This window comes from Elephas maximus, chromosome 1, assembly GCF_024166365.1.
Source record: "Elephas maximus indicus isolate mEleMax1 chromosome 1, mEleMax1 primary haplotype, whole genome shotgun sequence".
Taxonomy (NCBI): Eukaryota; Metazoa; Chordata; class Mammalia; order Proboscidea; family Elephantidae; genus Elephas; species Elephas maximus.
In genome coordinates, this window is record NC_064819.1 from 48,697,909 (window position 1) to 48,842,087 (window position 144,179).

Below are 144,179 nucleotides of genomic sequence, written 5' to 3' on the forward strand. Positions count from 1 at the left end.
TTCTTGGCTTTGCAGCCTTTGGCCTCAGAACAAAGACTGCTGGTTGGAGAGGTGATGACACAGCACAAAACCCAAGGGCCACAGGTGGGGGACCCACCCCTTTTCAGGTCCTGAGATACTTCTTTATCCACACTGTCTTGTGGATGTGAACTTTAGGGGAAAATGTTAGATTGTAAAAATGAAGTCTCCACATTTGGTTATAAATCTTTTATAGAAACCAAAGATGAAAAATGCATTTCTTTTTCATTGGTCTCATTTTTCTAATAAATGCCTTGGGGATTCACAGCTCAATCAATGCTTCCAATCTCCTGAAATTAAATTATCCTCCTTTCATGAGCTAGATAAAAATGATTTAAGTAGGTGGAATAATTTGGATTTTATCTTTAGTATTATTTACAGAATGATTATCATCAGTGCTTCTCCCCTCCTGTATTATTTATTTCAAGAACAACCTGGGGTTGCTGCAAAATGATTATTTCACTGAAGAGTATGTTTCCAAAATAGTCATACTAAGTGAATAGGCCATGCTTCGATCTACCCTGTGGAATTTGAGGCCAATGCTCTTCATCGAATGTAAGTGGGGTTAGTCTCTCCCAAATCATAGCATTAATAATATATTCGTCTTACATAAGACAAAATAAACATACAAATTATAATTATAGGAGAAACTTAAAAAAATTGTATTATATTGTCCAGCAACTAGCAACGACATCATTTTTAAGAATAGTTTATCCTGGTATACTTCAGTTAATCACTTACTCTACAAACATTTATTTAAGACTCATTTTTTTTTTTTTTTTTTATGCACTAGACTCAGTGCCAAGCTCTGTGGATATAAAAGTGAATAACAGAGGCGTGGAACTCATTCAGTTTATAGATGGAGAGGTAGGCATGTAAATAAATAATGTTGATACCGTTTAATAAATGCTTTAGTTGAGATATGTAACTGGGCTTAGTATGGAAGGAGAATCAGAAAAAATCTAGATGACATACATTGTAAAAAAGCACTGTCCAATAGAAGCTTCTGTAATGATGAAATGTTTAATATCTATGCTTGCTAAAACGATAGTCACTAGAAGATATGTATATTGACCATTGGAAATTCTTAATTTAATTTAAATTTATTTAAATAATGAATATTTACATTTAAATAGCTGTATTTTTTTTATATGGCCAGTGGTTGCCGTATTGTATAGCACAATCCTAAAGCAATGCTTCTCAAACTGTTAGTACACATCAGGGCCACCTACAGACCTTCCAGGTTCTGATTCACGAGGGCCGAGGTAGGGCCCAAGAATCTGCATTTCGTATAAACTCCCAAGTGACTCTGACACTTCTGGTCCACAAATCTCTTTGAGAAGCACTGTTCTAAAGGACTCAAGTCCTCAGTGGTCAGTATAGGACTGATACATGCCCTTTGCCACATGTGGTTGGCTGTGAAACCAATGCAGTCTAAGCTGCAATGTCTTTACTCTCATGGACTCCGTCAAGGCCTAAGAGTGGCCTTAGCAATGTGTTCATATGGTCATTGTTGCTGTTGTTAGTTGCCATTGACTCATGGCGGCTTCACGTACAACAGAACAAAACATTTCCTGGTCCTGTGCCATCTCCATGATTGCTGATATGCTAGAGTCCATTGCTGCAGTCACTGTGTATTTCCAGTTTCTTCAAACCTGGGGTGCTTATCTTCTAGCACTATATTGGACAATATTTTGTTGTGTTCCATAGGGTTTTCATTGGTTAATTTTCAGAAGTAGATCACCAGGCCTTTATTCCTATTCTTAGTCTAGAAGCTCCACTGAAACCTATCCACCATAGGTGACCCTACTGATATTTGAAATACTGGAGGGAAAGTTTCCAACATCATAGCAACATGCAAGCCACCACAGTATGACAAACTGACAGATGGATGATGGCTCATGGTCATGTTGTAATCAGTTGCCATTGAGTCAATTCCAACGCATGATGACCTCATGTGTGCAGAGTAAAACTGTTCCATAAGGTTTTCAAGGCTGTGAACTTTTGGAAGACAATCTCCAGGTCTGTCTTCCAGGATGCCTCTGGGTGGATTCAAATTGCTAATCTTTCAGCTAGCAGTCAAGCACTTAACCATGTGCACCACCCAGGGACTCCTCACATGGTCACAGGGCTTGTAAAATTTGCAAATTCCATGATTATTTAAGACCATTATCTTCCACTTGGACACACCCTCTATCCTTCTTCCCTCCTGTTAGCTGGTATGGAGTGGCTGATGGCATTTTTGGGATTGTGCTGAGGGAAAATTGAATTGGGCATATATTCAGTTGATTAAATGGGATACATTTTTGTGGTTCCCAGGTATTTCTATGTATAAAGTTATTGCCAGTCGTTCTAGTGTAGAAATTGCTTCCAGGGATGTTCCTACCACCCACTCTGCTCACTTGCTACCACTCACTAGAAGGCTCAGATGCAGAGAAAGGTTGTTGCCTTACACTACACATTACCAAACCTCAGAAGTAGGTAGGGAGTGGAGGAGAAACAAGGTTGGAAATGGAGTCTGGGGAAAAGGTTTCCAATCACCCATTTGAAATTGTTAGTGGAGGATTCAATTCTTATAGGCACCTAGTCAAAATAGACCTTCTTGTCTGTTAGAAATACACTTCATGATGCAGCTAATACAATTAAAAACAAATAATCCTTTGTTTTCTTTTTATAAAGGAAATGGAGTTTATGATAAAACTTGAAGACACCATTTTACCTGCAATTTGGAAAGGCCTTCTGGAATTTATCAGTAAAACAAGTGAAAAATTAGAAACTCTCAATTTGGATATACAAAAAGGGTACCTATTTTAATCATCATTAAATTTATTTATCAAAAAGTTGAGAGAAAAATTCAGCTAATAATTAATGGGATGGATTCAAAACAAAAGTCAGGAAGAGAGGAGCATGATCAGTAGGAATTTATTTTAATAATGAGAAATAAATTTTAACAATTTTTTTTTCAGATAAAACCAAGAACAGTAATTTATTAAGAAAAGGAGATACATTTCAAATAAAAGTAAAGAATAGGCTCTTTGAGTTGTCTGATAGTCTAAGTGATGAAAAGGAGTGAGTACTATGAGCACTATGGGAAAAGAATGAATGCTCACTAATTTGGCACAAACCACTAATATCAACAACAATAACCTAAAAATCATAACAGGCAACTCAACAAGGACTTTGATGACAAGATGGTTTATGAGTGTTGCCAGTTCAAAGATCTTTTTAAAAGATTAATCACTGTACAAAAAAATAGTTGAAAAGTCCTTAAGTCTTTTAGTTATTGTGTAAAAGAAGTTCTACAGATTCTTGCCCAAATTTGACAATAGTACTAAAAATTTACCAGTAAGAAATTATGAAACTGAATAAAAACTTGTTTTCTAAACCATAAACAATAAAAAAAAATCTCAATCCACAATAGTAGAAAAGGCTCCTCCCTAAGATGGCAGCACAGGCAGTGGAGCACCTCCATCCGCTGCAACAACTAAAGAAAAAAAGCAGCAAAATCAAACAAATAATTTGGTGAAACAGTCAAATTTTGAACTCTGAAAACCACCTCAAGCAACAAAGCACCTGGATGAAAGCAGGAGGAAGAATCAGCCAGCAGACAAGTTAGGAAAGTTTTTGTTTTTATTACAAGGGAATTCATCCTGCCCAGTTCCCATGGCAGTGAGGCTGAAGCTTAAACCACAAACTGCAAACTGTGAACTGCTCTCTCTTGGCCCAAGAGAGTGGTAGAAGAACTTACCTTTTTCTGACAGCTCACTGTAGTCTAAGATTTTTCTTATCTGTCTGGGGGTAGCAAGAAAAGCTGCAGAGAAACCAGTTACCCTGCCCCTCTTTCCAGGCAGGACTGAGGAATAAAAAAAAGAAACCTGCTTCAGCTTCCAGTCTCCGTAAAACAAAGGAGACCAATTTAACCTTAATGGCCTCACAACAACAGATATCCTAGTGCCCTGAGAAAAGCCTATCCCTGACACCTAAAATTTTTTTTAAAGGTGAAATAGAAGGTACCTGCTCTGGTGGTATAGTTGTTAAGAGCTTGGCTGCTAATCAGAAGGTTGATAGTTCAAGTCTACCAGCTGCTCCTTGGAAAAACTATGCAGTTCTGCTCTGTCCTATAGAGTTGCTTTGAATCAGAATTGACTTGATGGTAATGGATTTGGGTTTTCTTTGGAGATCCACCTACAGCCCATAAAAGGTATATTTGGTCTATTAAGAAGCCTGGGAAACAGAGGCAGCACCAGAGCAGGCAGTGGGTACCTTCTCCCCCAAGGCTTGAGGGGGGAGGATTCATAATTTGTTAGGGAAAAAAAAAAAAAGGCATTTTCCAGTGGTGCCCTAAAGAGTCAAGTCAATTTGCAAAATAAAGCCTCTTCATAGCTCTGAGTAACTGCTGGCAGAACTAAAGGATCAGACCTCCCTCTAGTGGAATTTAGGGGGAGAGTGAAGGAAAAAGAGAGAGATGTACACACAATCACAGTCTCTTGGAAGAAAGATTCTGAGTTCCAGAGATACCGAAGTATAACATTCAAATATCTCAGGTTCAACAAAAAATTATAAACATACAAGGAAACAGGAAATAATGGTCCAATTGAAAGAACAATAGGAAGAAACAGAAATTGCCAAACAACTTTAAATATAATCAAAGAACTTAAGAGCATATAGAAAACAAATAAAAAGAAATAAGGGAACAAAACAAGCATCTCAAGAATAAGATAAACCAAACCCATTGTCATAGAAAACGTAAAAACGAACCAACTGGAAATATTGGAACTGAGGAATACAACAACTGAACTGGAAAGTGCAAGACAGGGATTCAACAATAGATGCGAGCAGGCAGAAGACGGAATAAGTGATCTTGAGAACAAGATACAGAACTTATAGAGTCCCAAGAGAAACAGGATAAAAAAATAAGAAAAATGAGCAAAGCCAAATGGAATTGTGGGCCAACATCAAGAAAGCTGACATAGACATCATGGAAATTCCAGAAGAGGAACGAAATAAAGATACAGACAGAATATTTGAAGAAATAATGGTAGAAAACTTTCATATCTGAGTACAGAGTTGAATCTTCAAATCCAGAAGCTAGGAAAACTCCAAGTAATATGAATCAAAAAAAATCTGCACCGAGATACATCATAATCAAACTATTGAAAACCAAACTGAAGGAGAGAGTTCTGAAAGCAGCAACAGGAAAACCCAGTGTAACATATCAGGGATCCTCAATAAAACTAAGCACTGATTTCTCCTCAGAAACCTTGGAGGCTAGGAGACCACGGAACAATACACACAAAGTGCTGAAAGGAAAGAAGTGTCAAACAATAATTCTTCACCCAGCAAAACAATGCTAGAGAAAATACTATATCTCTTTATAGAATATATTACAAAATTGCTGTCTGAAGGAAGAATTTGTGAGGTTTGTGCAATTTGCCAGCTTTTAAAATCTAATTATTTGTTATTATTTCTTTTCTCATTTTAAATAAATACTCTTTTTAATTTAATTTTTGTATTTGCAATTTTGTGTTATTTTCCCTTCAATGGGGCCCATAAATAAATTCTAGGCTCCATAAAACCTAGGTCCACCACTTCCCTTTATCCAAATACTTATCCAGTGAATTGAAATAAAGCTTTTGTAAGTAAAATGGACCTGTAAGTTGCTGTTGAGTCAAATTCAACTCATGGCAACCTCATTTACAACAGAACAAAATGTTGCTCAGTTCTGCATTATCCTCACGCTCACCAGTCTATTTGAGAGTCCAAAATTGCAGATACTGTACCAATCTATCTTACCAAGGGTCTCCTAGACCTATACTTCACCAAACATGATGTCCGTGTCCAAAGTTAGAGAGTTGGGCAATTTTCTGTTGTGATCCATAAAATTTTCATTGACTGATTTTCAGAAGTAGATCATCACGTCTTTCTAGTCTGTCTTAGTGTGAAAACTCTGCTGAAACCTGTCCACTTTCAAATACCCTGCTGGTATTTGAAATACTGATGGCATAACTTCCAGCATCATAGCAACATGCAAGCCACCACAGTATGACAAACTGACAGATGGGTGGTGGAATATGGACTTAGGGATCACTCTTTTCAACTATTGAATCCTTAGTGCCTGGCACACAGTAGGTGCTTAATAAAAACTTGCTGACGACTAAATGAACAGTGAAGCACATGTTCAAATAGTGTGGGGCAATTATTAGAGGCAGAGCTACAAAGAGCAGGAGGTGCCATGGAAGACATCAGGGAAAATATTTTACTTTACACACTCCATCTTGTTTCTCCTTATTAACCCAGATTTATTGGACCTATGAAGAGCACTGTACTAGATTCGGCATGTCTAACATTGTATATGACAGTCCTGCAAGAGACTCTAAACCCAGAAGAAGGGACAATACATACAAAACATGTGATAAGTGCCAAACCGTTGGAATGGTAAGGGAAGTGCAATGAGGATCAGAGAATAGATAACACTCAGGACTGGTGTAGTTGGAAAAAACCTCATGGAAAAGGTGGCTCTGAAGGTCAGTCAAGAAAGGAGAGGACATCAGGGAAAGGCACTGTATTACTTTCTTCAGGCTGTTATAACAAATTGTCACAAACTGGGTGGCTTAAAACAACAGAAATTTATTGTTTCAGAGTTCTGGAAGCTAGAAGTCTGCATTCAGAGCATCGGCAGGCTATGTCATCTCCGAAGGCTCTAGGAGAAGATCCTTCCTTATCTTTTCCATCGTTTGGTAGCCATGGGTATTCCTTGGCTTGTGGAAGCATCACTTAAATCTCTGTCTCCAGCTTCACATGGCCATGTTCCCTCTGTGAGTTTTTCTGTGTCTCTTCTCATCTTCTTTAAGGACAACAGTCATAAAGAGATTAGGGCCCACCCTCATGATCTAGTCCCCTACTTGTGATGTATTTGAGTTACAATGAACCACATTTACGACAGTAAGGGTTGTTTTTTTTTTTAACATCTTATTGCTAGTAATATGTACTACATGCAATGTTGCAGCACGTAATTTGCTAATGCCATCATTCTCATGCCAACTCCAAAGACAAATAAAGATCAGATTCATAAAGACACTGATAATAAAAGGCAATAATAATGAAAACTAAGGAAAAAATGAGATATTTGACTTATACCAGAACAACTTATGTTGGAGTCATCCAAATGGAACCCCATTATCAGTCATGTACTACCTGTAATTACATCCGCAATCACCCTGTTTCCAAACAAGATCATGTTCACAGTACCAGGGGTTAGGACTTAAACATGCCTTTTGGGGGGACACAATTCAATCCATAACAGGCACTTTAACTGGAAGAGTGGTATGAACAAAGGGACAGAGATGGGAACCCACATGGTCTACTTCAGGAACAGAGGGTTAGTCACATGGTATGAATAGCAAGGTCAGATAAGAAAGTCCTGAAAAGAAATGCTGGAGCTATTTTCAGATAATCCACTATGAAAGCCAAGAATAGCAGACCAAGGAGTCCGAGCATCATCTTAGGGGTAGTGACAAGCCAAAAAAAGGGCTCTCTGCATGAGGAGACTCATGTCCAGTGGGGTTGAGAACTCCTTGTGATCATGGCATGAAGGAGAGCTTGGAAACAGAGACCAGAGTCAGGGAGACCAGACCGAAGTCTATTCCTATAGTCCAGGAATGAAGTGATACAGGTCAGATCTGAGCAGGAGGCAGCGAGACAGAAAAGAAGAGATGAAGCAGAAAAATGATGAAAAGGAGGGGTTTGTTTTCAACATTTACTGGATGCCTAGTATATGTTGTTGTTGTTGGTTGCAATCAAGTTGGATCCAACTCATGGTGACCTTTTGAATAATAGAACAAAACATTGCTTTGTCCCATGCCACCTTCAGGACCATTGATTGGTATGCTTGAGTCCATTGTTGTGGCTATTGAATCAATCCATTTCTTTGAGGGTTTCTCTCACTTTTGTTGGCTCTGTATTTTACCAAACCCTATGGATCACAATAGAATTTTGCCCAATATATGCCCAAACAAATCCATTGCCGTCAAGTTGATTCTGACTCATAGCAACCCTATAGGACAGAGTACAACTGCCCCGTAGGTTTCCAAGGCTTTAAATCATTATGGAAGCAGACTGCCACATCTTTCCCCTGAAGAGCAGCTGGTGAGTCCAAATCACCAACATTTCGGTTAGCATCCAAGTGTTTTAACCACTGTGCTCCTTTGGCTAATGTATAGCAGATGCTTTTTTATGGGCTTCTTCATTTAACCTTCAAATAACCCTGGGAAAACAGAGGTTATCAGCCTCATGATACCCGTAAGAAAACTGGGGCTCAGTGAGTTGAGATACTTGTCTCCAGGCACCTTGGATTCTAGCCAAGGTCCTCCTGGGACATAGACATTTCAGGCTCATGTCATAACAGCATGGGGAGGGAGAGGTAGAAGTCTGTAACAGCTTCTAAGTTTACCCCATGGATTCTGAGGTTGAGTGAAAATAGAGAAGTTGGACAGAAAGTTGGTTGGGGAGAAAGAAGAGGAATGGACTTTTTAAAAGAGAATCTTTGGGAGGCAACAACGTCTATTCGAACAGGTAGAGTGCAGCTTCTTTCTCCTTATTCTCCTAGCCTGACAAGTATTTCAAACCCTGGAACTTTTGAGAGAATCACTCCCAGCTGTCCCTGACATTTTAAAATCTGTTCCCTGTTTGACTTATGTAGTCTTCTGTTTTGGATATGAAGGCTATGGTAACAAGACTGTAGATAGCAGTTTATTTTGGCCTTTCCTTCCTGGCACAATTGACCTTCTAAACAAAAATATGCAACACAAACAAGCTTCCCAGTATCCGGTAAGGGAAAAACTATGAGATATAATCTAGAGCCATCAAAATTCCGATGGCTTACTATGGCGACTATGGTCTTGGAGAACATCTTGTTCAGTTGGCAGAACATAGTTTATAAAGAAAATGTTCTACATTCTACTTTGGTGAGTAGTGTCTGGGGTCTTACAAGCTTGTGAGCGGCCATCTAAGATACTCCACTGGTCTCACCCTGTCTGCAGCAAGGGAGAATGAGGAAAACCAAAGATACAAGGGAAAGATTAGTGCAAAGGACTAACGGACCACAACTACCACAACCTCCACCAGACTGAGTCCAGCACAACTAGATGGTGCCTGGCTATCACCACTGACTGCTCTGACAGGGATCACAATAGAGGGTACCAGACAGAACTCAAGAAAAATGTAGAACAAAATTCTAACTCACACAAAAAAGGAAAAAAGGCCACAATTACTGGCCTGACAGGGTCTTGAAGAAACCCTAAGAGTATGGCCCTGGATACACTTTTAGCTCAGTAATGAAGTCACTCCTGAGGTTCACCTTTCAACCACAGATCAGACAGGCCCATAAAACAAAATGAGACTAAGGGGCATACCAACCCAGAGTCAAGGACTAGAAGGCAGGAGGGGACAGGAAAGCCGGTAATAGGGAACCCAAGGTGAAGAAGAAGAGAGTGTAGACATATCGTGGGGTTGGTAACCAACGTCACAAAACAATATGTGTACTAATTCTTTCATGAGAAGCTAGTTTGTTCTGTAAACCTTCATCTAAAGTACAATAAAAAAAATTTTTTTTTTTTCCGATGACCTTATATATCGAACTCCCAGAAAGGATTCACTCTGCCTTTATTTTCAAAGACTAAGCTATGGTCCCACCTGAAGTTGAGCTAATGAAATATAAGTACTTCCTCCAAGTGTGTACCTTTCATTTTCTCCAACAGTCTGAAACAACATCCTCGGAGAAAATTCAAGCACTGGAATATCTCAGGTGGAAATGTACTTCACCTTTCCAATAAAGGAGGAGATATTTACTAATTCCATCATTTACATTTTAACAAATGACATGTTCACTTATTTAAGTATTTAATACAAATAATAATATTTAACAAATGCATGTTGATTTTTTCAAATATTCCCTAACAGGTCAATTTTAACTTCTTATATTATGCTGTCAAGACAACTCACCAGAGGTGAAAAACATCCCCGTTTTGCAAAAATCAAAAAAGCCTGGTTACTTTAAAATTTCATCTTATTATGGAAAGCATGAAAATTAAAGAAAAATAGTAATATTACATCAGGAACCTGACTTTGAATATCCTATAGATATTCTTTAAGGTTTGAGGAAATTACATTAATGATAAAAGTAACAATCTCTATTTGTACCAACTAGTTGAACACTATTTTTAAATTGTCGTTTAAATTACACAATGTTATACGTTCATTGGGGCCCTGATGGCGCAGAGGTTAAATGCTTGGCTGCTAACCAAAAGATCAGCAGTTCGAACCCACCAGCTGCTCCTAAGAAATCCTATGGGGCAGTTCTATTCTGTCCTATATGGTTGCCATGAATCAGAATTGACAGCAACAGGTTTGGTTATTACATATATATATATGTATATATGTATGTATGTATATATATGTATGTCTGTATTAGAGCCCTTGTGGCTCAGTGGTTAAGCAGCGTTGGGCTGCTAACCAAAAGATCAGCAGTTCGAATCCACCAGCCGCTCCTTGGAAACTTTATGGGACAGTTCTACTCTGTCCTATAGTGTCACTATGAGCTAGAATTACTCGACAGCAACCAGTTTGGTTTTTTTGGTTATATGTTCACTGGGGATGGGAGGAGGGACAGTGATGGTTCAGTGGTAGAATTCTTACCTTGCATGTGAAAGACTCAGTTTGATTCCTGGTCAATATACCTCAGGTGCAACTACCACCCATCTGTCAGTGGAGACGTGTGTTGTTATAATGCTGAACAGGCTTCAGTGGAGATCCAGACTAAGAGCTAGGAAGAAAAGCCTGGAGATCTACTTCGGAAAGTCAGCAATGAAAGCCCTATGGATCACAATGGTCTAACCCACAAACAATCATGGGGATGGGGCAGGAGCAGGCAGCATTTCATTCTATTGTGTCTGGGGTCACCACAAGTCAGGGGCTTATTTGAAGGAATAAAAAGTAGCTAATAATAATATTTAAGAAATTTTTTCTTTTATTAACAATACGTTCGTTGTGAAAGACACAAATGTTATAGAAATATACTTTTAGAATACTCCTTTCACTGAACATCACAGAACATCAGCTCCTTATGAAAATTACATGTAAAATTTTCAGCATAAAATTTATTGTACATATTCCAGGTACACTGACAAGAATTTAGACTAAAGAATTTAGAGCACTCATGGCTCTATACTACTGTGAAATAGACTTTGCATCAAAATAACTTTTATAAAGCCTTCTAAATGCCTTCCCACAGACATGAGGAAGTCCAAGAGACACCCTTTGCCAGACTGAAGAAAAATAAGAATAATATACCTCAGTGTAAGATTGCTAATTGCCTTTCTTCTGAAAAATTCTCCTTTATTCTGAGAGTATGTCTTTCCTCTTTTTTTTGTTTTTAAAATATCCTTTCTTTAAAAAAATTAGAACAATAGAAAATGATGGTTTAGAATTTCTTTTCTAATGATAATTCTTGCAAAATAAAAACTTATCAACCTTAGATTGACTCAAAATTTAATTTAATTTTTTTTCTTGAGCTGTGAAATCCACTAGCATAGAACTACTGGTATAGGGGAAAGTATATCAGCTGGGGAGTCACATAGACTCAGGATCAAATAAAGCATTTTCTTCTAAAGTTTCTAGAGGCTTTTAATCATGATGGAGCAATAACCATTTGTCAAAAATAACTATGGAACAGGGTGAGATATATGCAACAATTATTTTAAGAATTGGACAACAGGAGCATAGGGCTGTGAGATTTGAGAGAAGGAAAATGTGAAGTGAGATCTGTATCACCCTAGATTTCTGCCTGGAGCACTTTCCAAACCATGACATAGGAAAGTAGCACCCAAAACAGAGAGCAACAGTCTCACTGGGTGAACAAAACAGAGACCTGGGATGCTGAGGTAACTGAATTGGTACAGGGTTCCCTTATGTCTTTGTCTGCAAAGCCTGGCAAAGAACAACTAAAGAGAAGCCATAAAATGATCAAGGTTTTGGAGGTTGTGTAGGACTGAAAGACATTGGAATTTGACCAGCCAGAGTGAAGAAACTTTGGGCATTCAAATGAAACCCCCCAAAGGACACATTTCAGGGTTAGAGCTTCTGTATCCCTAAAGTAAGAGCTACTCTACACCCACCCTAACAAGGTATAAAGCCAAACTGACATGATTAAGTTGAGTTGCTACTCGTTTAAGCACTCAGCTTTTTTTGTTGCTTTTGTTAACAAGACTCTGTTAACAAATTTCAACATTCTTTGAAGGAATTCAATGTAATTCAGATTCTCAACTATATAATGGCCACAATGCCCAATGCAGAATAAAAAATTACTAGGCATTGTAAAGAAGCAGGAAAATGTAACCCATAACCAGGACAAATATCAGTTAATAACAGCATCCAGAGATGACTCAGATATTGGAATTAGCTTACAAGGACTTTAAAACCACAAAAACCCAACCCCTTTGCCATTGAGATGATTCTGACTCATAGAGACCCTATAGATTTTAAACAGCTCTTATATATATGTCTAAGGACTTAAAGAAAGAGATGAACATAATGAGTGAACAAATGAGGCATCTCAGGAGAGAAATGGCGATGATAGAAAGGAAACAAATAGAAATTTTTTAACTACAAAATATATTTTTTAAAAATATTACAACTTCAATTTCAAATGGAAACTATCCAAACTGGAACACAAAGATACTTTCAATGGAAGAAAATGAACAGTCTCAGTTATCAGTGGGATAACATCAAGCAATCTAACATACATACAACCAGAGTCCCAAAGAGAGAGGAGGTAAAGAATGATGCAGAAAAATTATTTTAAGAAATAATGGCCTAAAGTTTTCCAAATTCAATGAAAAATATTAGCTCCAAGTGGCTAAAAAATCTGCAAGCAGGATAAACATAAAGAAAATCCTAACTAGGCCCATTATAGTCCAATTGCTGAAAGCCAAAAATATATGGGGAATCTTAAAATCTGCCAGAGAAAAATAAAACATTACATGCAGGGGAACAATAATAAAAACAATCCCTAACTTCTCTTCAGATTCAGTGTAAGCCAGAAGACAATAAAGTAACACCTTCAAGTGCTGGAAGGAGAATAGCTGCTACCTAGAATTCTATATACAGTGAAAGCTTTCTTCAAAAATGATGGTGAAATAAAGAAATTTTAGATAAAAAAAAAAAAAGGTTAAGATAATTCATCACTAGCAGATCTGCAATTCAAGAATTCTTGAAAAATAAATAAATAAAAGTTCTTCAGGTTAAAGAAAAATAATAATAAATGGTAACTAGGAGCCTCAAAAAAGAATAAAAAGCACCAGAGATAGTAAATATGTGAGATAAGTTACAAGAAAGGTGGGCAAGAAGCCTGAGGTAACTCAATTAAATAATTCCAATCACAAACCCATTAGTAACAAGCTTTATGAACTTGGACAAGAAACCTAATCTTTCTCATACTTCATATATTTCTATATCACATAGATTATGTATCAATTTATTCGTTCATTGAGCAAAATAGTGGTGCAGTTAAGAAAATGACCTTGGATGTTAGCCCTAGATTCAAGTCTTGTGCTATTATGTAGCCTTGGACAAATTACTTAATTTAAACTTCAGTTTCCTCATCTGTACAATGGGCATTATAATTTTAAAAAAAGGAAAAAAAAAAAAAGCCACCCAAACCCACTGCCGTCAAGTCAATTCTGACTTATAGTAACTATATAGGACAGAGTATAACTGCCCCATAGGGTTTCCAAGGAGAGGCTGGTGGATTTGAACTGCCAGTCTTTTGTTTAGCAGCCAAGCTCTTAACCACTGTGCCACCAAAGCTGCATTATCTACCCCAAATCCTTGTAAAACAGTGTCTAGAATCTAAGAAACCCTCCAAAAAATTGTTCATTATTATTATTATTACTCAGTCAACTAACTCTAAGGACCGTGAACTGTGGGTCAGATACCATTCAAGGCGGTAAGCATTCAAGAGTGAATGACAGAGGTCTTTTCCTCAACAGAGAAGCCAGGCACATAAAAAGGGAATGATAATATATGACTGCCTACTTATGGAGCTATTGTGAGGTCGAAGTAGGAAAAAGGACTAGTGGAAAAAATAGAAATTTTGCTATGTAAGTAATCGTGTTATGATGTGTAGTCTGAATTTTTTTTTTTTTGGTGGGGGGAGATGCAAAACACAGTAATCAAGCAAAGTAGAAAAATCAAGAATATGTTTTTGATCCAGTTATTCTCTCCAAAAATTACTAGGTTTTATTCTACTAATGAGTGGGAAATTCATTCTCATTTTTTTATAAGAGCAGTTTTCTACTTACTCACCGAAAAGCTCAAATCTTATGAATCCCCTCACTGGATAACATGGAAAGCACGTTAGGATAGACAGAATATTTTTAAGTGACTTCACCACTCTCATCTTTGATTCCCTAATAGGGAGCTCCAATCTTGCAGTTGAAACACTAGAACAAAGGAGAGTAGACCAGCTTTTTTAGCAAGAAGTGACAACATAAGGCCATGGGCTTTTAACAAAATTAAATTCCAGGTGGGCAGAGGTCACAGCCATAGAAAGCACCGTTTTGCCTGAAAAGTACAAAGTGCTTTTTTCCCCTCTTTATTCATCAATAACCTTACAACTGGAGCTGACATATTCAAGCTTCAAAGGAATAGCAAAGAGCTCAATTTCTGAATATTAAACAACTTACCATAAAATCTCTTGACCCTTCATTTCACCCGTGTCCAGTGGAGATAGGAAAGGGGGCCGTTCATTAGGTGAAACTTTAAGGGCTCATCCTTCCACTTTGCCCCCCACAAAATCGGCCCTCTCTTCTGAACTTTCAAGTGTCTATTTCTACTATCATTTTACACTTCTAATGAGAAGATATTTATGTCCCACGTAAGTCCATCCATTCAGTCACTCACTGTGAAGTTGAGAGCCTGGCTGAAGAACAGAGTTTGCAAACTAGATTACTGAGAAATTTGGGGGCTTGTCTCCATGCCATTGCCCACCAAGATACCCAAGGCACTTTCTGGTATCCTGTTTCCTCTAAAAATAGAAAATATATATAAAACAATATTATTGACGTTCTTATAGGTAAAGAAATGCACTTTCAGACAGATGACAGTAGAGGCGAGATTTCAACCTGGCTCAGCCACAAAAAGAAGTGAAGTCCTGATACACACTACCACATGGATGAGGCTTGAATACACTATGCTGAGTAAAATAAGCCAAACAGAAAAGGACAAATATTGTACGATCCCACTTACATGAAACAGGCAAATGCATAGAGACCAAAGTTTATTATGTTTACCACCAGTGGGACGGAGGAGAAAAGGGGAGAATCATTGCTTAGGGGGCACTGAGTTTAAGCTGATGAATAAATCGGGATAAATGTGTTTTGGAATACACTGGAATAAATTGGAAATGGATAGTGGTAATGTTTGAACAACATGATGAATGTAATCAGTGTCACTGAATCGTACATGCAAAAATTTTTGAACTGGCAAATATTCTGTTATATATATTTTTACCACTGGATATCTATGGAAACCCTGGTGGCATAGTGGTTAAGAGTTTGGCTGCTAACCAAAAGATTGGCAGTTCAAATCTACCAGTTGCTCCTTGGAAACCCTATGCAGCAGTTCTACTCTGTCCAGTAGGGTCGCTATGAGTCAAGATTGACTGGAATCGACTTGACGGCAAGGTTTTTTTTTTTTTTTCATACCATGTCAGGAGTCCCTGGGTGGTACAAACAATTAACATGCTTGGCTGCTAACCAAAAGGTTAGACGTTTAAGTCCACTCAGAGGTGCCTCAGAAGAAAGGCTTAGAAACCTGCTTCCAAATATCAGCCATTGAAAACTCCAAGGAGCACAGTTCTCCTCTGAGACGTTTGGGTTGCCGTGAGTGGAAACTGACTCATCGGCAACTGACTCGGTTTTCATACCATGCCAAATGACTCGTTCCATCCCTTCCCACGCTCTGGTTTTCTCCTTGTCTTTTCCTCAGCTTACTAAAATCACTTTCATCTTATCGGCATGAAATCTTTAGAGTATTCTCAATTTGAGGAGGAGGGCTTTAGTAAAAAGGTCCTAATGTTTCTCAGGCTACAGGAAGTTTCTATACAATGTACACTTTCCTTTCAGACTACACCTTCCCTTTCAGAGACTGCAATGTGTTGCCCTTTTCATAACAGGCAAATCGATCAGACTGATCCATAAAGCCCACCTCTTCCCTGGCCCGGCCTACGCGGCCCTCAGACAAGCAAAAATTCTTTCTGTTTGCAGTTTGTCATAGAAGTTACACATCATTTCAAAACCAAGTATTTGCATACTGTGTCCCCAAAATAACTAAACATTCATCATGATAATAAATAGGCCACAATAAGGAAATAGGGAGAAATGCCTCTCGGTAGGCCTGTTACAGTTTGTCCATTGGAGCAAATGGTTACTTGAAAGCCGTGATAAGCTACCAGTCTGGGGCAAATTAAAAAAAGAAAATTAATGTGTATATCCAATAATCAGCTGAAAACATTTCAGAAAAGTCAGTCCAATTTACTATGCGAAACCCAAGCAATTTTTCAAGAAGTGAAGTCATTTTTCTTTTATTAGACCACTATGCATACTAAACAAGTTTGTTTTGTTTTGTTTTGGTTTTGGCCCTGAGATAATCTTTAAAATTTAAAAATAACCCCTGAAGTCTTCTTAAAAACAAACAATAGTTTAGCTTAGCTAGTAAAGAATGTCTGCCTCGAGCATTGTGGTCTTTTAAGATCTATCTATACTGGGTTTGGGTATGGGATCAAAGTGACAACAGCAACTTGAAAGATGAGGCAGGAAATTTAGGGCACAGCAAGTCTGTTAATGAGAGGAACAGCTCAGAAAGGGAGGGTGAGAATGGCTGCACAACTCAAAGAATGTAAGCAATGTCGCTGAATTGCACATGTAGGAATTGTTGAATTGGTGTACGTTCTGCTGTGTATATTCTCAACACCAAAGATAAAAATAAAATAAATTACTAAAAAAGTAGTTTTTTTAATCTGTCTCCTCCCACTGGAATGGTAATAGAGACTTTGTTTTTCTGTATTCCTGGTGCATGGAGCTGTATCTGGCATGTTGGAGGTGCTTAATAAATATTTGCTGAATAAATAAACAAATGAATCTGAATCAAGGAGACAAATAGATGAATTTTCCACACTTGCTGCAGAAAGCAGCCAGCTGGCTTCTGTACCTTTCTATCAGGTGCATATACATAACAGAAAACATCAAGAACTCAAGAGACTATGGGCATCTCACACCTTCCTTGGGATAAGTCTTCTAGAAGTCTGGGAAATTGTGGGAAAGATGATTGGGAAACTCAGTAGACTGGTACCAACTCTGCCAGGTGAACATGCAAGCCACATAACAAACAGTGGGTGTGAAAAGAGACTAAAACCTCAGCAGTCAGCTAAGGAGGCTGTTAAATGGTGTTGCACAGGAAGGGACACAGCTTTCTGGCTTCACAATGGGGGAGGGGGACCTATTTTCAGGTTGCACTAGATCTGAAAGACAAAACATAGATGAGATAAAACTTATCTCTTCCCATTTTAACCAACTGCCGTTGAGTTGATTCCGACTCATAGTTACCTCATGTGTTTCAGAGTGGAACTGTACTTCATAGGGTTTTCATGGCTGTGACCTTTCCAAGATGCCTTTGAGTGGGTTTGAACCTCCAGCTTCTCAGTTAGTAGTCCAGAGCGGCAGAAACACAAAGAAACATAGAGCAAAGCAGCAACACTATTCAAAGGGAAATGTTTGTCTGAAGTAATAAATAACTCAGAGCATTAGAGGGAAGTGGCCACATTTTAATACAAATGATGATGAAGACAAATCTGCCAGTGGAGACAAAGAGTGACGTATCATTGGTGTTTAGTGTTAAAGAACAGCACTAGTGTAACTGTTGGGCTTTCTGCTGTTCGGGGGCACATGAAATGTACATAAAATTGGTCTGAACCCCTTCCAAGCCATGGAGAAGTGCAAAGCCCACCTGTCATGGATTGAATAGTATCCCCAAAAACTATGTGTCAGTTTGGCTAGGCCATGATTCCCAGTATTGTGTGGTTGTCCACCATTTTGTGATCTGATGTGATTATCCTGTATGTTGTAAATCCTAACCTCTATGATGTTAGTGAGACAGGATTAGAGGCATTTATGTTAATGAGGAAGGACTCAATCTATAGGATTAGGTTGTATCTTGAGTCAATCTCTTTTGCAGTATAAAAGAGAGAATTGAGCAGAGAGGAGAGGGCCCTCATGCCACCAAGAAAGAAGCACTGGAGAGGAGCATGTCCTTTGGACCCTGGCTCCCTGAGATGAGAAATTCCTAGACCAGGGGAAGATTGATGACAAGGACCTTTCCTCAGAATGAACAGAGAGAGAAAGTCTTCCCCTGGAGCTAACGTCCTGAATTTGGACTTCTAGCCTCCTAGACTGTGAGAGAAGAAATTTCCATTTATTAAAGCCATCCATTTGTGGATATAACAGCACTCGATGACTAAGACGCCACCAAAGATTGAATCACGTTCCCAAGGGAGCTCTACCCCATGGCTTACGCTGCAATGTGGCACATGGCATTGACACAGACACGAAAGTCTGCCCTCTTGAGTTGCCTCCTCCAACATACACTCATTAACACAAAGCGTTCCCGGGTGTAGAAAGCGCTACTGGACTTTTTTGTGTTGTAGAGTAGGAGAGGGGTGTCATGTTACACACCGCACAGCAAAGAATTTCGAATCTGTTTTTAAAAAACCTTTTGCTTGTCCCACCTTCAGACAGGAGGCTTCTCTCCACCCAGAAGCTCTTACCAGTCTTTTACCAGCTCTCTCTCCTCTTTCCTTCTCTTCACTGCTTTCTCTTTTCTTCCCTGTGCTTTCTGGAGTAGAAACCAGGTCTCCTTATCTTCTCATGTGAAGCAGAGTGCCTTTAATTATGGCTGACTCCTGCCCATGGACTCTCACTTTTTATTCTTCGCTATGTCCTTAAACAAAGGAGTTTTCTTCTTAAGAACACTTTTCCTGACAGTCATCTAGAATGTGCACTTCTAACAAGCTCCCAGGTGATGCAAATGCTGGGCACCATACTTTGAGAACCCTTGTTGAAAGCCAACATCACTGACCTTACTGGTAGATGAACACCTAAAAAAGTCAGCATAGATCTGGTGGCCTTCCTGTCCCTTCCCCAAATGACTACTCCCTGATGTTTGGGGCAGGGAAGAAAATCACATTATCCATCAATGTATTTGTTTGTCTTCATTGGTAATTACATTCCACCTACTCCGAGGTGATTTTAGTTCTTATTTAGCCATCAGCACAAGTCATTGATTTACCTAGTATGCTCAGAGAAATGCTTTTCATCCCAGGGGAAATAGTGCTGTTTTCCCTAAAATCTGTTAGCCTTAGGCCTGACTCCAGTTCTCGTAGGCTGATATGAGGATGGGGTGGAGGCGAGGGTCTGGATGGAGAAACCTTGTGAAACAGGATAGCTGCGGCCCGCCAAGAAGGATGTGGGATCTTGGTTTTGAGAGGGGAGTGAGAAGTGACATTATTAACCCCACCAGTGACCTGAATAATTAAACCACCCTTTCTTACCCCTTCCACCAAGACAAACCTAAGAACAGAGCACAGCTCATTTTGAGGGTTACTCCTTCCACCTCATCCCCAGAGACAGCATTGCTGCACCTAAAGCAAGGTCCTGTTCTTGCAGCTAGGCAATTCACTGCTGAAAGCCTAATCCTAAAGCGGAGCTGGAGCCAGAGAAGAGCAAAATGCCAGTAGAACCAAAGCCTGATTCTGGGTCCTAAATGTCACTTTCAGTCTGAACACAATTCCAAATGCTGCCTGGCAGCCACAGCCAGACCAGACCCAGACCCACAGCCTGAGCCTGCAGAGACACAGGGCTGCGATTGGAAACACACGCTGGTCTGTGGTTTGTCTTCCCTGTGTTTTCCGCTCCACATGGGGTGGCTAAGGAAGGCTGTAGTGGGGTGCGGTGCAAGGTCACGCCTCACTTGGCGTTCTGTCCCTGTGAACACCGGAGGTCTGATCCCTGCACCCCCGCCCAGACCTGTACCACCCGCCTGCTGGCTCAACAACTCGGTTCCCCTGGGGACCTGCAGTCAGACACCACTGCTAACTGCCTTCGCTTCTCACTGTGGTTCCCCAGGGCATGAAATCAGAGAAGTGAAACTAAACATGTTGCCCCATTGGAGTGGGGAAGGAAGACCAAGCCCCATTTTATTGGGCTTGTCATTTTCCTCTGGGTCACCATGCAAGGTCTCACGGCTGCCCTCCTCGCCTGGGCTCTGCTTCACCCCGGAGGTGGTGGTGGTGAAGCCTGGCCCACACACACAGCCTGCAGGGACAGCGGCTTGGAAGTGCTCTACCAGAGCTGTGGTAAGGCCTTTAAACCAACCATTTGTGTTTATGGAGAAATTAAGGCCCCCAGATATGGCCTGCTGAAGCGCTTAGCTGGTGGGTGGGGGGAGAGGGGCCAGCAGGCAACATTTTCTCACCTGCCGCAGGGCCACTTGGGCTGCTGGGAGCTTTTAGGAGAAGGTGGGGTGGGCAGTGGGAGAGAGCCCAACAAGAGAGACAAAGAAAATGAAGAAAAAAGAAAGAAAAAAAGCAATTCATTAACATCACAGAGCCCAGAAGAGAAGTCAAATGACCAGTGAGGCTACCAAGTCATGACGCCTCTTGGGTTCACAGGAGACCAAAACCATTGCCCTGGATTCCAACTCAGAGTAGACCTGACCCATAGGATTTCCAAGGAGTGGCTGGTGGATTTGAACTGCTGACCTTTTGGTTAACAGTCAGATGCCCTACCCACTGGCCAAAAGGCCAAAAATAAAAGCCTAAACTACAGCTGGGCTACTTTCCCAGTTTACTTAGTTGGTGAGTTGAGTGCAAAGATCATTTATGACAAAAGAGAAGACCCCTGGCCCTTTCCTTTTGTGGTATTTGTAGAGTTTTAACTGCAGCAGTTTTTGTTGTTAGCTGCTGGCAATTCAGCCCCAACTCACGGTGATCCCAGGCACAAGGGAACAAAATGCTGCCTGGTCCTGTGCCATCCCGTGATGGGTTGCAGATCAGGCTGTTATGATCCATTGGCTGATTTTCAGAAGTAGATCACCATGCCCTTATTCCTACTCCATCCTAGGCTGGAAGCTCTGCTGAGACCTGTGCGGCATCACAGCAACACGCAAGCTCCCATTGACAGAGGGTGGTGGGCATGAGGTGCACTAGCCAGGAATTGAACCTGGGTCTCCTGCATGTTGTTGTTGTTGTTGTTGTTAGGTGCTGTCGAGTTGGTTCTGACTCATAGCCACCCCATGCACAACAGAACGAAACACTGCCCAGTCCTGCGCCATCCTTATAATCGTTATGCTTGAGCACATTGTTGCAGCCACTGCATCTATCCACCTCTTTGAAGGTCTTCCTCTTTTCCGCTGAGCCTGTACTTTGCCAAACATGATTTCCTTCTCCAGGGCCTGATCCCTCCTGACAACATGTCCAAAGTATGTAAGACGTAGTCTCGCCATCCTTGCTTCTGAGGAGCGTTCTGAGGAGCATTCTTAGAAGAAGTATCTAAGACAGATTTGTTCGTTCTTTTGGCAGTCCGTGCTATATTCAATATTCCTCGCCAACACCACAATTCAAAGGCATCAATTTTTCTTCAGCCTTTCTTATTCATTGTCCAGCTTTCACATGCATATGATGCAATCAAAAATACCATGGCTTCGGTCAGGCGCACCTTAGTCTTCAAGGTGACATCTTTGCTCTTCAATACCTTAAAGAGGTCCTTTGCAGCAGATTTGCCCAACGTGATGCATCTTTCGATTTCTTGACTGCTGCTCCCATGGCTGTTGATTGTGGATCCAAGTAAAATGAAATCCTTGACGACTTCAATCTTTTCTCCGTTCATCATGATGTTGCTCATTGGTCCAGTTGTGAGGATTTTTGTTTTCTTTATGTTGAGGTGTAATCTATACTGAAGGCTGTGGTCTTTGAACTTCATTAGTAAGTGATTCAAGTCCCCTTCACTTTCAGCAAGCAAGGTTGTGTCATCTGCATAAAGCAGGCTGTTAATGAGTCTTCCTCCAAACTTGATGCCCAGTTCTTCTGCGTATAGTCCAGCTTCTCGGATTATTTGCTCAGCATACAGATTGAATAGATATGGTGAAAGAATACAACCCTGACACACACCTTTCCTGACTTTAAACCAATCAGTATCCCCTGCCCTGTCTGAACAACTGCCTCTTGATCTATGTAAAGGTTCCTCATGAGCACAATTAAGTGTTCTGGAATTCCCATTCTTCCCAATGTTATCCATAATTTGTTATGATCCATACAGTCAAATGCCTTTGCATAGTCAATAAAACACAGGTAAACATCCTTCTGGTATTCTCTGCTTTCAGCCAGGATCCATCTGACATCAGCATTCCATGTCCTCTTCTGAAACCAGCCTGAATTTCTGGCAGTTCCCTTCTTGGGAGGAGACAATTCTATCATTGAACTGCAGTAGTATCCATCCTTAATTCACCAAACATTTATTGTATGGCTGTCAGTGCCAGGGAGGAGCCGTGGTGGTACAGTGGTTAAGCACTCAGCTCCTAACTGAAAGGTTGGTGGTTCAAACCCACCAGCCACTGTGCAGGAGAAACATGTGGCAGTCTGCTTCCATAAAGATTTACAGCCTTGGAAATCCTATGGGGCAGTTGTACTTTGTTCTATAGGACTGCCATGAGTCGGAATCAACCAACAGCAATGGGCTCTTTAATCAGTGCCAAGTTTTTCTCTAGTACTAAAGAAACAAAAATGAATGTGCCATGGTCATTACCCCAGTGGGGCGAATAAATATGCAACAGATGAACTGCAGCCCAAAGAACCAAATGTGGCTAACTGCAGTAACCCTGTGGGCTGCCTGAGTGCAGAGAAGCTAACACAGCCACGGGAGCAGGAGAAGGACCACACCTTCAACAAAGAGTAGAAGGGCTGGCTAGCGGTGAGGCAGGAGGCTGTGAAATCTGGCTCTACAGAGGCAGACAGGGACCGCGATGATGTTTGGACAGGTGGGCGGTAGGAAGGGGGTGTGGTTTAAGCATCCAGGTTGGCCCCTCTCTAAGCTAGGGAGTAACTGAAGATGTCCCACTTGAGTAAATAGCTGATCCCCCCAACTACCACCCAGAAATGCCAGTATGATCTCAAGGCCATTTGTCTGACTTTCCTTGACTCCTTTAAAAAGGAGGACCGTTGAAGATCACAAAAAAAGATAACTAAATAAGAGAAAATGAATGGTTAGATGCTGGAGAGGCTGACCCTGACCTGTCACCCCATGGGTTCCAGGTGTGTGACGAGAAGCCAGACAAGAGATGAATGAGTGGGCAGGGTGTTTGTCCAGTTCATCCTCACAGAGAGGTTGCCATGGCTGTCTGTCTCCCAGGTTCACCCTTCAGCCAGCAGCCCAGCCTGGCTAAGGCTTTCAAGCCAGTTCCAGGAGAGGCGAGAGGAGGGGGTGAGTCAGGGGAGAATGAGGCCATACCACCCGCCCATCCTGGGTTAACTCTGCCATTTAAGGTTGCAGCCACTCTGTGGAGTCAGTAACACAGGGGTCCAGCCCTGCTCCCAGCAGGCACTCAGAATAAAGGGATGAAGGAGGTGCAGGTCTGGTCCAGAGTAGCGAGCAGGTGGGTCAGCTGATTGAACAGCCTGAGGCCCGTGTAATGTGGCATGCTGGTTGGTGGTGAGAGGGTGAGGTGGGGTCTAATCCCTCGGGGGTCTCCAAACTTGAGTTTAGGCTTGACTGATGATAAAAACAGTAATAATAACTTCTCATATGCTATGAGTCGGAATCAATTCGAGGGCACTGGGTTTTTTTTTTTTTTGCATATTTATGGAGGGTTTGTATATGCCAGGCACTATGCTAATTGCTTTACAGGTATTATCCTTATTTTTCACATGTATAAACTGGGGGTGAGAGACGAGAAGTAACTTTTCCCAAATCACATAGCTCGCAGTGGCAGGATTATCTCCCCAGTGGCACAGGGAAGGTGCGGGATATTTGTGGAGTTGAGGTGAATTGATCCCAGCCTGTCTGACACCTGAGGCCTTGCTGTTAATCTCCCTGCTGTGGAGTGTTGTTGACAACCAGGTGGGATAGAGGTGGGGGAGGGAACAACAGGGAGAAGGCAGAGGACATGACCCTGCTTACTGTGTGGGAATCACAGGAGAGGGGTCAGAGAGGAGGCAGAACTGGGCTGGGCCCAGGAGACACAGAGAAGGTGTGGCTGCTCCCTTTTGGCATGGAAGAGGTAGAATTTTGGAAAGGCAACTCCAGTAGAATTGTGGTTATTGGGTTAGAATGTGTTTGAGGCTGGAGGCAGGAGGAGTCATAATCCAGGAAAGAAAAGAGGAGAGCCTGTCTAGCAGCATTTCAGTCTTTGGGAATTTTTGGTACACTGGGGTCAGCAGAAAGGAAAGCAGTGGCCCATCTCTTGAGAGCCATTGAGCTGTGGAGAGCTGGGCCCCAGGGTGGGCTGAAAGGCTGCTGAGTGGCACAGAGCCCAGACTGGGATGCCCCCGTTTTGCTGTGGGATTCACAGGGAGCAGCCCCACACATCTCAGGCTGCCAGAATTCCAACATGCACAAGGCTGTGGGAGGATCATCTGGCAAAATAAGGGAACCGTCATTTTCTGGCTTTAGCGCTTGATTTTTCTTTCCTCTTTCTGTTTTGCAATTTTAGAAAGAGGGGAGGAGAAAGGAGAAGACCTTAGCGTAGGTGCTGTTCTGAATAATACAGAAATCCCTGGGGAGAAAGAAAGACCTTCATAAGTAGTTTTGGGCCCTGGATACTGACCGGGAAGTGAGCCAGGGTTTCTGGAAATGCAGAAGGGCTGCCTTGCCCAGCTATTGCTACTGCAGTAAATAGAAGACAACCCTCTCTACAGAGGCAGGAAGGGAACAAGAGCAGTCATGGGCCTTTCTCTGTTACATCACAAAGCAATTCCCAGAGCGAGAAAGAGCCCAGACACCCCACCCCACGACGCAACAAATGTCCACCACGGATTTATTTCTATGCTGCTGCTGTGAAAATGCGTGTGCTAAGAAGATGGAATCAGTATTGGGAGAGGCAGGGTGAGGAAAGTAGGGGAAGAGGAAAATGAAGGCAGGTGAGGCCAGGGCACAGCAATGCAGATGGCACAGGGAAGGTGGGAGGGAAGAGCTGAGAACTCAGAGACTGAAAACGTATGGTGAACCCCTGTTCAATACTCTCCAGGCCTCACATCCTTGTCTGGAAAGTGGATGCATGAGTTTCCTATACCCACTGGAACCAATTCCCCTGTGGTGACTCGAAACAACGTACGTTTACTTTCTTGGAGTTCTGGAGGTCAGAAGTCCAAAACCAGTTTTACCAGGTCACCGTGTGGACAGGGCCATCTTCCCTTGGGGGCTCTGGGGGACAATCCATTTCCTCCTGTCATTCCTTGGCTCATGGCCCTTTTCTCCATCTTCAAAGCCAGCAGTATAGCATCTTCTCTCTCAGATTCTGCATTCCTCTCCTTCCATCACATGTCCTTCCTCTCTTCTGTTTCTAATCTCCCTCTGCCCTCATCTTACAAGGACACTTGTGATTACATATAAACCCACCCGGATAATTCAGGATAATCTCCCACTTCATGACCTTAACCTAATCACATCTGCAAAGTCCCTTTTGCCATGTCGGGTAGCACACACAGGCTCTGTGGATCCGGACCTGGATATCTCTGGGGCAGTTATTCACCTACTGCAGTAGAGATAATACTCTTACCTACCTCACAGGTCTGCATAAGAATTAAGTAAAAGGATCACATGGAAGGTGCTTAGTACATACTGCTTGCTCAAAAAATCTTTGGGGCTCGTGATTTTATAAAGTATACTTTACAGTTCCCAGAGGTATATTTGACTATGAGCTTCCTTGAGGCCAAATCAAACAAGGGAATGACATTGTTTGTAAAATAAAACCCCATTAGTATTTCAGGAGAAGTACAGGTTTCCCTGATCCCCGGATGAGCTATGCAAGGAAATCCTCCCCTGTTCTGATAAAGAGGACACGGCGTGGCAGAGTGGATGGCTTCCTCAGTGACTCACACCCACCGTTTCTCCCAGTGCCTCTCATTATCAGCTCATCACCAAAATACAGCTCAGGGTGGGTTCTGCAAAGGATCACAGTAGAACCTTCCAGGAATGCAGCAGGCACAGCTTGTTGAAGGGGAACGTTAGATGGTCTACAGGACAGGAGGAGCTGCAGGTCCTTCAGGCAATCCCCCATGAATACTGTTGTTATCGTTGCTGTCACAGGGCTTTTAATAAGGGTTGAATAACAGAGATCTGGGTTGTATTTTTTAACCTTGAATACAGACCCCAGTGTTGTCATTTAAAGGCAGGTACACATGATTTGACATGAACCAGGCAGAGATGAGGGTCATAAAAATTAAGGGACATGTGGCATGTACCTAAGTGAATTTAAACAAAAAAAATGAATTTATATCCCCTTTTTTGTTTCTCTGACAGATCAGCTGTCACCTGTGGGCTAAATTCTACCTGCTGCCTGTTTATGTTCAGTCCATGAGCTAAGAATGGTTTTTATACTTTAAATGGGTGAAAAAATCAGAAGAAGAATAGTTTGTGACGTGAAAATTATATGAAATTCAAATGTTAGTGTCCATAAGGTGTCACTGGAACACGGCCATGCTCTCTGTATATGTACTGGCTCTGACTGCTACAGCAGAGTTGAGTGGCTACAACAGAGACTGTATGGCCCACAAAGCCTAAGATATTTACTATCTGGCCCTTTATAGAAAAGTTGGTTGACCCGTGGTCAAGGGTAGGAAGGAATCTCTCAGGCTCTTCACCAGGTCAGAACCTCAAGGTCTGGGTCTCCCAGATGATTCCAGCCATACAGACAGCTGCATGGGCTGCAAGGGCAGAAAGTGAACTTGACACCAAAAACACCACGACTGCAAGGCATTTGTAGGATCCCTTTGAGGAAATTATCACTGTCACAATAAGCTTATACTTTGGCATAACGTTTTATAATGAATGATGTCCTTCCATTTGTAAAGACTCATTAATCCTTACAAACAGACCTATGAATCAGGTATGGTGTTGATCTCCATTTTACAGATGGAAAACCTGGAGCACATATATATTAAGTATCTTAATAAAGTCACATGGCGAGCCATGAAACAAACCTAAGGGTCCTGGCTCCATCCCAGTGACTTCAATTCTAGTGAATGCTAATCTGGACGAATCCATGCCATCCGACCCCAGAAGCATAGGATGGGGACAGGGAGAAGGCACAGCTCAAAACATACATCTTCAGGCGGAAACCCTAAGCGCTCTGTAGAGTAGCAAAAGCAGAAAAGTGGGGATGAGAGAAGTTGATTTGTCTTCTCATTAAAGGACTATTTCACTCTCTTCTCTGAACAGTGTCTCTTTGAAGCCCCTCTCCCGTCCTCCCACCTAGCACACATTCCCAGGTACCTATCAGGCACTTGCAGTGGCCATGGGAACACCCACACCTCCTTTTCTATGGCCTTGGATAACAAGTTCTCCTTTGCAGCAAGATGCCTGGCGTTGACATCTCCCAAACAAAACAAAGTAAGTAAAGGGTCAATCTCTTATCAGTAACAAAAGCGCATGATTCAGCCCTGGCGAGCTTACAGACTTACTTCAGAGAGAAACCCTACTTCCCCCACATCGATCAGAAGGTTCCTCTGTGGAGTGGTGGGGCAAGGGAGTATGTGCAGGAGCCCCATCTCTGACAGTATGTTGGGTGTCCTGAGGGGTCCCAGATGCACCCTATTCAGCCATCCAGGAGCTTCTGGGGTCAGATGGCTATTGCGTAACATCCGGCCACCTTGCTTTCATTGTGAAACTTCCAGTCATGCGCCGGTTCTTCCCTTCCGTGGAGGTGATCAGCCTTGTCCACGCCTGCCTGAGCAGGTTTCTCAGACACTTCACCTGACCTCCAAAACGCCTGTTAATTACAAAGTCTAAATCAGGCCACGTGCAACTGAGTAATCTATCAAGGTGATCAAACAGGACAATTAATCAGACTTAAGAATGCAAAACAATGCAGGCGACATCTCCAAAATCAGAATAAACCGCAAATGACCTAGCCGCATGGCAGACTGAACCATGCCACTGATAAAATGTTCGTAGAAAAATTTTAAAGAGCTGCCCTGGGAAGAATTATTTTCTTCAGAACCTAGGACTTCTGTAGTAAATGGAGCGCAGAAGAAACAACACCAAAAACAATGAGAACACCACAGGCCAAGTCATTATTTAGCAATGCTTTCACAGCAAACAATTTCTCTCTTAGTTTATTTTCCCAGATTAACAGGGATGTAAGTTAAATGGTGTACAATTAATGACAAGAGACTAATATAGCCTGAGAGACAAAGATGCAGTTCCAAGGGATTAACCTTGGACAGACAGGATTAAACAGCTCTCGTAAGCAGGGCAGAGTCTGTGCGTGGTGCAAACAGTAAAGCACTCGGCTGCTAATCAGAAGATTGGAGGCTCTAGTCCTCCAAGAGGCACAGCAGAAGCAAGGCCTAGCAATATACTTCCAAAGGGTCACAGCCATGAAAACCCTATAGAGTGCAGTTCTACCCTGCACACGTGGGCTCTCCACGAGTCAGAACCAACTCGATGGTAACTTTTTCTTTTTTTTTTTCTTGAGCAGGGCAGGAACTTTTTGTCCAAACTAAGCTTAAAGAGAGGAAGCTGATAAATACCAGAAGGTCAACACTGAAATGTTGATTATAAAAATAGGAAATGAAAGTGAGCAGGGGCTGAGTGTGGGGAAACAAACTGCTTAGATATGTTCCCACGGGCCAGCCACTGGGGCCCAGTTTCCATTTGGTTGTTACCATTTTACAGCTAGACCTCCATGGTGATATTAATGCTACTAAGCACTTTTTAAAAGAGATGCTAAATAACCTAGTGAATAGGGACCTAAAGAAAGAAAGAAGCCAAAAGTCAGGGGTTCTGTCCAAGGCAAGACATGTCTTCCCAAGAGCTGTTCACTTCCCTTTCCAGCTCAGACAAATCGCATTGGGCAGCTTCTGGGAGAAGAGTCGTTGGAGAGGTTGAAATGGGGGAGGGCTGTCCTCTGGCTCAGAGGCTATTTTTGTAGAAATTACACACACAGGCAAAACAGCCCCAAAGCAGCAGCGAGTCTGATGTACCAAGCAGAGTAAACCACACCCTGGGCAAGGCTTCAGGCTCAGAGGCCTGCAGAAAGTCAAGTGGTAGACAGAACAAAACAGTTTTTCCTCCAGAGGCCAAAGGAAGGGAAGGTGGAAGAGCATGTGGCCAGCTCAGCTCTTGTACCTGGAGTCCCTGGCAGCGCCCAGCAGGCCCTGACTTGGCCGTGAAGGAGCACATCCTGGCAGAACCCTTGTCATTATTGATAAGAGCATTGTACGGCATGTTGATAATGCATACAGGAGGCAGGGGCTCTGCTCCAAAATTGGAGCAATAGGGTTTCCATTGATAGGAAGGCCCATCCTCCAGGAACAGTGTCCCATCCTGTCTGGCTTCCAATCCTTTTGTGGGATGACATCTAAGGTGATATCGCAGGATCCAGTAGCTTTGTTCTAAGGCTCTAGGGAAACCAGGTGGGCAGCAGAAGACGTATTCCAGGGTCTACAGGGAGACAAGCCTTTGAACCTCTGTCTGGGCCCAGCAGTGATTGGTGTGCAGTGGGGCAGTGTGTGACGAGCATCTGCCAGCCTTCTTGTGTGGGATTAAAGAAGGCCTCATTGTGTCTCTTCTTGAAATTCTGAGCCAGTTGCCCCTCTAGTGCCTCTCTGTCTTTAGAACAGAAGTGAGTCATAACCAAACAGGGGGCTGGAAGGAAAAAGCAAAGGGGCCGCAGCCCAGAAATCCCAGCACACCCTTCCCAGCACAACTTATAGTCTAAGATTCACGGACCCACCTGCTCAGCCCAAGTGCTCTCAATGGGCTTCATTATTTGAAGGCTGACATCCCCTCTCTGGGCGCCAATGAGAAACCAGAATAGAATGATCAGAGCACCCTTTGCCTGGTAACCTGGGACCCTTTCCCACAGCTGGGAGCGTTCATATGCAAAAGACATCTCTGGGTGCTTTAGCGCTCAACTTAGTCTTCTTATACTGTATTAAAAAAAAACTTTCCTTACACAACTAATACATCTAAACTTTGTAAATTTAACTTTTTGCAGATGTACATACATTGATCACAAATGTATTCATAGAATTGTTTTAAGCATTTAATCTGTTACAGCACGTTTTCCTAAATGCTTTTAAACTTTTAAAAGCAGGCAAACCAAAACCTGTTGCCACAGAGCCAATTCTGACTCACGGCGACCCAGTGTGTAACAGACTGGAACTGCTCAATAGGGTTTTCTTGAAAATAATCTTTACGGAAGCAGATCACCAGGCCTCTCACCAGGTACTGCTGGGTGGGTTCAAACCTCCAAACTTCAGGTTAATACATGAACACAAAACTGTGCCACCCAGAGACTTATTCAAGCAGGCAAAGTACACACAAATTATCACTTATTGGTACCGTTTTTCTTAAACTAGTGTGAAGATATTGATACCATGGATTTGAATCTATTTCTTCATCATCTTTGTACTAACACTTATTCTTACCTATATTCTTATATCGACTCGAGGGCACTGGGTTGTTTTGGATATTCTTATACCTTCCTAAGGTTATGCTTATATTATTGTTATACTTACACATCACCCCTCTGTCAGTTTGTCATGCTGTGATGGCTTGAATGTTGCTGTGATCCTGGAAGCTAGGCCACCAGTATTTCAAATACCAGCAGGTCACCCATGGTGGACAGGTTTTGGCAGAGCTTTCAGACTAAGACAGTCTAGAAGAAATGCCTGGCAATCTACCTTCAAAAATCAACCAATGAAAATCTTACAGATCGCATTAGAATATTTTCTGGTATGGTACTGAGAGATAAGTCCCCTAGGCTGGAGGGCACTACACAATAGCTGTGACAACGGGCTCAAACATACCAATGATCATGAAGATGGTGCAGGACTGGGCAACATTTTGTTCTGTTGTACATGGGGTTGCCATGAGTCAGAGCCAACTCTGATGGTTACTGACAACAAAAACATTATACTTATATTTATTATTCTTACTCTTTCCTGGGGTTATTTCTGTATTTTCTTAGGTTTAAACAGTATCTTCCAGATTAAAGGTAAAGACTATTATCTCAGACTAACCGAGGAGACCGATTTTGATTTGCCAACCAATTGATTCTGGGCTTGGTGGCCAGTCAGCAGGTGGAGCTCTCTTTACTTAACCTCTACTTGTTACATCCTTAAGACCTTTTCAGCTCCTTCCTTCACAAGGTTCCTCGTAGCTGGTACTTTTTCCTCAAATGATGTGTCGTTCAAGTTTTGCTTGGTCATTGTCCTGTAGCTCATTGTCCTACCATTGTTATATATGTACCTGGCCTGTAAGCATTGTTGGTAACTGATGCCTGCCTTGGTAGTGTCAGAACATAATTAGAAGGGTCACTGAGAGGCTTCTTCTCCCAGACAATGATGGCTTTGTCTGCAAGTTAAGGCCCATCTGTACAACATTTCGCTAATTCGTCATCTTAGAAGATAGCATTGAGCCATCCTTCTACTTGTTTATTCTGTGAGTTTGCTAGTGCTGGTTTAACTACTGTCTGGATTTCTACCTAGTTGTCTGTCTAGCGCTGATCGGTCCTTCTGTTGTAGTTTTTCCAGGGCTATCTGGCTCATTCACAACTCCTTGTGCCTACCCACCTATTTAGAAAGATAAAAATCTCACCGCTCCCTCTGGTCTATCCACGAGGATGGAAACACTGAACCTTCAAATAAGTAAGAACGCGGCTTCATGCTCACCTAGTGCTTGGGACATGACCCAATTTCCTTCCTGTTTTTGTTAAGCCTGTATCACCCAGACTTGCCTCTTGGAGCAATTCCTGAAATTAGAACCACAAGAGACGAGGTCTTAGAAAGTTCAATACAGCAACTGCCTGGCAGCATTAATGCCATTCACCCCAGGCAGCAGGAGAGGAAACTCTGAGAGGCCTCCTCCACCCTCACGCCCTGCCTCTTCTGCCACAGAGATGAGAATGGCAGGCCACACTAGGACTGCCTTTTGTATGGCCACAGTCCTACAGCCAGTGTAGGGGTAGGGGACTTGGGCTTCCCCATCATAGCTCCAGGTGCTGTGTACCCTGCAGACTGAGGGAAGGGAAGGTGTCTACAGGCGGGGAGGTGCCCAGAGCAGCTCTCAGGTGTCACCCTGGTACTCTGTGAGGCCAAGTTGTTGGTGTAGCTTTTTGACAGTCTGCCTTGTGGCTCCCTATGAAAGGTTATTTTCCCATAATTGTGTTAGTGGATGTTAATTGGCCCCAAAAGCAGCCAGGTAGGCTGGAACTGTCACGTAACTGCCTTTCTCCACCTGTCAGGCATTCTGCCAGCACCCAGGGAGGGGTCAGCATTGGGCCAGCCCTGCGCACAGGCTCAGGGTAGAACAAGGGCCCTTTGCTAAATTGGGAGGTGTTGGGGCCAGACAGAACCTAGGGGCTTTAGCGCAAGCTCCTCCTTGTTCAGAAATGGAAACTCTGAGCCCAAGAGGCCACGTATCTTAGCCACAGTCCCAGAGCTGGGACTCTATCAACATAAACACCATGATGTGAGTGCACCCAGCTTCAAATCAAAGACACCGCATAAGCCAAGACCAGACCTTCTCCCTCACAACCACATCCCAAAAGTACAGAGAATCCTTTCTATGCAGCTCTTGTCCTTAAGGCGATTTGCCCACTTCCCTTCTCTCCCAAGTCCTAATAAAGCCATCATATATTCCAAAGATCTATGGGAGCTGATTTAAAATACTGATGAGACCAACAGATCTGTAAATCTACTGTTATTGCAGACTTTACATAGAAATAACGTACCTTCCTAGAGCAATGAAAATAAGAGCTTGTTTAGAGTAAGAGCTGCCTGCTTCTGGGATAGAAGAGTCATTAAGGACTCTAACAGTGTTTATCAAACAAATGACCGTGTCAGATAATACCTGAGAATCATATGACAGGTGACTTGGGCATCAAAGCTAACGACCATGCAGAGCAGGCTAGTGATGCTCGCATGTCAGCAGCCTGCGTTCTGGCCTTTTGGTGAAGCTTGCAAAGCCAACCAACTTCAACCATCACGGCAACGTGGAAGTTCTTTCCTCCCTCTCTGCCAGGGCCATTTGCCTTGGGTCTGGGTCCTTTGATGGAGGGTATGCCAAGGGGAAGTACTAGGAGACTCTAAATTCAGTCTGGCTTAAAATGAGCTGTTTAGAACTCAAGCCGAATGAAGACAGCACAGGAAGATCATTTTTCCAGGGAGAACAATAGCTTTTCCACCTCACATGTGGTGCTGGTTTTGACTAAGCTAAAGAGCAATTTGTGTATAAGTGAGTGCGTGTGTATTTCCAAAAAATACTGAGAAAATTGCCAATGGTTCATGGTTTATTTGAATTTGTGGTTGAACACAGAGCACATGCTTGCTAACAAGTATCAAGTTTCCTCAAAAATGTGCCTGAGGTTTTAGAGTCCATAACCAAAATAAGGGAGCAGGGGCCCCTGATGAGATCCAGGATCTCAGCAGCGCTGCCTTCCTAGGGGACAGGGCCTTCAAATTTCAGAAAGTAGTGTGAGAACAAGCAAGAAAAAGAAGGCCACGGTTACCTTTTCGCAAAACCACAGCCATCCCCTTAAATCTCACCCATCTAGAAGATGGACAGCAGGGGTCAGCAATTCAAATGTCCTCACGGAATGGGCAAATAATAAAGTCAATTGTGTTTTATCCGCTTACGTTTCTGTACTTCTGGATTTTTTTTTTCTTTATTTTTTTTTAACTCATTGAGCAGATTCTAAATTTTACATAGAAGAACAGAGGGCAAGCATAGCTAGAGCAGTCCTGAAGAGGCGAACAAAGTGCTATCACACATCAGTGTTTATTATGAAGCTACTGTGGTTGATGGTGCTATCGACACAGAGATGCACAAATCGAGCGGTGAAACAAAAAGTGAACCCACATGTATGGAAACTTGTAGCATCGTGGACTGGTGGGAAATGGTGCTGGGACAACTGACTGTTTGTAAGGAAAATGAAAATTCAATTCCTACACCTCAAATCATATGAAAACAATCAATTCAAATTAGATTATATTAAAAGCAATATTCTCAGAAGAAATTATAAGGATATATCTTTATGTCCTTGATATAGGGAAGGGTTTGTAAACAAGACACAAAAAGCAAACAAAAGAATGATAAACTTGTTGACATTAAATACTTTTGTTTAATAAAACACTCAATAAAAAAAGTGAAAGATAAAGTCATAGACTAAAAGATATTTGTAATGCATAAAACTGACAAAAACTGTGTTCAAAAATCATAGTCTTACAAAACTTGTAAGAAAATGATAAATACCCAGGCTTTTTTAATGGGCCAAAGAGATAAACAGACAATTTTACAGAAGTAATGTGTTGTTGTTGTTAGGTGCCATTGAGTCAGTTCTGACTCATAGCGACCCTATGCACAACAGAACAAAACACTGCCTGTTCCTGCACCATCCTCACAATTGCTCATGTTTGAGCCCACTGTTGCAGCCACTGTGTCAACCCATCTTGTTGAGGGTCTTCCTCTCTTTCGATGACGCACCACTTTACCAAGCATAATGTCCTTCTTCAGGGTCTGGTCCCTCCTGATAATCAAAAAAGAAGAAATAAAGGGGACAAATAAACTTATAAAAAGATGCTTAACGTCAGTAGTAATCAGAGATGTGAGTGAAATACAATTTCACTCCCCTCAGATGGGCAAAATTTCAATCTGCTAATAATACCAAGTGGTAGAGAACAAACAAGGACTGCACAGCCAGCAGGTGTGTGAACTGGTACAGTCACTTTGGCGAGAAATGGAACAGTGTCTAGTCAAGTTGATGGTATGCTTGCCTCTGACCCAGCAATTACATTTCTAGTGAGAAACCCAGGCACACACACATGCACAGGAGACATAAATAGCAGATGTGCGTGGCAATTTATAATCGGAAAGAATTGGAAGCAACCTAAATATTCATCAGAAGGAGAGTGGATGCAGTTATAATCTGTACACACAATGATAAATTATACAGCCATGAAAATGAATTGCCTAAAGCAACACATACCAACATGGGCGAATTTCACAAAACAATAATTAGTAACAGAAAGCAAGCAGTAGAAGATTATACATAGCATAACAGACAAAAAAGTTAAAAATATTTGTTAAATTTTTTTATGGCTTTTTGTCTGGCTTAAGTATTTGTTTTAAACCAAATTTTATGTGTTGGAGTGTCATTGAAATTATAGCACTGAAAACGTTGATGAGGTTTTTGGGGGAAGTTTGGCAACCCTTTGGGGCCTATTTATTACACTATTCCAAAAGGTAGCTCACATGCTGTGGAGCTTTAGTTAATTCGTTGCTACTGCTATACAGTATATCATTATGTGTACAGACTACAGCTGTATCCATTCTCCTCCTGATGAGTATTTAGGGTCCTTACAACTGTTTACAGTTGCATACTGCTGTGAACATCTGTTATTTATGTCTCCTTGTGTCAGAAAAAGTTTCCCAGCGAGGGGGAAAGGAGGCATTGAGTTTACGTGAATGGTGGTGGAATGATTTGGAAAAGAATAGTGAGAATGGTTGGACAACTTGAAGAATGTAATTAATGTTACTGAATTGTTATTGTTGTTGTTAGTTGCTGTCCAGTCAATTCTGACTCATGGTAACTCCACATGTTATAGGATAGAATTGTTCCCTGGGGTATTTGGCTGTAATCTCCTTGAAACTTTGCTGTGAAGCTGAAGATAAACTCGTGTGTGGATCTGAACTTGTGTTTTATGTCAGCTTGCCATCTCTCGATGTCATTCTTCTTATATCTTTAGGAAAAAAAAAAGTATTTTTAATCTACTAATCAGCCAGGACTTTTTTTTTGCGGTACCACTGGGCGGGTTCGAACCACCAATATTTAGGTTAGCGGCTCAGTGCAAAACATTTGCACCACCTACCCAAACCCAAACCCATTGCACTCAAGTCAATTCTGACTCACAGCAACCCTATAGGACAGAGTAGAGCTGCCCTATAGGGTCTCCAGGGATGTAATCTTAATGGAAGCAGACTGCCACATATTTCTCTTGAGGCGCATCTGATGAGTTTGAACCACTGAACCTTTCGTTAGCAGCTGAGCATTTAATTGCCGAGCCACCAGGGCTCCTTTTGTGCTACCTTGTTAGTATTGTTGTTATTAGGTGCCTTCAAGTGGATTTTTCACTCATTGCGACCCCATGTGTTACAGAGAAGAACTGCCCCATATGGTTTTCTTGACTGTAATCTTTACTGGAGCAGATCGCCAGGTTTTTCTCTTGCAGAGCCCCTGGGTGTGTCTGAACCGCTGACCTCTCGGTTAGCAGACTAGGATTGGATTCCACTGCCTTCGACTGGAAGGCACCTAATCTGCCTCTTATTCTGTGCTGAAGATTGTCTTGTGACCTTCCTTAAACACTTACTCTTCCTTCCAGTGTGTCACTGTGGAGGCTGTCTTCTCACTCTTTGAAAATAAGGGGTGGTCAGATCTCTGAAACAGTTTAACTCCCTGGCCCCCTGCCCAGATGCTAGCAGGAAAGATGGGGCTCTCTACACAACAGAGTTGCTTACTGTGAAAAGTGTAAATGGATTTTTCCCCATATCAGTCTGCAGGGGCATCAGAGAGAGCAGTGGACAATTCGTTCCACTCCACACATGTGGGGAAAGCAGTACCTTGGGGGAAGGGAAATATGTTAAGTTGACCTCATACTAGAAAGCATTTAGGGAATGAATCTCAGGATATGATGGAATGTGGCCAGAATTGCCTCAGAAGCCCTGAACACAGCATTGGGATAGAAGGATGATGGCTCAGGAAGGACATCAGCTGTCAGTAAGCCAAGCCACTCCCCTATACATGTGTTACAAACAAATATCCATGGCTGCTTATGCACCTCGCTGCATCTATTATGTGAATCACTCCTGAGAGCATCCTTCTTGTCTCATGGAAGGAGTTCTTCCAGAATCTCAAAGGCTGTATGGGTATACCAGTTGTCCACCCACACTGACCTATTAGCCGTCCTTGATTTCTCTATAATGTACAAGCTTCTATAGCAAGAGTTTCTCTTCTAAAAGTATCCTGCCTGCTAGATCTTTTATACATTGCTGGTGGGAATGCAAATGAATAGCTACTCTGAAAAAATAGTTGGGCAGCTTCTTATAAAACTGGTTCATTGGTAGAATTCTGGTCTTCCATGCAGGAGATCCAGGTTCAATTCCTGGTCAATGCATCTGAGCACAGCCACCGTCTGTCTGTCATTGGAGGCTTGTATGTTGCAATGACACTGAACAAGTTTCAGTGGAGCTTCCAGACTAAGATGAACTAGGAAGAAAGCCCTCACAATCTGCTTCCAAAAATCAGCCATGGAAAACCCCATGGATCACAACCATCCAATCTGCAACCAATGATGGAGATGGTACAGGACTGGGTAGTATTTAGTTCCATTGTGCATGGGGTCACCATGAGTGGGGACCAACTCAATAGCAGCTAACAACAACATACAACCCAGCAGTTGTATCCCCGGGCATTATTGCACAAAAAGTGAAAATATATTTCCACACAAAAACCTGTACATGGATGTTCATCACAGCTTTATTCATAATAGCCAAAAAGTGGCCACATGTCCTTCAATGGGTGAGTGGTTTAACTGTGGGACATCCATACTGTGGGATAGTACTCAGCAGTAAAAAGGAATGAACTATTGGTACATGCAGCAGCCTAGATGGATCTCAAAGGCATGTTGCTGAATTAAAAAAACACCAATATCAAAGGTTACATATTGTGTGGTTCCGTTTATAGAACACTCTCAAAATGACAAAATTGTAGAGATGGAGAATGGATTAGTGGTTGACATGTGTTAGGGATGGGGTATGGGTGTGATTATAAAAAGACAGCATGAAGAGTTCCTCTGTGGTGATGGGACAGTTCTGTGTCCTGACTGTGGTGGGGCTCACATGTGATAAAATTGCATGGAACTACTCACACGCATGCACATATATGCGCGTATACACAAATGAATACACGTAAGCACTGGTTAAATCTGAATAAGATTTGTCTATGGTACCAATGACAATTTCCCTGTTTTGATGCTGTACTTCAATTATGTAAGATATTACCATCAAGGGGAAGCTGGATCGCTGAGTGAAGAGTAAACAGGATGTCTCTGTGCTCATTTTGACACTTCCTATATGTCTATCGTGACTTCGAGAAAGGAGGACTCAATGCTTTGGGGACACTGAGCTTCTGTTAAGGGTTATGGTAAAATCTGGGAACAGATAAGGGTGATGGTTGAACAATGTGATGGGCATAATTAATATCACTGAACTGTACATGTGAACGTTGTTTAAATTTCAAATGTTTTGTTACATATATATCAGCTACAATAAAACCCATTGCTATCTAGCCAATTCTGACTCATAGCAACCCAACAAGACAACATAGAACTGCCCCATAGGATTTCCAAGGTTGTAATCTTTACAAGAACAGACTAACACATCTTTCCTCCACAAAGCAGCTGGTGGGTTTGGACATTTTGGTTAGCAACTGAGCTTTTAACCACCGTACCACAAAGACTCCTTAGGCATCACTCAGACCTATTAAATCCAAAAGTCTAGGGGGAGAGGCGAAGTCAACATGGAGCCCTAAACAGACACGCTATGCTAGACCTCTGCAACAAAGACCCATACAACTAAGTAAAACAGAAACATTAATCTTGGAACCCTGAGCATGAAATGAAGGGATAAAGAACTAGATCAAACACTGAAGGGAAGAAGAAACTGATGAAAGACAGAGAATGAGGAGAGATACGGAGTGGAAGCCCATTGCCAACTAACAGGGCACAACATCACCATCACGAAACATAGCCAGCAGTGATCCTAGACAGGGAGTACAGGATGGCAATTTCACAGAGCTCCCAATAGGAAGCAGAGCACCTGGTAACTAGAGAAACACACTTTCCCACCCTTCACCCTTCTGGTCCCCCCGTGCCACTGTGGCTAGAGAGCCACAAGGCTGCCACTGCCCGGGGTCCACTCTGTCCCCACCTGCTGGCTTCAGCTGCAATGACATTTTTTTTTCTTTCTGTCTCCCACCTAGCCTCATATGCCACATCCTACCTTCCTACCAACCCCCACTATGCCACTGCAGCTAAAGAGCCATCAGCCTGTCCATGCACTGGGGTCTGCCCCACCCCTTCTCTACCAGCTCCTAGAGTGATGCCATTTTTTCCTTTTTCCCTTTCTCCTTTTTCTTTCTTCCTCCCACCTAGCCCTGTATGCCACCTCCCCACCCTTCCTGCCAGCCCCCACTGTGCTGCCATTTATTTTTATTCTTTTTTCTTTCTCCCTCTCACAAAGCCCCATACACCACCTCCCTCCCTCTTCCCATCAGCCCCCATCATGCTGCTGCAACTAGGATACCACTGGTGCTCTGATCTGCCACTGCAAGAGGCCTGCACTGCCCCTTCCCCTGCCACTTGATCAGCTGCTGAACAGTGGGAAGCAAGCCCATACCACTCCACGTCTGACACCCCCATCTATCTGGCAAAGGGCTATGAATACCCCCACACTGCTGGACCAACATCAGGAGGCACACAGCACCTGCCCAGTCCACCTTCTGCCACCTCGCCAAACCAGTGTATAAGAGGACTCACTCTGCCTGCTGCTATCCTACTTACCCAGACAAGGCGGTGAGAGTTATCGTGCACACAGGCAAGCAAGCAGCAAAGTGCACCCAGCCTACCCACCCTAACATATTAAAACAAAACAAAAAAGTAGGACAAAACAAACAAACATATAACCAATAAACAAAGAAAATAATAGCTTAATGTCTTGGACACAACAGACAATATCAAAACATATAAAAAAGCAGGACAAGATAGTTCCAGCAAGTGACCAAAATAAAGAAACAAATAACCTTCCAGTAGAAGAACAGGCACTGGAACTATCTGACATAGAATTCAAAAGACTAATATTTATGGCTTTCCAAAAGATTAGGAAGGAGTTCAAGAAATATATAGACAAAACCAAGGAAAAAATAGGCAAAAGTTGAGAAAACACAGACAAAACCAATGAAAATATAGCCAAAATCAAGGAAAACATAGACAAAGCAATAGAAGAAATCAGGAAAATAATACAAGAACAAAATATCAAAATAAACAATCCATTAGAAAACCTACAAAAACAGAACAAGAAATCCAGAAAATAAACAACAAAATTTCAGATATGAACAACTTAATAAAGGCTTTAGGAACAAATTTGAAACAATGGAAGACAGAATCAGTGAGGTTGAAGACAAATCCATGGATGCCACTTTGAGGAACAATCAGAGAAAAGAATGAAGAAAACCTAAGAATTATGTGGGACACAATCAAAAGCAAAAATTTACTTGTGATCAGAGTTCCAGGTCAGGGGGAGAAAAATGGAAAACATAGAGAAAAGTGTTGAAGATTTGCTGGCAGAAAACTTCCCAAACATTATGAAAGGTGAAAAGCTGACCATCCAAGAAGCTCAAGGAACCCCGTGTAGGATAGACCACAAAACAAAGTCACCAAGGTATATCATAATCACACTTGCCAAAACCAAAGACAAATAAAGAATCCTGAGAGCAGCTTGAGTAAAACAAAAAGTCACATACAAAGTGAGAAACAATAAGACTGAACTCTGATTATTTGGCAGAAACTATGCTGTCAAGATGGCAATGGAATGACATATATATAAAACCTTGAAAGAAAAAAAACTGCCAGCCAATAATAATATATCTTGCAAAACTCTCTCTGAAATACAGTGGTGAAATTAGAACATTTCCAGATAAACAGAAATTAAGGGAATTAATAAAAACCAAAACAAACCCACAAGAAATAAAGTGAGTCCTCTGATTAGAGAACCAACAACATCAGACAACAACCAGAGTCTGGACACAGGACAGCATTGACCAAACACTACCCTAGATGAAGAACTCTCAATAATAAAACAAAGCTAAAAGACTTAAAACAGGGAAACAGAGAAGTCAATCTGTAAATGACAACAACATCAAAACAATAAAAGGAGGAATAGACGGTGTAGGTATATAACTTTCAAATGGTGAGGAAGTCAAGGTGATATCAAATAATAAAAGACTGGTTCAAACTTTGGAAGATAAGGATAAATTTCAAGGTAACCACAAAGAAAGGTAACAAACATATTCACCAGAATTAAAAGAAGAAAGACTCAGTAAACACAAAATCTATTATAACGAAAGAAAAGAATATCCACTAACAAAAGGAACTCAGAAAAGGAAAGTAAGGGGAACAAAGAAAATGTCAGCACCACAAAAAAAAAAGAAAAACAATATGACACCAATAAACTCATACCTATCGATAATCACACTGAATGTAAAAGACTTAAATGCACCCGTAAAGAGACAGAGTGGCAGAACAGATAAAAAATACTACCCATCAATATGCTGTCTACAAGAGACAACCTAAGAAAAAAATGCTTAAATATGTTAAAAATCAAAGGATGGAAAAAAATATATGAAAAAAACAACAACTGAAAAAGAGCAGGAGTGGAAATACTAATCTCAGATAAAATAGACTTTAAAGCAAAATCAACCATAAAAGACAACAAAGAACATTACATAATGATTAAAGGGACAATCCACCAAAAAGATATAATCTTAATAAGTATCCACGCACCAAAGACAGGGCACCAAAATACATTAAACAAATTCTAACAGCACTGAAAAGAGAAATTGACAGTTCTGCAATAATAGTAGGAGACTTCAACACACTATGCTCAGCAAAGAACAGGACATCTAGAAAGAAATTCAGTAAAGATACAGAAGATCTAAAGGGCACAATCAACCAACTTGACCTCATAGACATATGTAGAACACTCCACCCAACAGCATCAAAGTATACATTCTTTTCCAGCACACATGGAACATTCTCTGTAATAGACTGTATCTTAGGCTACAAAGCAACCCTCAATAACATTCAAAACATTGAGATAATACCAAGCATCTTCCCTCATCACAACACCATAAAAGTAGAAATCAATAACAGGAAGAACAAGGAAAAAAAAAATCAAACACATGGAAACTGAATGACACCTTGCTTAAAAACCCCTGGGTAATAGAAGAAATCAAAGAGGAAATAAAAAAAAAAAAATTCCTGGAATCAAATGAGAATAAAAACGCACCATACCAAAACCTTTGGGACACAGCAAAGGTAGTGCTCAGAGGTCAATTTATAGCAATAAATGCACACACCAAAAAAGAACAAGCCAAAATCAATAGCTTAACCCTACAACTTGAACAGATAGAAAGAACAGACCACAGTCACCAGAAGAAAGGAAATAATAGAGATTAGAGCAGAAATAAATACAATAGAGAACAGAAAAACAATAGAAAGAATCAACAAGACCAAAAGTTGGTTCTTTGAAAAGATCAACAAAATCAACAAACCATTGGCCAAACTGACAGAAGAAAAACAAGAGAGGAAGCAAATAACCCAAATAAGAAATGAGATGGGGGACATTACAACAGATCCAACTGAAATAAAAAGTATATCAGAATACGATAAAAAAATTGTACGCCAACAAATTTGAGAATCTAGAGGAAATGGACAAATTTCTAGAAACACGCCACCTACCTAAACTAACACAAGGTGAGGTAGAAAATCTGAATGGACCCATAACAAGAGAAGAGATTGAACAGGCAATTAAAAAAAAAAACAAAAACTCCCAACAACAGCAAAAAAGCCCTAACCCAGATGGCTTCACTGGAGAATTCTACGAGACATTCAGAGAACAGCTCACACCAGTACTACTCAAACTATTTCAGAGCATAGAATAGGAAGGAGTATTCCGGAATTCATTCTATGAAGCCAGCATAACCCTGACACCAAAGCCAGGCAAAGCACCACAAAAAAAGAAAATCACAGACTAATACCTCTCATGAATATAGAGGCAAAAATTCTCAACAAAATTCTAGCCAATAGAATTCAGCATCATATCAAAAAAATAATACACCACGACCAAGTAGGATTCATACCAGGCATGCAAGGATAGTTCAACACTAGAAAATCAAAGTAATCCATCACATAAATAAAAGGAAAGAAAAGAATCACATGATCATCTCAATTGATGCAGAAAAAGCATTCAACAAAGTCCAACACCCATTCCTGATAAAACCCCTCAATAAAATTGGAATAGAAGGGAAATTCCTCAATGTAATAAAATGTGTCTTTACAAAACCAATAGCCAACATCATTCTCAATGAAGAGAGGCTAAAAGCTTTCCCCCTGGAGAACAGGAACAAGGCAAGGTCACCGTTTATCACCACTCTATTTAACATTGTGCTAGAAGGCAACTAGTTTTTTTTTAGTTTAGAAGTCCTAGCTGGAGCAATAAGGCAAGAAAAAAAATAATAAAGGCATCCAAACTGGTAAGGAAGAAGTAAAACTATTCCTATTCACAGACGATATAATCTTATACATAGAGAGAACCCTGAAGATGCCACAAGAAAGCTACTGGAACTAATCGAAAGATTCAACAGAGTAACACAATATAAGATCAGCATACGAAAATTGGTTGGATTCCTATACACCAACAAAGACAACTTGGAAAGGAAATCAGGGAAGCAATGCCATTTATAACAGCCCCTAAAAAGATAAAATATTTAGGAATAAACCTAGCCAGGGACATTAAAGAACTATACAAAGAAAACTATGGAACTACTATTGCGAGAAACCAAAAGAGAGCTACATAAAAGGAAAAACATACTATGCTCACGGATAGGAATACTCAACATTGTGAAAATGTCAATTCTACCCAAAGCAATCTGCAGATATATACAATCCCAGTCCAAATACCAGGACCATTCTTTAACAAGGTGGCTAAACTAATCATCAACTTTATATGGAAAGGAAAGAGGCCCCAGATAAGCAAAGCACTACTGAAGAAGAATAGAGTAGGAGGTCTCACAAATCCTGATCTCACAACTGACTATAGTCAAAAGAGCCTAGTACTGGTAAAATGATAGACAGACCAATGGAATTGAGAACACAGATGTAACTCCATCCACCTAGGATCAGCTGACCTTTGATAAAGGACTAACGTCCATTAAATGGGGGAAAGATAGTCTTCTTAACAAACGGTGCTGGCAAAACTGGTTGTCTGTCTGTACAAAAATGAAACAGGACCCATACCTCACACCATACACAAAAACTAACTCAAAATTGATCAAAGACCTAAATATAAAACCTAAAAAAAAAAAAAAAAGATCATTGAAGAAAAAACAGGGGCAATGCTAGGGGCCCTAATATATAGCATAAGTAGAATGGTTTGGGGCTGGAATACCAAGTGTAACTAAAAATGCACACACAGCAGATGATGAACTAGATAAATGGGACCTCCTAAAAATTAAACACTAATGCTCATCAAAAGAGTAAAAAGAAAACCTACAGACTGGGGGAAAAATTTTGACTACGACCTGTCTGACAAGAGTCTAATCTCTAAAATCTATAGAATACTTCAATACCTCAACAACAAAAAGACAATTCAATTTAAAAATGGGCAAAGGATATGAACAGGCACTTAACCGAAGAAGACATTCAGGTGGATAACAGACACATGAGGAAATGTTCATGGTCATTAGCCATTAGAGAAATGCAGATCAAAACTACAAAGAGATACTATCCTACCCTGACATTACTGCCACTAATCAAAACAAAAAACAAGTAAACAAAATAACAAATGTTGAAGTTGTGGCGAGACTGGAACTCTTATGCACTGTGGAAAATGATATGGTGCCTCCTTAAAAAGCTAGAAATAGAAATACCATATGATCCAGCAATCCTACTCCTAGGAATATATCCTAGAAAAATTAGAGTCATCACTCGAATAGCCATATGCACATCCACGTTCATTGCAGCATTATTCACAATAGCAAAAAGATGGAAACAACCTAAGTGCCTATCAACGGATATGAATGGATAAACAAATTATGGCACCTACACACAGTGGAATACTATGCAATGATAAAGAACAATGATGAATCCACAAAACATCTCAGAACATGGATGAATCTGGAGGGCATTATACTGAGTGAAATAAATCAGTTACAAAAGGACAAATATTGTATGAGACCACTATTATAAAAACCCAAGAAAAGGTTTCATACAGGAAGAAACAATCTTTTATGGCTATGAGAGACAGACAGGGTGAGGGAGGTGAAATCACTAACTACATAGCAAAAAATTTAATTTTGGTGAAGAGAAAGACAACACACAATATAGGGGAAGTCAGCACAACTTAACCAAGGCAAAGTCATAGAATCTTCTAGACACATCCAAACACTTTGAGGGAACCAGTTCCTAGGGCTGAGGGCTGGGGACCATGGTCTTGGGGAACATCTAGGTCAACTAGTATAACATTAACCAAAAAAAAAAAAAACCAAACCCAGTGCTATCAAGTCCATTCCAACTCATAGCGATTCTATAGGACAGAGTGGAACTGCCCCATAGAGATTCCAAGGAGTGCCTGGCGGATTCAAACTGCCGATCGTTTGGTTAGCAGCCGTAGCACTTAACCACTACACCACCAGGGTTTCCGGTATAATACAGTTCATGACAAAAATGTCCTACATCCTAATTTGGTAAGTAGCATCTGGAGTCTTAAAAGCTTGCAAGCAGCCGTTTAAGATACATCTGTTGGTCCCATCCCATCTGGAGCAAAGGAGAATAAAGAAAACCAAAGACACAAGGAAAATATCAGTCCAAAGGACTAATGGACTACATGAACCACAGCCTCCACCAGCCTGAGCCAAGAAGAACTAGATGGTGCCTGGCTACCATCACTGACTGCTCTGACTGGAATCCCTTACAGAGCAGGAGAGAAATGTAGAACCAAATTCAAGTTCACAAAAAAAGACCAGGCTTGCTGGTGTGAGGGAATCTGGAGGAACCCCCGAGACTATGGCCCCCAGACACACTGCTAACTTAGAATGGAAGCCACTCCTGAAGTCCACCTTTCAGCCAAAGATTAGACAGGCCCATAAAACAAACAACAAGCATTAGGAACATGCTTCTTAGCTCAACCAAGTATACGAGGCCAAATTGGCAACACCTGCCCAAAAGTAAAGACGAGAAGGCAGGAACGGACAGGAAAACCAGACGAATGGACATGGGGAACCTTGGATGGAATAGGGAAGGGGGAGAGTGCTGACACATTGCAGGGATTGCAACCAATGTCACAAAATAATTTGCATATGAATTTTTAAATAAGAAACTACTTTGCACTGTAAACTTTCACCTAAAGCACAATAAAACAAAATAAAAGTCCGGGAGTAGGACCCAGGCATCAGTATTTTTTCCAAGCTCCCAGGTGATTCCTACTGTGAAGCCCAGTTTGAGAACCTGTGGTGTAGAATATTTCTAAGCTACTGAATCCTGTTCAGCGTGATCCTATTTATATCTCATGGGCTGGAGGCCCTAGCCGACATCTAAGGTTTACTTAAGAAATATCTATTGAACTGAACTAAAGCATTTTAAACTTAGCGCGCTTTTATGTTAAAAGGAAAACCTTTTTTTTTAAAGTTGGCTTCATTTTATACAATTGTAATGAGAATAGTCAGTGTTACCCTTCTAACAGAGTCTACCCTTTTTTTCCCAATTATTAAGTATCTGCTATATGCCTACCATTGGACTAGATGTTTTACATACATTATTCCTTTTAATTACTACAAAAAAAATCTTCTAAAGGAGCTGTATCACCCCCATTTCACATATTAGACAATTGAATCTTCTCTGACTTTAGCATCTCTGCTCTTTCCTCTGAACTATCCCGTGCCTTCTGGGTTGAGAAACACCGGCCTTCTTCAGAGTACAATTGCCCTGTGCTTGGAAACAGTCCTGGCAAACCTGGAACTCAGGGAATGCCTAATCTTTCCCTGTAATCAGCCTGAAGCTCAAGAGGAGCAGGAACATAGCACTTGTGTTGGGCCCATTTTGCTGTCTCCAAAGCTCAGTTTTTCTTTGAGCTCCTCGGCCTCACTCTCCAGTTCTGGCTCACACACAGCAGTTATCCGAGGGAGAGCGCGGAGGTCACAGCTCAGGAGGCAAAGCCTGGAAGCCTTGACACAGTCACTTCACTCCCTGTTAGGAACTGAATTGTGTCTCCCAGAAAGATGTGTTGAAGTCCTAACCCCTGTACCTGTGAATGTGACAATGTTGGAGAAATAAGGCCTTTAGGAGTCTGGTGGTTCCTAGTCCTGTATGACTGGTGCCTTATAAAAGAGGAGGACAGACACAGAGTCACACACAGAGGAAGACAGACACCATGTGAAGATACATCTGCAAGCTAAGAAATGCCCAGGACTACTAGAAGCTGAAAGAGACAAGGAAGCCTCTTCCCCTAGAGCCAACAGAAAGAGCATAGCCCTGCAAACACCCTGATTTCAGACTCCCGCTGTCCAAAACTATGAGACAATGAATTTCCATGCTTTAAAGCCACTCACTTCATGCACTTTGTTATGGCAGCCGTAGCAATGCTAAAGCTGCCCTAGAGCTCCGCCTCTTCATTGCAAAACGGGATGTGGACACTTGATGCCCTGGCCATGCGTGAGACTGGTAGAGAATCAAGGATTCGTATACATTGTACAGCCTCCCAGTATTTGTGGTTCTGTATGTGAGCAGTTCTGTATGTGAGCAAGGCGGGGCTGGTGTCAGAGGTTGTCTCTCAGCCGATTTACCAGTCCCCGTTCACTCATCCGTCGTTTTCTGTGGCACAGGTGCCAAGGACAAACACCTCAGCTTGTCTTTTCAATCATATCCAGTTTACTGTTTCCAAAAGCACGGTAGAGTTCCTTTTCAGCATTTCCGGCATTTAAAGAAAAGTCGCTCATCTTCACAGCTACATACCCAGTTGAGTAAGCCACCCTGTGCCTTCATGTCCCGGTTCTTGTCCCTCTGTCAAAGGACTTGTAGGAAATGTAGGAATGAAATGTGACAGGTTCTGTCTCAGTATCACCAAAACCGACACAGTTCCAGCTGTTCCTAAGACAAAGCATGGAGCTGGCCACAAGCTTCTCCCCCAGAAGGGGTCTGTCATAGATTAAATTGTATCCTCCCAAAATGTGTATCAACTTGTCTAGGCCATGGTTCCCAGTATTGTGTGGTTGCCCACCATTTTGTGATCTGATGTGACTATCCTGTGTGTTGTAAATCCCACCTCTATGATATTAATGGAAGCCCTAGTGGCACAGTGGTTAAGAGCTCAGCTGCTAACCAAAAGGTGAGCAGTTAAAACCCACCAGCTGCTCCGTGGAAACCCTATAAGGCAGTTCTACACTGTCCTGTAGAGTTGCTATGAGTTGAAATCGACTCGATGGCAATGGCTTTTCTGTTATTGAGGCAGGACTAGAGGCAGTTTTGTTACCGAGGCAGGCCTCAGTCCATAGGATTAGGTTGTATGTTGAGTCAATCTCTTTTGAGATGTGAAAAAGAGAATCAAGCAGACAGGGAAGGGACCTCCTACCACGAAGAATGAAGAGCCAAGAAGAAGGGGAGTGTGTCCTTTGGACCTAGGGTCCCTCCTCTAATAAGCTCCTAAAAACCAGGGGGAAGATGGATAACAAGGACCTTCTTCCAGAGGCGACAGAGAAAGAAAGCCGTCCCCTGGAGCTGGCACCTTGAATTCGGACTTCTAGCCTCTAGACTGTGAGAGAATAAATTTCTCTTTGTTAAAGCCATCTGCTGTGGTATTTCTGTTATAGCAGTACTAGATAGCTAAGACAGGTCTCTCGTGGGAGACTGCCTGGAAATAGAAGTTAGACCTGCACTTTGAAATGCAGTGAAAAACCTAAGGAGGTTCTGAAGTCTGGTGCTGCTGTAACAGAGATACCACAAGTAGGTAGAAGTTCAAATTCAGAGTGTGGCTCTAGGGTGAGGTCCTTCTTTGTCTATGCAGGACTTGCAGATTTGTCTGCCTCTGTTGTCATCAGACAGTGTCTGCCTTCCTCTGTTTATGCTTGCTCATCTCTGTGTCTGTGTCTGTAACTCAGAAGTGATTAGGTTTAGAACACACCCAACACTGAAATGGCTTCACTGGCATAACAAAGAAAACCCTATTTCCAAATAGGATCACATCCACACACACATAGGGGTTGGGATTTCAATGCATATTTTGCGGGGAACACGATTCAACCCATAACAGCTGCCATTGAAAAATAGAACAAGCTAATTTTTGCTAATTTTCTACCCCATGTGGATCAACTGTAGATTAGTTACAGAAGGTGAAACAACTATCCCCACCCAGCAGAATAGGCAAGTCTCCCTGATGCTTATAAATTCCCTCATGAGTCTATATGAGAGTCCTGGGGATTTGGATATTGACCGGCAATTGGGCTAAAAAGACTCCCAACAATGTCTATCACATATTAGTCAGTTAATAAAATCTGTAGAAAGAATGAATACTAACATTCTCATTAAAATTATGTTTAAAATGAAGTTGCTAAGCCAGGTAGTATGTAGTAAGCCCATATAGAAGACAATAAATACATGTTGGCTATAAAGTAAGAGATTTAGAGCATATATGTATCTTATACTGAGACTATTATTCAGTTGTATAGTATTATAACTAGAGGAAAAGAAGAAACAAGGTGTGAGATCATACATCTGACTTGGGTGTGTGAATAAATTCCCAGTGAAATGCCTACCAATGAGGCTAGAAAAGGCACATAACTACTAGTATTTAAATAATGGCCATCGGCGTCCTTACTGTGCTGTTTGATAGTGATACAATTTGACAGGTGGAAAAAAGAAAAGATCAGGAAATAATAGAAAAACACAGCTAGGAAACATTTCCTACACTATAAGTTATTTCCTTGTCTACAAAGCGAGGAGGTGGTATGAGGAAAGGGGAGGAAAGAACAGACCCTAGTAACACTGGGGACAGAGGGAGGAAAGTTAATTTTGCATTTTGATGGTTGGTCAATGACAAGTTCACGGAAGCCTTAAGCACCATCCTCTTTTTAGGGATCTACAATGACTCTTGTATGTATGCCATCCTATTAATGCAAACAAGAACATCCTACTAATTAACATCCTATTAATGCAAACATCATCACCCCTGCTTGATGATGAAGCCATGCAAGAAAGCAGAGTTTCACATGTATGCACACCTAGGCCCAAGTCGTCAACAGATCACAAGTTTGCAATACTGGTAATCATCCATCCTAAAGTAAGAAGCCAAACTTCAAAATCTGTCTGTTACTTCGTTTCATTTGATAAAGAATTCCAAAGACAGCAAGGAATAGAGAAATATCTGCCACCCTTTGGCCTAGGACTACATCTTCAAGCATACTCGGGAACTCAATCCAAAATGCCAAAACAGATTTTCCCATTACTACGATGACAATGTTAATACGCTAGCACCTTCCTAGGGGGCACTTCCAAGTGTGACGACAGGATCAATAGCACTGGCCTCGTTACCTAGGAGTCCCAAGTAATTCTGGGCATGCATCAAAGTTGGAAATAAAAAAAAGCTCAACTTTCTAACACCTTCTGCATCAAATTACTTGATCTTCTCTCTTTTTTGTCTATTTATCTAACCAACTGACATTACTGAGCATGTCTAAAAAAACAGGTTATTCAAAGATGAACACATAATACCTAGTTCCCAACCTCTCATAGCTTACACCCTAGTATACTCTAAGACAGTAGCAAACTGCAGTCGTCACTACACTGCACGATGATGAAGGTATGACAAAGACATACACAGCAGGCCTTTAAAGGCCAAGGAAAAGACAGCTAAACCAGATTCAAAACCCCAGATAGCATCTTGGAGAGGGATATGTTTGAGCTGGCTTTTGAAGGTGGAGAAGGTGGCGAAAGCTTTCCTATGTGAAATATAAATCCCTTAGGAGACATTTATTGGAAATTGACCAAGAATATACACACCCTACTCTAATCCTGCCTCATTAACATAACAAGGACAACCTATTCCCAAACAGGATCATAGCCACAGGCATACCCATTACCCATTGCCCATTGCCACAAAGTCGATTCTGACTCATGGTGAGCTACAGGCATAAAAAAACAAAACCAAACTCACTGCCTTATAAAAAACCCATTGCCATTGAGGTGATCACTAATAAAGGTTAGGATTCACAGCACATATTTTGGGGGACACAGTTCAATCTATAACACAATGTAAGTTTCTCCTGGAGGCAGCTTGGTTTCGTCCAACAGCATATGCAAGAAACAGCTCATGAAGTAATGTGAGTTTACAGGGACCGAGCCCTGAAGTTTAAGGTATGTTGGAAGAACAATGAGTAGTCTAAATCTCAGGACACTGACTGATGTAAACACTGAAGGGGTGAGGGCAGAAAAAGAAAGAGCGAGAGAGGGGGAGAGAGAGAAAGGGAGGAATAGAAAAAGAGACCACATTCACGCAGCAGAAAGGACATGGATGAGCCTGGGTGGGAGGTGAGTTGGAGAAGTGGCAGCAGAATTCCACCCTCCCACGGGAGTGCCAACACTTCACTCACTCTGCAGCTGTTTTTAAAGCCCAAGCAATAGCGCTGTAAACCTACACGCACAAGTGCCAGTAACACTGGTGAAATCTGAATGAGGTCTGGGAATTGTACCCACGTAGACTTTCTGGTTCTGATGTTGTACTATATGTAAGCTGTATAAGGGAAAGCTGGGTGAAGGGTACGTGAACCTTACTCTTTTTGCAACTTTCTGTGAGTCTATAATTATTTCAAAAAAAAAAAAAAAAGCTTAAGGAGGGATCTAAAATATGAAAAATGGGACAAACAGTGTGACATTTGCCCTCCCCCTTTCCCTCAGATCACCCAACCAGCAAACAGAGGCTGCAGGGGAGGGAGCTACCTCCATAGACTCCAGGATTTAGGGACACACAACGAGGCACGAGCATTTGCCTAAGACTAAACCAAGTGGAGGCATGATGGTTCGAAGGGGGAATTCTTGCCTTCCATGCAGGAGACCTGGGTTCAATTCCCGGCCAATACACCTCATACACAGTCACCATCTCTCTGTCAGTGGAGGCTTGTGTGTTGCTGTGATGCTGAACAGATTTCAGCAGAGCTTCTAGATAAGAAGGATTAGAAGAAAGGCCTGGCGATCTGCTTCTGAAAATCAGCCATTGAAAATACTGAGAATCGCAGCAGTCTGATCCACAACCAATCACACGGATAACCTGGACCAGGCAGTGTTTCATTCTGTTGTGCATGGGGTCACCATGAGGTGGGGGCCAACTTGACAGCCACCACCAAGATCGACAAACCAAACGGAGCAGCACATGTAGAGTGTACTGTGGGAAAGCCAGGCCCCCTGTCCCGCCCACTGCCCTTTGGTGAGGAACTGAATTTCTGAGACTATGCTGTTGAACTTTGTTTTCTTCTCCCTGATTTCAGTTGAAAGCCTAACTCTGACCAACCAAAGCCAAACCAAACCAAACCTGTTGCCATCAAGTCAGTTCTGATTCATAGCGACCCTATAGGACAGAGTAGAACTGCCCCATAGGGTTTCCAATGAGCAGCTAGGTGGATTCAAACTGCTGACCTTTTAGTTAGCAGCTGCACTCTTAGCCACTAAGCCACCAAGGTTTCCCAACTCTGACCAGACAACACCAAGGCAAAGGTTCTTTTCCCTTTGCTCCTGGACCCAGTTCTGGCCCAGCTCAAGAGAATACAGACCATCACTAGAGCTTAAGGCACAAAAATGTTTCTGCAGCTGCGAGCAGTTAAGACCCTGCTCACCTGCAGCCCTGCTTGTTTATCTAAATCTACTCTACTCCACGAATGTGCAGTTCTAGGACTTATTTGTTTACCGCGCCCCTTAGTATGCAAGGCAGATGCTGCTGGCTGCCTTTCCAGAGCCAATTCCTCAGGGCCAGCAGGATTTGCAGCAGCTGGTTCTGAGAGGCCTGATTTCTACAGCACACATATCCCCAGGGGCAGGGGCAGCTTGTGGCAGTTTGGAGGGCATTCTGGGTTCACTCACAGTAACGACCAACCTTCTTTTGGCTGAAGCGATAGATGTCAACAGAACAGAGAGAAAATGGGTATAACATAGAGGCTAAGGAAAAGTATATTTAAAATGAATGTATGTTATATTTCACCATGAAGCTTTTACTTGTTTCTTTAGCTCATTTGCCACTAAAACAAGGAAGTGTCTAGAGGAAGCATTTGTCTCTGCCATCAAAGCCCTGAAACACCAATTCTCGTTAACTTTCCAATGTTTTAGAAGACCCCAAATCAGGGAACTTTTTTTTTAACAGGCACTAAAAATTATTTGAATCAAGTGTCCACAGTGAGGGTCTTCCTCCCCACCCCCCCCCCAGTCAGTTCTCATACTGTATAAGGAGAACTAATTACAAAATGCCATCCAACTCCTTTCATTTTGGCTGATGAGTCTGAGGCATTTTTAGTAGAAGTAAAGCCTGATTGTGATGGTTAAGATTGTGTGTCAACATGATTCTCAGTGTTTTGGCAGTCGTATAATGTCGTGATCACTTCCCTGTTGAGATTTGACATATGATCACCCCCATGACGGACTTTGCTTCATGTAGCCAGTCAGTTGAAAGGGAGTTTCCTTGGGCATGTGGCCTGCATCAGATATAAGCGGACATTCTGGCAGGGCTTGGGGGGATTTTTGTCATGCTGGATCCTATAGCTGGCTCCTGTTCATTTGACCTTCAGTTCTTGGGACATGAGCTAGCAGCTTACCTGTGGTCTGGCCTGCAGATCTTGGGATTCATTGAATCTTCACAGCCTGTGAGAAAGAGCCTGATCTCTGAACTGCCTTCTCTCCCTCTCTCCCCCTCTGTCTACCTACCTATCTACCTACCTACCTACCTACCTATCTACATATCTATCTACCTATCTATCTACCTATCTATCTATCTATTTACGCTCTTTACTGGTTTTGCTTCCCTAGAGAATCCAACCTAAAACATTTGGTACTGAGAGTGGTCCTAGAGACATAAAATTGTAAGGAAGACTCTTCTAAATTGGTCCTCAGGTCTGGTTAGTCTTAAAGATGTTGATGACTCTGCTTCCAGTAGTAGAGAGGGCACTGCTAATCCATGGCTTCAGGTGACAATAGAAACAATGCAAAATTACCACCAATAGATCAGGTATTGATGAAAGGCGAGGCTCTGGGTGATTGCATGTGTGACGCCTTTCTATAATTTTGTCATAATGATGAGTATAAGGAAGCTGGTTGGCTGGTCCTACTTTTGCTAGACAAACTGGTGAAAGAAAAGAGATGTTCTCAGGGCTTCGGAGTCAAAGCTCAAGTGCCTCATAAATGACCTCAAAGTTTCCACTTGTGCTTTGAAAGGAAGCCTTATTTCTTGTAGTAACAGAGCTGATACTGCCAAAAGCCAAACCCAGAGTCTAAATTACAACACCAGCTCAACTGTCAACCTGTAGAGGTGTCTGAAGTTAAAGTGAGAGCATTCATTGGGAAGAAATGGCATCTTGAAACTTGGGATGGGGACATATGGGGAGATAATCAGGAAGCTGAAGACACTGAGCCCCTAAATTCCTTTGAATCACTCCTGCCAACTGAACCAGCCCTCTCATTCCCATCTGAAAAGATTACTCCATGTTTGTCTGCTAACCCACCCTGCCCAGTAAAACCATTAGCACCTCCATTCTCATCTAATGAGATTAGCCCAGCAGCATCTAAAGAGAGCTTCACTGAGTCATTGCCTGGTGCATCACCTAAGGCAAATGTTTTACAAGACATTGCTGAATGTTCTCAAAACATTTCCCCACTACCAATTTTGGCTTTTAAACCTATAACTAGATTTAAGTATGACCCAAGAGGAGGTATGCTACACTCCAAAAGAACAGCTTGACTTTTCTAATATGCACAAACAGAAATCTGGGGAATGCGTGTGGGAATGGCCATTAAGGGCATGTGATAAAGGTGCAAGGAACATAAAGGTGGATCAGTCTGAGTTTATTGATATGGGACCACTAAGTACAGATTCTTCATTCAGTGTTTCAGCTCAAGAAGTTAGGAAAGGATCTGATAGCTTATTTGGTTGGGTTGCTGAAGCACGGATTAATGGTAGCCTACACTAAATCAAGTCGAAGTACCAGACCTGCCTTGGTATACTGTAGAAGAAGGTATCCAAAGGCTTAAGTAAATTGGCATGCTAGAGTGGATTTATAGGTTATACCCCTAGACCCACACATGGAATGCCCAGAGGACACACCTTTCACAACTATGGTGAGGAACAAATTTAGGAAGGGAGCCCCAGCATCCCTGAAAACTGCTGTGATTGCTATGTTATGCTGCCCTACGTGGATTAAGACATGTAACTACAATGGGGCTGATTGGACCCCCCTGGTGATAGGGGCCAAATGGTGGCACTCAACCAACAAAGACAAGGTAGACATGGTTACCATAATGGATAATAGTAGAGTCAAAGTAGTTATCAGGATAGTCTGACTTGTATGAACTTATGGCATTGGCTAGTTAGTCATAGAGTACCTAGGAGTGAAATAGATTGGAAATCTACTAAATATTTACTTGATCTGTACAAACAGATGAATTCTAGGTCAGGTGAACAGTAATCTAACTGCAATCGCCAGGATAGACAGTCATGGTCCCGCAATCAATTCCCAGACTTGGGTGAGTTTAAAAACCCACAACCCCTTGAAGGAAGGGGAGGCTGGGTACCCTTGAGGAAGGACTCCAGTACACTACCAAAAACTTATACTGTTAATATTTCTCCCAGCCTTCCCCAAATTCATTGACTACCTTTTGCTAGAGTGACTATTCATTGGGGAAAAGGAAATAATCAGACTTTTCAGGAATTACTGAATACCGTCTCCGAACTGACACTAATTTCAAAACCCAAAAAAATCCATTGCCATCAAGCTGATTCTGACTCATAGAGACCCTATTAAGCAGAGTAGAACTGCCACATATGGTTTCCAAGGAGCGCCTGGGGGACTTGAACTTCCGGCCTACACTAATGCCAGGAAACCCACAATGTCACTGTGGCCCACCAGTCAGAGTGTGGACATATGGAGGTCTCATTATTAATGGAGTCTTGGCTCATGTCTGTCTCACAGTAGGTCCAATGGGCCCCTGAACCCATCCTATAGCTGTTTCCCCAGTTCCAGAATGCATAATTTGAGTGGATATATTCAGCAACTGGCAGAACCCCCACATTGGATCTCTGACAAATGAAGAAAGGGCTATTATATTAGGAAAAGCCAAGTGGAGGCCATTAGAACTGCCACTACCTAGGAAAATAGTAAACCAAAAGCAATACGTCATTCCTGGAGGGGTTGCAAAGATTATTGCCACCATTAAGGACTTGAAGGATGCAGGGGTAGTGATTCCCACCACATCTTTTTGGCCTTTGCAAAAAACAGATGAATCTTGGAAAAAGACAGTGGATTATCAAAAACTTAACCAGGTGGCAACTCTAATTTCAGCTGCTGTTTCTGATGTGGTTTCATTGCTTGAACAAATTAATACATCTTCTGGCACCTGATATGCAGCTGTTGATTGGGCTAATGCCTTTTTCTCCATACCTGTTTCAAAGGATCATCAAAGCAATTTGCCCTCAGCTGGCCAGGCCAACAATACACCTTCAGTTGTCTACTCCAGGGCTACATCAACTCTCCAGCCCTACGTCATAATTTAGTCCTCAGGGACCTTGATCGCCTTTCCCTTCCACAAGATGTCACACTGGTCCATTACATTGATGACATTATGCTGATTGGACCTAGTAAGGAAGAAGTGTCAGTGGCTCTGGACTTATTGGTAAAGCATTTGTGGGCTAAAGGGTGGGAAATTAAAAACCCCACACAAATTTAGGCACCTTCCGCCTCAGTGAAATTTCTAGGAGTCCAGTGGTATGGCGCACTTTGAGATATTTCTTCCAAAGTGAAGGATAAGTTATTGCATCTCACCCCTCCTGCAATAAAAAGGAGCCACAACACCTAGTGGGTCTCTTTGAATTTTGGAGGCAACATATTCCTCATTTGGGTGTGTTACTCAGGCCTATTTATCAAGTGACTCAAAAAGCTGCTAATTTTGAGTAGGGCCCAGAAGAAAAGGCTCTGTAACAAGTTCAGGCTGCCATGCAAGCCACTCTGCCCCTTGGGCCATATGATACCATTGATCCAATGCTGCCTGAAGTGTTAGTGGCAGATAGAGATGCTATTTGGAGTCTTTGGCAGGCCCTTTTTTTTTACCGGTGAATCACAGCGCAGACCCTTAGGATTTTGGAGTAAAGCCCTGCCATCCTCTGCAAATAACTACTCTCCTTTTGAGAAACAGCTTTTGCCTTGTTACTGGGCTTTAGTAGAGACTGAATGCTTAACCATGGGACAGCATCATGAACTGGGTTCTCATCCACAGAGTCATAAAGTTGGACACGTATAACAGCACTCCATCATTAAATGGAAGTGGTATATTTGAGATCAATCCTGAGCAGGACCTGAAGGCACAAGTATTTTGCATGAGGAAGTGGCCCAAATGACCATGGCCTCCACTTTTGTCACATTACCTTCCATCTCCCAGCCTGCACCTACGGCCTCATGGGGAGTTCCTTATGATCAGTTGACTGAGGAAGAGAAAACTCGTGCCTGGTTTACAGATGGTTCTGCACAATATCCAAGCACCACTCAAAAGTGGACAGTGGTAGCATTACACCCCCTTTCTGGGACCTCCCTGAAGGACAGTGGTGAAGGGAAATCCTCCCAATATGCAGAACTTTGAGCAATGCGCCAGGTTGTTCACTTTTCTTGGAAGGAGAAATGGCCACTTGTGTGATTGTATACTGATTCATGGGCTGTGGCCAGCGGTTTGGCTGCATGATTAGGGACTTGCAAGGAACATGACTGGAAAATTGGAGACAAGGAGGTATGGGGAAGAGGCATGTAGATAGACCTCTCTGAATAGCCCAAAGAAGTGAAGATAGTTGTGTCTTATGTGAATGCTCACCAAAGGGTGACCTCAACAAAGGAGGATTTTAACAATCAAGTGGATAGGAAACCAGTCATCCTCTTTCCCCAACTACTCCAGTCACTGCTCAATGCGCTCATGAACAAAGTGGCCATGGTGGCAGGGATGGAGGTTACTCATGGCCTCAGCAACATGGACTTCCACACAGCAAGGCTGACTTTGCTACAGCCACTGATGAGTGTCCAGTCTTCCAGGAGCAGAGACCAACACTGAGTCGCCAATATGGCATCATCCCTTGAGGTCATCAGCTAGCAACCTAGTGGCAGACTGATTACACTGGACCACTTCCGTCATGGAAAGGGCAGGGGTTTGTTCTTACTGGAATAGACATGTCCTCTGGATATGGATTTGCCCTCCCTACATGCAATGTTTCTGCCAAAACTACTATCCGTAGACTTACAGAATGCCTTATCCACAGTCATGGTATCCCGCACCGCATTGCCTTGGATCAAGGGACTCACTTCACAGCAAATGAAGTGCAGCAATGAGTCCATGCTCATAGAATTCACTGATCTTACCATGTTCTCTCCAACATCCTGAAGCAGCTGGTTTGATAGAAAGTTGGAATGGCTTTCTAAAGACACAATTAAAGTGCCAGGTAGGCAGCAATACTTTGCAGGGTTGAAGCAATGTTCTCCAGGAAGCTCTATATGCTCTAAACCAGCATCCAATGTATGGTGCTATTTCTCACATAGTCAGGATTCATGGGTCCAGGAATCAAGGGCTGGAAATTGGAGTGACACCACTTACTATTACCCCTAGTGACCTACTCTCAAGATTTTTGCTTCCTTTCCCTGTGACCTTAACCTCTGCAGCTTTAGAGGGTCTTAGTTCCAAAGGGAGGAATGCTCCCACCTGGAGACACATCACTGATTCCATTGAACTGGAAGCTAAGAATGCCACCTGGCCACTTTGGGCTCCTTATGCCTCTGGATCAAGAGACAAAGAATGAAGTTACCATACTGAGTGGTGTGATTGATATTGATTACCAAGAGAAAATTGAATTGATATTACATAATGGGGTTGAAAAAGAGTATGCCTGGAGTGCAGGAGATCCCTTAGGGCATCTCTTAGTACTACCATACTCTGTGATTAAAGTTAATGGAAAACTACAGCAACCCAATTCCAGCATGTTTACTAATGGCCAGACCCTTCAGGAACAAAGGTTTGGGTCATCCTACCAGGCAAAGAACCATCACTAGCTGAGATGCTTGCTGAGGGCAAAGGGAATACAGAATGGATGGTAGGAGAAGGTAGTTCTAAACGCTAGTCACCACCACGTGATCAGTTGCAGAAATGAGGACTGTATTTGTTATGGGTATTTCTGCTTTGTATGTATGCATCAAATATTTTTTTCTTCACTTATAAAATGTAGGATGTAAATAGGACTAGTGCATTTTCAGTTGTTTGTGTGTTCATTGGATCATGTTAGGCACGAGCATGACTTTATAATTGTCTTTATTCAGAAATGTATGGTTTGAGGAGATATGTATAGGTGCCAATTTAACAAGCGGTGGACTGTGATGGTTAAGATTGTGTGTCAACTTGGCTGGGCCATGATTCTCAGTGTTTTGGCAGTCGTATAATGTTGAGATTTGATATGTGATCACCCCCATGATGGGATCTGCCGTGAGTAGCCAATCAGCTGACAGGGAGTTTTCTTAGGCGTGTGGCCTGCATAAAATATAAGTGGACATTCTGGCAGGGTTTGGGAGGGCTTTTTGCTTGTGCTGGATCCTGCAGCTGGCTCCCGTTTGTCTGACTTTCAGTTCTTGGGACATGAGCTAGCAGCTTACCTGCGGTCTTGCCTGCCAATCTTGGGATTCATGGAATCTTTGCAGCCTGTGATAAAGAGCTCTGTTCTCTGACCTGCCAATCGTGGGCTCACTAGCCCCTGTGGCTACATGGATCAGGAGAAGCCACTATCCTGATCCACTGACTTGGAAAGTTATAGCCTCTAAAACTGTGTGAGCCATTTCTTCAATATAAATCTCTGTGTGTGTGTGTGTATATATATATATATATATATATATATTTGTATGCTTTACTGGTTTTGCTTCTTTAGAGAACCCAGCCTAAGACACTGATCATTGGGAAGGTAATACTTTACAGTGGTGCTTCTGCACCAAAGGAGATTTTGTCCCATGGGGGACTGTTGGCAATGTCCGGAGACATTTTTGGTTGTTACATCTGGGGGGGACTCGCTACTGGCAACTGGAGGTTTAGATACTCCTAAACGTCCTATAATGCATAAGGCAGGACCCTCCCTTGCCCCCGCGCACACACACAACCAAGAATTATATGGCTCCAAATGTTAATACTGACAAGGTTGAGAAATCCTGGTTAAAAGTCTCAACTAATTTACTACAAATAGCCCTCATTATTCATTCGGCAAACATTTACTGGGAACCTAAGATAATATTAAGACATTATGCTAGGCCATGGGGTTGCGGGAGCTTGCCTTTGTAGCATTTAGTAGTGTGCGTATATATAGATAGATGATAGATAGATTAGATAGATACATTTGATAGATAGATAGAGATAGAGAGATGGATAGACAGATAGATAGGTAGGTAGATAGGTAAATAGGCAGGTAGGCAGATAGGTAGGTAGGTAGGTAGATAGGTAGACAGGCAGGCAGGCAGGCAGGCAGGCAGGCAGACAGGCAGACAGACAGACAGAGAGGGAATGCTAAGTGCCTTAAGAGAAATACAAATACCAGGAGAGACATGAGAGGGTTGGGAGTTTGCAAACTACATGTTCACTCTCAAGAACATCTCTCTCAAATATAAAATTGAAATAATTTCTAGGAAAGATTACCAAACCCCCAAGTACTTTTTAAGCAATCTGTCTGTGTGTGTGTGTGTCCTTAGAGAGAAATGGCTTACTACTGTCTTTGTCACTTTGCTTTTTAAGAAAATTATTTTCCTAACAGTTTTAATGTTTGCCCAGTATCAGGAGAATGCTTTTTATTCTTTTTTTCCTTCTTCTGTCCTTAGTTTCTTCTATCTGTACCTTTAAAATATTGATAAATACACAGTATAATTCTGTACCTGTAATTAACTAAGCAAAATACCTTTCTTACCAGTTACGTTGGAATAGATCCCAACTCATTGCAACCTCATGTGTGACAGAGTAGAGCTGTGCTACTTAGAGTTTTCGATGGCTGATTTTTTGGAGGTAGATGGCCAGGCCTTTCTTCTGAGATGCCTCTGGGTGGACTTGAACCTCTAAACTATTGTTAGAAGCAGAGAGTGTTAACCCCTTGCACCACCCAGGGACTCCAAGAAAACTACTTACCCTCTTTTATATTTCCCCAGGAATAATTTTATTCACTATTTTAAGGATTCTGTCATGGATTGAATTGTGTCCCCGAAAAATATGTGTATCAATCTGGCTAGCCCATGATTTCCAGTATTGTGTGATTGTCCACCATTCCGTCATCTGATGCAATTTTCCTGTGTCGTAAATCCTGTCTCTATGATGTGAAGGAGATGGGACTAATGGCAATTATGTTAATGAGGCAGGACTCAATCCACAAGATTGGGTTGCATTTTAAGCCAATTTCTTTTGAGATATAAAAGAGAGACGCAAGCAGAGACATGGGGACCCCATACCACCAAGAAGGAAGCACGAGGAGCAGAGTGTGTCCTTTGGACCTGGGGTCCCTGGCCTGAGAAGCTCCTAGGCCGAAGGAAGATTGATGACAAGGCCCTTCCTCCAGAGCCAACAGAGAAAGGCTTCCCCTGTAGCTGGCAGCCTGAATTTGAACTTCTAGCCTCCTAGACTGTGAGAGCATCTCTTTGTTAAAGCCATCCACTTGTGGTCTATCTGTTATAGCAGCACAGGATGACTAAGACAGATGCACTTCCCTAAATGTCTGTTAGTTGGCCCCCATCATTGTCAGTACCGTGCTACCAGGTATGCAGCTGGAGCAATTGTCTCTGTGCTCCCTAGTCCTAGCTCTCAAGCCTTGGAATAGAAGGGAAGAATGTTGGGACAGCACGAAGATGCTCATGAAAGAGAAAAATAAGCATAAGAAAAAATTTTCCCCCAGGAAAATTAGCGACTAGATCAAAGGGTTTTTGATCAAACAAAAGTGCACCTACATTCGTTTCGCAAGGCTGAAATTGCCTAGTGATCATTTCCACGGCAAATACCAGAGACAATTGTGTATTTTTCAGGTCTACAATGTGGATGATAAAACTGCCTGGAACAATATCATTGACAAATATGTGCTCACAACAAAGCTAAATTTGAAATCAGTTATGAAATAGAACACTAGATGCCTTATGCCTGCACAGAAACTAGAGAATATTCTAGACACTCTTACAAATCAAATAATTAACATGCATATTTGAGCCTGTATTCTGTGAATTACACTGCACAAATCCAGGCAGCAGTTTTTCATTTTGTTTTGTTTTTTAAGTCTGGGTTTGAATCTTGGCTCCCACACTTTCTAGTTCTGGGACTTGGGCAAGTTAATAAAACCTCCCTGAGTCTATATTTTTCCATCTGTAAAACTAGGAAACGCATACCAATCTCTCAAGTTTGCTGTTTACTGTATCTATCTAGGTCCAGCTGGAAAAGCAGAAATTGTATCAATTATTTTAACGGAGGGAATTTAATATAGGAACTGTTGGGCAGTTGGCTTAGCTGTCATCCAGTCAGCTCTGACCCATGGCGACCTCATGTACAACAGAATGAATCGTTGCCCAGTCCTGTGCCATATTCATGATCATTGGTACGTTTGAGTCCATGGTCGTGTAGTGCCTTCCAACCTCGGAGGCTCATCTTCCAGCACTATATCAGACAATATTCTGTTGTGATTCCTAAGGTTTTCATTGACTAATTTGTGGAAATAGATTGCCAGGCCTTTCTTCCTAGTCTGTCTTTGTCTGGAAGTGCTGCTGAAACCTGTACACTATGATGGTATTTGTCATACTAGTGGCATAGCTTCCGGCATCATAGCAACACACAAGCCACCACAGTATAACAAACAGACAGGTGGCGGAAGCGGTTGTTAGAGAAACAAACAAACAAAAAACGGGTGTCAAGGAAGCAGCTACTAACCCTAGGTAGTACCATCCCTAGGGCTGGGAAAAGAAAGGATAGAGGTTGGAAGCTTGAAAAAAGGACCCTGTGGAGCTGAGATTCAGATATCTGAGGAAGAGGTATCAGCTTCTGAGGTGCTCTTATCTCTGAAGCTTAGGAGGCCCACAGAGCTGAGCGTCAGCTGCTCTTGGAAAGGTGTAAAAGAGAGCTGGACACCAGGACCAACAGCCATGCAAGTGATAGGCATCATAGGGGTGACAGTCAAGGAACAGAGAGTAAGCAAGGCAGAGCGGGTCCATTCTCCTCTCCAGCCTCTGGTATCTCTACTGGCAGATGGCAGTGGAGAAACATGATTGCAGAAAGCCCCAGAATCACAAAGCAGACTACAGAAGCCTGGGTTTGGAGCTGAGAGACGATAGCGTCAGCTACAGCCCATTCATCTATGAGTTATGTCTATTTAAGAATGCTTACTATGTGTCAGACTGTGAGGCTCTGTGCTAGGCACTGGGGGCTCTGGAGAATTAAATGGAAAACTCCTATAAAGTGCATAGCTCAGGGACTACGGCAACTAGACCCCCAGTTAAAATCAGCTTTCCTACTTAAGGTCCAGTGGGAAGCATCAGGGAAAAGAAAATGGAGGGCAAAATGAACCAAAACAAAAAACCAGCTCCTGCCTTTTTTTAGAGTTTCATGTTTAGTTTAGTATTGGTGTAGGGTAAGTCAAATACAAAGTACAAAGTCACAGATGTTTGGATGCTTTAAAAAGTATTTCAGACTGTAACTGTTTTAAGAATTCAGAGAAGCAAAATGATATTTTGAGACTATCAGGAGAGACTAACAAAGAAGACGGAAATTGAGCAAAGAAGATGGAAATTGAGCAAGACCTGAATATGTAGGCAATGACCGAAAGGGGTAAGACCATTTGAAATGACAGAAAACACATGAGCAAACCAAGCATGGTGAGAATTTTCTGGGTGTGTACGTCAGCACCCAGCCTCGGAGGATGGAGGACATGTTCATGATGTGGAGTATGGAAGATGGGGCCAGTAGAATATTTCTGGATTTTATTCTGAGGTGTAGAAGAGCCATTGGAGTATTTTGAATGAGCAGAAGTCATGTTTAAAAAATATAATAATATCTTTGTAGCCCCTACCGTAGCTAACACAATACCTTGCATATAATGGGATATTTGTTAAAAAAATATATATATATATATAACATGGAATGGAATCATAAAAGCAGGTCTTGACTTTAAAAATGTGCATGTATCTCCCTCTGTTTTTATTATAATAATAAGGAAATATGAAATGTTTGGTGTAACGAACGAGCATTTTCAGGAACTAAAAGAATTTAAGCAATGATAAGAATTTTAGCAACAAGTAAGGATGTAACCCATCAATCAAGACACTCTATTCATTTCACAGATTGAGACCCTGCTGTCAGAGTAACATTGGCCAGCATTGACTTTAGCGAGACTGGGAGGGGCTTGTGAAATAGTCATGGGCTTATACAAAAAATTGTTGGGTCAATATGATGTTGAATCAGTTTAAGTATTCATACAGCAAAAAAATAATACAATTGGTGTGACTTTTGAATATGACTTTGCAGGGTATACAATGTACTCATAACTGATTTGTGGTCTTCTCCTTCACAGATCCACTCCAAGACTTTGGCTTTTCTATTGACCAGTGTTCCAAACAATTAAAATCGAATCTCAACATTAGGTTTGGACTCATTCTAAGTAAGTAAAAATTACTAGCATGAAATAAAATATTGCCTAGCCCTTTATGCTCCACGCACCCAATGACTTGTGTTAGCTGTAGTGTTTGGCTAAACTACTGTTCCCCACCACTCTCTGGAATTAACTGTCTCCATCTTCATTTTCCATTTTCTCTCTGGTAATATCCAGATAGAGTAGAATTCTTATTTAATGCGGTGCTTTTGTACTGAAAAAGACTCTAGGCACTAATTTGGATGATATAAGCACCTGGAATCAGTACACCCAGGAAAAAAAAGAAAATATTTTGAGCTCAAGTGTTGATATCTACTCAGGAAAGAGCTTTGGCTTAGTTATATCAGCAACAAACAAATCTACTTCCTGTAGCATGGTTTGCCATTTGTGCTGTTTGTTTCCCAAATAACGAATGTAAATTCTTAAAGCTTGACACAGCCCTTCCCCATTAATGAGCAAAAACACTTTCCGATTTTTAATATTTATATGATTGTGTCATTACAGTTAGTCAATATATTTGCTATAGTTAATAGGCTGTCTCCATTTTGAAACAGTTTTATCAAAAGCAAAGGAAAAGAGTGGAATAAACTTAGCATGTGGAATCATTCCAGGGAAACTGAGGGAACATTCCCAGAGGCCAAGAACTCTCACCGATCTTTGCATTTCCAGAGCCTTGCACAATATCTGAGTCTAGCAGCAGCTTGAGAAAGAGATAGCTGTGGGCTGAGGGCTGTGGGGATCATGGTCTTGGGGAACATCTAGCTCAATTGCTATAACATAGTTTATAAAGAAAATGCTCTACATTCTACTTTGGTGAGTAGTGTCTAGGGTCTTACAAGCTTGTGAACAGCCATCTAAGATACTCCACTGGTCTCACCCCATTAGGAGCAAGGGAGAATGATGCAAACTAAAGACACAAGGGAAAGATTAGTCCAAAGGACTAATGGACTACAACTACCACAGCCTCCACCAGACTGAGTCCAGTACAACTAGATGGTACCCGGCTACCACCACTGACCGCTCGGACAGGGATCACAATAGAGGGTTCTAGACAGAGCTGGAGAAAAATGTAGAACAAAATTCTAACCCACAGAAAAGACCAGGCTTACTGACCTGACAGAGACTGGAGAAACCCCAAGAGTATGGCTCCCAGACACTCTTTTAGCTCAATAATGAAGTCACTCCTAAGGTTCACCCTTCAGCCAAAGATTAGACAGGCCTATAAAACAAAACGAGACTAAAGGGGCACACCAGCCCTGGGGCAAGGACTAGAAGGCAGGAGGGGACAAGAAAGCTGGTAAAAGAGAACCCAAGATTGATAACGGAGAGTGTTGACACGTTGTGGGGTTGGTAACCAATGTTACAAAACAATATGTATACTAATTACTTAATGAGATGCTAGTTTGTTCTGTAAATCTTCATCTGAAATACAATTTAAAAAAGAGAAAGAAAGAAATTGCAACCCGAAAAAGAAGCTTTCAGAAGGCATATTAAAAAAAGAGAGAGAGAAAAGAGGAATGGAAGGAGGAATGGGGGGTTGTGATTAAAGGGAGGAGCTGAGAAAAAAGCAGAGAGAATTGGAAGGCATGACTGTGGCACACCGTAGCGCTTCCTATTGTAACTACGAGGGAATGTCTGTGTAGCAATAGTAGATGGGTGGGTAGGTTTGACCACATGCCACCCACTATTCTGTGGGATGCGTAGTACTAGGTAGCTGAGAATCTCTAAAAACCAGACCTTCAGACCTTGCACAGAGGGGCCATAGCATCAGAGAAGGAGAGTAAGCAGATTAGCCCCCTTGTCTCAGAGAAGCAACGACTGAGAAGGGCCACCCTTCCTACCCAGGGTTTTCATTACGATCCCCTGTCATATCGCCTAAGTGCTGTTACCAAGAAAGGAAGCAAACTTTTCCCACACGGAGCAGACGTCTGAAAATGCCAAGTCCTTTGGTTCATCCTGTTATAAACTTCGAATGCCTTTTACATACACACAAAACATACAATCCATTAAAGCTGTTCTTCTCTTTCACTTAGGAGAGGACATCAAAGAGCTGTTTTTTGACATAGCTCTCCTCACAAAAGGATCATCCATTTTGAATTTCTCCTATCCTGTCTGTGAAGGGGATCAACCAAAGTTTTCTTTCTGTGGACGAAGGAAAGGGGGTAAGCTGCCAGTCTTGCTAACTGCCTGCTAAGGCAAAGAGATGAACAAGAGTTTGCCACTGGGGTCAGACACCCAGGTTAGGCCCTGGTTCCACAACTCCCTTTAAAAACAAGGGTAATCTCACTGAATGGCATCTGTGAAACACAAACAATGGTGAGGCCTTTCCCTCAGGACCTACTTTATAGGGGTGAGCCAATGCCCCCGAGGTGCTTTACAGCAGACAGTTGTTACTGCTAGCAGTAGCACCTGATAAAAAGGGGTGGCACTAGAAAACAACGATAGCTTCCAAAATCCCATTGAGACTAAAAGTGTTCATAAGCATCTTCGCTTCCTTCCCAGCATTGCTGCTACAGAGTACCACAAACCGGGTGGCTTAAAATGACAAATTCATTCTTTCACAGTTGCCCAAAATCAGGATGTCATCAGGGCCATGCTGTCTCCAAAAGCTCTAGGGGAAGATCCTTCCTTGTCTTCCAGCTTCTGGCAGCTCCAGGCATACCTTGGCTAGTGGCAGCAACACTCCAATCTCTGCCACCATCACAACACGGCCATCTTCCCTCCGTGTCCGCTTGCATCCCTTCTCTTCCATAAGGACACCATTCATAGTGGATTAGGACCCAACCTACTCCAATAGGTGTTAATGCATAAGAACTTCAAAGGCCCTATTTCCAAGCACAGCCACGCCCATAGATCCCGGGCATTAGGACCTCATCAGATCTTTTTGGGTAACGCAATTCAACCCATAACATCAGATTTCTCCTCAGCTATCTCTTCAGTGGCAAGGTCTCCTCAATATGGCAATGGACTCTGGAAAAAAAAAATGTAAGCTTACTAAATGTAAGCTTTTTACTGTGGTCCTGTTTTACTGTGGTCTTGCCTATTTGTGTTACTGGTGAGAGAGACATTAGGTAACTAGACTCAAAGTGCAGAAGCAGAAAACTCCTTGTTTTATGTCTCCTCTCTCCAATTCACTAGCTCCCTCCACCTTGCCATCCGCACCTCCTAAAGAGCACAGGCAACCCTACCCCAGCCTGTCCCCCACCTCTCCAACTTGTCTTCATGCACCGTCTCAACCAAGGCCCTGAGATGCCTGTTTACTTAACTTGGGTCTGTTCTGTGACTGCCCTTTCCCAAGAGAGGTTCTCTTCCAGCTGCTCCCTCCTCCTGCCCAAGGCCTCCTTCCTATTCTCAAAGACCAACAGGGAGAAAACCCCAACCCCATATCCTTAGCCCACATCCCAGAAACACTCCTTTATCTATTTCCCTATTTAAGAAAGCTGGGATTTTAAAGAAAACCCTGGTGGTGTAGTGGTTAAGTGCTATGGCTGCTAACCAAAGGGTCAGCAGTTCGAATCCACCAGGCGCTCCGTGGAAACTATTGGGCTGTTCTACTCTGTCCTATAGGGTCGCTATGAGTCAGAATCGACTTGACGGCACTGGGTTTTTTTGGGATTTGGGATTTTAAACAGTAAAGTTCCTTGTGAAATCATCCAAATATCTTTCCTAAACAAAGGATCGGGTCCCTATGAGTTGGAATCAACTCGACAGCACTGGGTTTACTGGGTAAACAAAGGATATAAAAGAGATTGGAGTGTCCATCCCATATTGGGATATGGACAAAGAAGTCTGTGCCAAAACAGAAAACTTAGGACAGTACAGGCCAGAAGGTGGGAGGGGCTTTCCTGATAGGCACTCTCTGGGCCAGGATGCAATTGGCCTTGGCTTGCTGTCCCTCCTCACCCTCCTAGGCTCCCCTAAGTGCAGGGCATGTAACTCTATCATAGCACTTGCCATCTTGTACTATAATCACTTGTGCCCTTTTTGTCATTCCCACTGGACCGTGAGCTTCCTCAGGGAGAGGAAGTGTCATCTTCCGCTCTTTATCCCCAGTATTTTGAAATGTGCCTGATACATCAAACCAAACAAAGCTTTATTGTCGAGTTGACTCTGACTCATGGAGACCCCATGTGTTACAGAGTAGAACTGTGCTCCATAGGGTTTTCTTGGCTTTAATCTTTACAAAAGCAGATCACCAGGCCTTTCCTCTGTGGTACTACTGGGTGGGTTCAAATCACCAACCTTTAGATTACTAGCTGAGCACAAACTGTTTGCGCCACCCAGGGACTTTGCTTGATACTTAAGGGGTGCAAAATACAGGCATATATACTGAGTAAAATAGCTGTTACGGTTTGAAGTGTTTCCTCCAAAAGGATAAGCTGAAGTCCTAACCCCTGGAACCTGTGAGCATGGCCTCGTTTGTAAAGATGGTCTTTGAAGATGTAATTGCTCATCACCAGCTCAGGTTCAACCTGTTGGAACGTGGGCAACCTGAGACATTTAATAATTCCTTCCCTGTTTGCTTTGAGGTTATTCTGAGCCTGTTTAAGCATTCCTTATTTTTTTGTACATAATCTGTGTATAGCATACTAACAGTGGTGGTCTTCATGCTGTCCTCATTTCATAGGATGTTTTAGAGGAATTCAAAGCATCTTGAGATGATAAATAGCCACCACTCAAGGGAGACTGACAACTCTGCGGGCTGTCACCTACAGCCAGCTTCCACAGTCCTATCCCGTGCCTTTTGCTTCTCTTTCCAATTTCTCCCCAAAATAAGTGTTCCTGAACTCAAATTTAGAAACAATTACACTTGGAGGTACTCCCAGCTTAGCAAGAAAAAACATTCTCTAGGAGGTTCTTCTATCCCTACTTCTTCTGTTCCCTGGTTCAAGTCTCCCTACCTCCCTCCTGAGCCACAGAAGTGGCTTCTTAACTAGCTTCCCTACCACCATCCACACTGCAGCCAGAATGGTCTTCTCCAAGACAGATCTAATAATGTCACTCCCCTTCCCAAAAGGCTTCAAGAGTTCTCACTTCTATAGGAGAAAGCCTAAACTATTTAACAACCAAAGTTCATCATGAACTTGACTCTAGCCTACTTCGCCAGCCACATCTTGCCCCACTGCCCAACAGGCACCTTTAGCAAAAGCCTTCTCAAGTTATTTTCCACTTTCTGGCTGTGCCCTGTGTTTTAACACACACAACGTTGTTCAGATCTTCACCTTAATGCCTGTTCCTCATTTGTCTTCCATCGAAACCCAACTCAGGCATCACCTCCTCTCAGAAGCCCACCTCTAAGCCCGGCCAAATGACTTGTTCCCCCTGGGTGCTCCTGCAGCATTATCAGCACCTATGGAGTCCCTAGGTGTGTAAATTATTAACGCACTCCACTGCTAACCAAAAGGTTGGAGGTTTCAGTCCACTCAGAAGTGCTGCAAGAAAGGCCTGGCAATCTACTCCTAACAAGTTAGCCATTAAAAATCCTATGGTGCGCAGTTTTACTCTACACACATGAGGTCGGCACCATGGGTCACAACAAGCTACGTCCGAAAAATCAGCCATTGAAAACCCTGTGGAGCACAGTTCAGCTCTAACACACATGGAGTCACCATGAGTCCGAGTCGACTTGAGGGCAACTGGTACTGGTTTATTCCTGTAGTAGCCCTTACCTCAGCCAGAATTGTATTATGTAGTTAGAGAATGTGTGTGTGTCCCCCATTAGACAGTGAACGTCCTGAAGCGGGGATACTTCTTGCTCATCTCTGTCTCTGCAGACCTGGCAAAGAGCCTAGCAGAGTAAACATGCGGTAAACTCTTATTGAACCAAATTTGCATATTGACACATGATGGATTGCCTATGAGTAGGCCAGCCTACCTCAAAAGTGACTCTCTAATGACATTTGCACATGGCGGAAAGATACAAAGTATATCATCTCCCAGCAAACAGACCAAAGAAACCAAACCCATTGCCATGAGTCAATTCCAACTCATAGCAAAGCCTGCAGGACACAGTAGAACTGCCCCATAGGGCTTCCAAGCTGTATATCTTTATAGAAGCAGACTGCCACATCTTTTTCCCATGGAGCAGCGATTGGGTTTGAACCACTGACCTTTCAGTTAGCAGCCAAGCACTTAACCACTGTGCCTCCAGGGCTCCTTCAGCAAACAGAAGAAGAGCTGTGAATTATCTTGGTCCTCCAAGTTTAAGAAAACCTGACTACTGTTTCCTCTGTACATAGCTTTGATAGAATTAATAAAACGAACAGATATTTTCCCCCCAACACTGTGAGTTGTCCCACTCAGTTTGGTGGTAGCCCAAAAGACTGGTGTCAGAACACAGAGCAGCCTGCAGCCATTTATTGGCGTCTTTGCTGTGGAGATGGCAGCTCCCCAGGCAGGCTGAGAAGCTGGCACCGGGGAATTGCCCAGAAATTTCATGCAGTATGAAATGATTAGGAAAGTGATCTACAAATGCTGCGTGAACAAATAATTATGTAGATTTTATAAACCAGAGAAATGAAAATCTTAAATTCAGAGGCTTCTTGGGTTATTAATTTTTCTGAATCCACCCACAAACCTACTGCAGGAATGATTCTATTCCAAAGACATGATTGATTAATAGAAAGGCCAGAAGGAAGAAATGACACCGAGCTGAGCTGAAGTCAATCCAAGTCAAGCACAAGCTGCTGTTTACATATTAAGCACAAACCCGAAGCACTCTGGGGCCCGCAGGTCCTTCTCAGCAGAGTGGTGAGAAAACTTGGTTTTCACTGAGGGCGGTGTATGACGGTGTCAGTTACAGCTGGATTGCTTGAATATCATTTCCTCTGCATGCATTCCTCTGCAGCCCGAACCCTGCTTGTCTTCTCCCAGACAGATAAAAACTACAAAACAGCCAGGCTGAGTGAGATTTCCTTCTCCTCTGCTTCCTTCTCAGCTTGCTCTAAGGCATGAGCGTCCTGGACGAGGAAACCAGTTGACGCTTTTTGGCATTATCACTTAGAGTGTGATCAGCAATTTGGAGAAACAGCCGATACGTCCAAAAATAGGGGATTGACGAAGTAGAACATTCTCTAGCCAAACAAAGAAAGGCGCAATATGCTGTAATTTTAAATGATGTTGTAGGGGATTATTAACTTATATGGAAAATACACCCATAAGAATATTGTTAAGTGACCCAAAAAAACATCTTATAAAAGAGTTTCATGACTGGATCCTGTTTTTATTAAAATGTGTATAAGTGAATACACCAAAAAACTCTGGAAAAGTATGTACGTACGTGTTAACAGTAATAGTGGTCACCTTTAAATAGTGGAACTGCAGAACTTTATTTTCATCTTTTTTGAAATTTCTATTGCTTTTATAATAAATTGGCACGGTTACTTTGTTAAATGTTAGTTGGCCATTGTAGGAAATGATAGGGCCCCTGCTGTTGAGTTGAGTCCAACTCATAGCGACCCTATAGGACAGAGTAGAACTGCCCCGTACAGTTTCCAAGGAGCGCCTGGCAGATTCTGACTGCTGAACTTTCGGTTCGCAGCTGTAGCATTTAACCACTACGCCACCAGGGTTTCCGTAGGAAATGGTAGAATGGATGAATTCTCTTCCTCTATAGAGGAAATCGAAGATGTTTTTTATAGAGAATCATAGCCTATTAATGATATTTTGAGTGAAACAGAAGGTTCTGAATCAAAGAGCAATGCAGACTGTCAAGGGGCATCTAATTCAGTATTCTTTCACTTCACCGGAGATGTGAGTTCACTGAGAAGAAGCTAAAATAAGCCATTGTTTTATTTTCTACTTTTGTTAAGTCTTTTCCTTGTACCATCAGAGCATTTAGATTCAATTGCATCACTGGATCTAGATGCTTTCAGACTGGTTCCATCAGCTCGATATTAATTTTTCAGACTCAGCTGGGATTAAATTGAATGACTTTAATGACCACATTTACTAACCCTGACTGTAGTATTCAAGTTACGAATGGTCATGCGGGTAGAACCCCCATGAGTTGGATAACTTCAGTCTTGTCCATAATCACCAACCATGCCCTTAACCCAGTGACTCTTAATCTTGGTCACACATTAGTTCCACCAGTGCTGTCCAATATGGCACCTGCAAGCCACACGTGTCTACTGAGCACTTGAAATGTGGCCATTTTGCACTGAGATGTAATCTAAGTGTAAAATACACACTGGATCTCAAAGACTTAAAAAAAAAAGAAAACTAAACCCACTGCCATGGAGTCAATTCTGACTCATAGTGACCCTATAAGACAGAGTAGAACTGCCCCATAGAGTTTCCAAAGAGTGCCTGGTGGATTTAAACTGCCAACCTTTTGGTTAGCAGCCACAGCACTTAACCACTATGCCACCAGGGTTTCCCTCACTTAGTAGGGAAAAAAGAATGTAAAAATACCTCTGTAATGATTATATTGATTATATGTTGAAATGATAATATTTTGGATGTATTGGTTCCAATGAAATCATAATTATTTTACTTAAGTATTAATTATGTATCAATAACAAATAAAATATATTATTGACATATTAGAGTTAATTTTACCTTTTTAAATGTCACCACTAAAAAACGTGAAATTGTTTATATCATACTCATACTTCTCTTAGCACTGCATTGGAATCTCCTTTTAACATTTTGAAAATCTCATCACCCAAGCCACACCCCAGACCGGTCATATCAGAATCTCTGGGGGTCAGACCAAGCCAGGTGATTGTGACTTGCAGCCAGAGTTGAGGACCATTCCCTTAGCCTCAGGCAGAAACTTCAGGTTTTTAACTAGCATTACCATAATGCTAAAGCATTAGGAAAAAAAAAAAAAAAAGCATACCTGGCATTATTCCAAGTATGTTACAAGTATTAACTCATTTACTGCTGGCATCAACCTTATGAAGTATAGAAACTATTGTTATTAGATTACTTTAGCAGATGACAAAATAGAGCCCCAGGGAGGGTAAGTAACTTATCCAAGGTCACAGAGCCAGTGGACCAGGGGCTGAGTTTCTATCCAGGTAATTTGGCTCCAGAGACTTGCTTCAAATCCCCCGCTACACAGCCTCTGTGAACTTGAAGAAAACTCTACTACAGAAGAAATATAACTCATTCCAGCCCTCCACTAGGACTGGAAAAATAATGTAAAAGTGATAGCCAAATTACAGTATGCCAAAAGCTTATCTTTGGGCAAAATCAGCCGTAACTATAAGGCAATGGTTCTCTAAGTGTGGCCCCTGGACCAGCAACATCAGCATCACCGGAGAAATTATTAAAAATGCAAATGTCCCCACCTCAGATCTACTGAATAAGAAACTCTGAGGTTGGGTTTAGCAATCTGTATTTTAACAAGCCCTCTAGCTCACGAGTCAGCAAACTTAATCTGGAAAAGGATGGATAGTAAATATTTTAGGTTTTGTGGGTAATATGGTCTCTGTTACAACTATTCAACTCTGCTACTGTAGTGTGAAATTGGTTATAAACAATATGGAAACCAATAGGCATGTCTGTGTCTCAATAAAACTTTATTTATGGACACTGAAATTTGAAATTCATGTAATTTTTGTGTGTCATGAAATATTGTTCTTTGATTTTTTTTTCCCCCACCATTTAAAAATGTAAAAATAATACTTGGCAGGTAAAATTTGGCCCACAAGCTGTAGTTTGCCAACCTGTGTTCTAGGTGATTCTGACACACACTACAGTTGGAGAACCACTGCTCTAAGGGAAGAGTTCAGGGTTCTTAAGTAGAATTGTGGAGCACAGGTTCCCTCTGTCTGTCACTATGGTGAGTGTTAACCCAAGGTTCCGGATAAATTCAGATCTAGGTCACTTAAGAAAATGTAACAGAGCTCTGGTGGAGCAGTGGTTAAGAGCTATGGCTGCTGTCATGGATTAAATTGTGTCCCCACAAAATATATATCGACTTGGTTAGGCCATGATTTCCAGTATTGTGTGGTTGTCCTCCATTTTGTGAGGGTAATTTTATATTAAAGAGGATTACGGAGTGATTGTAACACCTCTGATTTCCTGAGGTATGCCCTGCACCACCTTTTATTATACAAGAGATAGAAGGAAAGGGAAATGAGCAGAGAGGGGGACCTCATACCACCAAGAAAACAGTGCCGGAAGAAGAGCACGGCCGTTGGACCCGGGGTTCCTATGCAGAGAAGCTCCTAGTCCAGGGGAGATTGATGACAAGGACCTTCCTCCAGAGCCAACAGAAAGAGAAAGCCTTCCCCTGGAGCTGATGCCCTGAATTTGGACCTCTAGCCTACTAGACTGTGAGAAAATAAATTTCTCTTGGTTAAACCCACCCATTGTGGTATTTCTGTTATAGCAGCACTAGATAACTAAGAATTTGGTACCAGGAGTCTGATGTTGCTCTAACAGGTACCTAAAACGTGGAAAAGGTTTGAAACTGTGAATGATTAGAGGACTCAGAAGGGAATGAAGAGAGCTATTACACTGGAATTGGTGCAGATGGTGAAAAACAGCAGCAGAACCAGGAGACCAGCTTCAGACAGCACTGGAGCCGACCCATGGAGCGAGAGCTGAATACCTTGGCAAAGGAGGCTTCCTGACACAGTGGGGTGCCTCCCAGCACTTATTGGTGGAGCTAGGCTTGCCAACCCACAGAGCAAGAGAACTGAGTGCCCTCTGGATGAAATTTACTGGCAGAGTGGGGTGCCTCCAGGCACTTATCAGTGGAGCTACAGAGCTTTGGAACACTTGCCCCAGCAGGGCAGATGCAAGCTCAAAGCCCAAGGGGCCAAGATGCCAAGGAACCAGGAAGCAGAAGCTGAAGAGACAAGGAACACAGGAAGCTGAGCTACCTCAGTCTCAAAAGGTATGACCATGACCTCTGGGGTTTCAAAGGGTGAAGCCATGGCCTCTGGTGTTTCTAAGGGTGGAGTCACCACTTAGATGGACTAGGAGAATGGTGGGACTAAAGCCAAGGGAGCAGAGTTGCCATCCCAGTGAGCCTGGAGGACAGACCTGAAGCCCAGGGCTTAGGGGCTTCCACTAAGCACCTGGCAAGTATGGCCAATACCTAGAGTCTGGAGGGCAGGGCAGTTGTGTGAATTGTCTCAGAGAACAGAGGGTTATTTTCAAAGCACTGAGGGCTAATGAAATGTGTTTGGCTGACTTGCTCGGTGCCTGTTATGACTTCTTTCCCTGCAATTTCTCCCATTTGTAATGGAAATGTCTAGCTTGTGCCTGTTCTGCCACTATACTTTGGAAGCAGATAACTTGTATTCTAGAGTTCACATATAAAGGATTTTTGGATTTCAGACTTGGAGTTAAGACTTTTGCTATGATGAGATGAATGTGTCTTACATGTAGCGAGGACATGAATTTTTGGGGCCAAAGGGTGGAGGGTCATGGATTGAATTATGTCCCCCAAAAATGTGTCAACTTGGTTAGGCCATGATTCACACTATTGTGTGACTGTCCTACATTTTGTGATGGTAATTTTATGTTAAAGAGAATTAGGGTGGGATTGTAACACCCTTACTAAGGTCACATCTCTGATCCCTGGGGAGTGGCCTGCACCACCTTTTATTTATACAAGAGATAAAAGGAAAAGGACGTAAGCAGAGAGGGGGACCTCATACCACCAAGAAAGCAGTGCCAGGAGAAGAGCGTATCCTTTGGACCCAGAGTTCCTCCACGGAGAAGCTCCTAGTCCACTGGAAGACTGACAACAAGGACCTTCCTCCAGAGCCAACGGAAAGAGAAGGGCTTCCCTTGAAGCTGAAGTCCTGAATTTGGACTTCCAGCCTACTAGACTGTGAGAAAATAAATTTTTCTTTGTTAAAACCACCTACTTGTGGTATTTCTGTTATAGCAGCAGTAGATAACTAAGACAGTTGCTAACCAAAAGGTCCAAAGTTTGAATCTACCAGCTGCTCCTTGGAAACCCTGTGGGCAGTTCTACTCTGTCCAGTAGGGTCACTATGAGTTGAAATCGACTTGATGGCAGTGGGTTTGGGTTTTTTGGTTTTACTTCAACTATGCTGTGTGAGTATCAAAAAGTTAGATTTGGGGCAAAGACGACTTAAACCATGATGAGAGAGGCAGCTACTAGGGAGAAAAGGGCATCTTTATGGAAAAGCCAGAGAGCAGGGCTGAGGGTCTCCTCTACTCCGCATTTACAAGCTGTGATAGTTGTTAACTCATCTGTACAATGGAGGTAACCGTAACTCTTCATTGAGTAGTAACCAGTTTCCATCAAATCAACTCTGACTCATGGCAAGTAGAACTCTGCTCCACAGGCTTTTCAATGGGTGATTTTTCAGAAGGAGGTCACCAGGCCTTTCTTTTGAGGTGCCTCTGGTTGGACTTGAACCTCCAACCTTCCCGTTAGCAGCCAAGCATGTTAACTATCTGCACCACTCAGGGACTCCCCTCATTGGATAGCAGTGAGGATTAAAGAGGATGTGTTTTACACTGGGCATGTTAAAAGCATCCCATAAGTGGTGGCAAGAATGAGTCTCTCTTGGCTTCCTCTCCCATCAGAAGGGTGCTGCACCCAGGGCTGGAGAAGCCAAAGGGGTGGCTTTATAAACTGCAGGTAGGGCCTCCCATATAGCCAAACCAGGGAGGGGCCAGCTTAACACCGCTCCCACTTGTCAGGATCCCAGGTTCACCTGACGATGAGGGAGCACAGCCCGAGGAAGTTTCTGTTGTTGCTTTGTTTCTTTTTTCTCACCTCAGTCTAAGGTCAGTCCCTAAAGTTCTCATTTTCTGCACCTGGACTGACTTCCTCCCAGGATGAGGGGCAGCCCAACTTCTATCACAGGTATGGTCTGTCTCCATGGCTCCAATAAGACTATAACACAATAGCCTGGAACAGGGATTTTTCCCAGAGTCTGGGCTTCACAGCACTAACCAGCACCACCAATGAGACGCCCAAACCCTGTCTAGCTTAGAATTGAGCCAGGCACACCCCAGTCGTTTCTGATTTATCAAGAGTGCAACAAGTCTTGATGACCATTCTCAATGGGCTCACTCTGTTAGCAAGTTTCCTAGACTATCCCATCTCAGGAAGATGAGCGTGAAAAGATAAGTTAAAGACAGCCAAAAACTGATTATAGTGCCCACTGCTGAACATGAAACTGAAGTGTCAATCAGAGGAGTAGAAATAAGTCCCTCCACTACATGCTCCATCCAGATAAAAACTGGGGAGAAATCTTCAAAGCTGGCTTGCGTTTCAGCTATCTAGAATATATCATACAGGGCTATATAGAAATAAGATTCTCACCTGGAAATGGGTAAAGAGATTGGGTAAAGACCCAGACTAAGGCTACAAAAAAATTGAATGAACACATGATTTTCACTCTTGAGGACATGAGATGCATCAGCTGCCAAACCGCGTTCTGGCCCAGGTAGTTTCGCCCAGGAGAAGTGGCACTGAGTTCTCAGAGCTGAGCATGCAATGGGTAGTCAAACATAACTTGTTTTTGTTTGGTAGATTGACTTACGTATATCGATTGTACCCAACCTATGGCCAAAACCAATTGATATTAACATAAAGATTTGGGGGATGTCTTAGTTTCCTAGTGCTGCTATAATAACAATACTGTGAGTGGGGGCGAGGGATTATTAGATGAACTTCAGTATACCGTAGCCAATCCCCTGAGAACTATATCTAAAGTCTGACATAACTTTTCCTATAAGGCAGGTATTAGCCCTATTCCCCGATACGAGCTAAGAGATTTACTGTAATACTAATATTGATACTGATTTTATAAACTAAAATATTGGCTGTACAGATACAAATACGAAAATGGTGTAAAAAGAAAAGGAATGAGCACTGATGTTAGCTCCTGTCCCCCCCTCCCCTCTTTTTATTAGGGTGTTTCTCTTCTAGTCCTGGTTCATGCTGAACATGGGAACCTGATCACCCTCACAGTTTAATTGCAGAGCCTTCTCAATCTCACCGTCTGTATCTATTCAGAATCCAGTCTTAATAGTTCTAGCTAGATCTGTAATTCAGATTTCATCAGCTAAATTTCTGTTGCCCTTGCTATTTGTTTGTAGATGCTTCTTGTTACAGGTCTGTGAAACAGAGGGAATTAGGGAGGGGCAATGAGAATACAATCTGTTTGTTGCCTGGATTTCTGAAGATTTCCATTAATGCTTTCTGCAAAATGCCTTCTACCTTTGCACTGCTAGTAGGAGAGAAGGCAAGGAGCACCTTCCGGACAGAAGTTCCATCATTAGTCTATGCTGACTCCCTGATAAAAAAAAATCCCTGATAGCCTCTGTAAAACACACCCACAGCTGGGGCTTAGCTGGTAGGACTCATTATTCAGCTGTATTCACATTCATCGCCCAAGATTAACAAGTGCAAGCCCTGAGAATGTGGTCATTGATTACTGCTGTAACAGAAAGGGGGTTAGCAATTCCTCACTTGGTTCAGTGGTAGAATTCTCACTCTCCATATGGGAGGCCAGGGTTCTATTCCCAGCCAATGTACCTCCTGTACAAGCCATCACCCTTCAGTAGAGGTGTACGTGTTGCTATGGCACTGGGCAGGTTTCAGCAGAGCTTCTGGACTAAGATGGACTAGGAAGAAAGTTCTGGCAATCTATTTCGGAAAATCACTCAATTAGAACCCTATGAATCACAGCAGTTGGATCCACAAACAATCACAGGGATGGCACAGGCCTGGGCAGTGTTTCTTTCTCGGTACATGGCGGGTGACAGCTGGCTGGCAGCTAACAGCAGCACTGAGGCCTCTATTTTAAAACACCATCATCTCTGGGCTCCCAACTCTGTCCTACCTCTTTGCTCACCTCTGATTTCTGACCCGTCTCAGGCCTCTGCTTCTGTAAACTCCTTTCCTTCAGGCTGTCTTCCCCACTGGCCCCTATAGTTCATTCTCACCTGCCACGTTGCCTCTCTCAATGGCAGCTCTGGTCCTGTCTTTCATCAACCACTGCCAATAGCCCAGACTACCAAGTGGTTGAGATGGGAACTGCACTGTGTCTTGGCTTCTCTTCCCAGCTATGGACCAGCAGATCCATGGAAGAGTGACAGTTCTCTGATACCTGGAAAATTGCAGAATTTCTCCTGCCATCATCATCCTCATTATCATTTTGTGGCTTTAGGCAGCATGCTACTGGAGTCAGTATTATTCTGGAAAAATGCTGTTACCTACCTCATTGCACTGCAGTGCTGCCACTGAAGGTCAGCAGGCTTAGCCTGGTCTGGTGGTGCTCAAGCGTAGCAGATATCAGAATCACCTGGAAGGCTTGTCAACACAGAATGCTGGGCCCACCCCCCTGGGTTTCCAATTCAGTGCATCTGGAGTGCAGCCTGAGAATCTGCGTTTCTTACACCTTCCCAGGTGAGGCTGTTGATGCTGTTCTGGGGAGCACACTTTCAGAGCCACTAGCCCAGTGGATGGAGCCTTGGTGGTGCAGTGGTTAAGAGCCCAGCTGCTAACCAAAACGTCAGCAGTTCGAATCCACCAGCCGCTCCCTGGAAGCCCTGTGGAGCAGTTCTACTCTGTTCTATAGGGTCACTATGAGTCGGAATCGACTCGATGGCACCTAACAACAACAACAGCTCAGTGAATGAGCACTGATTTTGAAGCCAGATTGACATAGAACCGAACATGTCCTGCCACTTCCCAGTGATGTGACTTCAGACAAGTTATTTAACCTCTCTGAGCCTCAGTTTCCTCATCTGTACAGTAGGAAAATACGAGCGACCTCACGGGAGTGTTATTAGGATAAAACGGTGTTTGGCACACAGTAAGCACTCAATAAGTGATAAATGGTAGCTACTTCATTCAACTGATTAGGGATTCCTCAAGCCAGGGCTCCCACCCCTGGAAGCCATCAATCTCAGAGTAGAAATATGCATTTTAACAAGCACCTGCGGAGGCAGCAAAGCCTCTGAGGCTTGGAAGATGAAGACCTCCTCAAGGGTAGCAGGAAGGTGACTTTGGTCCGAGCTGCATATTCTCTGGTGGTTGGCAGTATGGTTCTCCCTGGCCCTCCTGTACCTCTGGGGAGAGAGCCCTGCTAGCATTTCTCACGGAATTGGAAATCTGAAGCACTGTCTTCTAGGCTCCAGCCTTTTCTTCCTCCTCATGTTTTATCCTTTGTCTGCACACTTCAAACCACTGTGGAGTTCCTGCTTGTGATTGCTGGGCAGCTACTGCTGCTGCAGTTTCAGGGAGGATCAGGAAAAAACGGTGGCTTAATTATTGCAGAAAGTCCTACTCATGAACCGCAAAAAACAGAACTAGAAACAATGGTCACCCTAGAAAGGATACCTGCAATGACCAAGCAAGAGAGGGGTTTTTCTTGCTAAACAAATGAAAGGAAGTTTGCTGGCTATTAAGTGATCTTACAGCCTGGGAAGGAGTCCCTGATGGCACAGTTAAGGCTTGACTGCTAACTGAAAGGCTGGAGGTTTGAGCCCCCCAGAGGCAGCCTGGCAATCTGCTTCCAAAAGGTCACAGCCTTGAAAATCAAATGGAGTACAGTTCTACGATGCACACAAAGGGTCTCCATGAGCCAACAGCAACTGGTTTGGTTTTAGATAGCCCTGGGAGCTCTCTCTCTATCCTCATATTCAAACCCATACTCAAATGCGAACAATGTATTCAAACTGTCCTTTGAAGTCAGACAATTCTATATTTTAGTTGAGACCAGTGTATTGGAACTAATGATGACCCAGGATCAAAAGCACCTTAATTTTCTTAGACATCACAAGCTCCTTTACAAATTCTTGACTGGCTCTGAGATTTCATAAATCTAGCTCAATGAGATAGACATTGTTTGATAATTTTAGATTCTGTTGGATCATCTTTCTTGGGAATAAGCATAAATATGAATCTCTTCCAGTCGGTTGGCCAGCTAACTGTCTTCCAAATTTCTTGGCATATACAAGTGAGCACTTTCAATGCTGTGTCATTTATTGAAACATCTCAGTTGGTATTCCATCAATTCCTGGAGCCCTGTTTTTCACCAATGCCTTCAGTGCAGCTTGGACTTCTTCCTTCAGTACCACCGGCTCCTGATCATATGCTACCTCCTGAAATGGTTGAACATCGACCAATTCTTTTTGGTACAGTGACTCTGTATATTCCTTCCATCTTCTTTTGATGTTCCTTGCATCATTTAATATTTTCCCCATAGAATCCTCCAATATTGCAACTCGAGGCTTGAAGTTTTTCTTCAGTTCTTTCAGCTTGAGAAATGTCAAGTATGTTCTTCCCTTTTAGTTTTCTGTCACCAAGTCTTTGCACGTGTCGTTATAATAATTTACTTTGTCTTCTCTAGCTGCCCTTAGAAATCTTCTGTTCAGCTCTTTTACTTCATCATTTCTTCTGTGTGCTTTAGCTACTTGATATTCAAAAGCAAGTTTCAGCATCACTCTGACATTCATTTTGGTCTTTTCTTTCTTTCCTGTCTTTTTTTATGTATGATGTCCTTCATATCATTCCATAACTTGTCTGGTCTTCAGTCATTAGTGTTCAAAAGTGGCTGCAGCAGTATATCAACAGGGAACTGCCAGAAATTCACGCCAGATTCAGAAGAGGACTCTGAACCAGGGATATCATTGCTGACATCAGATGGATCCTGGCTGAAAGCAGAGAATATCAGAAAGATGTTTACCTGTGTTTTATTGACTGTGCAAAGGCATACAACTGTGTGGATCATAACAAATTATAAACAACGTTTCAAAGAATGGAAATCCCAGAACACTTAATTGTGCCCATGTGGAACCTGTACATGAATCAAGAGTCGTTGGAACAGAATAAGGGCATACTGAGTGGTTTAAAATCAGGAAAAGTGTGTGTCAGGCTTGTATCCTTTCACCATGCCTATTCAATCTGTATGCTGAGCAAATAATCTAAGAAGCTGGACTATATGAAGAAGAACAGGGCATCAAGATTGGTGGAAGACTCATTAACAACCTGCATTATGCAGATGACACAACTTTGCTTGCTGAAAGTGAAGAGGACTTGAGACACTTATTGATGAAGATCAAAGATCACAGCCTTCAGTATGGAATATACCTCAACCTAAAGAAAACGAAAATCCTCACAACTGGACCAAAAAGCAACTTCGTGATAAATGGAGAAAAGATTGAAGTTGTCAAGGATTTCGTTTTACTTGGATTCACAATCAACACCCATGGAAGCAGTAGTCAAGAAATCAAAGATTGCATTGCATTGGGCAAATCTGCTACAAAAGACCTCTTTAAAGTGTTGAAAAGCAAAGATGTCACCTTGAGGATTAAGGTGCTCCTGACCCAAGCCATGGTGTTTTCAATCACCTCATGTGCATGGGAAAGTTGAATGATGAATAAGGAAGACAGAAGAAGAATGCACGCCTTTGAATTGTGCCGTTGGTGAAGAATATTGAACATACTAGGGACTGCTAAAAGAATGAACAAATCTGTCTTGGAAGAAGTACAACCAGAATGCTCCTTAGAAGCAAGGATGGTGAGACTATGTCTCACATACTTTGGATATGTTTTCAGGAGAGATCAGTCCCTGGAGAAGGACATCGTGCTTGGTAAAGTAGATGGTCAGCGAAAAAGAGGAAGACCCTCAATGAGATGGATTGGCACAGTGGCTACAACAATGGGCTCAAGCACAACAGTGATTGTGAGGACGACACAGGGCTGAGCAGTGTTTTGTTCTGTTATACATAGAGTTGCTATGAGTCGGAACCGATTCAAAGGCACCTAACAGAAACAACAGCTCAATGAGGCCCACACTTTTGTGTAATAATCATGTAGAAAGCTACATGACTTTTTGCTCCCCCATGCCACTCCAAAACTCTGATCCAAGGAGACTTTGATATTTGCATTTTAACAAATGCCAGAGCTCTGATGTGAGCAGAGCATGAGGGCGCCTACCTGAAAAACGCTGCCCTTTGAAATGTCTTTTTTCACAGTTTTGATTAATCTGGCCTTTCCCAGGGCTGCACCCAGCTTCTGGAGGTCAAGCCAGTTTCATCTCTTCTCCTTCTTCACGTCACCATCTTCTTTATTTCCATTTCCGGGAATCCAATCAGCCCACTGATTCGTAAATCTGTTTGTTTTTTTTATCTTCTAGAAGCTGCGTGTGTTTTTTGGCTCCCAGCAACATCACAAATTGTATTTTGTGTGTTATGTTAAGTTTGTCCACAGAAATTTGTTTCTAGGAAAAAGACCTTAAATTCTCTTTCCCTCCTTATTGCCAAAAGCTACAGATCTCTCAGAGGGAACTCGGGCCGCAAAGACAAAGAGGCCTTGTAGGAGAAATGAAGTCGAAAATAAGTCACTTCACTTTCTGGGTCTCAGTTCCTCATCAGTTAAATTAGGAAGCTGGATTTAGTAATCTGCACTGCCCAGCACATTAGCCACTAGTCATGTGTGGCTGTTGAGTCTAGAAACATGGCTAGTCCAAATAAAGACATGCTCTAAGTGTAGAATGCACACCAGACTGTGAAGACTCAGTATGGAAAAATAGTATTAAAAAAAGAATGTAAAATATCTCACTAATAATTGTTATATTGGCTACATGTTGAAATTATAATATGTTAATATATTTCATTAAATAATATACATTATTAAATTAATTTCACTTGTTTGTCTTCTTTTTAATACGGCTATTAAAAATTTTTAAATTACCTGTGTGGCTCACAGGAACCCTCATGGTTCAGTGGTTAAAGTGCTTGGCTGCTAACCAAAAGTTTGGTGATTCGAACCCATCAGCCACTCCAAGGGAGAAGTCTGCTTCCATAAAGATTACAGCCTTAGAAACCCTATGGGGCAGTTCTGCTCTGTCCTATGGGGTCACCTTGAGTTGGAATCGACTCCTCGGCAGTGAGAGTTTGGATGTGTTTTACATTATATTTCTGTTGGACAATGATCTAGAATTGCCCTGTAGCCAACAGTCACATGTAGCTATTTAAATAATTCAAATTAAATCAAATTAAATTTAGTGCCTCAATCATGCTAGCTACATTTCAAGTGGAATCGACTCGAGGGCACTAGGTGGGGGTTGGAATAGCCACACCTGGCGAGTAGCTACTACTATATTTAACAATGCTGACATTGTACATTTCCATATTCACAGAATGTTCTATTGGACACCACTGACCTAGTAGGCTCCCTAAAAAACTGCTCTAAAAATTTTTGATAGCCTGTTTTGAACTCATTTGTATGAGTTTATGTTAGAAATTTCACTCTCCAGCCTAGTTCTAGGCCCTTTTCTTCTGCTCAGATCCTAACTAAGTTTGTGTCGTAGTTCTGAAGAGCCCATTTTTGGGAGCACAGGTCCAAACCACCACCACTGCTCTTGGTCCTTCTCAGGTAGATCACCTGGAGCCTCTTCTCTTAAACCCTGGATGAGCTCTCTATTGTTGCTGTATCAAATTACCATAAAATTAGTGACTTAAAACAGCACAAATTTATTCTCTTAGAGTTCTGGGGGTCAGAAATCCATATTCAGCCTCATTGGGCTAAAATCAAGGTGTTGGTAGAGTTGGGAACCTTATGGAGGCTTCAGGCGAGAGTCTGTTTCTTTGTCTTTTTCACCTTCTAGAGGCTGCCTGGGTTTCTTGACTCCCAGACGCATCACTCCAATCTCTGCTTCCATCTTCACATCACCCTCTCCTCCTTGTGATCTTCTGCCTCCCTCTCAGAAGGACCTTTGTGATTACATTGAGCTCATCTGGGTAATCCAATAATCTCTCCATCTCAAGATCCTTAACTTGCAAAATCTCTTTTGTCATTTAAATTTGTAGTAACAGGACCTGGGGGTTAGGATTTGAATATCTTTGGGGGACCATTATTTCAACCCCCAATTGAAAAAAAAATAACACACTTTGTCTGACCTATATGAAGAGGTCAATACCAAAAAAAATACCATACTGGTTGCCCTCGAGTCAATTCCAACTCATAGCAACCCTATAGGACAAAGTAGAACTGCCCCATAGGGTTTCCAAGGAGCACCTGGCAGATTCGAACTGACAACCTTTTGATTAGCAGCCGAGCTCTTAACCAGAGGTAATAGCTTGCATAATCCAAGGAAAACTTAAACTAAAATGCCCTCATAGAAGTCAAACATTTCTGAGAACGTCACATATGATAACACTTTCCCATGTCCCTGAGGTGGGATACAAACTTTTCTGTTGAGAGACCACATCATTGCTCAGAAAATATTCACCTTATGGGGCCATTGTTGTTTCAACCTTTCCCAGACTCCATAAAGCCCCACCTATCATCATCCGCTACCCAGAGGAGAAAGTATTTGGCTAGAAGTCAATGGCATGACCCAGGTGTTAGAACCATTCCTGGGAAAGAAAGAATAGTCATGAGTAATTTATGAGTTTGGTCATTGATAGGAACTGAGATTGCTTTTAAGGGAAAAAAAAAAAAGAGTAGGAATACTGAGGGCCTCTCTGAATGGTGGGAGAAGCATAGGTAGCAGGGCCATTAAAGAATGAGCCCTGGAAAAAATCTTGTTTAATAGTTCTATAGATGATCCATGTAAGTGCACGGAGAATGTTTTTAAGTTTGCACATGGCATTGTTTCTTTAGGCCATAAAGAAGATCTCCCACACCTATTTGAATGGACAGGGAAAGATACCCAGTGAGAGTAAGCTCAGGTAAAAATAAGACAATAAACATAGAGAAAAAACAATCTAGACCATTACATAAGTTATGTACTCTGAAGTACAATTGTGTTTCAGAAAAGAATCTCAGTAACTCTTCCCAGAATACATCAACCCTATGTGTAGAAAAAACGGCCAAGCAAAATGTTGGGCATTGTCAAGAAATGTTTGGAAAGAAAACTGAACGTGTTCTAGTTACTAAACTCCCAGCAGCAATGGAAATAATTCTTCCAATAAAAGGACCATATGACCTACCAAGGGATCCCAGAGTTTTCATAATCCAGTTTATTGGAGTTCACTTGAGTCCCTGGGTAGTACAAATGGTGAAGGGCTCAGCTATCAAGTAAAAGGTTAGAGGTTCAAATCCATGCCTAAGAAAAAAGACATGGCCATCTATTTCCAAAAACTCAGCAATCAAAAAACTCTATGGAGTACACTTCTACTTGACACACCTGGGGTCATCATGAATCAGAGTCAACTCCATGGCAACTGGGGCTGGTGGTTTTTTGGTGTTTTATTTGTTTGTTTTGTGGGGAGGTTCTTTATTATGGGTTATGCCATGTTGGCCCACTATTCAAAGACAGTAAAACTCCATCCAATTGAATGAGGGAAACAAGCAGAGAGGCTCACTATAGTCCTCTGCCTCCTTGCTCCGACCTCTCCTTTCTAGAAGGGGCAGACTTCCTCAGAGCCACCCCATTCCCATCCCGCCCACTCCCTTCTGAGCTAGGGGGTGGTCTTCAACTCCTCAGCTCCTGAATTCTCCCAAAGCATGAGGTTCAGAGCATCCACAGGGACTTCATTCTCCCTCCTGGTGTTTGGCACTAAAGCCATGAAGCAGGTTCCAGAGGGTTCAGATTCCATTTCTAGGCAGGGTGGCTCCGTCATCAGAAACAGGTCCAAACGTATTGGCAACCAGAAGAAGAGAAAATCCAGGTTTCCAGGACCAGCACTGACACAATATGCGCCTTTGTACAAATTAGATAAAGGTGTTCTTTCTGCAGGAGACATTCATTCACGGTTGTGCTTCCCCCTCCCCAAGCAAAGCTGGAGACAAAGCTTGCTATGGGTACTTTACTGGGGACATATTGAGCCCCTGGCTGGTGGGATGGTTAACACACTTAGCTGCTAATGAAAAGGTTGAAGATTCAAGTCCAAGAGGCACCTCAAGAGAAAGTCTTGGTGATCTATTTCTGAAAATTCTTTGTAACTCAGTTTTCCTCTGACACACATGGGGTCACTGTGAGTCAGAATAGACTCAAAGGCAACTAAAAAAAAAAAAAACCTGTTGCTATTGAGTTGACTCCAACTCACAGCAACTCTATAGGACAGAGGAGAACTGCCCCATAGGGTTTTCAAGGAACAGCTGGTGGATTCGAACTGCCAGCATTTTGGATAGCAGCCAACCTCTTAATTACTACGCCACCCAGGCTCCCAAAGGCAACCTGTAATGCCAGGAAACAGGAGGGAGCAAGGAGCAAGAGTGACTCAGACAGGAGGCAAAGCCAGTGAGTGACATCTCAGGGAGCTGGTTACCACTGAGAGGCCTAGTGCTCAATCTCTCCAGGACCTTAGGGAAGAATAGTCCTTCTGAAGGTCAGGAAGCTGTGCATCTACCCACTGACTCAGCCTTTCTGGTCGAGGGCTTCCTCCAGGGGCAATATCCCAGAACTCCCTGGGTGCCTGCAGGGGATGACAAGCCTCAGTGGCTGCAGAGAAAGTTCTGGAGCAGGAGAGTGTGGAGGGATGTTGGCACTGGCAATCGACGAGGTCAGAGCTGTAGTGACTCCACCCTGGGCTCTGGGGTGTGGCGCAGGACACCAGAGGGGGACCGGGTAGCACCAGGGTGCAGGGGCCTGACCAGGACAGCAAGCTGGGCTTCTCTCCCATCACACCCTTGGGGAGCTCAGTGATGCATCTGTATGTGGAGGGATTCAGGGGGTTCTGAGACCTACAGCCACACTGGCTACACCCCAAGCCATCTGGAGCCCTCCTTCAGGAATGATACCAAGAGCTGCCAAAGTTTTAAAGCACAGCAGACAAAATGCCAGGAGATGGAAGAGTTGCCAAATTAGGATACACTGGAAAAAATAAAAATAAAACACAAATTAGGCCTGGCCCAGCCTGGGTCTCCCTATCCACACTGCCCAGAATCCATTGAAACCTTGAGGTGTTAGAGTCCCTGGGAACTCCACCCACAGCCTGTATACCCTGCTAAGTCCCCACCGCCAGGCAGGCTCATTATTATCCTATACATCAGCCAAAACCAAAACCAAAACCAAACCCATTGCCATTGAGTCAACCTGACTCACAGCAACCCTGTAACTGAGTTCCCCCACCCACCACCAGCTCCAGGTCTCGTGGCATGGGGGTGGAGGTGGAGAGGTACAGGGTCTGTGCCATCGGCTAGACTTGAGTCTTTTTAAGGAATTACCCAGAGGCAAGGAGAGGAGCAAAGACTATATCTGGAACTCACTAAAAGGAAGGAAAGGAACCCTGATGGTGCAATGGTTAAGCGCTCGGTTGCTAACTGGAGGTTCAATTCCACCAGTGGCTCTTTGGGAGGAAAGACCTGGTGATCTGCTCTGGCAAAGATTACAGCCTGGGAAAACCATGGGGCAGTTCTACCCTGTCCTATAAGGTCGCTGTGAGTCAGAATAGACTGCATGGCACCCAACGACAAAATGCAGGAAGGCACTTCCTCGTTCTCACTCCGAGACTTGATGTTCTGGGTCTGCCTGAATCTCTCACGTCTCGCATTTCCCACAGCCTCCTGTCTGTCCTCAGGCACCGGCCCCCACCTCACTGCTGCAGCAGTCTTTCCCCTAAGATGTACTAACTTGGTACCTGCTTCCTCACTAGAGGGCAAAGCCAGGTCTCATCTTCCCTGCTCAACACTGACTCCCAGCCCACCACTGGGCCTGGCACGGTAGAAGGGGGCCCAGAAAAGGCAGAGTCAATGAATAAGTGGTCAGTACTTTAAAAAGTTTTTCTTCTGAATATACTAATTGTACTGGTTTCTGATAAATTGTAACTCCAGATGTTTTTACACTTTCAAGAACCCTGTTGTACTGTTAGTTGCTGTCAGGTGGCTCCAACTCATGGCCACCCCATGTACAACAGAGGGACACCTTCCTGGTCCTTTGCCATCTTCATGATCTTTGCTATATTTGAGTCCATTGTTGTGCTTATTGCATAGGGCTCATCTTCCAGCACTATACAGGACAATATTCCATTGTGATCCATAGGTTCTTTTATTGGCTAATTTTTGGAAGGAGATAGCCAGGTCTTTATTCTTATTCTGTCTTTGTCTGGAATCTCTGCTGAAACGTGTTCACTGTGGTGACCCTGCTGGTATTTGAAATACTGGTGACATAGCTCCCAGCATCACAGCAACACACAAGCCACCACAGTACAACAAACTGACAGGCACTGGTGACATTTTTCTGATAAATTTGGGAGACTGAAGGGAATTCTACCAAGATACAGGCAAGGGCTACAGAAGAGCGAGAACACCACCTAACAGGACTCATTGGTTCAGCAAGCACTCACATGCTAGCATCTGCGCCAGTTATTGAGAACAAAAAGATATGAGCCACACTTGGTCCTTGGCCTCACCTCAGTCTAATCCTAAACCCTTTGGAACCTTTTATTTCAACAATTTGAAGTCAGTGTCCTCTCTACAAAGACACAATGTACCACCACACAAAGATCTGGGTCAAAACTGCCGATTTAGCAGAAACAACCTCATGTGTCAGAGGCAGGGAGGTGAATTTCTTTCACCCACCACACACTGAACAATGAAAGATTCCAAACGAAGAGAAGGAAGAAGTGAGTGCAAATACAGTGGGGCTCTTTTTATAGTCCTGGAGTGTGAGAATGTTAACGAAAGACTCTCAGAACCAGAGAGGATCTGAGAAAAGAAGGAGCGAGAATTTAATTTCAGGTGTTGTTTCAACAGGGTGAAAAAAAAAAAAAAGCCAGTTTCTGAGTTACTTGAACCCATTCTCAGAAACTGCATGGGCCTCGAGAAAGCTCCTATTGAACTGTAAAGTGTAAGAGACCTATTTAATGAAAATCTCTGGCCCCAGTGAGGAACCTGTTAATAGCAAGGAGCACAATTTAGCAAGTCTTAGGGCATTAAATGAGCATGACAAAATGTTAGATAACCAAATGCTGTTCTTCAAAGTGCCGTACTCATTCATTTTTTAAACAGAAGTTATTAAAAAAAAAAAGGCACCGATAGAACTCAGCCATTGTACACGTTGGCTCTGCAAAAAGGTTGCAAAACTAGACGGGCCTCTCCCTGTGCCTCAGCACCCATCAAGTGAGTGTTTACTATGTTACCCTTCCACGTATCCTGGTGAATCATAATTAAACTAATAGCCACTGTGTCTACCCCTACTAGGGACTCCTTTCTGTTCAGTTCCTTGACCTCCTTACTTCCAACAACCATATCCATCATTCTGCCTCAACCACCCTCTCCACGTCAACCCTGGTTGTTTTCATCACTAGTGACTATACCATTCCTGGAATTTCGGTGTCATCAAATCCTTCCAGCTCACCTATTCTGGGACCTTCATTGCAATAATTCTTCATTGCAGTAATGGAGACTCCTTCAACCCACCCCACCACCATTTTAATTACTAATCACCCCCTTGTGCCTTCTTACATTCAAAGGTCTATTATTATAATCTTTCCCTTGCATTTATCCCCAAAGCTTTGCCTTTCTCTCCTTATCACTTTTATCCACCAAAACTCCAGCCCAATCACCTACCCTCTCTATTCCTGCATCACAGCTGCTGAATTTTGCTGAAAAAATCTACATCTGGGCTGACTGAAGTGCCTTTAAATCCATGACCTAACCTAAATAATAATAATAATAACCTAAAAAAATAAAAATAAAAATTCAATACTGATCAACAATCCTACTGTCTCTGTAGTAAATTCCTTCCCCACTCTCCATGATGACTGTTGTATACCTTCACCTTGCTCCTCAACCCATCACAAGGCCTCAGCCTCCAGCTTTCTTTACTTCTCTCCCCAGGACCTAGCCTTATGCTTCACTGAGAAAACTGAAGCAATCAGACAGTAGCCCTGCCATTGGTCCATCAGCCAATCTACAAACCTATCTCCACCTGAACGGTTCTGCTCATTTTCTCTCCTGTACCTGTGGGAACAATGGCTGTGCTCCTCTCAAAGGCAATTCCCTCCACTCCCACCCTCATAATCACTTCGTTACTTCAGTTATCTTCTCCCTTTTTCATCTTCAATCTCTCTCTATACAAAATCATTCCCTTCAAAAGGCAAATATCTTCCAACTTAAATAAGCAAACAATTCTTAACCCCACATTAAAAAACAAACTCGCTGTTGTCAATTCCAACTCATGGTGACCCTATAGGACAGAGTAGAACTGCCCCATAAGGTTTACAAGGAGCGTCTGGTGGATTCGAACTGCCAACATTTTGGTTAGCAGCTGTAGATCTTAACCATTACACCACCAGGGTTTCCCTATATACTCTTCCAGTAATTATTCTTTTTTTTTCCACTTCCCTCTACAGCAAAACTTTTTACTTCTTCACGCATAACTCAGTCCGTTCAGGTATTCATACCCCCTCCCCAATGCTCTTTTCAAAATGTCCTCCATGTCGCCAATCCACCACAAGTTTCTGTCCTCCTCTTACTCAAACTCACAACAGAATTCAACACAGCTGACCATTCCTTCTATTTGAAAAACCCGCCTCCCCTGGCATCTGTGATTCCACTCTCTGATCGCTCTTCACTCCATGGGCCATTCCTGCTTAGCCTCCTTTGATGGCATCTCCTCCTCTACTCAACCTCTGAATATCGGAGGGCCTCAGGAGCGGTCCTGGTCCTCTCCCCTCCTCTATTTTCCTGGGCGTTCTCTTCCAGTCCCAGGGCTTTACCACCATCTACACGATAATGACTGCAATAAGCAAAGCTCCTCTCTGACCTCTCCCCCATAATTCCAGGCTTGTATATCTAAATGCTTTCAGGAATCTCTGCTGGCATAGTGGTTAAGAGTTTGGCTGCTAACCAAAAGGTCAGCAGTTCTACTCTGTCACATAGGATCGGTACGAGTTGGAATCGACTCAATGGCAACAGGTCTGGTTTTTTTTTTTTTTTTTTAAATAAGCATCCTCCCAAAATAGAGCTCTTTAATCCCCCCCCCCCCCCCGCCGCCACCACACACACACAAATACTTCCTCCCCAGGCTCCCCCATCACAATAAATGGCCCCTCATCTATCCAGGTGCTCAATCCAAAACACTCTCACTCTGCATATCTAACTCATCAGCAAGTCCTTTCTCCCAGAACAGTCATGATTCCATTCATTTTTCCCCATCTTCCACGCTTCACCAATCCACCACTCACTCGGCTGCTCCCCTCTTGCCCTCTCCACTCCATTCTCCATGCAGCAGAATGGTTGCTTTAAAACGTACACTAGGTATTTTCACTTAATATTTTAACACCTTTTCCAGTGTCTTTGGAAAATGAAATCCAAGCTCCTTACCATGTCCTCAAGGTCCTAAAATATCTGTCTTCCCCCAGTCTTTTCAATCTTATCCCAACACAGTCCCTCTTATTTGTGCTTTGGCCAAGCAATCTCTCTCTGTTCGTACAACTGCGAGAACACTTTTTCAGAGCAGGATTTGCCCTTAGTCACTTTTCCTAACGAGCTCTTCCCCTCGCTCTTTAAAGGGTGGACTCATTGTCCTCCCTTAGGGCTTCGTTCAAACATCACACTTTAGAGATGCTCTCCTGACTGTCTTAGTCATCTAGTGCTGGTGTAACACAAATACCATAGTGGATGGTTTTAACAAAGAGAAATTTATTCTCTCACAGCCTAGGAGGCTAGAAGTCCAAATTCAGGGTGCCAGATCCAGGGGAAGGTTTTCTCTCTCTGTTGGCTCTGGGGAAAGGTCCTTGTCATCAATCTTCCCCTGGCCGAGGAGGTTCTCAGCACAGGGCCCCAGGTCCAAAGGATGCACCATTCTTCCGGCTCTTGTTTCTTAGTGGTATGAAGTCCCCCGTCTCTCTGCTCACTTCTCTCTTTATTTCAAAAGACATTGATTTAAGACAAAACATAATGTTGTAGATTGAGTCCTGCCTCATTAACATAAGCGCTTCTAATGCTGCCTTATTAACATCGTAGAGGTAGAACTTACAACCAAACACATAGGAAAATTACATCGGATGACAAAACGGTGGACAATCACATGATACTGGGAATCATGGCCTAGCCAAGTTGACAGATATTTTTGGGGACACAGTTCAATCCACGATACTGGTCATTTTATCAAACATTGTGTCTTCCAGTTGGTAATATTACTGGATGTGCATTGAGTGCTCTCCAGGCATCGCTACTTGTGCTTTACATGGATTAACTTCTTTAATTCCTCACAACGCTATGAGATAGACACTATTATTGTCATTGTCATGCCCATCTTACAAAAGAGGAAACTGAGCCCAGAGAGGAAGAACAACTATCCAAAGTCCCATAGTTATAGGAGGTGGTCTCAGGATTTAATCCCAGGCAGCCTGGCTCTAGCCTGGCCCCTGGACCATCACGCCATCCTGCCTGTCTCACATTACCTGTGTGTCTCCTTCCAGCACTCTTTGCAATCTATAATTTTCTTGTTTAATTAAGTATTGTCAATTTTCCCATGAGAATATGTGCAATGTGTGGGCAGAGGCCATTTTTTATCATCTCTGGATCCCCAGTGCCTGCCACACAGTAGGTTGCTCAGCAAATACTTGTCAAATGAATGAATGAATGGTAGGTTGGAGTCAGCTAATGAAAACATTTGTATGAATGACTACTATTATTTAGTATGAACCATCTTTAGACAGTGACCACAGATAATATGAGCAAATCTGTTTTTTTTTTAAATGATTGAATAAAGTTATCTATGTTTTATATTTTTCCAGAACAGGTTTACTATGCTGGCCCTGTCAATAATCCTGGATTTATAGTCCCTGAGGTAAGGTTTTGTTATTTTATCTTGTTTTGTTTCTTAATTGTTGTATTGATGGATTTCTTGAAGAATGAAAAGAGAAAAGGAAAAAGAGATAGATGAGGAGGAAGAGAAGGGGAAGGACTGAGAGGGAAGAGGAGGAAGAGAACAGGATTAAATAATTCAAAATGTTTTTTATAGACGTTTATTAAGAAAACCCTTTCTTAATGAAGCTGTTACTTCTGGTATAGCACCTAGCACATAGTGGGTACTTAAAAATGTTTGACACCCTGCTTCTGTCACTTCAGTATTTAATATTTTATGTCCCTTGGGACCTTTGGGGATCTTTGGGGTCCACTGAGAGGAAGGCCAGGCTTCTTTTCCAGCAGGATGGTGGTGTCCACAGGAATTCCACGTGGCTGGAGCTGCTTGGGGTGCGTGACAGATCGCCACTTGGGGCTCAAGCAATGCTTCAGAAAGTTTGGCAGTGCAGAGAAGGCAGATACACAAACCACAGTGTCCTAAATGTCCTCCCAGTTACAGTCGCTGTACTGTCCATGGGCACCCATCGAATCAATCGAGTGCCCATGTCCTGAGTATTCACTGGTGAGGCTCACAGCTAAGAGGAGAATTTTCCACCAGTTCCTTTCTGCTCAAAATAATGTGACTTTATTAAGTGGCTGAGTTGAAATATAGCAGTGACATGAGCAATGAAGTTTCAATATGATACTCCTGAGAGAATTTTAGGGAACAATGTGAAAAGAACCACAAATAGGTAATAGTTAATCTGTTTTTGTTTTGTTTTCAATTTCACCCTTCCAGTCTTCCAATATAACTCCAGCAAGGGGTCTCCTTCTCCACAAGGAATCTCTTTAACTTAATTTCTATGCTCTGATATGTTTTCTTTCTGCCCCAGCCTCTGGGCTCCTGAGTTTAGAGGATCACCTGTCTAGACTGCTTCAAACCCTCGCAAGGCTAGGACTTTCCAGCCTTCCCCTCTGGGGTTCTTCTCCAAAGTTGTCCTCTCTGGCCTCTAGCCATATGAAAATTTTACAAGGAAGGAAAACTCAGAATCCCTTCACTTCTAAAAGTATAGGATGTGGACCAAAATTCTCTCAAATAATTTTTTTTTCTTTAAATCTTTGCAGTTTGAATTCTTTCTCTTTCCCCATTTTCCTTCTGACTCTTCCCTCCCCCACCACGCCTACACCCCATTGTTGTTGTTTGTTACCATTCAGTCCAACTCGTGGTGACATCACGTACAACAGGATGAAATCTTCCCTGATCCTGCACCATCTTCATGATCGTTGGTATGTGTGAGTCCACTGTGGCTATTACGCAGTGCCTGCCAACCTAGGGGGCTCATCTTCCAGCACTATATTGGACAATACTTTCTTGTGATCCATAAGGTTTCTTTGGCAAATTTTCAGAAGTAGATAACCAGGCCTTTCTTCCTAGTCTGTCTTTGTCTGGAAGCTCCACTGAAACCTGTCCACCATGGGTGACCCTGCTGGTATTTGAAATACTGGTGTCATAGCTTCCAGCATCACAGAAACCTATAAGCCACCACAGTCTAACAAACTGACAGACAGGTGATGTGTCCTCCCCACTGTAGACTGACTTAAAATTTGCATTTTGCATTAATGGCTTAAAAGAAAAAGTTATTAGCAATTGCTATGAAATAGAGCAGAAAATAACTTCTTAAAGTCATAGCATCCTTTTGAAAGAAAATGTACCAGAAATGTAAGAAAGCTTTACTGCCATCACCTAAGATATTTGGGGGAAGCACAGTGTTAGCACTTTTTCACCAGAAACAATGCTCAAGGAGACACTGCCCAGAGCGAGCGCAGAGAAAGTAGCGTGATCCCCTGACTCTGAGCCTGTGGAGTTGAAGGATCTACCAGACTTTCATGCCTGGTTCTCCCACCTCATCCCCTCCTGAGGCCTGGGCCAGGGAAGCAAGAACCTGCTAAGTGCTGACCTGCCCCGCAGCTGCTGACACTTGGACAGACCTAGCGGGACACACAACCCCTCTGGGACACAGCAGATACGCAGCGAGGCAGCCCCATGTTGGCCGCACACCAGCCACAGCAACCCAGTCCTCTCTGGCCCCCAGTCAGCCAGCACACAGAGACTTGGCTTTCCTAAAACGGGACAGAGACACTGTCAAGTCTTTGGGTTTAAAAGGCCTCCCTCTTGCCCCCTCCTCATACCAAGCCCTTGGAGCTGGGCTCTGGGCTAATGGCGGCCCTTGCTTGGCCGCAAACGTTTCCACTCAGCACTCAGTCTTCAGTCCCTAGGTTTCCTCTTCTCTTTAACAAGCCAGCCCCCTGGCCCAGAATGGAAGTCCTTCCTGTAGTCCTGTATCTTTATGTGGCTGCTGTTTTCTGAGTTAGACTTTAGAGATACTCTAGGCTCCCAACGCACACAGACAACATCTTGTAGGCTGCTGAACTACGGAATTACCAAGAATCCCACTACCAATCCCTGGCTCGACAACTCCCTGCTCTGCAGGCCTGCAGAAAGATGCTCCTGTCATTTTCCTGCTCTGCCTCTTCTGTCCTGCTAGCATGCCCCTCCGGGTGCCTACAGACTGGCCAGCCACCTAAATACTCTTGCCCCTTCTAATCTCCAGTCTATGCCCTCCTTCCTCCAAATGCTGCATCCCTTCCTGGGCTCATAAACCAGTGAAGAAAAATTCATTTGGTTTTCAATAAATGTGTAGTTATGACTTAAATGTATGTGAAGAGTTAAAAGAAAGTTAATTATTATTGTTATTAAACACAGACTCCCAGATGACTTTGAGTTGACTTTTACCCATAATTAATTCTCTAACTTTCACACTGGTTTGGCTAAACTCCTAACACTTCTGATGAAATTATAGCTGCTCAGTACCAGCAATAAGACTCATGGGAGCCTACAGATTTACAGAAATCTTTGAGTTGAATGATGCCTTAGGGTTATTCTAATCAATCCTCACACCCAAGACAGCCTCCAGAGGATCTAGAATAATACACCTTGCAGTGTTGGGGAGTCCACACTCCCAAAGCTCTGCTAATTGCTAGAAGGTTGCTCTCTCCTAGCAAAAGCTCTGTCTTGGGCAACTTTCATCCAGCGGTCTTATTTATTCCTGCCCTCTGGCCTCATGCAAAATAAACCCCTTTCCTGTTTTAGGTGACAGGTAGTTCAAAGATTTGCCAGGAGTTCCTTTCCCTGTGCTTCCCCCCATCCCCCACCCCTCTCTCCTCTTACTTCTCCCCTCCCACCACCTGCAGTCTTGTCACCTCCAGATCAGGAAGTCAGCAAACAGGCACACCTATTGCATGGCCTGTAGGGTGGGTTACCCTGGGGCTTAGGCAGTAAACACGACAAACTCAGCTCAATGGCTGGGTGCTTTCTGCAGTTTCTTATACTGCATGGTTATCAGACTGTTCTTCTCCATGGTTCAGTCTCTGTGGACTGCTCATCACCAGAAAGGAGCCCTGAGAGGCTGCAGTACCTTTCCTGACAGAGCATTTGGGTTTTGTGCCACTGGGTATTGCTCCTCCGGTGGTCTTCTCTATCTCAGCAAATGATGCGGCATCCTTCCAGTTGCTCCAGCCACAGTCCTTGGAGTCCCTGTTACTCCCTCTGTTTCTCTTCCACCCACCTAGATTTCCTCAGTAATGACACTGGCTCTTCTTTCAGCATCTATCCAGAATTTGACCCCTTGTCACCACCCCCTCCCACCTGGATTGTAGCCACAGCCTCTTCCCTGGTCCTGCTGCTCCCACCCTCCCCCTGTGTCTCTTCAACACAGCAGCCTTACCAAAACCAAAAACCAAGCCCACTGCCATCAAGTCGATTCCGACTCATAGTGACCTGATAGGACAGAGCAGAACTACCCGAAAGAGTTTCCAAGGAGCACCTGGCAGATTCGAACTACTGACCTCTTGGGTAGCAGCCGTAGCACTTAACCACTACGCCACCAGGGTTTCCATAGCAGCCTTAGGGGCCCCATTAACATGTGGGTCACACCTCTGCCAGACTCTCTGAGGGCCACATCCCTTCAGGGTGGAGGCCAGAGCCCTTCCTGTGGCCGTGAGCCTGGCTGCCCTTCACATCTCCAGCCTCAACTCCTCTCACCCCGCGCAGGGTGAGCCCCCTTGCTGTTCCTCACAGGGTCAGTTTCCTATGCTGGGACACCATCCCCACTCCCACACCTCCTTGAGATCTTTGCCCAAAGGCTACCTTCTCAGCCGGGCCTGCCTTGACCTCCCTGCTGAAAATTGCAAACCAGCACCAGCCCTGCCCCACTACCCACTACACCCAGCAATCTCGGTCCACCCCTCCCTGCTTGATTTTCTCCATAGCAATTATCACCGTCTACATTTTTACATACCACGATATTGGATTATAACGTGTGGTTGTCTGCCTTTCCCAACTAGACTGTAAGCTCCACAGGGCAGGGGTTTGTCTGCCTTGTTCTATTTTCTCCCCAGAGGCTACCACGGTGCCTGGACACAGAGAAAACCATCAGTTGCCATGAGTTGACTCCAACTCACAGAGACCCCATGTGTATCGGAGTAGAACTGTGCTCCACAGGGTTTTCAATGGCTGATTTTTTAGAAGTAGATTACCAGGCCTTTCTTCTGAGCTGCCTCCATATGGACTTAAACCATTAACCTTTCAGTTAGTAGCTAAATGTGTTAACCATTTTCACCACCCAGGCTCTCCTGTGCATAAACCAAACAACAAATTAGTTGCCTTAGAGTCAGTTCCAGCTCATGGCAACCCCATGTGCGTCAGAGTAGAACTGTGCTCCGTAGGATTTTCAAGGCCATAACCTTTCAGATGTAGATTACCAGGGTTTTCTTCTGAGGCACCTCTGAGTGGGTTCAAACCTCTGACCTTTCAATTAGTAGTCAAACTCTTAACCGTTTCTGCCAACGAGGGTCTCCTGTACATAGAAGGTACTCAAACATTTACTGAGTTGTTGATTGTCTAGTGGTCACATGCCTAATGCTTCCCCTCTGTCTCTGGCAGGGAGAATACCAGGTCTTGCTGGAACTGTATAATGAAAACCATTCCATCGTGGCCTGTGCCAACGCCACTGTCATTTGCTCCTAATGGTGTCCTGCAGCTCAACAGCAGTCTGTCTTGTGGAAACTCCAAGCTCCTCAAACAGAACTTACTGTGTAAGAAAAATGACAGAGAGAGGCTGTACACAGACTGTTCACTAAAAAGCTTGGGCTAATCCAAGCCCCAAAACCCAACCTCCCCAAGTTCCACAGTTGTAATTAAACCCCAGAGATTATCAGTGTCTAAGGAGCCTCGTGTTGGTCTCTAAGCAGTGGCAAGGGTCAGTCGTCCTTCTCTAATTGGTCACCTCACAGCGGTCACCTGCTTCTCAGCTCCTCAGGGGCCCTGCTCCACAGTCACCGGGAATAAAGAAAGCTGGCCAGCCACTGCTGATTGTGGGCTGTTCAAAGAGTCTCTGCACAGTGCTGTATTCCAAGTGTAATTTCCTCCTGATGCCGGCACAATGCAAGCAGTCCTGAGAAATTCCAAAGGATGATGACCAAGCAAAAATGAGCAGTCTAGGAAGATGGGCCATTCCTTCCCCAGGCAGGAACCTAAGCCCCAGGGCCACCAGGGCCGAGAAGTGATGAAACCTCATGAATAGTGGATTAGTCAAGGTAGCGTGTGTGTATGTGTGTGTGTGTGTGTGTGTAGAGAGAGAGAGAGAGATTAAAGACATTGATTTTCTGCAGTTGTATGGGCTGGGAACTCTGAAATCCGTAGGCAGATTGAGGGCTTGAAACCCCAGCAGCATTTCCATATTACATTCTTGAGGCAGAATTCCTTCTCTTGGAAAACTCAGCTTTTGCTCTTAAGGCCTTCAACTGATTGGATCAGGCCCATCCACATCACTGAGGGTAATCTCCTTTACTTAGAGGCAACTAATCGTAAATGTCAATCTCATCAACAAAATACCTTCACAGCACCATCTGACTAGCGATTGACCAAACCCTGGGCAGCACAGCCAAGCCAAATGGACGCATAAAATCAGCCATCACAGACAGTGGCATCATAATCTCACTTGAAATGAAACCTTGAGACCAAATGCTCACTTCATATTCATCCCGGGAGCATGACTATGCCTGACCTCGGGGCACGATGGCTCTCATTCATTCATTAAGTGAAACACTTTGCACACTCATGCGCCAGGCACATGCTCAGCTCCTAGGACACAGAGTGTGCAAACCAGAGTCCCTGGCCTCATGGAGCTTACAGTCCCCTGAAATATTCCAAAGCTCCATGTCCCCCAGTGGACACATTCATTCACATAGAGCTACGCCATCTTCCGAGCCCTCGATAAAGGGCAGGTGGCCTGTCCCGAGGGCAGAAACCATTTCAGCAGCCCCACCTCCTCCTTCACCGTCACTCCTCTCCCGGGCTGGGCAGAAACACTTGGTGGGCACTGCAGCCCCTCAGCCCTCCTGTGCCCTCCTCTCACCCTCCCTTCCAGCGTCTCTTGTTCCTGCTAGGGGCTGGAGTCAGGTGAGTGGGTTGACTTTATCATTTGTAGATCTTTTATATCCATAAACATACAGCTATATTTGAGATCAAAAGATGAAAAAAATCCCCAGTTCAAAAAATTCCAGTTGCTATTCATCACTGTGACTACTTCAAATAACCAAAAAAATAAATAAAAACAAAAAACCAATCCAGTTGCCATCGAGTTGATTCTGACTCATGGCGACCCAATGTGTGCAGACTAGAGCTGCTCCATAGGATTTTCAAGGCTGTGACCTTTCAGAAGTAGATTGCCAGGCCTTTCTTCTGAGGTGTCTCTGTGTGGGTTTGAACCACCAACTTTTTGGTTAGTATTCGAGCACTTAACCATTTGCACCACCCAGGGATTCACTGACCACTCCCAATCACCTGCTGCCATCGGGTGGATTCTAACTCACAGCGACCCTATAAGACAGAGAAGAACTGCCCCACATGGTTTCCAAGGAGCACCTGGTGGATTCGACCTTTTGGTTAGTAGCTGTAGCTCTTAACCACTACACTACTAGGGTTTCCAACGGCTCCAAATAGCAGGCCATAAAATGTCTGGTGAACCGAAACATCAAAACCAGCATCTAAGGTTTTCTGGGTTACGCGGAGAAAAAATTACATCAACGTCCTCACCCAGGCCCATCATGCTGGGGAGAAAAGCCATACCATGGCTAGAGCAGGCTCCAGAGGGAGCCTGGAACACGCATGAGGTGATGACACTGCTAAGTACACAAACAGCAAACGGAATTTCTGACCCTTCGCCACCGTCTAGCTGGAGGCATTCACCTGGCTCCCTTGTCAGTAAACACCTCTGCATCTAGAAAAGGCCCTGGCTAGACTCTGTGAGGCCCTGGGTGGCGCAAACAGTTAATGCTCGGCTGCCAACCCCAAGGCTGGAGGTTTGAGTCTACCCAGAGGTGCCTCCAAAGAAAGGCTGTGGGACGTATGTCTAAAAAATCAGCCATTGAAAACCCTATGGAGCTCAGTTCCACTCTAACACACATGGGGTCACCATGAGTCAGAGTCAACTCAATGGCAACTGGTTTAGACTCTGTGGATGCAACATGTTCTGTCAGCTTGGGAGGGTTGTCACAGCCTTCCAAGGACATATGCAGAGAATGGGAAATTAGGCTCACTTTTTATTTTTCTAAAACCCAGCTGTTCCCTTCCCTGTCCCTTCCCCCCACGCTATCTTAACACTGACTGAAAGTGTGTGTGTGTGTGAGAGCGAGAGGGAGAGAGGGGAAGTATCAGATGCAGCAGGTTTGAGGTGGACGTGGATTTCCATATATACCCTGGAAGCGGCGGAGTACACCGTAGTTGCACTAGAGGTGTGATCTAAGAGGCAAAAACAATGTTTTTCTCCCCCCCAAATATGTCCTTCACGTCTTTAAGTATTGCTATCAGATTCACCCTTGCAAGTTGTGAAAGTGTTTCAGTGCTCAGAAATAAAATACGAACAGCCCTGGTAAGAGAACAGTCAAAACCATTGTCATTATTTAACACTCCAGCAGAGCACAGTAACCAAGACCAAGTTTAACTGCTACCCCAGAAACCAGGGGGCATTTAGGGGGAGGTGCACAGCCCTAACCAAGCTTTCTAAGGCCAGCTGTCTGCGGGTGTGCTGGGTGGGGATGGGGTGATGCGTACACTAACAATCTCCCAAAGAACCGAAAGTCTAATCCTCTCCTCCACAGAGAAGACTACTGTTTCAGAAACAGCATCCAGCAGTCTAAACATTTCTCTATAAACCTGCCTGGGGGAAGAAATAAATCATTTGGTTAAAGACTATGTATGCTATCCCTCCAGAACCAAAGAACTCTGGAAGTCAGCCAACTCTACTCTTTTTGGTGCCCACAGGCCCTATATTTTGAGGGAAATTTCAGTCCCTTTTTTCTATATCTTTGAGGAAAATTCCAGCACCCAAGGGAAGCTTCATTAGGTGGGGTCCAGGCAGAACGTTGAAGCAGCTTTGGAACAGTGTAATGGCATCACTTAGAACGTTCTTGGCTACAAGTAACAGAGAGCTCACCTCCAGCCGACTTACACACACAGGAACTCGCTGGCCCCCAGGACTGCTAACCCCTGAGGAGCCCGGGCTTGAGCCTGGTCTGCTGCAGGGGGTCACGCTGTTGTCCACCCGTCCGTGTCCCTGCAGTGCTCTCACCTTGGCCCCCCTGAACACGAACTTCACCCTCAGACAGTGTTTCAGCCCTTGGAGGCCTCACATCTACATTGTCCAAAGCACAGAGGGCAAGAGAACACCTTTCTCCTTAAAGCCCTGCCATTCATTCTGATTGGACTGGCTCAAGTCACATGCCACCTCCCAACCAATCGCTTTGGCCCTACCCTGATTGGCTTAGCGCCACCTGTGACTCAGGAGTTAGCGTCACAGGAGCCAAGCCTACGGCTAAGAGGAAGCCAGGCAGCTGGAGAGGGGCAAAGGGAGTCAATGGAAAGAGACGCTGGGAGTCGAGAGCTTGGAGTCTAGAATTAGACAGGCCAGCTTTTGAGCTCCAACTCTCCCCCAGCTGTTAACTGGGTGTTTTCATTTCCTAAGGCCGCTGTGACAAATTACCACTAGCTGGGTGCCTTAAAACAACAGTTTATTCTCTCACACTTCTGGAGGCTAGAAATCGGAAACTGAGGTGCTGGCAGGGCTGTGCTCCCTCTGAAGGCCGAGGGGCGTCTGTTCCATGCCTCTCTCCTAGCTTTGGTGGTTGCCGGCAGGTCTTGGCGTACCTGGGCTGCAGGTGCTTCACTCCAGTCTCTGCCTGCATGGTCATGTGGCCTTCTCCCTGTGTGTCTCCGTGCTTAAATTCCCTCTTCTTATAAGGACACGGATCATATGGATTAGGGCCCACCCTATTCCAGGACAACCTCGTCTTTACTTGATTAAGTCTGCAAAAAGTCTATTTTTAAATAAGGCCACATTCACAGCTCTGTGATGCAGTGATTAAACACTAGACTGCTAACTGAAAGATCGGTAGCTTGAACCCACCAGCTGCTCCCAAGGAGAAAGATGTGGCAGTCTGCTTCTGTAAAGATTAAAAAAAAAAAAAAGTTGCTGCTGAGTCGATTCCAACTCCTAGGGACCCTACAGGACAGAGTAGAACTGCCCCCATAGGGCTTCCGAGGAGTGGCTGGTGAATTCAAACTGCCAACCTTTTGGTTAGCAGCCAAGCTCCTAGCCACTGCCCCACAGCCTTGAAAACCCTGTAGGGCAGTTCTGCTCTGTCCTATAGGGTCCCTAGGAATCAGATTCGACTTGACGGCAGTGGGTTTGGTTTGGTTTTTGATTTATTCAACCCAGTAAATTCCATAAGCCTCAGTGTCCTCATCTTAAATGCCAGCTGTGAAAATACCGGCTTTATAGAGATGTTTTGAGAATCAAATGAGGAAATGTGTGCAATGTGCTTAGAACAGTGCCTGGCAGGCAACTCAATAAAGGTCAGTGATTATCGTGGTAGAGGGGGTGCTCTGCAGAGCTAAAGCCAGGTTTCCTAATTTACGGCCCCAATCCCTGCTGCCTCATTGGAGGCCTCCCACAGAGCCGACAATCCTAGCCACCGAGCCCTTACCCACAAGCCCACACTCCCTTTCCAGCACCAAAATGGTTCCTTGGGACCTTGATTTCTTGCCAGTTTGACTGGCTTTATTAGATCTGGGATGGGTGGGGGCACGTTCAATGAGCTATAAACTTGGACCATGAATGCTGAAGAGAACGTAAGGGACACATTCAAGTACCACTTTCTACAAGACAGAAATGTTAGAACCAGGCCAAGAAGGCTTATGAAAGAAAATGTGTGTATTTTTTAATTAAACTTGTTCCCTACAAAAAAAGGACACACATCCAAGATGTGAAGAATTAAATGTAACATCTACAAAGTTAACAGCTAGGTCTGCCTTCAGAAAAAGTAACCCAAAATAACTAGTGAGAGAATTGACAGGGCCGCATCCTGGCCCCACACAGGCTTGTTAAGAAGGGGAGCTTGTCATCACAGCTGGTCAATTCCAGGTTTGAATCTGGCTACCTTTTTCCCAGTCTGCAAAAGAAGTTCCTCTGTCTAATTTCCGGTTCATTTTATCTGGCAGCCAGAGTCCCATAAGAATTGGAAAAGATCTATTTGATCTTAGTTTAGAAATCACTTCTGGTCCTGTCCTTCATCATGCCATTGAAACCTTGGGACTGAACCCTTCATCTGCCGTCAGATGTACCAGCCTAAAGTTTTTTCCAGCCTGCTCACCCGTCTTTCTCTTAAAATGTGAAAAAGCCAGGTTCTCTCATCCAGCACCTTGATCTCCTCACTCCCCAGGAAAAGACTGCATGCATCAACGTTGCTGCAGCTGAAAATAACGACTGCTTCTGCCAGCTTATACTTTTCTGGATTCCCTGAAACCCAACCAAGAACAGGAAGAAATAAAAACATCACTGCCATCCAAGCCTTTACCATTGTATCCCAGCTTTTCTTCAACTCAGAAGTGGGGAAGAAAATTTGAGAAGGGACCAGAGAGTGTATGCAAATGATCAGAGGGAGGCAAGAGGTTTCCACATGAGGACAGACTAAAAGACTAAGATGTGTGAGTATGAAAGACACACCTGAGAAGGGAGTGAAATAATAGTAGTAATAATTTTTATAAAGCCAGTGCTTATTTGAGCATTTCCAATGTGCCAGGCATTGTCTAAGCACTTTACCTGCAACCTAAAAAAACACAAAAAACCAAACCCATTGCCACTGAGTCAATTCCGATTCATAGCGACCCTACAGGTCAGAGTAGAACTGCCCCATAGGGTTTCCAAGCAGCGGCTGGTAGACTTGAACTGCCAACCTTTTGATTAACAGCCATAGTGCACCGTAGCTCTTAACCGCTGCACCACTAGGGCTCCAGTAACAACCTCGTTGTTGCTGTTGTTCTTAGGTGCTGTCGAGTTGGTTCCGACTCACAGCGACCCTCTGTACAACAGAATGAGACACTGCCTAGTCCTGTTCCATCAGTAACGTGATGGCCTCATGTTATAGGAGAGGAGGTTGGGGTTTGGAGGGTTTGGGTAGTGTGCCCAAGTTTACACCGGCCAGTGAACACTAACACAGCAAATCAGTGAGCTGGGATTCCAGTCTCTAACTCCGCACCCCTGCTCTAAACAGATGCTGCCTTGACAGTTTGGTTAGAGATCATATAATAAGGAGTACTTTATGTTTTTATGTTTTTAGTTGTGGGCTTGCAGCATTATTAACTCAAGCAGCAAACAGGCTAAAAATAAAGGTAGGCTATAAAGGATTTGGAAACCCTGGTGGCGTAGTGGTTAAGAGCTACAGCTGCTAACCAAGAGGTCGGCAGTTCAAATCCACCACACGCTCCTTGGAAACTCTGTGGGGCAGTTCTACCCTGTCCTACAGGGTCGCTATGAGTTGGAATCAACTCGACGGCAGCGGGTTTTATAAAGGGCTTGGAAGTAGTGGTGGTTCAGTTGTACAATTCTTGCCTTCCACGTGGAAGACCTGGATTCAGTTCCTGACCAAAACACCTCATGGGCAGCTACCAACCATCTGTCAGCAGAGGTTTGCAGGTTGCTATGATGCTGAACAAGTTTCAGCAGAGCTTCCAGACTAAGACAGACTAGGAAGAAAGGCCTGGCAATCTACTTCTGAAAATTGTTTTTGTTGTTGTTGTGTTCCATCAAGTCGATTTCAACTCATAGCGACCCATGGGACAGAAAACCTTGGCCCACAGGGTTTTCTTGGCTATAATCTTTACAGAAGCAGATTGCCAGGTCTTTCTCTCGAGAGGCCACCTGGTGGGTTCCAATTGCCAATCCAGGATGTGGCCCAGACAGTTCTTTCACTAGCTATTTTGGGTTACTTTTTCTGAAGGCAGAGGTAATTGTTAACTTTTCAGATGTTCTTCACATTTTATATGTGTGTCTTTTTTTTTTTGGCAGCGAACAAGTTTAATTTTAAAAAATACACAGATTTTCTTTCACAGGCCCTCTTGGCCTGATTATAACCTTTCTGTTTGGTGGAGAAACTGGTACCTGAATGTGTCTCTTAAATTCTCTTCAGAGGTCATGCTACTAACTGGAAGGCTGGAAGTTTGAGTCCATCCAGAGGAACCTTGGAAGAGAGTCCTGGCGATCTGCTTTGGCAAACTCAGATACTGAAAATTCTGTGGAGCACAGTTCTACTCTGACACACATGGGCTCATCATGAGTCAGAGGTGACTTGATGGCAGCTGGTTAGAGAAGAAACTCCAAACTAATGGCAATTTATAAAATATTAGATGTTTAAGTGTACAACAAAAATGAAATTTGTGGAGAACATTGTCCTAGCATCACAGATATTAATAGCCAACATCTATTAGTCAATCACTTGAAGTTTTATTGTGTCCCTGTCTCTCCAGGCTCCACAAAGTCCAGATATGGTCTCAACTTCAGGTGCATGAGCCAAAAGCCATAGAGCAAAGATTCAGATTAGCAAGTTAACTGGAAGCCATGATTTAGATGATTCCATGGGAAGACACATCAGAGTTGCCGTGGAGTCAGGCTGTCTGTGTGGCTTGGACTCTGTGGGTAGCTCCAATGTGTACAATTGACTTTATTCCAAAGAAACAGATGCCCTGTCATGCAGCATGCCCAAACGCCATGTTGGGGACTACTGCTAGCAAGTATGGCACCTTCTTGTGAATTAGAAAAAGGCACCCCTTAAGTGGAGCCAAAGTCAGTGGCCCATGACTTTCCAAGCAGATGGCGCCTTTGTGGGAAGAAAAGGGATACCCTTCCTCTGGGAAGACACAGGGCTTGGCAAATAGGGCACATGCTGGCCAAGGGTCCCTGTGCAGTCCACAACCTACACGACTCTACCCAGGGGCTCTGGCCAAGCTTTGGAAACGTCTCCAACCACATGGCATATGTTGCATAAGGGGAACTTTCTGCTTCAAGAAGATATGGTTTCCTACCTGATGATGATGGCCCCTCATCTCTTCACCCACCCTGCCCAGCCCCACTCACCACTACCAACCACCCACTAAAAATAAGGGGCCACCATCATTAAAAGTTATTCCGGAGGCAAAACTGCTAAGGGGAGTAAACACATCTGCTTCCTTAATCTTGCTTGCTCCCTGCCACTCTTCATATTTACTGGGAACTGGCTTGGTCCATTGTAACCAAAAGCCATTAACTTTCTTGCTCTGTAGTAGTCTTGTTCTTATCCAGAAAACTACTACTCCCTCTTTTAACGCCCTTGCTGGTCAGAGTTTTGGAAAAGCACTTCCTCCAAGAAGTTGTCCTTCTCTGGTTCCCAGGGTTAAGAGTTTTTTTTGGGACCCCATAGCACCCTTCACATGCCTCGACCACGGCACTGACCGCATTATACTGTGCTTGCCTTTCTCTGCGTTTATCTCTCCCACTAGGACACAAGCAACCTGAGGGCAGGGACCCAGCCTTGTTCACCCCCGAGTGAATCTCCAATACTTAGCTTAAAATATTTGTTGGATTAATGGCATGAGGAAGAAAAATAACATTGATTGTATGCCTATGGTCTGGCCAACATTGCTACATGGATAATTTTACTTAATCTTCATTGCAATCCCGTGAAGCAGGTAGTATAATCCCCATTATATAAAGAATTTGGAAACAGAGGCTCAAAGAGAGACCGCAGGGCAGCCATTGGTGAAGCCAGGCTTAGTCCTGTGTGCCTCCAACACTGAGAGCCAAATCGTCAAAGTGGAAACGAGCATAGGTGTGGGGTACAGGAAGACCTCCATTCAGCCCACCTCCACCACTGTGGGTCCCGTGATCTGCCTGCCATCACCTGTTAAGTACGGACAAAACCAGAATCTATGTCTTTTTGCCATTGGAGATATAACAATTACCAAGCAATGTCTCCCACAGAGTGACAAAAATACCTTAATAGGATATCATGGTACCAGCCTGACACAGTCTTCCTAAGAAGCACCCATAGGGACAGGACCACATTCAGTCAGAAATGGGGTACACATCTTCAACTGACCTCTGTGAAAGATGGGCCTTTTCTTGCAAAGCCCACCTGTTCTTTTGTTTACGAAAAGCCATCTGTTTCCTAATTCCCCTCCTCCAGTAGCTCTCTGCTCAGACACAATATTCCGATCAAAACAGGGATATCCTGGAGCAGCTGGCAGCCCATGCATTTCCTCTGTCGTGGTATCTCATTGCCGTGAGCTCTTGCCATCTGTTCCTTCCTTGTCTTTGTGCCTATCATCAAGAGAGGTCTTTTACACAGACAGGTAACAATGGGGCCCCTTTAACGCAGCCATAAATCACAGAAACCCTGTAGAGGGGCTTTCTGTCAAAGGACGCCCTACCTAGGAGAAGAATTGACTATCAGGTCCTTAAAAATCTCCAAGACAGGAAAATCCATAATTTTGTGAAAGTGTCTTTCAGTAACTAGTCTGAAGATCCCCCATACCTGACTTAAGCACCACTTTCTTTTTTCCTCTTTGCTAAAGTTCTCTAAACTTGAGAGCACGGTGCTATAAAAAGACAGGTCAGGGTTGAGTCTCAGCTCCTTCCTTTTCTGTCTGTGTGATCTTAGGTGAGCTACTTAGTTTGTCTATGCTTCAGCTTCTCATGTGTAAACTGGTATAACAGTCTCTGCCTCACGGCTCGTTGCGTGGGATATGCAACATGTCGAGTTTGATAGGGGCCCGATAAATACACCTAATCCTCACTTACTATCTCGTTATCTGACATGCCGTATTTACAACAACAGTAAAAAATCTACTGACTGTTTTACACATTAATGACATATGTACGACAGTAACAAACTTCAAGTTGTAAGGTAAGAGTAACTCTGGCTGTGATGGTTAAGATTATGTGTGAACTTGGCTGGGCCATGATTCTCAGTGGTTTAAACTCATACCGGTTGCTGTCAAGTTGATTCCAACTCATAGCAACCCCATAGGACAGATTAGAACTACCCTATAAGGGTTTCCAAGGAGCACCTGGTAGATTTGAACTGCCTACCTTTTGGTTAGCAGCCAAACGCTTAACCACTGTGCCACCAGGGCTCCTCTCGGTGCTTTGGCAGTTATATAATGATGTAATCTGGCAGGTATGTAATGATGTAATTTGGCATTATGTAATAATGTAGTCATCCTCCATTTTATGATCTGATGTGGTCATCCTCCATTTTCACATACTGCTGATTTTGCTAAATGACCTGATCTTTGAAGCCTATCTTTGTTGATAGGTGAGGAGAGAGTGTATTATTTCCTTTCCCCTTCCCTTCTTCCTTTAAGTCAGTTTTGACTGTTTGCATTAAAACAGGTGCATAGTATTATATAGAACATTAGAACAATTTTAAATATACGCAAGAAGAAAATGTGACTTTAAACTCACTAATGAACTTAAATATTAAAAAATAGAAAGGAATTCATTCTGAATCTATTTTCCTTAGTGGGCAAGGAAAAGAAAATGGATCCCTGAGTGTTTAATATTTGGAGTACACATCCCAATAACCTAAGATTGTTACAAAGCTCTCAAAGTTTTGTAAGTCTATATTCAGATTTCTTTGATCCTGAAATTTTGACCAACGACGGCACTGGGTTCTGGGTGAAGCTATAATAAAAATTTGTTCAAAGACATTCTTTAAATTTTTCTCAAGACACTTTAGTCCTTGTAAGGGTAACAGTGCCTTTAACCGAGGCTGGAAACAGGTCCAGACTCTCTTAATGGTACAGGAAAATATCTCTTATTGGAGATATACAGAGAGTGGAGGCCATGGCCTTCTTGTGCTTCATCATGCTGAATGGGCTTCTCTCTCTTTCTCTCTTTTCCCCAGAAATGAAGCAGGAGGCTGAGCGTGCAAAGCAAGCCAGCTGATCTGCCCAGATACCCCAGAAGAAGGAAAACACAGAGAAGATGACACTACACTTAGAATCTGTGGCCTTGAGCACCTGGACTCTGAACTTACCAGAAGTGGTTTCTTCAGTCCAAATGCTTATTATAGGCCTACTTTTAGGTATTTTCTCATAAATTAGGTAATTTAAAATCCACGACTACCCTGTGAAGTAATACTACCTCCATCTTTAAAGAGATTTTTGTTGCTGTCGTTTGTTTGTTTTAAATGAGATTTAAAGACACTAAACACATTGCCCGTTTACCATGATGGAGACTAATACCTGGTCAGAGTAATATCGGTGGAGCTGTTCTTAACAGAACCATGTCTTTGATAAAGCATGGAAACCAAGCATACGCATGTTAGGCAAAGGGTCAGCCCTCCTCCCTAGGGCTGTTGACCAAGCTCTGGAGGAGACCTGAAGCAAGGCCATGCTGACTTGTGTGTTTGGGGCAGCATGGTGCCCAGGCCCTGGCCTGGTTTGCCCTTCCTCCCCCTTGGGCACACATAGTGCAACCTGGCCACTTGTGTTTCTCCAGGGAGTGTTCACTGCGCCTCTCCCACGACACCCTGTGATGGAGGCTGGGGATACAGAGTGAATAGGTGGACAGGTGTAAGCCCCCAGGGCACTTCCATTTTGATAGGGAATAACAATAAGTAAAGCACAAAATATGACCAGAAGACATTATGGCACCCAACTATGCTAGTGTCGTCTGGTTGCTGTACACATCACAGATCTATTATCTTACAGTTCTAGAGGTCAGAAGTCCAAAATGGGTCTCAGTGGGCCAAATCAATGTGTCAGCGGGGAAGGTTCCTTCTGGAGGCTTTAAGGGAAAATCTGTTTCCTGGTTCTTTCCAGCTTCTAGAGGCCACGCAACTCCTTGGCTCATGGCCCCATCTTCAAAATGTTGCCTCTCTTCGCGCCTCTCATCCAAAGTCACATCTTTCTCTGAGTCTGTTCTGTCTCCTTTTTCCACCTCTAATGGCCCTTGGGAATCCCTGGTGGCATAGTGGTTAAGTACTACGGCTGCTAACCAAAGGGTTGGCTATTCATATCCTCCAGGCGCTCCTTGGAAACTCCATGCGGCAGTTCTACTCTGTCCTATAGGGTCACTATGAGTTGGAATCAACTTGACAGCTCTGGGTTTGGTTTTGGTTTTTAATGGCCCTTGTGATTACACTGGGCCCACCTGGATTTTCAAAGTCCCTTTGTCCATCTCAAATAGCCTGCTCCCGGGTTTCAGGGATTAGGATGTGGGCATCTTTGAGGGGCACTTATTCTGCCTACCATACTAACCCAGATTAGGGGGCACAGTCCAGGTTCCCAGAGGAGGTACTGACTTCAGCTGAGACTCTTCCCAACTGAATCCCTTTTTAAATTAAAATATTCAAGTCCAGTGCTATCAAGTAGCAACAAATCACAGATAAACGAATTGTATGTCCTTGGTTTTTAAATGCGCAATGCATTTATCTGAGCTGACAAAATAGAGTATAAAAGTTTTTGTGGGTTGTTGATTTTTTTTTAAATTTTATCATTAAATGAAACAGAAACACTGAGAAAGTGTGCACTCTTTAATCAATTCTTACCTTGTTTTATACTAGCTCTAAAGCATATTGTTATTAGTTTTCATCAAGTCAGCTCCTACTCTTCGTAACCCTGTGTGTAAAAGAAGGAAATGTTCCCAGTTCTGTACCATCTTACCGATTGCTGGTATAGTCAAGTCTATTGCTATAGCCACTATGTCAGTCCATCTCAATGAGGGCTTCCCTGGCCTTTGCTGGCCCTCCATTTTCTCAAACATGATGTCCTTCTCCAGAAATCTGTCCCTCCTAATGACATGTCCAAAGTAAGACAGTTTAACTGTTAGACACTATTCTGTGACCCATTGAGTTCGTATTGGCTCCTTTGCAGAAGTAGATCACCAGCCTTTCTTCCTAGTCTGTTTGAAGCTCCATTGAAGCCTGTCCACCATGAGTGATCTTGCTGGTATTTGGAATACCAGTAGCGTAGTGTCAATCATCACAGCAACACATAAGCCACCACAGTGTGACAAACCGACAGATGGATGGTAGGCCTAAAGCTTAGGTTGGTCTAGATTGTCAGGCCAAGTGCAGATGGCACAAAGGCCAGGCTGTCCCCAACATGCCACCCACTGCCTTGTCATCTATGCCAGGCTTTCCTTCTTTTTTTTCCTTTTCTCCTCTAAGTCTCTCATTTCAATTTGTTTCTCAGTAGCTCTTTGATAGCTCAGCTCTCCTGCACATCTGTTGCCATAGCATTTCCACACTAATGGCCTCTCCTCAGAATTCCTGGGCAGCGCAAGGCGACTTGCATGACATTTACTGATATGAAGGGACCCACAAAACTCCAAATCTTGCCTTATTGTCTTATTTTAGGCAATAAATTCAGGTCGTTTACACACAGCTCCTTGTATCATATATGCGCCCCTGGAAATTTACATTTCTTTTAAGCATGTCCAATTTTTAGTCACGGCCTGTCTTCCGCCCTTCTTTTTGTTGAAAATAAGAACACAAGTCTCTCTAAAGCAGCTCAGCAGACATGAACGGAGCCAGCAAAGAGATGAAACCCCATTGAAAAGAGCAAGCAGGGACTGGACAGAGCCAGGGCCCAGCCCCAGGAGCTCCAAGGGCCTTCAAAGCCCTCCTAAAGCACAGGTATGGGAACGGGATAACCCTGGTGGCAAGGAGAGAAAGGGAGATATCGAAGCTGCTACAAGACGCTCAGCTGCTGCCATGGCTGGTCAGTCACATGGCTTTGCACAGATATAGAGAGCTACAGATAAGAGGAAAAGGCTAAGTTCTGAGATGGAAATCAGTAAGCCGTAAGACTACCATGCGTCTGTCAGTTTGTCATACCGTGGTGGCTTCGTGTTGCTACGATACTGGAAGACTTGCCACTGGTATTTCAAATACCAGAAGGGTCATCCATGGTGGACAGGTTTCAGCAGAGTTTCCAGACTAAGACAGACTAGAAAGAAGGACCTGAAAGTCTACTTATGAAAAAACTGGCCAGTGAAAACCTTATGAATAGCAGCAGAACATTATCTGATATAGTGCTGGAAAATGAGCCCCTCAGATTGGAAAGCATTCAAGATATGACTGGAGAAGAGCTGCCTCCTCAAAGCAGAGTCAACCTTAATGACGTGAATGGAGTCAAGCTTTTGGGACCTTCATTTGCTGACATGGCATGACCCAAAATGAGAAGAAACAGCTGAAAACATCCATTAATAATCAGGACTTAGAATATACGAAGTATGAATCTAGGAAAATTGGAAGTCATGAAAAATGAAATGGAGGGGACCTCATACCACCAAGAAAGCAGTACCAGGAGCAGAGTGTGTCCTTTGGACATGGGGTCCTTGTGCCTGAGAAGCTCCTTGGCCAAGGGAAGATTTGTGGACGAGGACCTTCCTCCAGAGCTGGCAGAGAGAGAAAGCCTTCCCCTGGAGCTGATGCCCTGAATTTGGATTTGTAACCTACTAGTCTGTGAGAAAATACATTTCTCTTTGTTAAAGCCATCCACTTGTGGTATTTCTGTTATGCCACGTCCCTGCTGGCACCTCAGAATTGCTTGGGGGCTGGGATGTAAAAGAATGGAGGAAAGAAAATAAAACAAAATAGGGATTTCCCCCACTTTCCCTTAGAGTGAGGAGATCCTTTCCCACTCCTTGAGCCTGAACCAGAGGCTTCTCCTAGAAATGTCTCCATGCCAATGCCCCCTTCCAGCTTTTAGGAAGTGTGGAAACAAAGCCAGGGGATACTGGTGGGGAAAATAAGGCCCACTGATCACTGGTTCAGCAGTCCTTCGAATTCTGGTCTTCTTGTCCAATGCTACTTTTTACTTCTCAGAGTCCTTAAATAGCTACTCCTGGCATTTTGTTGGTGTTTAATAGATGAATTCACTGGGAGAGACAGGGTGGAGTGGGCTCAATCGCCCTTAGCCACAGTCAGAACCCCCACACTACAATCAGAGAAATCTCCCTAGAGCACAGCACTGGTCATGTCACCGCCCTGGTGAGAGTTCCCAACAGGCTCTCCCACACCCAGAAATTCTTCAGCCTGTTACACCAGCCTCCTGAAATGTGGCCTCTCTTCCTCACTCCAGCCCCTGGCCATACCCATATGTCACTCAGCTCAGCAGCAACACTGGACCACTTGCAGTTCCTGGAACTCGACATGCTTTCCTGACCTCCCGGCCTTTTCTGGTGCTGTTGCCATTGCCAACATGTTCTTCTCCCCTCTTCTCTGGAGGCTTTCCTATAGGTCTTAGTGGAGATGGTGCTTTCTCTAGGACACAGGTCCTTATCCACAAGAATGCATCAGCCTTCCTTGCAATAAGCCTCACTGCACTCTATTACAGCACTTGGTCACTCTCTGCTGTAGTCGCCTGTTGATCTATCAGTCTTCCCCACTAGAACTGTGAGCACTTTGAAGGCAGGCCCTGTGTTTTCCCTGGTGGCACAGTGGTTAAGAGCTCAGCTGCTAACCAAAAGGTCAGCAGTTCAAATCCACCAACTGCTGCTTGGAAATCCTATGGGACAGTTCTACTCTGTCCTATAGGGTTGATATGAGTTGGAATTGATTCAGTGGCAATGGGTAATGTAGGGTCTAGCACATAGTAGGTTCTCAATCAATATCTGTGGGATTGGATTTTGTTGGTATTGACAGTGTCCCTGATAACCACCTGCTGTTTGGTCTCTGTCAGGAATACACTCCACCGTGGATCTTGGTCAGTGATACCTGCACCTCCGCAAAACCCACTGTCTGAACCCCAAGTTTAAGTTTTTCAGCAATCTTCAGACTCACATGACTGAGTGCTGCCCCTCAAATAGCTACCCTTGACCTCAGTCAATACTGTGGAATTGAATTGCATCAGTATCCACAGTGCCCCTGGGAAGTGAATTTCTTTCCTCTGAACCTCTGCCTCTTTTATCTGGGCCCCTAAAAATCACCAGATATCAATAAAGTAGACTAGTGTTTCCCCATCTGTCTGCTTAGACCAGCGCTATCCAAATGACTCTGATGAGTGACCATATACGTAACTTTAAATTCTCTGAAGCTACATTCTAAAAAGGGAAAACTGGCAAAATTAATTTTAATAATATACCTTATCTAACCCAATATATCCAAAATATTATTCTCTCAACATGTACTCAGTATTTTTTATAAAATTATTAGTGAGACATTTTATATTCTTTTTTTTAATACTGACTTCAAAATCCAGCGTGAATTTTATTCTCGCAGCACATCTTGATTCAGATTAGCCTCATTTCAAGTGTCCAGTGGCCACATGTGGCCATTAGATCACATATAGGACATCGAGTGACCACACCATAAATTCTGACCTGAGTTTGGGTATTACTACTAATAGTGACAATAGCTAAACTTACTGTGTAACTGTAATATACCTAGTGTTCCATTGTGCCCCTAAGACTTTCCATGCATTAGCAACCTTAAAGCCCACAGCAATCCCATAAGGTAGGAACTGTTAAAATACTAAAAACCAAACCCACTGCCTTCAAGTCAATTCTGACTCATATCGACCCTACAGGACAGAGTAGGACTGCCCATAGGGTTTCCAAGGAGCGCCTGGTGGAATCGAACTGCCGGCCTTTTGGTTAGCAGCCGTAGCTCTTAACAGCTATGCCACCAGAGACTGTTGCTGACCCCATAATGTAGATGAGGAAACAGTCTCACAGACAAATCACTCACCCAAGTCAACACAACTGGTTAGTGACAGAACCAAGGTTAGAACCAGACTTGTTAACACCAGGCTCGTACATTCATCATTGTTCTTAGCCAGTTGCTATGGAGTCTGTTCCAACTCATGGCGACGCCATGTGTGTCTGAGTAGAACTGGGTTCCACAGAGTTTTCAATGGCTGACTGTTCAGAAATAGATCACCAGGTCTTTTCTCCAAGGCACCTCTGGATGGATTTGAACTTCCAAACTTTTAGTTAACTGTTTGCACCACGCAGAGAGTCCGAAACTCCTCTACCCTGTCTCTTAACCTATGGAGTAGTTAGCAAACTTATTCGGTGTGCTAACACTAAGATGCCACATGTTGAAAACATGCGTAAGGTCTACAAAAATGTATGGATAACATAGGCAGAAAGTTTTAATGAGTAAATACACGTTTTGAAAGTGATCAGAGAGGACACCATAGCCTTCCAGAAACTGTCCCCCTGTGCCAACGCCAAAGAAGGGTCCTGGGTGGAGTAAGCCACCAGCCTGGGCGAGAGTAACATTTGTTATGTTCTTATGCTTTGAAAGCTTCGGAAAGAGCTTAGAGGAAGTTTCTTTGCAACAGATTTTATGGACAATTAAAATCGAGCTGGTTTCCTTCTTAGTCCCTTCATTCAACAAACTCTGTCAGCTTCTGCAGCCAGTGCTTTCAGCCTGGCACATGCAGGGGGTTGAGCTACTTTTTCCAGCACCACTTTCAAGGACTTCTGCATGATGAACCCCCGTGGTTTCCTTCTCTCGTCCTTGCTAACCAAGAAGGACAACCTCTTAGCAGCAGGAAAGTTACATCTGCTACCATCTTCACAATATGGAATAAACAGCATCTCCCAGTAACAGTACTTAAACTTTTCATTTTGCCATGATTTACCCTCTCGGAAATATTTACTCCTTTAAACTTCCGAGTTTATAAATAAAAAGTAGATTATTTTTAAGTGACAGAAAATCAAACAGTGGTTTAAACAAGTTAGAAGCGTGTTTCTCTCTCACATGAACCTAGACAGTCCATGGTGACTCTGTGATCATCGGGGCTCAGATTCCCTTCATTCTGTGGCTCATCATCCTCTACATATGGCTTCTACCTCATGGTCCAAGATGACTGCTCCAGCTCCAGTCATCGCATCACGTCCCAGCAAGAGAGGAGAAAGGGCAGGGAGTGAATAACCGTTCTTTTAAGGACCCTTCCTGAAAGTTATATACACAGCTTACACTTATACTAATTAACCAGGACTTAATTACAAGGCCACCTAAGCTTCAAGGGAGGCTGGGAACTATTACCTTTGCTCTGGGTGTCTACGGCAGTCATGGGAACTTGCCTCTCAGATCTCTGACTGCCAGTGATAGAGAGTGGCAGGGAGACTGAGGCAGACTTGTTCCTGGGAATCCTGAGACTTTTCTAATGGGCACCTCTGGCTCAAGAACTCTATTAGTTACCTGTCTCTGCATAACTAACTACCCCCAAACTTAGTGGCTTAAAACGGTGCACATTTATAATCTAATAGCTTCTGCGGGTCTGAAATCCAGGCACAGCCCAGCAGGGTGCTCTGACTCAGAGTCTCTCACAGGCTGCAGTCAAGGTGTCAACTGGGGCTGGAGTGGCAAGCTCACTCGGTGTGGCTGCAGGACTTCCCTCCTCATGGGTTGTCAGACCGAGGCCTCAGTTCCCCACTGGCTGTTGGCTAGCATCCACCCTCGGTTCCTTGTTATGTGGACCTCTCCAACATGGCAGCACACTTCATTAGAGCCAGCAAGAGAGAAAGTCCAACAAAATGGAAGTCAGTTGTTGGTTACCTGATCAGAGAATTACCGTCCCAGCACTTTTCCTATACTTCATTTATTAGAAACAAGACTCTAGATCTAACCCATCTTCAAGGGGAGGGGATCACACAAGGGTGTGAATATCTGGAGGTGGGGGCCATCTTTGAGTACTGTCTGTGCAAGGACTCCCTGACAACCTTACCGGGCTTTCCTTAGAACACACTGTAGTCTAAGATGTTTCTGCCCAGCCTGTCTGCTTTCATTCCCTTCTCCCTGTATTTCTGCCTGCCTGTCTTTCTCTCCAGCCTTCCTCCCTTCCTTTCTTCCTTCCTTCCTTCTTCCCTCCCTCCCTCTCTTCTTCCCTCACTCCCTTCCTGCCTCTCTTCCTTCCTGCCTGCCTACCTTCCCTTTTTCCTTCCCTTAGGGTCAGACCCACATCATGGTCTAATGACCTTCCCAACCCTCTCATCTTCTCTCACAGACATTTTCTCCAATAAATAACTGCACATTTCATCCTGTCCCGGCATCTGCTTCTCAGAGGACCTGCATTGAGACGGCGGCCATGTGGCCTACTGAATCTGGGGTTTCTGTTGCTGCAGTGGAAAGGGAGAAAGGATTCTGAGGAGTCTCTGCCAGTTCCCTAAATATAGTTCTGAAACTGCTCACCTAAGGTTCTCAGCATGTTTGATATTAAAGGCTAAAATGAAACCTCCCCCAAAATACAATTTATATAAACCCAAACCGAACTCACTGCCATCAAGTCAATTCCGACTCATAGCAACCCTATAGGACAGAGTAGAACTGCCCCACAGGGTTTCCAAGGCTGTAAGTCTTTACGGAAGCAGACTGCCACGGCCTTCTCCCACAGAGCAGTTGGTGGATTTGAATTGCTGACCTTTTGGTCAGCAGCCAAGTGCATAAGCACTGTCCTGTAACTGAAAAAAGTCTGTTCCTAGCTCTGTTGATGTATGGGTAGTGTGTGTGTGCTACAATAACCCTTTACCTAACTTAGAATTATGTTTCTGAAGATTAAGGTTTCAAGTATAAAACAATTGTGAAATAATGATGAGGACTGATAACAAATCCTAGTTAGATTACTATTCCATTGCATGACTGAAAGACATGCCTCAGGCCAATAATTGTTTGCAATTGCGATTTTCATATGAACTCCTTAACTTTGCACTGATGTTCCAAGTGATTGATAAATCTTTCCAAATTTGCTAAAATTTTAGCTTTAGAGAAAGGACAGAGGATCTCAGTACCTCAGGTAATGCCTAACACTTGGGGCAAGGCTAACACTGAAGCAGATGGTATAATGAATTGCTCTGAATTCTTTTTTCTGCCGCCTCAGATGAGAAAAGTCCACTACAATCATTTGACTCAACATTGTGGGTGTCTGTGTTATCATCACTATTTATATGACGCACACAAAGAAATTGTGTTTGTTGTTGTTAGTTTTCATCAAGCTGGCTCCTCTGTGACCCTATGAACAACCTTATGCATGCATATATAAGCATTGCCCGGTCCTGCGTCATCCTCATGTTGTTGTGGACATTATGTCAATCCGTCTTACTGAGGGTTCCCTCATTTTGCTGAATCTCTACTAAACAGGAGTAGTGTTTAGTAGAGATGTGTTTGGTCTTTCCTGATGACACGTTCAAAGTACTCGAGTCGAAGTCTTGCCATCCTTTCTTCTAAGGAACATTCCGGTTGTGCTTCCTCCAAGACTGATTTGTTCGTTCACCATGTATTCAATGTTGGTTACCTCATCAGTCCACCATGTATTCAGTAGTCTCTGCCAACACCACAGTTGGAATCCATCAATTCTGTCTTTCTTTTTTGTTGTCCAGTTTTTCACATGCATGTGAGATGATGGAAAAGACCATGGTTTGGGTCAGGCTCACCTTAGTCGTCAAAGTGACATCTTTGCTTCTTAAAACTTTAAAGTGCCAAGAAAAACTCTGTTTAAAGTAATGATTTTTTTCATTTCCCTTTTGCACCACGCAGAATTTGTAAAAATAGAGTGTGGGTGGAGTGAATAATCTCTTCAAACAGTTTAGCCTGGAAGCCCATTCTGTGTAGTTCTCCAGCACAGCCAGGAGGTGGCAGTAGTAACCAAGGACACAATCCTGATGCTGGACCTCTACTTCTCATTGTCCTGGGGATGCTTCCTGGATCTAATCTAGTGCTTATGAAAGCAATTTCCTTCTTTCAAAACACCAGGCCCAAACAGAAACCAACCTCATCCTGCAGATAAAGAATGTTTGTGCCTTACAAATTGTCACACTGTCCCAGCTAGAGCCAGACCTTTGACAAATACTTCCCCAGCAGCAAATGGCAGCTGCGCATTTGAGGAAGCAGGGTGGGCCAATGGGACGAAGCTGGCACACCTCATCAGACCTCCCTTAGGGGTGGGGCAAAGGGGCATACAAGGGGATACCTAGCCAAAGTGCCAGCCTCCTCTCGACCTGCGCCAGGCTGCCAGGCCGGGTGGGCTGAGGGATTCGGCAGGAGATAGGTCAGGGTGGTGCTCCCAGACCGGAGTCACTGGAACCAAATGCTTTCCCGGGAATTACCACAAGTGTCCTCCGTGTGCAAACACAGGCCTGACCGTCTTTCCTGAGGCTTGTTTAATTAAAAAGGCATTATTGCCACCTTTCAACTTACAGAAAACTAGTATGCAGAGGCCTGTTCAGATATTGAAGGGTTCTGAAGGATTCTGAAAGTCACGTTAAAGAGTTGGGACCTTACCCTGGGGGCGATAAGTGGCATTAAAAGGCTTTAAGGAGGGGAGTAGAGTGGCTAAATGAGTTTAAATTGGCAATAAAAAGACCAATGCAAAGAAGGTCCCAAACTGAACAGGGTTTCTACCCCCTGAATCTCAGCATGGAGCCATGTTTAATGCATTTCTGATAGCATCTCTTGGGGAATGCTGAGGAAAAGCCCGGAAATGGGCTCTGAATCCCCCTTGTCTAGAGCAAAAGCCTTTAGAGCCTTACCAGCTACGATCTCTGGGGGAATACGCCTGTTTCCCCTGTGTCCCTGTGATCCCCAGGGAGACAGATGCCAGTAGAGAGCTCCTGGCACTCATGGACCCAAGTTCAAACTTTAGCCCCTAGAGTTGACTAGCTTCAGGATTTGGAAAAATAGCTTAAGCTCTCAAAAGCTCAGTACTTCTGTCTGGAGTGGCTACGAGGATTAAATTAGATCGTATATATTAAGTTTTTTTAAGACAGGGCTTGACCTATGGTAAGTGCTCAGTGAATAGTAGGCGTTGTTCTAGAGAGAATCTACAAGTGGGAAATGGTCATGAAGTGGTCATGAAACTCATCAACAGATGCTAAGAGAGCCCTAGGTTATTATGCCCATAAATCTATAAACCCTCCCCCAGAAGGCATATAGAACCCCTCCTCTACCCTACACCCGCCACCAGGTTGTCCTTACAGTCACCTCTTTGCTTCAGCCAACATGCCCTTGAGGTTTCCATTGGCATGAAAATGATTGGGGGATAGGGGCCCCAGTGGCACAGTGGTTAAGCACTCAGCTTCTAACCAAAAGGTCAGTGGCTCAAACCCACCAGCCACTCCTCAGGAGAAAGATGAGGCAGTCTGCTTCCACAAAGACGTACAGGTTTGGAAGCTCTATGGGGCAGTTCTCAATCTGTCCTATAGGGGCTCTAAGAGTCGGAATTGACTGAACGGCAATGGGTTTGGGTTTTTTGTTTGTTTAGGGGTCACCTTCTGGTTCAGCTCCCTCATATTCTGTGCCCCTGGGGTTCCCCCGACTCTGGCCCCAAATCCCATGGCCTACCTGAGCACTCCTCACCTGAGAGTTCTCTCCTGTGCTGACTTTGAGAAGTCACTGAGGAATGTTGCTCATGTGACATCAGAAACCTGGACTGAGACCACAGCACATGTCTGGACTACGGGGAGGGAAGCTGTCCCGCTGCAGTTAGAAAGAAGGTGCGACTCATGGAAGCCACACAATGGAAAGTCACGATTTCACACCTGTTAACAACTGAGAATCTGCTGCACCCCAGCGCAGGAGTCTTTCGAGTGACTAGGCCATTGTTGGGAGCCCGGGGTGGGCTGAGCCTGTTCTTGCCAGCAGGCCCATGAAAACACATGCCGCTTATGACAGCCCAACCAGCTTAATCAGCAATCACCCAGCTCATTGCAAACAACTCTACCCGCCAAACAGCAGGGACAGAACCATTCATCCTCCCCTGCGGAAGCTTCCAGCACTCTGAAAAGGGGTCTAAAAAGGAGAGGAGAGAGTCAGCTGCCAGGTGCAAACTCTTGTAATGTAACTCCTCGATTCGCTTATCAAAACTTGCGCAAGTCCCAATGTACAGCGATTGTGCTCCGGACGCTAGTTTGAAGTAGTGTGGAATGTGTCTGCCCCTAGAAACCATGGGGCTGAGGTGGGTGTGTTCCCAGGCATGCCTACCTGAGACCCTGTGCAGAGACCTGGAAGCAGAGAAAGCCCACAAGTCTGGGATCTGAACCAATTCAGAGTGACCAGAGAATTGATGGGGAGGCCTGGGGTCAAACAGAGGGTGGAAGGAATACAGAACCCCAGTCAGATAAAGCAGGATTTTGGAAGCAACTTTAAGGAGTTTGGACCTTACCCTAAGGACAATGTTGTCGCTGTTTTTAGCTGCCATAGAGTCAGCCCCCAACTCGTGGCAATCCCACACACAATGGAACGAAATGTTATCCAGTCCTGTGCCACCCCCATGATTGGTTGCAGATCAGACAGTTGTGATCCACAGAGTTTTCATTGGCTGATTTTTGGAAGTAGATTACCAGGCCTTTCTTCCTAGTCCACTTTAGTCTGAAAGCTCTGCTGAAATCTGTTCAACATCATAGCAACACACAAGCCTCTACTGGCAGATGAGTGGTGGCTGTGCCTGAGGTGTATTGGCCAGGAATCAAACCCAGGTCTTCTGCATGGAAGGTGAGAATTCTACCGCTGAATCAAAGGTTTTAAGCAGGGAAGCAATCTGATCAGAAAGGCCAAATCCTTCTCCTGTGGAAGGCATTGCAACAGTGGGGTCAGAGGCTCCTGAGGCAGCAGTGGAGAGAATGGAAATGGAAGTAGTCCCTGAGCTCCTCAACGTGGGGGTAGACAGTGGAGACCCTGAGCCTCCTGGCTTCAGTGTTTTGTGGAGAGTGTTTATTCAAAAGGCAAGAGGGCACCAAATCCCAGAAGGGGAAGCTTTCTTTAAGTGGGACTATGTTTGACACAGGTCCTTGGTGCAAACATTAACTTGCTCCACCGCTAACCAAAAGGTTAGAGATTCGAATTCACCCAGAGGCACCTCAGAAGGAGGTCTTGGTGATCTGCTTCCAGGAAATGAGCCATTGAGAACCTTATGAAGAACAGTTCTGCTGTGACACATAGGGGGTCACCATGAGTCGGAGTCAACTCAATGGCAACTGCTTACTGGTCATGTTAAATGCAGAGGTTTGTGAAATGGAGGGTGTCTACATTTTGCTTTCTTGGAAATGCAATTTCCTCTGAGCCTAGAAACTAGTATCAGCCCAGCCATAATGACCACACGCCAGCACCAGGATCAAGAGAATGGTACAGAGTGGAAAGAACGGGCCCATTTTTCTGAGGCACTTGTTATCTGCAAAAGCGTATCGAAAACCAAAGTCCATTGCCCTTCAAACCAGAATACACTGATTTCTCTTTTTTTGCACACATATAAACTGCTTGAAACTTGAAGCTTGGTCATTTTAGGTTGAAATATTTTATGACAGAATAGTGTTTTTCTAAAACCAAAGATGGTATAAATAAATACAGCTGCAGCATGTGTGATAAGGTTAAGTTTCACGTTTAAGTATATTAACAAATGAATCCATGGCATACAACCAGGGCACTAAAGAACCCACCTATCCCTCATAAGGAGCCAGGCAAAGCTGCAGCAAATAGACCCGGCACTTTGAGCCAAAACATTTTCACAAAGCATACAATTGTTACAAAAATGCCTTCTTGTTCTCCAGATTGTACATTTTATAAAGCAAGCATTTTAATTTTGCTCTTCTTTCATTTATTTATTTATTTATTTTGTGCTTTAGACAGATGCCAGGATTAGCAAAAAAACCAAAAAATACGCCCAGAAACATAGCCTTACAATCTTGGAACTTCCCCTCCCAAAAAGCAAGAGAATCTCTTAGCTACATTGCAAAAATATTGGCAGGCTTCCATGAGATTTCCAAAATAGTTTAACAGCAAGATGGCTCACATGTTTTTTCATGAATGCATTAGAAACAGATTGATGACTATTGAAACAGAAAGCATAAATTCTACCGTGTTTCCTGGAATCCAACACTCCACTGATGTCAGATGCACTATGATTTAATGCAACACTAAGAAAGGAAATATGCTAACAGGTAACTATATGCATCAAAATCCTTCCTTATCATCTAGAGTTTTATATTTTAAATGTGTTGAAAAAGCTCCTTTTGACCTGTTTCCACACAGATTTTTATCACATATCACGCTTCTATGCAATAGATAAGGAAATATAAGCTGAATAAGTTGGTTAAGGTATGCCAAAAACATTTTCACACTCAGATCTAGCTCTCTGAAATCATTTTTTGGTTCGAAGTCTTTGATGTCCATGCTTTTCCCAGAAACGATCCCCCTAGGTTTCATCAAGATCTTTCTTGAGAGTTTTAGTGAGACCAAATTTCTTTAAAAAGTGCTCCACAATTGCCTTTGTGCAATTTTCCCCGCACCTGCTGACACCTAGTCTCTGAGTTTGTGTTCGTACGGAGACAATGGGGAGCCCTGGTGGTGAAGTGGTTGAGCACTTGGCTGCTAACCCAAAGGTGGTCAGTTTGAACCCACCAGCTCTGCTCTGTGGGAGAAAGATGTGGCAGTCTGCACCCTTGAAGACTTACAGCCTTGGAACCCCTACGGGGCAGTTCTTTGCTCTCCTATAGGGTGTCTATAAGTTGGAATCAACTTGACGGCAATGGTTTTTACAGAGACAATGACAACTTCTACATCTAAACTCAGGCTGCCCTGACCGGTATAAGGGGCATGGTGATTTTAGCGTGGTGAACACAAGAGGCCACCCCCCGACTGTCAGTCTGTGGTCCTGTGGTGGCTCCTGTGTTGCTGTGATTCTGGAAGTTATGCCACCAGCATTTCAAATGCCAATGGGCTCATCTATGGGGGACAGCTTTCAATGGGCTAGGAAGAAAGACCTGGAGATTTACTTCTGAAAACCTTATAAATCACAACAGAACATTGCCCGATGCAGTGCTAGAAGATAAGACCCCTATATTGGAAGGCACTCAAAATACATAGTAGCCACTTGAGCATACCAATGATTGTGAAGATGGCGAAGGACCAGGCAACATTCCATTCCATCACGCATGGCGTTGCCATGAGTTGGAGGCAACTCAATAGCAACTCACAACAACAACAAAACATGAGAAAGCCTTCCTCCTATATCAAGGAAACGCAGTTACTCAGATTGAATATAGACATTTGATATCTCTCCCTTCTTCTCCACCCCTCTCCCAGATACATTTATGTATGTCAAAAGATAATAACTTTGGAGGAAGGAACAAAATTTGACATCCGTAACCAAAAGTAGGAAAAAAAATGCATAGTAAGGAGCATGACAAGCCCATACTACGGGATTACTGTAGCAGAAAGTCCTCTAGAAGTTCTCCAGTAGGGTGGGAAGGTCTAGAGTTTGCAGCTAAGAAGACTGGAGAGGCTGGGTGCAGTGGCAATAGAGCAGACTTGGTGTCTGACACGATGGATTCCGACGGTGGTTTCCTCTTCTAACCTGCACGGTGATCCCGAGTGTGTTCCTTCACCTCTTTAAGCTCCGGTTGCTCGTTTGTAAAAACACAATTAAAGCACATATCTTACCCTTGTCAGAAGAAGTAAATAAAGTAATCTGTGTAAATGCAATTCATAAATGCCAAATTGTGGGTCCCCCTATTTATCTGGACCTCTGTATACAGGCCCAGGTACCATTCCAAAAGCCGAAAGTGAATCAAAATCACTGTAAGAAAAAGCAAAGAAACCAAACTGAGACATGTTTTTGTCTGCATTTCACCAAAATTGCTGACTAGCAATTTATCTTAAAAATCATTCCTTCACTAACACATACAAACAGAACAGCTAAATTTTAGGGGTAATTTTTTTTTTTCTTTTTTGCATTCTACTACTAATGGTGATCCTTTTAAAAATTGCATGTCAACAGGATTTAAGCCTGTAAGAAAAGAATCAAGTCCTGCCCTTTGGTGCACGTGGATGGAGACTGAGAAGCTTCAGGACTTCAAGGGCAAGTTCAGTCATGGATAAGAGGCCGAAGATGGCACACCCCCTTCCAAAGCCGCTTCCCCTGAGCGGTTTCTGTCCTCTCCCTTTCTTCGGGCACATCAGTTACAAAGTTTTCCTACGGGCACCCAGAGAAAATGATCCATCTCCAGGCATGCAAATGAAAACCTCTGCCTTCCAGGAAACCCAGCAAGCCTTCTTCCCCAGGGTTGGTTCCAGTAAAAGGTGGGGCTCAGCCACAGTGAGCAGGAAGTCCAAAATCTCAAACTCAGCAGTGGCTTTCTTTCATGGTCTTGGGAAATTGATGAATCACTTTGCCTTGATTTCCCATCTCTATAGTGGGACTAATAGGCTTACCTCTCTACAAGTGTGTTATGAGAATTAAGAATTTGGAAAATGTGGCTGTTTTTTTATTTTTTTGTTTGTTCTAATGTGACGATGGAGCAGGGCCGGGCGGTGTTTTGTTCTGTTGTACACAGGGTCGCTATGAGTTGGAACCAACTCGAGGGCACCTAACAACAGCAAATGGATGGGACGTGGAAGGGATACTAAATACCACGATGGCCTAACTGTGGGTGAACTGCTAGCCTAGCCCTTTAGTGTCTGGTTCCACCACTACCCAAGGCCATGATATATGTAGTGGATGTCTGTCTGTCTTTTTCTCACTTGCTTTTGGCCTGCGTAATATTATTCATCATTTCCCTCTACTTAGGATCACAGCACTCCCTTTCCTTTGGGCATCTTCACCTTCCCCACTCTAATGACACTACCCCAACCCACTCCTATTTTGGGGCCCCAGGCAAATACACATGACTCAGGCCTGGCTAGTAATAAAACCCCTCTGCCTTCGCCTGGGTTTCCAGAAAGCAGAACCTGACACAAGGATTTACATGCAGGTAGTTTACTTGGGAAGAAGTCCGTGGAGCAGGAGTGAAGGGAGAAGAAAAGCCAGTACAAGGATGTGTCATCGAGTTGGCCACCAAGGCGAATGATGTGAAAGATCTTGCCAGTGCCTTCAAGTTAATTCTGGTTCTTGGTGACCCTATAGGACAGAGTAGAACTTCCCTGTACAGCTTCCAAGGAGTGCCTGGTGGATTCGAACTGCCAACCCTTTGATTAGCAGCTGTAGCACTTAACCACGGGATGCCACCAGGGTTTCCATATGTATTTATATACTTTACTGGTTTTGCTTCCCCAGAGAACCCAGCCTAAGACATTTGGTACTAGAGTGGTTCTAGAGAAACAGAATTGTAAGGATGAGTTTTCTAAATTGGTTCTCAAGTCTAGTTAGTCTTAAAGATGTTGATGACTCTGCTTCCAGTAGTAAAGAGGGCACTACTAATCCATGGTGTCAGGTGACAATACAAACAATGCAAAATCACCACCAATAGATCAGGTATTGATGAAAGGGGAGGCTCTGGGTGATTGCATGTGTGACGCCTTTCTATAATTTTGTCATAATGATGAGTATAAGGAAGCTGGTTGGTTGGCTCTGCTTTCGCTAGACAAGCTGGTGAAAGAAGGAGAGGAACTCAGTGCTTCAGAGTCAAAGCTCAATGCCATGTCCACAACCTCAAAGTTTCCACTTGTGCTTTGAAAGAAACCCTTATTTCTTGTAGCAACAGCGCTGATATTGCTGAAAACCAGATTCAGAACCTTATTGTAAGAGTGGCTGAATTACAATGCCAGCTCAATTGCCAACCTCAAGAGGTGTCTGAAGTTAAAGGGAGGACATTGACTGGGAAGAAATGGGATCCTGAAACTTGGGATAGGGACATAAGACCAGATAATCAGGAAGCTGAAAACACTAAGCCCCTAAATTCGGTTGAATCACTCCTGCCAACACAACCACTTCCATCTGAAGAGATTACTTCTTGTTTGTTTGCTAAACCACCCTGCCCAGAAAAACCATTAACCCCTCCACTCCCGTCTAATGAGATTAGCCCTAGCCCAGCTGCCTCTGAAGAGCCTTGCCTGAGTCATTGCCTGGGGCATTGCTGAGGTAGAGGCTTTATAAGAGAATGCTGAATGTTTTCAAAACAATTCCACACTACCGATTCTGGCTTCTAGATCTATAACTACACTTAAGTCCCAGCAAGCCCCAAAAGGTGAAGTACAAAGTGTGACCCAGGAGGAGGTATGCTACACTCCAAAAGAACTGCTTGACTTTTCTAAAATGTACAAACAGAAATCTGGGGAATATGTGTGGGAATGGCTATTAAGGGCATGGGATTATGGTTCAAGGAACATAAAGATGGATAAATCTGAGTTTATTGGTATCAGTCCACTAAGCACAGATCCTTCATTCAATGTTTCAGCTTGAGAAGTTAGGAAAAGATCTAATAGTTTATTTGGTTGGGTTGCTGAAGCATGGATTACGCAGTGTTCTACACTAAAGCAAGTTGAAGTACCAGACGTTTCTTGGTATACTGTAAAAGAAGGTATCCAAAGGCTTAAGGACACTGGCATGTTAGAGTGGATTTATCAGGCTAGACCAACAGACCAGAGGACACACCTTTTACAACTGTGAGGAACAAATTTGTGAAGGGAGCTCCAGTATCCTTGAAGACTGCTGTGATTGCTATTTTATGTAAATCAGATTTGACAGCGCCCTAACTGAATTAAGGCACCTAACTACAATGAGGCTGATTGGACCCTGTGTAGATCACCAGGCCTTTCTTCGGAGGTCCCTCTGAGTGGACTCAAACCTCCAACCCTTCAGCTACCAGCCAAGTGCATTAACTGTATTACATAGGGACTCCTGAGATGAGAGATAAGTCCAATAAAATGTGAATCAGGCACATAGGTGTCCAACCCACAAACCCCTGGTATTCTTTCAATAATTCTCCTTTTTTTTCCTAAGTTCTTTCAAGTTGAGTTTTTTTTTTTTTTTTTTAATGTGCAACCCAAAGAATCCTGACTAATGGGGTGTGACTCTAACACTCATGCAGGCCTGCTGAGTAAAGAACATCATGAAAGGAAGGGAGGGCTCATCCTCCTTGGTGAGAATGATTTTGCAAGCAGCAACAGTTCATAAGGAGCCTTTCTTAAACTTGTGCTTGGAGACCAAGAGTTAGACCTCTGGTGACAGCTGTAAAATTTCTGTAAAGCACATTTAGATACCCAGGAAAACTCAAATGAAATCTTATATTAATAGGTAAATTTATCTATATTTACAAAAATGTGGGAGCTACTGCCTGTGGTCTATTTATCAGATACTTTAATATTTTGCATAAAGTATGATCTATAGAATACCATTTCAATGAGATGGTTTATACAAAAAAATGTCGATGTCAAATAAATTTGAGAAATACAATATTTTTACACAAATAATGTTGCCAACCATGCTGTCCCCCCCCCCACAAGGTAGTTTTGTAAGTACACTATGATAATTTTTTACAGCAACATGTAAAAAGAAGTGGCATAGTGGCACTTATGAAAATACCTCACAGGGGAGGGCTACGTTGGCAAACAACATAGAAAACAACAACAACAACAAAAAAGTGTGTGTTATTTGCGTAAAAATATGGCACCGTACTCTCTCACATTTCCTTGATTCTAACACTCACTTTTTTCCCTTCTTCAATATTTCTGAAATCATAATTCATCTTACAATTAATGTGCAGTGTTTCCTTACTTCCAGTAAACCTGTCATTAACCTGGAGACACTTCCCCGATGACAGCATTTCAGAAGCCAGAAGCCATAATGTATCTCAGGGAAATTCACAATGCACATTGTTGTGTTAGGTCCCATCAGGTCGATTCCAGCTCATAGCAACTCTATGTACAACAGAACAAACACTGCCCAATCCTTCACCATTCTCACAATCCCTACTGTACTTGAGCCCATCGCTGCAGCCACTGTGTCAATCCATCTCATTGAGAATCTTCCTCTTTTTCCACTGACCCTGTACCAAGCATGCTGTTCTTCTCCAGGGACTGATCCCTCCTGATAACATGTCCAAAGTAGGTGAGACATAGTCTCACCATCCTTGCTTCTAAACAGCATTCTGGTTGTACTTCTTCCAAGACAGGTTTGTTCCCTCTTCTGGCAGTCCATGGTATATTCAATATTCTTCACCAACACCACAATTCAAAGGTATCAGTTCTTTTTCGGTCATCCTTATTCATCATCCAGCTTTTACATGCATATGAGGCGATTAAAACCACCATGGCTTGGGTGAGGTGCACCTTAGTCTTCCAGAGGACATCTTTGCTTTTCAACACTTTAAAGAGGTCTTTTGCAGTGGATTTGCCCAATGCAATGCATAGTTTGATTCCTTGACTGTTGCTTCTTTGTGTGTTGATTGTAGATCCAAATAAAATTAAATCCTTGATGACTTCAATCTTTTCTCCATTTATCATGATGTTGCTTATTGGTCCAGTTGTGTGGATTTTTGTTTTATGTTGAGGTGTAATCCATACTGGAGGCTTTGGTCTTTGATCTTCAAGTCCTCTTTACTTTCAGCAAGCAAGATTGTGTCATCTGCATAACTTAGTTTGTCAATGAGCCTTCCTTCAATTCTAATGCCGTGTTCTTCTTCATACAGTCCAGCTTCTCTGATTGTTTGCTCAGCATACAGATTGAATTATGCATATTAGCATACTAAATTCTCTAAAGGCCTGCAACTTTTCTGACTCTAATTCTTGCTCCCCATGCTTCATACCATCCAGAAACAACCTGGATAATGCTGAATGAAAGCATCCCTAGGAAGCATCAGGTAAGCAAACAATGGATTCAAACAGAAGGACCAGGAATGCCATTTCTCAAGTTAAAGCTTATTACATACATGAGCAATCTGATACCATCAACAAGAACTTCTATACATAGAGCTCAAGAATAACAAAACTTTGAAAATATAGCTCTGTCTATCTGGCACACAATACATCATGGAATATACAGGCAGTCCTCACCTGGCACATTCTCCATATACACAAATTTCAGCTACCCCTGTTAACTGAAGTTAAATAACGCCAGTCTCCCAACAATACAGTTCAAATTTTTAGTCACCACAACATGTTAACCGTGAGTAGTTACAAAAAACACAAACTTCTGTGCCAGCCCTTCGGCCCACAGTTCACTATGTAAATAATAGATGCACATCGTGGTCAGTGACCAACCATGTCCCTTCCTTCGAGTTTGTTGGTGACGGGTCACTGTGCATCTGTTTTATCAGTTCATACACAGACAGCAAAGTGCGTAGTTGTGTTGTCTCCTTGTTTTCCAATGATAAACCCATATGACAATTTACAAAAATGGATAATCGAAAGCGGAAACCAGTCAACAAAGATGCAAGTGCATACAGCAAAGAAAAAATAAGAGGCAATGTTGGAAGCGAAAGTTGAATCAGATGTAAATGGAGTTAATAGAAGAAATAGCTGACTGTGGGAATGTTGACACTGCCATTGTTCAAGAGACTCTCAAGGTGCAGCCCGAGGAACTTAGTCAAGGTGAACATATTGACATAAATGAGGAAAGTGGTTATGATGAAAAGGATAAAGACGCTGGCAAAACACTTCACATTAGAGGAACTCTTGGAGATATTTCACAGCATAGAAAGGGCAAAGGATAAAATGTTGGAAGCTGATCCAAATTTAGAAAGGATTATGACTCCAATAAGGCATAGAAAATATGCTTGGCCAATACCATATGTAGTACAATGAGAAGAAGGCAAGCGCTGTTCAAACTACTCTCCAGAAGTTTTTTACAAAGAAATAGAACACTTTGTTTTTCAAACATTCTGCCTCACAGTGTACTAAATAAGTATTAGTCCTACTACTTTTTTCATTTCTTTATACATTTATAACCAACAGTAGGAGAGTTCTTAATGTTTTGACAAAAATTTTGAAGGTCGTGAAACAATTATAATTCTTCTCATCTTCAGAAAATCATAGTGCATATGTGATGTGTTTGGTTAATTCACTGTGCCTCTGGGCTGTCCCTCTAAGCCTGTGAAATTTGGGCTCATCTCCAACTATGTTGCTGTTCTTAGTCGCCATCATGTCAGCTTCAACTCATGATACATAAGCTCCAACTTGTGTATAACAAAACAAAACGCTGCCCACTCCTGAGCCATCTTGACAATTGTTGGTATGTTTAAGCCCACTATTGTGGCTACTGTGCCAATTCATCTCACTGACGATCTCTCACGCCCCTGTTGGCCCTCTACGTCACCACACAAGATGTCTTCCTCTAGTGATTGGTGCCTCCTGATGATGTCCAAAGCAAGTGAGTCAAGAAATGTTCAGTTGTGATCTATAAGGTTTTCATTGGTTAAATTTTGGAAGTAGGTCACCAGGCCTTTTTTCCTAGTCTGTCTTGGTCCGGAAGCTCTGCTAAAAACTGTCCCCCATGGGTGACCCTGCTGGTATTTGAAGTAGTGGTGGTACAAAACTCATTGCTGTCAAGTTGATTCCAACTCATAGCAACCCTATAGGACAGGGGAGAACTTCATGGCAATAATCTTTACAGAAGCCGACTGCCACAACTTTCTCCCATGGAGTGGCTAGTGGGTTCTAACCACTGACCTCTTAGTTAGCAGCCAAGCCCTTAACTATGGATATGGATATATATATAGAGAGAGAGAGACGGATATAAATTTATACCTTACAAATGAAAATGTAAAGATAGATTTTTGAGATCTAAGTTTTTTAATTAATCAAGATTACTCAGGGGATCTCCTCTCCTCTGGGTCTCAATTCTCACCTCTAAGCAGGTGACTCTCACATCACACTTTTAGTCCAAATCCCTCTCGTGAAGGTCAGACCCACATTTACAGGAACAGACTGACCTTTCTCCATGGATGTTCTACAAGCCCTCAAAGCTCTGAGTGTCTACAACAAACTCATCCCCATCCCCACGAAATCACTTCCTTCTCCTGACTTTCCCCCTCTGGTTAAAGGTGTCGCCACTTTCCAGGCCTCTTTTACCTCAGAGCCACCTCTGTCTCCTCCCCCTTCCTTGACTCCTGGTCCAACCTGCTACCGGGTCATAGACCTCTGAGATTTCTTTCTCATCTGCCTCCTCCTTTGCTTTTCCACTGCCCCCACTGCGCTCAGCTCAGGCCCTTTCTATTTCAGCCCAATGCCTCTCCCACATCCAGGCTCCGGCACCCTAGTCCACGCTGCATGTAGCAAGCCTTGGCGTGTAAATCTCTGGGTGCTCCTCACTGTCCATTAAAGGCAGACTACTCATCCTGGAGCTCAGGGTCCTCTATCCCGACAGCTCTCCTCTCCACCTGTCACTACAATCTAAAAAAAAACAGTGACAAAACATCCTATTCCTCTAAAGCACTGCTCTAGAAGATCCTTTACAGGGTTCTTCACCCATAATGGCACTAGAAATTTACAGCCCAGCAAGGATGGCTTAAACCCTCTCTTATTCCCCTAAATTGGCCTTCATCTCCTTTCTTCCTTCTTCTCTTCCCGAACACACGCGCACACACACACACACACAATTGGTCTTTAAATACAGAAGGAAGCTTATCTGAAACAATCAGCAAAAACTAAGGATGTGCAGAAGTCATACAAGGAGCAAGGAAAAAGGGAAGCATTAGGAGAATATAGAAACCCTGAGTTTCAACTAAGCAATCATCACAGCCTCTTATGTCCTGCGCTAGGAGAGGCACCCATGACACAGATTCTTCCACAAAAGGATGAATCAAGGCTAGGAAAAGAGATTTTTCCTGATGCTGTCCAAAGGCAAGTAGGATTCATTTTCAAGGCAAACAGGTTTTAGAGACAGAAGATGTATGTGCCTGAAAATGATGAAGCCTTTCCTTGACACCAAAGGGTTAAATAGAAAAATGTCCGTGTACGCAGCTATTAGAGGAAAGGGAGAGAGAGAGAAAATGGGGCACATTCCCTCCAAAGTCAAAAATGTAAAAATTATAAATCAGTGGGAAGATGGTGTCATTATGGAACACTGCATGCGTGTCAGCTGGTAAGTTCCTTTTTTTTTTTTTTTTTTTTTTTGAGTGAAAGTTTACACAGCAAGTTAGGTTGCCGTTTGACAGTTTTCACACAGATTACTCAGTGACATTAGTTACATTTATCACAATGTGTCAACATTCTATTTAACTCCGTTCTGTTTGTTCCATTTTCAGTACTCTAGCTTCCCAGCCCCCTTACCTTCTCATCTTTGCTTTTGAGTCATTGTTGACCTTTTGTTCTCATACTGATGGTTTTTAAGTAGGACACTGATCTTAAGGGTAACATCCTTTATTTTGTGAGTGTGCCACTCTGCTATTTCACTAAAAGGTGATCTCAGGGGATAGGTTCAGTTCTAGGTTTAAAGAGTATCTCAAGATGATAGACACAGGGAGTCCTTTGTTCTCTACTGTTTGCCTGACTATTTTTTTTTTTTTAATATATAAGAAATTGCGTTCTGCTCCATGTTTTTCTCCCATCCGACCTGGGGCCATCTATTGTGACCTCGGTCAGAGCAGTCAGTGGTGGCAGCCGTGCACCATCTAGTTCTTCTGGTCTCAAGGTAGATGAGGTTGTGGGTCCTGTAGACTTGTTTCTTCTTTGAGCTTTTGGTTATCTTCTTACTGTTTTGATCCTGGCTAGCAGAGACTCATAGTTGTGCCTTAGATGGCCGCATGCAAGTCTTTAAGACCCCAGATGCTACTCTCTTCGCTCAGATGCAGATGATTTTTTGTGAACTGACTGAATTGTCCCATGACACTATGGTCCTAAGCTTTCAGACCCAGAAAATCATTCTTGGAAGGTGTCTGGTTATGTCTGTGGAATATCTTTATTTATGTCTTCAATGACCATATATGCCTGCACCTACATATTTGTATTTATATTTTTTTAAAGGAGTATCTGTACCTATAGAAGTATTTATTTGTACATATAAACATAAATATGTGGGCATAGGCACATATATTCATTGAAGAAACAAATACAGATACTTCTATCTGTTCTCAGCTATGTACACACCTGCACCTACCTGTATACCAGTATGCCTATACCCATTCATAAGTGTTCGAACACTCATTTTTACTTAGGTTGTGCTGTGCTGACTACATCCATATTTGGTACCACTTTTCCCATCACCAAAAATAAAATAACAAGCCTCTATTTTTTATGATCTAAAGGGAACCCAAGTGGCTTAGTGGTTAAGAGCTCAGCGGCTAACCAAGAGGTCAGCAGTTTAAATCCACTGGCCTCTCCTTGGAAACACTTTGGGGCAGTTCCACTCTGTTCTATAGGGCTGCTATGAGTCGGACCAACTTCACAGCACACAACAACAACACTGTCTAAAGCGTAATTTCCCCTTCCCCCTCCTTTCCCTGGTAACCATCATTAAACATTGGTCTTTTCACACGCATCTATTCTTGTCTTCTTATAAAAGAGAGGTCATACCATATTTGTCTTTATATGCTTGACTTATTTCACATAGCATTATGCCCTCCAGGTCTATCCACGTTATGTTTCGTAAAGTTATCATTGTTCTCTATGGTTTCGTAGTATGTATGTACCATAATTTGCTTATCCATTCATTCATTGATGGGCATCTTGGTTGTTTCCATTTATTTGCTATTGTGAATAAAGCACCAATGAACATAGGTGTACATGTGTATGTTTGCAGTTTATGGTTTTATTTAAGTTCCCAATGTCCTTAGTGATCATCTTTCTTTTTAGATGTTCTGTCTATAATGGACATTTTTTGTTTTTGTTTTGTTAGATGTACATATATTTATAATTGTTATGTCTTCTTGCTGGATTGACCCTTTTATTATTACGTAATGTCCTTCTTTATCTCTCGTAATAGATTTTGATTTAAAGTCTATTTTATCTGATATTAGTATGGCCACCCCTTCTTTTTTTTTTTGTTTACTGGTTGCGTGGAACATTTTTCTTCATCCTTTTATTTTTAGTCTATTTCTGTCTTTATGTCTAAGGTATGTTTCTTATAGACAGCAGAAGGATGAATCATGTTTTTGTATCCATTCTGCATGGAGTGTTTAGACCATTTACATTTAAAGTTGTTACTGAAAGCAAAGTGTCTACCTCACTCATTTTGCTATTTGTTTTTTGAGTGTTTCGTATCTTTTTTTTTTTATTTTGATATTTCTGTTTTTGTTTGTGTTTGGCTGCTTTCTTGTGATGAGCCTTTTTACTTTCTTCCTTTTCTTCTGAATGATTTTTCTTGGTGATTTCTTAGTGATTGCAACATATATTATATTATACAACTTACAATTGCAACAATGTTTAACATATGAACAACAGTTAACATACAACCTCAACGTAATAAATCTGTTCCTGATATGCTCCTCCCTCTCACATTTCTGTTGGCGTGTCTCTATTAACATTAAAACACAAGTTATAGGCAATAAGTTTACTTTGTGCTTATTTTTACAGATTTGATGTTGTGTTGTTTGCAGGATGTAATTATTGAGTTTATTCCCTGAAAATATCTTCGCTTACCACCTATCTTGTTATTTGACGTGTCACATTTACAACGATCATAAAAAACCTACTGACTCTGAGGAGCTGAAGCAGCAGGGGAAAGGGGTTGAGATCTGTGAAAGGGATCGAGGCCATGTGGGCTGCGGTGGTTCATATTAACCAGACTGGGCAGAGGAGCCCAGCCAGGCCTGCAGCGAACATGGGGAGGGCGGGCAGTGTTCAGGAGGCAGAGGTGGTTGGGCTGTAAGGAGGCGATGGGAGCTGGGGCTGCAGGAATTGGGTGGGGGACCCAGAAGTCTCTTCTTCCAAAGAGGCCACTCCTTCAAGCCTCTGCTGGGCCCACGTGGCCAGGCCTCACCTGCCTGCAGGCCTGGAAGTGGCCTGCCACCAAGGCCTTTCTCCGGGGCTCGTGGAGAAGGCTAGTGGAGAGGCGAGGCACAGGGGTCCACATGGAGGCCTGGGGTGTGGCCAGGTGATGGTGGGCCCCTGCTGTTCCAGAGGCAGTGAGCAACCCCTGACCACCACCACCACCACCACCCTCAACCCCCTCTGGCTCCACAGTAATGGGGAAGTTGTCGAGGGAAGGAGGGCCCGCCACACTGAGTGCATCCCAAGGTGTGCTGCAGGGTGCCCAGTGGGTGGTGAGTGACCAGGGGGACACTGGCACATAAGACAGGGTGCAGCCTTGACTTTTCCATAGTATTTTTGCATTACGACCTGGTCTTTAGAACCTAATCATGTAGATAAGTGAGGAGTGTGTGCACTCAGTCCTTAACAATTGCCCAAGTTGTTATGTTTTTTTGGAAAGCTCTCTTATTGTTTTTTATGAGTATTTATTTAATATTCTTATCTTTCCATTTGGAGTACTCTCTTGAGTAATACTTGCAAGGCTGGTCTGGTAGTGACAAATTCCCACAGCTTCTGTTTGTTTGAGAATGTCTTGAGTTCCCCCTCATTTTTGAATGACAAGTTTCCTGGGTAAAGAATTCTTGGTTGGCAATTATCTTTGTTCACCATTTTATATATGTCACTCTATTGTCTTCTGGCCTCTAAAGTTCCTGGGGAGAAATCCATACTAACTCTTACGAAAGACCCATGGTATGTTATATTGCATTCTTCTCTTACTGCTTTCAATGTTCTCTCTTTACCTTTGGTTTTCAAGAATTTTATTAGGATATGGCATGGAGTTGATCTTTTGTGTCTCTTCTGATTGGGCTTCATGTACCTTCCTGTATTTACAGGCTTGGTTCTCTGTTCAGGTCTGGGAAATTATCTCTAATTATCTCTTGGAAAATTGTTTCTGTGCGTTTATTGTTGTCATGGTGCTCTGGGATTCCAATAATTCTAATGCTAGATTGCTTAATTGAATCCCATATTTCCTTTTGGGTTTGTTTGCTTTTCTTTATTCTTCTCTCATTTCTCTTGAGACTTCATAAGGTCAGTTATTTTGTCTTCTAGTTCATTTATTCTATCTTCTGTCCATTTGACTCTATTGTTGAGTGTTTCTCTTGCTTTTTCTAATTTGATTGGTTTATTCTTCAGTTCCAGTAGTTCTCTTTGGGTTTTTTGTTTGTTTGCTTGTTTATGTTTTCAATTTCCTTGTTGAGTCTCTTGTTTTGTCCCTTCATTAGTCTCTTGATCTTGGCTAGTTTGTTTTCTGTGTGCTTTTTGCTTTCTTTAAATATATTTAGCACCACAGTCTGAAAATCATCAATTCTTTGTGTTAGCCTAGTCTCCATAGGAGAAATTTTCTCTTCCTCATGTTGTGCTTTTGACTGGCCTGCCTTCTCTTGTGATTTTGTGTGCTTTATTATTTTTTTGCTTGAATTGGGGCCATTTTGTTATTTTTATTTATTTCTTTTTTACGTTAAATTTTGCGTTCTGGTTTTTGTGGGAAATTTTTCTGATTGGATGCTCTGATGGCTCAGCTGCCAAGTACCTGGCTGCCAACCAAAAGGCAAGGGCCCATGCTCACCAGCTGTTTCATGGGAGAAAGATACAACAGCTCACCTCTGCAAAAACTCACAGCCTTTGGAACCTCATGGGGCAGCTCCACTCCACCTCACAGGGTCCCTATGAGTCAGAATTGACCCAGCGGCAGTGGGTTTAATATTTTCTCCTGAGAACCACTAGAGGACACTCTTATCCTTAGGTTTTTTTCCAGTGCTGATTCAGGCATTCTGGATGTTGATCTTTGGAATTCAATACACATGTGCAGGACAGGGTGTTTAGCTGTTCACAGATGCTGACATAACCAGTGGGGTTCAACTTTCCTGTGGCAAAGGTGGGAGCTCTCTATGTGTTTCCCTCATAGGTGTCCCTGCACAGGCTCTCCCACAGTGTCCCACTGTGGGCAGAGACAGCATTTCCCTCTGTGTCACCCGTTGGTCTGAAGTATTCCCCTGGCCCTACTGCCTTGCAGTTCCTCCCAGTCCTGGTGCCCATCCATCTTGGACCTCAACAACATTCAACAGTGGTCTCTCACAGTGCCACAGTCTCCCTTCATCCCCTCACAACTGGGTGACCTGAGAACCTTCATGGTCAGTTTGCTCTGCCTTAAAAAAAATTGGGCAACAGCTTCCTCTGATTAATCCCTTTTCTGTGTTCTCTGTTTGGGATGTTCCCATCCCTGTCTCAAAATGGCTGTGATGAGTGAGCGATCCAAATGTTAGTGATTAGGTTCTCCCAGCTTCTGTGCTGTCCTGCTCCTCCTTTCCCCTGCTTCTGGACTCACCTTGACTCTCCAACACCTCAGCCGCTGCCTGGAGTTCTGAGATTTCAGTCTGTGCTTGTTTTTATTTGCTGTTCAGTTGATTAATTGCTGGGGGAATAGATGGGAGCATTCATTCATTTTGCCAGCTTGTTCCACCTCCCTGGTAAGTTCTTCATACCCAGTGTGACCTGGGGACTTTATTAACCACAGAAATACTCCAAGTATCCACGCAACACCACTTGCATGAACACTTGTGATGTATATGTGTATGGTTCTGTGTGTATGAATGAATGTGTGTATTGTCTATGTGTGTATGTGTTACTGTGTGTGTATGGATGTGTGCGTGTGTACATCTGTGTGTGCATGTGCATGTGTGTGTGGAAGTGTTGTGGAGTATATGTGTGAGTGCTGAGTGTGTGTGTCTGTGTGTGTATGAGTGAACCTGTGTGGTGTTTGTGTGGATATGTGTTACTGTGCTTGCGTGAGTGTGTGTGTGTGCATCTGTGCATGCATGTGTGTGGGGGGAGTGTGTGTATATGTGTGAGTGTTGAGTGTGTGTGTCTGCACATCTGTGTGTGCATATATGTGTGTGTGAATGTGTGTGAGTGTGTGTTGAGTGTGTGTATCTGTGCATGTGGGTGTGTGTGTGTCTCAGTAGAACTCCACACAAACTGCATTGAGGAGAACCTATTTAGTCAAGAGATGCCCAAGACAAGTCTGATTAACAGAAGAGGGAAAGAAAAAAGAGCAGAAAGAAAAAAAAAAAAAATTCCCCTTCCTTTCATCTTCATTCTACTCCTAAATACAGAAGGTTTGGGATTGAGTACCATAATATAGTATTTCCTAATCTTTGTTCACTTGACACAAACCATGACTCTGTTGAGATCCTTTGGAGGAGCACCCAACTTCTCTCTCACCCATAGAGAGAGCAATAAGTTTTCACAGCCCACCCCTCAATAACTCCACCCACTTTTAATTTCTACATGCATGCACACCCAACTGCCTGTCCTCCTCTTCACCGTGGTTAACAATGCCTCTTCCCTTTACTTCCCCAAGTCAAACATGGGCAAAGAATTCAAGGAAATGAATGCCTTCCCAATGAACCAAAGTTTTTCAATCCACTGTTTGAATAATCATACCCTAACAGAATACTTGGAAATTACACAATACGCTCCTTAAACATGCTGTTGTTAGCTGCCCTGGAGCTGGCTCCAACTCATAGTGACCTTACATGTAACAGGAAGAAATGTTGCCCAGTCCTGTGCCATCATCATGATCATTGGTATGTTTGAGTCCATTGCTGTGGCTATTGTGTGAATCTATCTCATTGAAGGTTTCCTTCATTTTTGCTGATGCTGTGCTTTACCAAACATGATGTCCTTTTCTAGCAATTGGTCTCTCCTAATGATGTGTCTAAAGTAAGAGAGTTGAAGTCTTGCCATACTCACTTCTAAGGAGCATTCTTGTATTTCTTCTGAGACAGATTTGTTTGTTCTTCTGGCAGTTCATGGTATACTCACTATTCTTCACCAATACCACAATTCAAATGCATACCGATTCTCCTTTTGTATTCTTTTTTTCATTGTCCAGCTTTCACATGCATATGAGGTGACTGAAAAGACATATTGGCTTGAGTCAGGTGCACCTACTCATCAAAGTGACATCTTTGCTTTTTAACACTTTAAAGAGGTCTTTGCAACAGATTAACCTAATGCAATATGTTGTTTGATCTCTTGACTACTGCTTCTGTGGATGTTGATTACTGATCGAAATAGAAAGAAATCACTGACAACCTGGAGAAGGAATTGGAGTCTTCAACAATTTCCTTAAACATAAAACTAATAAAACCAAATATGTTGTTGTCGAGTTGATTCCGACTCATAGCAACCAGTTCATAAGCCCTTGTCATGCCTTGAGACTGACTCCCAACAAAGAGTTCCATGAGGGCAGTGGGATAGGCTGCATGTCTAGGTCCTTCATGGGAATAAGAGCTCATTTCAGAACCACATGCTACAATCTATTGAGAATATACAAGGGGCTGAATCAGGACCCCCTGACAGTGCCATCCAGAAGGGAAGCCCTGGGGCTGACTGAGGCCTAGGTGGATGCCAGTCCTCATTTCCCTTCCTTGGAACACTTTTCAACCCTCTACCCCATGCATGGGTTTGACTTAATGCTCTGAGGAGCTCTGAGACTTGTATCCTGGGGCCTTTTTTTCAGGCTCCAGTACCATGAGGGGGCAGATTGATCCTGCTGGCCTATGTGATACTTCTTCTGGATTGTGTAAGATTAGGCCACCAGAGTGGGGCTGACACATTAATTTGGGTGGCTGTCATTCTTATCAAACACAGGATGAGTTCAGTGCTCTGGGCTAATGACACCCTTATCCAGCATGCCCCTAACCCATAGCATACCTACTCCCTCTGCAGAAGCCACATATCAGGAAGTCCTCCAGAGGCTGTGGAAAAGTCTCTACATGCTTTCCAACACAACTCCACATTGCCAATGGCCCTTCCAATCCAGGCACCTTGGAAGAAACACCTGGTGATCAGCCACTGAAAACCCTACGGAGCACAGTTCTACTCTGACACGCATACGGTTGCCATAGGTCAGAGTTGACTTGATGGTAACCAATGGTGTAGCAGGGAGATAAAAAGAGATGGAGAGAGAAACTAGGAATGGCTTCCTGCTGATGTGCCGGGTTAGCTTCATGAGAAAGGATGCAACTAGCAGAGTAATAATTCCATTTGAGGGTCTCATTTAATGGGGCTTTTCAACCATCCCCCAAATACAGGTTTCGTCTCCTCTTACCTAACTTCTCCTTGATCACATCTCCATTGCATCTGCAATAAATGCCTATCAAAATACAGGAAAGACTCTTAGGTCTGTCTGTCCCAATAACCTTCTCTGAAGTCACCAAAATGAAGCAATAAAAGAGATTGAGTATTCTGCCAACTTCCTTCATTCCTGTCTGTTCTGGTTTCAGAGCCTGGGTTCAATAACAAGGTCCTCACAAAAGAAACCCCCTCTCCCCCTGCAAGTGACCGCTCATAGATCACAGCTAAAGAACTACCAGGAAAGAAGGTCTTCAGGAGAAGATGTGAAGGGGGAAGACTAAGGCGTTGGGTTCTCCTGGGTTTTGTCTTTGGATCCCAGTCAGAATTAGTGTGGCATTTCCACTAACACAAGTTTTTCAGACCATCAGTCATCCTCCGTCACACCAGCCCAAGAGCCTCATCATCAGGCAGTGATGATGCTCTGGGCTGGTGAGCAGCACTGGGAGCCCACCTTCACTTCAGAATGCCCGTGAGACTGCTGGGTGGGGGTGGGAGTAAAAATAATCAGTCCGGGGCACTGGAGCCCAGGCTGGACGTGAAATTGGGCCAGATCCTGCGTAGGTCTTGAGGGACCTTTCTCAAGTCCTACACCATGGTCTGAGCAAAGAAACCCACTTCTCGGCCTCAGCAACTGCCTGTCCCCCACAACCACAAGCAGCAGTTGTTTTCCGGATTCTCTCCAGGCAGCTCATTAGTGATGCTACAAAAGTGGCCCCCGCGTGTTTGTAGACAGACACCAAGAGATCAGAACAGCGGTGTAGGGAAAACAAATCCGTGTGGCTGCCCGTTCGCAGGCAAGCTGGGAGTCTAGTCCTCAGCTTTCTCACCACCACCTCTGCTTTGCCATGTAGCAAGGGGCCCTGCTCTGCCTTGAACCTAAAGTCATTTCAAAGGTCTTCAAGGTAACGTGTAAAACGCCACATGAAATCAGAAAAGGAGGAATGAAAGCCCTGCCTGTAAGGGGCCAATGAGGTGTGTCTGTAGACAAGATGACGTGGGAAGCAGAGAGGAAGGTGGGAGATGAGCGGGAGCTTGAGGGAGAAGCAAAGTTACTGGAGGATATTTTGTTTTTTAGGGAGAAGAAGACAAAACATCTCACTGGCGAGGAAAGCCCTGAATGTACAGGAGAGGAGGTGATGAGGGAGAATATGCCAGAAGAGACAGGCAGGGAGAGAGGCCAGCGTTGGGGAGAGGTGGTTGTTGTTGTGTTTGTTTTTTGCTAAGAGAAGAGAGAGAAGAAGAATGAGGGGAAGT

General features: G+C 43.3%; 1 protein-coding gene across 6 annotated transcripts; it reads left to right on the top strand.

Annotated features, from left to right (window-relative positions):
* The first annotated feature begins 20,334 nt into the window (after positions 1–20,334).
* Positions 20,335–111,488, top strand: LY86 (lymphocyte antigen 86). 6 transcript variants are annotated; one of them, XR_007517181.1, is made up of 6 exons: positions 20,335–20,479; positions 64,998–65,084; positions 67,109–67,237; positions 94,673–94,725; positions 99,724–99,875; positions 111,060–111,488. XR_007517181.1 is itself a non-coding variant. In XM_049882926.1 (5 exons), exons 1-5 carry the CDS (start codon positions 20,353–20,355, stop codon positions 111,063–111,065), a joined length of 402 nt encoding a protein of 133 aa, XP_049738883.1. In that variant the 5' UTR covers positions 20,335–20,352; the 3' UTR covers positions 111,066–111,488. The 6 variants fall into 6 exon arrangements, 5 of the variants coding, with proteins under 5 accessions (XP_049738883.1, XP_049738856.1, XP_049738874.1 ...); XM_049882926.1 differs by lacking the exon at positions 99,724–99,875; XM_049882899.1 differs by lacking the exon at positions 111,060–111,488 and having other exon boundaries at positions 99,724–100,000.
* Positions 111,489–144,179: the final 32,691 nt, after the last annotated feature.

Excerpts from the sequence above, each read along its gene's own strand:
- LY86 (XM_049882899.1), top strand. The coding sequence starts at position 20,353 with ATGCAAGGTCTCACGGCTGCCCTCCTCGCCTGGGCTCTGCTTCACCCC. Across the intron at positions 20,480-64,997 it reads AGTGCTCTACCAGAGCTGTG|ATCCACTCCAAGACTTTGGC; the intron begins GTAAGGCCTTTA and ends TCTCCTTCACAG. Across the intron at positions 94,726-99,723 it reads CTGGATTTATAGTCCCTGAG|GGAGAATACCAGGTCTTGCT; the intron begins GTAAGGTTTTGT and ends TGTCTCTGGCAG.